At 41.6% G+C, this 140,652-nt stretch overlaps 13 protein-coding genes across 19 annotated transcripts in view; 5 read left to right on the top strand and 8 right to left on the bottom strand.

Moving 5' to 3' along the window:
• The window catches only part of LOC308334459 (tyrosine-protein phosphatase non-receptor type 14-like), a 51,541-nt gene extending 41,095 nt beyond the window's left edge, over positions 1 to 10,446 (bottom strand). The window contains exon 1 of the mRNA XM_080791219.1: positions 9,964 to 10,446. The gene's annotated coding sequence lies outside the window, so the exon portion shown is untranslated. The remainder of the gene's footprint in view (positions 1 to 9,963) is intronic.
• Positions 10,447 to 12,305: 1,859 nt separating this feature from the next.
• On the top strand, positions 12,306 to 13,334 carry LOC308334638 (outer mitochondrial transmembrane helix translocase-like; the record flags this gene model as incomplete). The annotated part of the gene is made up of 1 exon (XM_080791442.1): positions 12,306 to 13,334. One exon carries the CDS (start codon positions 12,306 to 12,308, stop codon positions 13,332 to 13,334), a length of 1,029 nt encoding a protein of 342 aa, XP_080647568.1.
• Positions 13,335 to 22,909: 9,575 nt separating this feature from the next.
• On the bottom strand, positions 22,910 to 28,634 carry eif2s1b (eukaryotic translation initiation factor 2, subunit 1 alpha b). Its single transcript, XM_080790379.1, has 8 exons — positions 28,483 to 28,634; positions 27,647 to 27,889; positions 25,930 to 26,009; positions 25,362 to 25,513; positions 24,634 to 24,740; positions 24,294 to 24,391; positions 24,060 to 24,203; positions 22,910 to 23,535 (listed from the first exon to the last, which is right to left on the bottom strand). The coding sequence occupies exons 2-8, from the start codon at positions 27,885 to 27,887 to the stop codon at positions 23,410 to 23,412; spliced, it is 948 nt and encodes a 315-aa protein (XP_080646505.1). The 5' UTR covers positions 27,888 to 27,889; positions 28,483 to 28,634; the 3' UTR covers positions 22,910 to 23,409.
• A 628-nt stretch (positions 28,635 to 29,262) lies between these two features.
• On the top strand, positions 29,263 to 32,889 carry atp6v1d (ATPase H+ transporting V1 subunit D). The gene is made up of 9 exons (XM_080791099.1): positions 29,263 to 29,484; positions 30,157 to 30,274; positions 30,371 to 30,450; positions 30,964 to 31,031; positions 31,122 to 31,166; positions 31,355 to 31,458; positions 31,681 to 31,747; positions 31,872 to 31,950; positions 32,271 to 32,889. The coding sequence occupies exons 1-9, from the start codon at positions 29,444 to 29,446 to the stop codon at positions 32,413 to 32,415; spliced, it is 747 nt and encodes a 248-aa protein (XP_080647225.1). The 5' UTR covers positions 29,263 to 29,443; the 3' UTR covers positions 32,416 to 32,889.
• A 1,130-nt stretch (positions 32,890 to 34,019) lies between these two features.
• On the bottom strand, positions 34,020 to 48,041 carry LOC308334488 (RNA-binding protein 25-like). 3 transcript variants are annotated; one of them, XM_080791279.1, is made up of 18 exons: positions 47,904 to 48,041; positions 47,269 to 47,369; positions 46,963 to 47,180; positions 46,136 to 46,193; positions 45,201 to 45,361; positions 44,444 to 44,620; positions 44,038 to 44,124; positions 41,090 to 41,364; positions 40,639 to 40,756; positions 39,550 to 39,639; positions 39,059 to 39,132; positions 38,406 to 38,556; positions 37,750 to 38,194; positions 37,011 to 37,309; positions 36,440 to 36,538; positions 36,294 to 36,341; positions 35,931 to 36,028; positions 34,020 to 34,286 (listed from the first exon to the last, which is right to left on the bottom strand). In XM_080791279.1, the coding sequence occupies exons 2-17, from the start codon at positions 47,345 to 47,347 to the stop codon at positions 35,936 to 35,938; spliced, it is 2,472 nt and encodes an 823-aa protein (XP_080647405.1). In that variant the 5' UTR covers positions 47,348 to 47,369; positions 47,904 to 48,041; the 3' UTR covers positions 34,020 to 34,286; positions 35,931 to 35,935. The 3 variants fall into 3 exon arrangements, with proteins under 3 accessions (XP_080647405.1, XP_080647404.1, XP_080647406.1); XM_080791278.1 differs by having other exon boundaries at positions 34,020 to 36,028; XM_080791280.1 differs by having other exon boundaries at positions 34,020 to 36,028; positions 44,444 to 44,617.
• A 1,894-nt stretch (positions 48,042 to 49,935) lies between these two features.
• On the top strand, positions 49,936 to 57,285 carry hsp90ab1 (heat shock protein 90, alpha (cytosolic), class B member 1). Its single transcript, XM_080791617.1, has 12 exons — positions 49,936 to 50,075; positions 51,366 to 51,509; positions 51,700 to 51,906; positions 52,073 to 52,232; positions 52,630 to 52,763; positions 52,872 to 53,177; positions 53,419 to 53,584; positions 54,014 to 54,204; positions 54,394 to 54,541; positions 54,681 to 54,949; positions 56,127 to 56,460; positions 56,694 to 57,285. Exons 2-12 carry the CDS (start codon positions 51,366 to 51,368, stop codon positions 56,807 to 56,809), a joined length of 2,175 nt encoding a protein of 724 aa, XP_080647743.1. The 5' UTR covers positions 49,936 to 50,075; the 3' UTR covers positions 56,810 to 57,285.
• A 4,242-nt stretch (positions 57,286 to 61,527) lies between these two features.
• Positions 61,528 to 68,604, bottom strand: slc35b2 (solute carrier family 35 member B2). The gene is made up of 4 exons (XM_080790811.1): positions 68,359 to 68,604; positions 65,376 to 65,563; positions 64,622 to 64,782; positions 61,528 to 64,348 (listed from the first exon to the last, which is right to left on the bottom strand). Exons 1-4 carry the CDS (start codon positions 68,376 to 68,378, stop codon positions 63,416 to 63,418), a joined length of 1,302 nt encoding a protein of 433 aa, XP_080646937.1. The 5' UTR covers positions 68,379 to 68,604; the 3' UTR covers positions 61,528 to 63,415.
• Positions 68,605 to 70,477: 1,873 nt separating this feature from the next.
• On the bottom strand, positions 70,478 to 83,067 carry nfkbie (nuclear factor of kappa light polypeptide gene enhancer in B-cells inhibitor, epsilon). Its single transcript, XM_080790617.1, has 6 exons — positions 82,314 to 83,067; positions 78,146 to 78,248; positions 77,010 to 77,220; positions 76,582 to 76,670; positions 72,929 to 73,177; positions 70,478 to 71,517 (listed from the first exon to the last, which is right to left on the bottom strand). Exons 1-6 carry the CDS (start codon positions 82,649 to 82,651, stop codon positions 71,440 to 71,442), a joined length of 1,068 nt encoding a protein of 355 aa, XP_080646743.1. The 5' UTR covers positions 82,652 to 83,067; the 3' UTR covers positions 70,478 to 71,439.
• Positions 83,068 to 85,199: 2,132 nt separating this feature from the next.
• Positions 85,200 to 91,474, top strand: tmem151ba (transmembrane protein 151Ba; the record flags this gene model as incomplete). The annotated part of the gene is made up of 2 exons (XM_080790805.1): positions 85,200 to 85,283; positions 90,029 to 91,474. The coding sequence occupies 2 exons, from the start codon at positions 85,200 to 85,202 to the stop codon at positions 91,472 to 91,474; spliced, it is 1,530 nt and encodes a 509-aa protein (XP_080646931.1).
• A 5,619-nt stretch (positions 91,475 to 97,093) lies between these two features.
• drc5 (dynein regulatory complex subunit 5) lies at positions 97,094 to 104,200 on the bottom strand. The gene is made up of 7 exons (XM_080790396.1): positions 104,176 to 104,200; positions 104,104 to 104,132; positions 101,217 to 101,335; positions 100,699 to 100,860; positions 100,038 to 100,606; positions 99,091 to 99,540; positions 97,094 to 97,867 (listed from the first exon to the last, which is right to left on the bottom strand). Exons 4-7 carry the CDS (start codon positions 100,838 to 100,840, stop codon positions 97,697 to 97,699), a joined length of 1,332 nt encoding a protein of 443 aa, XP_080646522.1. The 5' UTR covers positions 100,841 to 100,860; positions 101,217 to 101,335; positions 104,104 to 104,132; positions 104,176 to 104,200; the 3' UTR covers positions 97,094 to 97,696.
• A 360-nt stretch (positions 104,201 to 104,560) lies between these two features.
• On the bottom strand, positions 104,561 to 111,277 carry rnf8 (ring finger protein 8, E3 ubiquitin protein ligase). Of its 2 annotated transcripts, none has more exons than XM_080790636.1 (9): positions 110,705 to 111,277; positions 109,594 to 109,722; positions 109,065 to 109,501; positions 108,650 to 108,845; positions 108,050 to 108,112; positions 107,261 to 107,371; positions 106,798 to 106,896; positions 106,161 to 106,365; positions 104,561 to 105,360 (listed from the first exon to the last, which is right to left on the bottom strand). In XM_080790636.1, the coding sequence occupies exons 1-9, from the start codon at positions 110,831 to 110,833 to the stop codon at positions 105,158 to 105,160; spliced, it is 1,572 nt and encodes a 523-aa protein (XP_080646762.1). In that variant the 5' UTR covers positions 110,834 to 111,277; the 3' UTR covers positions 104,561 to 105,157. The 2 variants fall into 2 exon arrangements, with proteins under 2 accessions (XP_080646762.1, XP_080646763.1); XM_080790637.1 differs by having other exon boundaries at positions 105,225 to 105,360; positions 106,151 to 106,365.
• Positions 111,278 to 111,785: 508 nt separating this feature from the next.
• On the top strand, positions 111,786 to 117,751 carry aida (axin interactor, dorsalization associated). Its single transcript, XM_080790239.1, has 10 exons — positions 111,786 to 112,013; positions 112,913 to 112,979; positions 113,144 to 113,197; positions 113,371 to 113,425; positions 113,522 to 113,585; positions 114,234 to 114,337; positions 115,155 to 115,277; positions 115,524 to 115,646; positions 115,819 to 115,936; positions 116,039 to 117,751. Exons 1-10 carry the CDS (start codon positions 111,907 to 111,909, stop codon positions 116,136 to 116,138), a joined length of 915 nt encoding a protein of 304 aa, XP_080646365.1. The 5' UTR covers positions 111,786 to 111,906; the 3' UTR covers positions 116,139 to 117,751.
• A 592-nt stretch (positions 117,752 to 118,343) lies between these two features.
• On the bottom strand, positions 118,344 to 138,997 carry mia3 (MIA SH3 domain ER export factor 3). 4 transcript variants are annotated; one of them, XM_080790509.1, is made up of 28 exons: positions 138,566 to 138,996; positions 136,985 to 137,118; positions 136,808 to 136,894; positions 134,100 to 136,695; positions 133,253 to 133,570; positions 132,634 to 132,767; positions 128,846 to 128,977; positions 128,542 to 128,563; positions 128,339 to 128,427; positions 128,180 to 128,257; positions 127,951 to 128,061; positions 127,138 to 127,209; positions 126,935 to 127,039; positions 125,927 to 126,049; positions 125,730 to 125,814; positions 125,581 to 125,633; positions 125,389 to 125,479; positions 125,130 to 125,268; positions 124,497 to 124,659; positions 124,257 to 124,292; positions 124,104 to 124,171; positions 123,550 to 123,635; positions 122,297 to 122,410; positions 121,572 to 121,634; positions 121,430 to 121,476; positions 121,247 to 121,303; positions 120,010 to 120,391; positions 118,344 to 119,895 (listed from the first exon to the last, which is right to left on the bottom strand). In XM_080790509.1, the coding sequence occupies exons 1-28, from the start codon at positions 138,684 to 138,686 to the stop codon at positions 119,633 to 119,635; spliced, it is 5,769 nt and encodes a 1,922-aa protein (XP_080646635.1). In that variant the 5' UTR covers positions 138,687 to 138,996; the 3' UTR covers positions 118,344 to 119,632. The 4 variants fall into 4 exon arrangements, with proteins under 4 accessions (XP_080646635.1, XP_080646636.1, XP_080646637.1 ...); XM_080790510.1 differs by lacking the exon at positions 121,247 to 121,303; XM_080790511.1 differs by lacking the exons at positions 121,572 to 121,634; positions 122,297 to 122,410 and having other exon boundaries at positions 138,566 to 138,997.
• Positions 138,998 to 140,652: the final 1,655 nt, after the last annotated feature.

Raw genomic sequence — 140,652 nt, 5'->3', positions numbered from 1 at the left:
TGGGAAGGCATTTGTTTTTCATTTTCAATGCAGCAGGCTGGGCCTATACGTGAAACCATTCTCAGCCCCTCCAACCCTGGCCGTGGTCCAGTGGATGGTGGACAGCTGTGGGTGTCTCTCTGTGGCGACGTGCCAGCTAGGGTCTGAAGGAGAGAGAAAGACCTTTTTCTCCCCTCCCTCTCAAGCCTGTACGTTGTGTTGGCTTATCGAGTTCTCTCGTAGCGTTTGCAAGTCACCTCAGCTAGACAAAGGATGCTTCTGACATCCCATAATATGTGAACATACTCTACTCATCTTTTCCTTGTAATTTATAGCTGAATGCCAATTTTGGTGTCAAATTTGGTGCCAATCTTTTTTGTGTTGTTGTTGTTGCAGAGGCGGGGTTGTTTCAAACCCCAGTTAAGCCTAACGCTAACAAGTTAACAGTTGACAAAAGGATAAAGCTAGTAGAGTCCAGTGCAGCTCAACGTTCCCTTTCCCTGACACCCGTGATGTTTTCACCTTGCTGCCTCCTCTGGTGGGGATAATCAATACAGGGTCATCTCTATCATTGACATTTACAAACCAAAACATGCTGTGACAAACAGCACTACCAGCTAGTGTAACAGAACATACCCACTGACTGACAGAGCCCCACCAGAGACACAGTTAAATTAACACTGAGGACTTTGCTGTGCATCACCATACTCCATAGACGTGAAAACACAAGCAGTCCACAAAACGGCACCACAAGCCCAAGAGTTGCTGAATAGGTGGTGTGTGTGTGTGTGTGTGTGTGTGTGTGTGTGTGTATGCAACTATGCATGCCTGCGTGTGTGTGGGTGTGTGTTCTCCCCAAGCAGTCCTAGTGCTTCGCTCCATTCACAGCCACACAATAGCGGTAACAAAACAGCACTTTGTCACCTACTGTTAAAACCATTAGACGCAGGCCACCGAGAGCTGAGGACGCTGAGGACGCAAGTGTAGCGTGTGTAACTCAATCAATCTGATCTCTGTTGCTTGTCTTTCTCTCTCAACTCCCCCCCCCCCCCCCCAACACACACACACACACACACACACACACACACACACACACACACACCATCCTCTCCTGCCCCCTAGTCCCTCTCTCTCGTTACACATGAGCACTGTAGCAAAACAAACGGGTTAAGTGCTTTACAGCCCGTAGCTGTTCTTCCTCTAGTGTTCCTCTTTTTACCACATGGTCAACATTCCTCACTAGCCCTGGCTCATAAAATATTTGCAAATATTGCCCACAACATTTGGCTACGCCAAGCACCTACCAACAAACACCGGGAATTAGCAAATACTTTTTTCTTTTTTTAACACTTTGATACGCCAAAAATAGCAGATCTAACTAGCTCTCAAACAGGTTACGACGCGTTGTATTGCGTTGTGTGTTTGCACATCAGCTATTTTTGGAGAAGATATTTGTTGTGGAGGGGGGGGGGGGAGCATACCAAGCGCAGTTGCAACTCTTTTTACTAATATGTAAGACGTCAGAGGGTTAGTGGTTACTTTCTACAAGCTCCTCGTTTGTCTCACTGGTTTATCATGGAAGCAGACAGCTCAGCACTCAGCAGTAGTGAGACCGTTTGGGAGGAAATGAGGCCTTGATGTGACTCCAGAGAGCAGGCTATGAGGCCATACTGACACAGCCTGTCAAAGCAGCAGCACTGATTATGAGGTAAGATTTTAGTCCCCTTAAACACTTAAACCCCATATAATATATTTTGTTGGCCGGGGTCACGCCAGGGTCTACTCTATACATTATTTTTTCCACCTCTACCAAAATCCATTTGCCGAACATACAAGCGGTCTACAAGCTCACAACATTGCCTATTTTCACAGAATATTTGTGTATTTGTGACATGCCCAGAATAGACTCTCTCATATTCTGGGAGACACAGAATTAGTTGGACAATGGACATCACTGGCTAAACTGTGTTTAGTTTATCCTCAGTGTTCATTTGTAACACCAAGAGTTCCATTAGTACTCTCTCAGCGTTAAATGAACACTGATCATTTTACTGTGTTGTTTTCTTTTCAGGGGACTTGAAAATGGGACACTGCAAAGAATTTGTACTTGAGCAAAACAAAAACAGGCTTTGTTCTTATGTGGTGCTGGGTAGAGGAGACACTATACTAGTAGAGACGATAAGCTCACGCGTAGCTACGCTTGCCTTGTGTGCGCGACACGAAAGCATCCATGTAGCCTACACACAGGCACACGTGCACAAACAGCGCTCTGTCATGCTGCCTGTAGGGGTTGGTTGGCACTTTGGACAACACTCCATCAAGACCCCCTTTGTTACCCGACACTCTTCACATGTGCGTTATTGTCTCACTCAAAATACTATGTGTGAGTGTGTGTGTTCATAGACACATCCAGAGCATTACTGGTGTTGCATTCTTCAAAAAGAATAGACAGTCTACTTCAATTCAAAGCAAATTAAACAGCGCACACACACACACACGACTGTTAATAAGTATTCAATCAATCAATCAAACCAGTGTGCCTCTTACAAGCACGGTGACTTTGCATCACTCTTCATTCTCTCTCTCTCTCTCTGACACACATGCATTCCTCCTGTGGTCAGGGAGAGGACAGAGACACCCACGCGCGCGCACACACACACACACACACACACACACACACACACACACACACACACACACACACATGCACACATGCTCTGTGTGTGAGAGGGGAGGGGGTCCCAATAGCACTAGCTCTGTGTTCACAGTTCATTTAACTCTGAAAGTGAGCAAATGGAACACTTTACACACATTTTCAGGATTTTACAGTAATAGAATAAAATCCTCTTGGTACATTTATATAGTGCCTTTATCCACGGCACTTTACAGAGATTGTGCATTACATGCACAATCCGATGGCTGAGGAAACCATGCAAGGCACCAACAAGCACATCAGGAGCAGTGTCTTGCTCAAGGAGACTTCAACACTAACTCTGAGGGAGCCCGGGTTCGAACTGGCAGTCTTGAGCCAACACCTCCCCTTTTATGGTACTTATATGACTGTCTCGTCACTGAAGTACACACGTGAGTGCTGACTTTGTTTACAAACGATTCTTGGCACACACACACTCACCATGCTATACCTTTCAGTATGTGAGGAGCGACAAATTCCGTACAATGGTTAACCCATTTAGACCCGAGGTAGATTTTTTTTTTAATCTTTTAAATCCTAAAAGTTTTCAGAAAAATATCAGTGGTGCTCATTCTTTTTCATGTGAAGAACCCCCAGAATTATCTGTATATTTGGCCGCGAAATATGATGTTCCAGGGCCCCCACCAGAAGCAAAGATTTGAGTTAAAAACGTTTGCTCTGAAAGAATATATATTAAAAAAATAGCAGATCTACAAGCTTGTAGCACGGCCCTCTGTGCTATTTTTCAATAGCTAAAGTATAACATGATGCTGAAAACAACAAAACACCCGTCCAGAATGGGTTAACTTCATACAGTAAGTTACAGTACAGTACATGTGTGAAAGATGCCTGGCACAATATATAATCGTGCACGCTTGCAAAGAGAGGATCAACCCATGTGTTTTATTATGTGTAGAGCTTGTGCCGTATTGACGGTTTATGGGACACACGGATGCCAACATTCCAGCCTGGCTGGCATGGATATCCAAACACTGTCGCTTTAACGCAGAGAGAAGGAAGAGATCAAAGACGGGCACATCCAGTGACACAGGCCAGAGACCCATTTTCCAAACTGGAAAAGATGTGATTCTGTCGACTCATCCCGTCGCACAGGAAACAGAAGCTTGATGTCATGGAGAGAGAGTAGGACCAAACTACGAGCGCAGGGGGACATGTGTATGTTTGTGTGTGCAGTGGAGGACAAAGTGGGTCTACTCAACCACAGTTTTTATTTATTCCTTTTATATGTATATTTTTATCCCACGATTTTCATCACCCAGTGTACAATCGTCTAATCTAATGTAATCCTGAGCAACCGACCTCATGCTCCCTTCTATGCATGAGGAGTCCAAGCCGCTTCTTTTCACCTGACAGTGGAGCATCAAGGAACACGTTATTCCATTTCCAACCAATTCCTTTCAGGGCGTCCCGGCTAGCCAGGGGAGGCAGTATAGAGACCAGGATTACTGCATGTTTTCGTGAGGGGACCTACCCTAGGGCAGGTGTTCTAAACATGTGGGTCGCGGCCCCTCGGGGGGAGTCGCCAAGGTTATTTTTGCAGTCAGTTTGTATTGGTGGTGGGGAGGGGGGCGCGAGACATGGCCAAAGCACATGCAACATGCAAACTACACACAGAAAGGCCCTTTTGCCAACCCCACCTAGGAGAGAACACGACACCCAGCGGGGGAAAAACCCCAGCACATTCTAGCTGTGAGGTGACAGCGCTACTTAAAACCTCAACTCCAGGTCTTTAGTCAAAATGTCTACTGGTCAGAGAATTCCACACCCACAATGCAAATTAATTTGTGCCCATGGGGCGCATAACTTTGTGCGCCCTAGGTGACCAAGTGCCGTCCACACCTGTACTTTGTGGCCGTCTGTCTGTCTGTCTTTACCTCTGTGTTTACAACCCAGCTGGCCCCTTGGTGGCTCTCTCTCCCTGTACTTTCCCTACCTCTCTCTATCCTTGATCTAATTCACCTCTCTCTCTCTCTTTCTCTCTTATTCACAGAGAAAGAACAACAACAACACTGTCAGTGGCCAAAGACACACCGCTGTCTGCCGTCGTTCAAAATGTACGGTTTGATTTGTGTGTGTGTCTCACTCGGACACGGAGAAACAACAACAACACAACGGACGTGCAGGCATTAGACGTGAGCGTACGCGTGCAAACTTATACTGGTATTGGTGTGCTTTTAAGAAAAGAATACTTATATTTATATTTGCAGCAAGTACAGTACTCAATTGAATGTACTTCGTTAATGTCCAGTGTCCACCATTGTTTGTGTGTGTGCAGGATAAGTTCATGTGTATGAGACTATGCGTGAGGCAATACAGGGTGGTAAACTGCCACCTTCCCACAGTTAGTGGGCAACAGAATGGGAAAATAACTAGCAAGATAAGCGAAGATAGATAGAAGTCGAGAGACCTGCGGGAAAGAAGGGATGTTGACACCGCTGGTTCTCTCTCAGGCTCTTATCATGTTGGTACAGTTGGACAGGGGAAAGAGGGAGGGGGGGCAGGGGATGATGAGAACGAGGGGCGGATGGAGAGAATGGGTGAATAAACATGGGCGGCGGTGAGGTTGATAGTGGAGTCGCGCCACCTCAACAACAGCAGAACCCCTGGCCTGGGACAGGCAGCCCACGGCCACCAGCTCTGTTACAGCAAGAGAGAAAGAAAAAACAGTGTGCTGTGCTTCACATTTTCCATACCCCCGCCCCCCATCCCCCTCCCGGAACCACATCACACAAACGCACACACACACACATACACACACTCACGCAATGCACTGTAGTGACTGTACTACTTACCCTCGGCCACCAAAAGCCACCGACTCTGCTTTCTAATGCTGAACCCTCAGGCAGTAACACAGGGACTTCAATAAGCACTGGCTTTTATGGAACAGTCACAGGAGCAACGCATTTGGTTTGGCTGTCATTTAGGGCAGGCTAATCTCCCCAGATTGGTTTTTTTCTTCTGTGACGTGTACTAACTAGACATACTGTAAATTCACATATTTTCACCACCGCAGGGCTCTGAGGCGGCTCACTTGGCTGTTATCCATGTGATGTTCTTTCACAAACATTAAAACAATGTTACGGTGATGCATTCACCATAACCCTCTGAGATTGAAGGGAATATATTGCACTGCACACTATACCATTCCATCCATTTGCTTTGCTCAGTACTACTTGCTCAGTCCTACTTCAAAACAATGTTTTCAGCAAACATCAACCATTCACCTGTGTGTGTGTGTGTGTGTGTGTGTGTGTGTGTGTGTGGGGGGGGGGGGTAGCCACACGTGAGCATAGCAGCGTGCCTGTGTTGTTGGGTTGAGCAAATGGAGGGGGCTGACCTGTTGCGAGGGCGGGCTGAGGAGTGATTGACAGCTCACCTATAGCACCTGGTAGGAGCCTGGGGTAGAGTGTGGGAGAGCGGGGCAGGTTGGGACACGCTCACTCTCCTCTGTTGTTGTCTGCTAGACTGACAAAGAGCACTGCTCACAAAATGCAAAGATCTCAAAACAGCCATGATCTGCATTCTGCATACATTATTTTACAACAATACCACATGATTGCATTATTGCTTACAGGTAACATTACTAAGCTTCCAAATCACTCTCCGTTTGTGTTGGGGAAGTTGTGTGAAATGTCACAAGAGTCACACTTTGAAGGGGGTTATGAATGTCTCTGCCTTATTTTATACAATAAACAAACGTCTTCTTCCCTTGTCATATGGCAGGAGCAATTGCCCAAAATGACAGAAAGGTATGCCCTACTTTTCCTCTTAAAGTTGTAATCAAAAGTCAGAACATTATAATTAAGCAACAGCGGACTACAATAACATTTCCGCCTTGCCTCTCTTCTCACTTTACATGTTTCAATCTTTCACATTTTGCCTCAAGATATGCAGGCTTATGCAGCGGTCACACACAGTAAGCTGATATACAGTATACTGTAATATGCCACCATCAGACTACACCAAAGTAGCTGAGGCTATTGAAGCTATTCAAATAACGTTCATCCTACAAACAAATATTGTAATGTTAAACTAATCAGATTGAAGCTTACGTATGATTCATGATAACTAGTCTTTATGTATCGCCATGTTTTGTTCTTGCTTAATGTAAATGCCTAAATTGTAAATTGAAACAGCCTCCAGTCCTGCGGTGCAGCGGGACACTAAATGGTATAAAGCACCTTTATCCAAGGCGCTTTACTAATGCACATTCACCCATTCACACACCGATGGCAGCGGATACCATGCAAGGCACCAACCAGCACATCAGGAGCAATTTGGGGTTCAGAGTCTTGCTCAAGGACACTTCGACACTAACTCTGGGGGAGCCCGGGTTCGAACTGGCAACCTTGCAGTTACCATCCAGCCACTCTACCACTGAGTCACCGCCGCCCCTACTATCACACAACAAAGTATAACATACTTAAACCACATGACCGTCCATATACGGTAATGGTTCTCAAAGTGGGGTCCAGGGACCCATCTGGGTTCTTTGAGGGGGTTCTATCTAAATGGATGGGTCTGTAACCAAATGGTCCCTTGCAGGTCCATTTGTACACTCTCAAGAGTTATGGGGGTCCTTGGAATGGAACTGAGAACAACTGGGCTACAGTGATGGGGAGTAGACTACAGGCAAGTTGCTGGCTTTCTCATAGAGGCCTCCCCTCTTGGGGGGCACACTTTAGTCCGACATCACGTTAGTCCGACTACGTGGCCGGTTGAGACTCACCCGTGGCTTCCGCGTGCAGTTTGGGGATAGGGTTAGTATGGGGCTCTATGGTTAGGGTTTGGGGATAGGGTTAGTATGGAGCTCTATGGTTAGAGTTAGGGGATAGGGTTAGTATGGGGCTCTATGGTTAGGGTTTGGGGATAGGGTTAGTATGGAGCTCTATGGTTAGAGTTAGGGGATAGGGTTAGTATGGGGCTCTATGGTTAGGGTTTGGGGATAGGGTTAGTATGGGGCTCTATGGTTAGAGTTAGGGGATAGGGTTAGTATGGGCTCTATGGTTAGAGTTAGGGGATAGGGTTAGTATGGGCTCTATGGTTAGGGTATAGGGTTAGTATGGGGCTCTATGGTTAGGGTATAGGGTTAGTATGGGGCTCTATGGTTAGGGTATAGGGTTAGTATGGGGCTCTATGGTTAGGGTTAGTATGGGGCTCTATGGTTAGAGTTAGGGGATAGGGTTAGTATGGGGCTCTATGGTTAGGGTTAGGGGATAGGGTTAGTATGGGGCTCTATGGTTAGAGTTAGGGTATAGGGTTAGTATGGGCTCTATGGTTAGGGTATAGGGTTAGTATGGGGCTCTAGGGTTAGGGTTAGTATGGGGCTCTATGGTTAGAGTTAGGGGATAGGGTTAGTATGGGGCTCTATGGTTAGAGTTAGGGGATAGGGTTAGTATGGGCTCTATGGTCGGAATATTGGGTAGTCGGATTATTGGGACGTAAGACTAACACTGTTACGCTACGCACCCCACTCACTAATTTATGCTTTGTTGCCTGTTGCTCACTGAAACTCACTCATTTCCACGCCATTGTGTCGAAGCATAAATTAGGCTTTTACTTGTTGTCTCCTTCAACTTCTTTACAGTGTTTTAAAGCTGCTGTATGCTCCCCAGCCACTTGCTCTGGCACTATAATTTACACAGCATGCCTCTGAGCTTATAAAGACAGCCAGATGTTTGTGTGTGTGTGTGTGTGTGTGTGTGTGTGTGTACAAGGCGGCCTATGCGCCTCCTGCAGCAATGCTATATTTGCCTTTACGTATACTCTCCCCGTTTACAATGATGGTGTTAATCCTATAGGTGCATGTCCAAACATATATTTACACACTCACGCGCGCACAAACGCTGTCGCGCAGTGTGTGAGCAGACCAAACAGATCAGCAGCAATGTGCTAATGTCATCATTTAGGTGGCAGTGGCAGGCACAGCAGAGGTGAGTGGACAACTACTGTTAACTGTAGACCAGCAAAAACATCATCTAGCCTAAACCTGCTTACTGTAATGTGTAGCAGGCAGGCCTATCTAGATACCCAAGTCCTTGAGTTCAACGTGCACCACACTGCATTTCTAGCACATTTAACAAGTTAAATGAAACTTGTGTGTGTTCACTTAAAACGCGTATTCGTGTATTTTCAGCATAATTAAATCCATGTGCAACTCTACCTAGATTAGGAAATCCCTACACATAGGCCACCAAAACTGAACCAATAGTGATCGAGTGTTATCATTATAATATAAGACTAGTAAAAGAATGTTGCATATTAAAAGTAGGCCTACCTCAGTATTAATTTATCAGTATAGGCCTACAGAACAGATTTAACCAAATCGACAGCTGGGTAATATAGCTACATGTCTAAGCCTGCACTTTAAATATACATGTTCACAGTTAAAGCTGCAATCCGGAACTTATTTTAATGAATAATAAAAATGTAATTTTCATCATTCTGTAAGGACGAGCGGACATAGTGGAGAGTGGTGGAAATGTGGTCTCATATGCGGGAGACCCGGGTTAGAATCCCGCGTACAGTTATGGATTGATTTGACAATCTAGCAATTAGCTATAGGCCTACTACTAGTGGTTCTCAACATGTGGATCAGGACCCCCAGGATGGGATCCCACCCCACGTCATTTTTGGGGGTCCCCAGGTGAAGAACTTTTGAATAGGCTAGCTCAAAAAAGAAAGAAAAGACCATCAGGCCTACTGAATCAAAAGTGCAAACTACACTATAAACACATGTAGGCTACTTTAATACATGCCAAATAGTCAAATAACATACCGGTAAAAAGGGGCATACATTGTGAAAATGGTCGACCTAGCTCACAGTCACAAATAATCATCGCTTATCTGTGGAACCAAGTCAAACTAAATGTAATGCCTCAAAACCTACATTCCAAGTGCTTGTTAGGGTTTGTTTGGGGGTCCCCAGTTTAAGGGGGGGAGGGGGGGTCACGACCTAAGAAAGTTGAGAACCACTGGTCTAGCTATGATACAAGCGCAACCCCAGCCGCAGAGTCTAGACCCCCGTCACCCCTAATGTTGGCGTCTGCTTGGGCAGAAGGTGCCCTACTACGTGGACAAGCAGCGCATATGGCCTGCCTGCTGCTGCTCATTGAGACTCTATCGCTGCAGCGCAGCCACTCGACTACAAAGTTTTTTGGGGGATAGGCTGGAAACTATTTACACACAGCCAAATATATGCTAAAACAGAGCTCAAAACGCCATTGTTGTAGGTCGACTAGAACAAAAACAAAACAAAAAAGCACACCCACCCTTGATTCTGCGCTACATGACGATTTGTGGCGTTCACTTTTAAAATCCTTCGACGAAGAGTTCGACAGAGGTGAACTTCAAAAATCCTTTAAACGGCGATAATCCTCAAACTGTGTTTTACTTCGCGCTTCCATGCGTCAAAAAACGATCTTCAGTCATTCAGGCGAAAAATAGACAGAGACTTGTGTAAAAACTTAACGGCTCCAAAGAGAACTGCTTCTACACAGACAACCTAAACAGTCACCAAATATTCCGAACTTGAGTGAGTATTTTTTTTTAAACGACGTGTTGCTCATTCTTTGGGACCCTCGGTGTGTTGTTGCTGTGTGCCCCCCTGGTCGACCACTCTGGTACAACGTAGGTCCAGATGTCTGTGTCCCGTCCCTTCTCTCTCCTGACATCAGAATGGAGGAATGCTAGGAATGCAGGGCTAACGGGAGAAGTGGCGGCTCCTCGTTTAATGGTTTTAGACGGGAGAGAGAGGTGACTAAACGGCAAACAAAGAAGGAGGTCCCCTCAGATATTTATGTCCTTTTGGCCATGGATGAATTAGCTACAGGCTTGGTTTAGCCTCCCCGGGGGAGCCTCCCCCATATTGTGCCACGGCCACATTTACTAAATGCTTTAGGTGGACTTTTTGATCACTATGTGTAGGAGCAGGCCTACAATTATTGGGTTTAGGCTGTTCAGCCCTCAGCAATATTGCAAGTAATAAAGCAAAAGATAATGATAAATATAGGCTTATAATAAATAGTACCTACCTACTGGCAATTTTATTATATAATATCATAAAGTCATCACACTGGCTGAAAATAACCCTCATATCATATGTATTGTGTTAATTGTAGCAGGAGGTTAGTGTGTGAATAGCAGAATTAAGATTGTTGTATCAATTGAACCCTAAGGCAAACCCCAAGCCCAGCCAATGTCATATAGACCTCTTTACTCATGGTGGTCTCTGGGATGAGTAAATGTACAGGTATAAGAATAGGGCATACTGTGCAAGATAATTTGGATTTATGACGAAATTGCAACCTCTTGTGGTCATAGTTCAATTTACATGGTTCCTTCCTTTATGTAGACATAGCACTCTCTACTGTATATAGTAGTGTGTATATATATGTATATACAGCATGCATACACCGGTATGCATTGTTTCATTATATAGATATTCCACTGTTTACTGTAAATTGCTCAGGATTAAGAGCGCCTGCTAAATGCCAAATAAAATGTAAATTGTAAACTACTGACATTATCACATTGACAATATTATCACATCAAAAAGATGGTTCCATCCTGGAAGCAAATCTTTCGGTGATAAAATGGCCACCAACGTAATCAAAGAAGTCAACCAAAGAAGATTCCTTTACACTGTAAATTAATCTTCTTTGATTTACTTTTTTGATCCTGTAAAGTTTACAGGATCTCCTCACTGGTCAAAAAAAACACCTTGAAGACCCTAACAGGAGCCCTCGTACAAGGTTTCTTTGACTTATATGCATGTACCTCTTGGTACCACGTACAGCACCTCAAAGGCCCTTAAAACTAGGCTCCAGACTTCCCAAAACAAACTGGTCAGGCAGGCTACTACTTGGCCTCACTCCCCGAACCCACCTCACCCCTGCCCACTTCGACAGGCTGGGATGGCTTAGGGCCAATTCATACTCCTATTTTACCGCTGTTTCGGCACTGGAGTGACAAAATGATTTCGGCTCGTCAGACATTTTCAGTAGCACTGAATAGCCGATTTTAGGACGGTACCCGCCCCCCCGAACCTCAAATGACGTCACATTGTAGGCTCTACAGAGCCGAACCGACTTTTATTCGGCTCTAAAATAGGAGTATGAATCGGCCCTTACGGTTGACGACAGAGTACAGCATCTTGCAATGGGTCTGGTCAACAAGATTCGCTATACCACCAAGATACCCATGTACCTAGGTGTCTAAATACTTCCTCAATATCACACCCACAACACCACTAATTAATTTAGCTCCTATGCCTCCAAAATCCTAGTCTGTCTACTAATATGGTGTGGTAATCGACCAAGTCAAATGAGGTCAGTGAAAACCTCATAGTAATGACGTAAGCAGGTCAGCATAAAAGTAGACCCACACAGTGTGAAGGGCAGTTTGAGCCAAAAAACGTAGTATGCATACCTGAACCTTTGCCGCTGCTTTTTACAAGGGGAGCCCCTCAACTTTCACAAAGTGTAGTGGGCCAGTTCCCAGTTAATTTGTATTTTTCCGATTGTGTGTATTATTACTGACTTTACCACTAACGCAACACGAACGTGACAAGTCATTGTGTGATAGGAGAGGTGCGATTTTCTGCAGAGAAAACATGGCACATCTGGGACGCAATGAGGCCATTGTGGGCCATCTCTTCATGCTTACCATATATGGAGCCCTCACCTATCTCACCTTCAGATGGAGAGACACCATCGATCCCACCAGGAAGAAGAAAGTAGAAGCTCAGAAACAGGCAGAGAAGCTGATGTGTCAGATTGGGGTTGAGAAAGTTAAACTGTCAGACTATGAAATGATCATTGCAGCTCTTCTGGTGGACCCTCTCAGTATGCATACAACGTGGCATGACATTGCTGGTCTTGATGAGGTCATAACGGAGCTGAAAGGCACAGTCATCCTTCCTGTTCAGAAGAAACACCTGTTTGAAGGCTCCAAGTTGTTAAAACCACCTAAAGGTGTGTTGCTGTACGGCCCACCTGGCTGTGGTAAGACGCTCATCGCCAAGGCAACAGCCAAGGAGGCAGGGTTTCGCTTCATCAACCTGCAGCCATCTACGTTGACAGACAAGTGGTACGGTGAATCAGAGAAGCTGGCTACTGCTGTGTTCACATTGGCTTTTAAACTACAGCCCTCTATTATATTCATAGACGAGATAGATTCGTTTTTGAGGAATCGTTCCATTTCGGATCACGAGAGCACAGCCTTGATCAAAGCTCTGTTCATGAGTCTGTGGGATGGACTGGATACCGATGATGACCATCAAGTGATTATAATGGGAGCTACTAATCGTCCTCAAGATATAGACGCAGCCATCCTGAGGAGAATGCCCTCTAGGTTTCACATAAAACAGCCTAGTCTGAAGCAGAGAGAACAGATCCTGAAAGTGATCTTGAACAATGAAAGGGTGGATTTGTCTGTGGACCTCTGTGATGTTTCCAAGGAAACTGAGGGATTTTCAGGAAGTGACCTCAAAGAGATATGTCGCGAGGCCGCACTGCTGTGTCTCCAAGACTTTGTACAACCACTAAATGAAAATGGTTCAGAGGATTCTATCCGTCCCATCCAACAGTCAGACCTGCAGAAAGCCATCAGTAAGATGAGGGAAAATAAAACTTTTTATTAATTTATTGTATAATTAAAGTTAATTGTTTAGGACCATTAGGTTGTCCCGTTTCTTTCCAGTAACTCCAAAAAGGTGCTTGATCATTCTGTTACAATTTGATTAAATGATTAATGCTACAAAAATCTATAAAATCTATTGCACATGTCTAGCCATTTATTTTACATTATCTGTTTCTAGTTTTTCAGTTGTCTACATATTACATAATTTACATTTCATTGTAATGTTGCACTGTGACACAGCTCTGTTTACACATTTCTTTATTCTAGTGTTTCTTTATTTCTTAGTTTTGAATGTTTATTTACTATATACTGTATGGACATGTCTTGAGTTTTATTCTTCAGCCTACTAAGGAGTATGCCCTGCCAACACATTCTCACTCCCAAATAGTCAACAACAGCAGCTTCGTCACATCCCCGGGTGCCACTTTCCAATATCCCACTATATAGCGTCTCAATTTGGTCCCAGCAGTGTCGGCCACGGTAGTACACAAATGTAATATCTGTATTTGTTTTAATTTACTAGTTCACCTGCTGTAGGGTTAGGCATCGGAAAATCTGCTTAATTTATTTCTTCTTTTTACTGCAGTCAGACATAGCCACTGAGAGGTTTGTTCAGGGTTCAGTCTGCCAGTTCACGTCATTCCTGCCTGTGTCTTCGTTCAGCCGATAGGGCGAGAGCCCCTGCACCAGAGTTTAGTCCAATGAGTGAGGATATAATTTAATTAAAACTGTATAGCTATCTATGAGCTATACAATTTTGAGGGGGCTAGCCCCTCCTATATTCAGCTGTTAGTGAATTTAGGAAACTTCGTCCTACACAAACATTAAATTCCCATTGACAATGAATGGATAATTTTACTTCATAGTGTCTGAGCAAATCGGTTTAGTGTTTATTTTTGTCCTACATAGCAAATTAGCAATAGTGTCTATTTTATGTCATGATGATGTACGACGATAAGAGTGCCCCTCACTTCACACGGTGTGATTTCTATTACTAGAGTGGTGCCCGTTGTGCACTGACTGGCCTACTTGGAATGATGCAATTTGGAAATGCATGCCCCACCCAGTTATTATGTATGTGTCCCTATTATGCCCATATATGGAGTTCTTTGTAAGGCATGTATTTGTGATGTCAGAACAGGCCAGGGTGGTCCTGGACAACCGTGGGTCCGAACGGCTCGACACCGGGCACTGCACTCCCAGGAATGCCCAAATATGGAGTCTATGCAGATGGGACGAACCCAGTTCTACTTACAGGACACTCACCGGATACTCCACAAGCAGAATACATAAACATGTTAATTGTCCAGACTGTGAGTTATGGATACCCATCGTTCTCCAACTATCATAGTTAACCTTGTTTATCAGCTAACAAGATTAATTAAAATAGTTGGAGAACGATGTATGTGTGTCCATATTAATTATAATGTGTCCCTATTATGCCCATATATGGAGTTATTTGTCAGGCATGCTCAAATATGGAGTCTAGAAGTCTGTGGGACAAACCCATATATGGACTTATACTTACAAGAAACTCACCGGATACACCACAAACAGAATACATAAACATGTTAATTGTCCACGCGGTGAGTTATGGATACGTCGTTCTTCAACTATCATAATTAACCTTCAGCAGGTCACTGAAGGCCTCTCCAACAACACCCCCTGTGGTTAGAATATGCCCATGAAGAGACTCATCTGTGCTTACCAGAAGGCCTCAGTCTCAACACACCCCTTGTGGTTTGAAACTGCCCATGAAGAGACTCATCTGATTCTAGGCTGGGTTGATCACCATCCACACCACATATGCACTCTGCAGACACATCCAGGGTGTTGTGAAACACCTCCACTGGCCATCGGCTGTCTTTCACTTGAAGGAGTTTGTATGTACCAGTAAGCTGCACCAAAAGATAAAGTAGGCTGATTAAAATTGGAAACTCAAAATGCAATGTTATAAAAGGCAACGTACAAGGAAGTCAACTCCCAATTTGTTGCTGTTGTATCCATGATATGAGGCTATATTCTCCTTCCTCGGTGCTGACACAAAGAGGGCACACTGGGTGTGTGTGTGTGTGTGTGTGTGTGTGTGTGTGTGTGTGTGTGTGTGTGTGTGTGTGTGTGTGTGTGTGTGTGTGTGTGCGTGCGTGTGCGTGTACATGCATAGTGTGTTGATGTGTGCGTGCAAGACATTTACGTTCACACTTACAGCCCACCGATTAATGTCTAAATTCCAGGTTACAGTGCATCCGTTGAAGTAATCAGAATTATGAAAAACACAATATGAAGCAATCAGATTAAAAACACAATATATATGATTCCGGTTTAACACTGGAGGAAGGTTAGATAGATACTGTACCATTAATGATCCTGCAAGGAGAATTCAGGCACCAGAGACATCAGCACAGCAGTAAAATGTATACCTGTAGGTAGGTTACAGAAGAATAACATCACAATAAGACATATAATAAATGTATAGTGTATGTCTGTACTTTTATGTTGTGCAGAACAATACATTGTCAATAAATATTAAAGAGATATTTCACTTACAAAACAACCTTTGGTCATTTCATCATCTACTCAGGCTTATGTGAACACCCCAGACAGTTTTTACTGTGCTTGATTCATTATTTAGATATTTGATATTTGTTATCGTTTATTTTTAATGTTTTAGTCTCCTCTGGCCTCCTCCTGGAGGAGGATCTTAACCAAAAGAATTATTTAAAATAAATGAAAACAGTAAATGAAAACACTGCCCCCTCATGTATTAGAAGGACAATATCAGTCACCAGAAAAAGGTTGGGTGTATAGGAAGGGGGGCGGGGCAGCTAAAATGAATATCAAATATCTAATTACTGAATCAAGTAATTGAAAAACTGTTTGGGGCGTTCACAAACGTGTTCCAAAGATGCCTCTAGCCTATGGCAGGCCAGTCTGGTGCATCTCAGAAGCAGGACAGGTATAATGAGAGAAGGAGGCACTGGAGCAGCTCAGACAATTTAGGCCCTTACTCCTCATGTGAATCATTTTATTTGTTTAATTTCATTCCTGGCAAAAGATTATGGGGAACTCCACTGTCAACCTGATTAGAAAGGTTAAGAAAGCTGAAACAAGTACTTGCCAGACAGTGCCAGTGGCAGTGCAGCGGGTCGCAATTACCGTAGTTTTTCTCCAACTGACTTCAGTGCAATTAACCATAGTTTTTTCCAACTGACTTCAGTTCACTCGATATTCGACCAGAAGGGACACTAGTGCTGCCTCTCCAGCTGCAACGTCCCTGCAAAACATGGCTAAATAAGCAATTTAAACGCTCGCTTCAACCCGTAGGCTAACTTGGATTTTCTTGTCCGGGAATAAAGTAAAATTAGTTTAGCTCATTATCGGACCTTTCTTTTTGGATACGATGTGCAGAAAATGGTAAGAAATGTTCCTAGTTGAAATGCATGCGCCCACTAAGACGGTGAGACCTCGTCTCGGAGCTACAGAATGAGTGTAGGGACTGAGGGCCCATTTGGGGCTAGGACAGGTCTTGTTCAAGTCAAGTTCAAGTTCCACCTCAGTGCAAAAAAAAGGAAAAAAGAAAAACAATTTCAGCAGTGCACAGGATTCCATATGTAGTTTATCTACAGTATACTGTAGATTCCATTTAGTTTAGATTGGGTGCAGATCCCACTGGGGTTCATCATTGTATCAAAATTGGTGCAGATCCCACTGGGTTCATCACTGTATCAATATCGTCCTTGTTGTGGTCTGGTGTGGTGTGCTGTGGTGTGGCGTGCTGTGGTGTGGTGTGGTCTGGTGTGGCTGGCCCTTCTGGTGTGGCTGGCTCTGGCAGCCCGTGTTCGTGTATTCTCCTAAGATCATGAGCAGGAGACCGGGCCCTGTCCTGGTGGTGGTTGGATAGACGGGACTCATCAGAACGTCTTCTCTTGACATCTGGATGCCTCTCGTAATAAGATTGATGCCTCGTGTGGTTCCGGTCATTGCCATACTGATCATACGGCCTCTTTCGAGGGGAACTATTGTTGCAATAACTGCTTGAGATGTGGTAAGGGTATCCATGAGATTGAGGACTATCGTTGTGGTAACGGCTTGAGCTGCGGCGAGAGTATTCACGGGATGGAGGAGGACTATCGTGGCAACGCCTTGAGCTGTGCTGAGAGTATTGAGGACTATCGTTGTGGTAACGCCTTGAGCTGCACTGAGAGTATTTACGGGATCGAGGAGGACTGTTGTTACGGTAGTGGCTTGAGCTGCGGCGAGAATATGCACGGGATGGAGGAGGACTATGGTTGCGGTAATGGCTTGAGCTGCGGCGAGAGTATCCAGGGGATCGAGGAGGACTATTGTTGTGGTGGTAAGAGTCTCCATGGGAACGTCTGTCCCTGTAGGGATGATGACTATCTTGCCGTGTCTGGTTGCTGTTACTTCGGTAGTTGTGCTTGCTGTCCCTCTGCCAATCTCCCCCATCATCATTCCCAAATTGTCTCTCGTTGCTCTGGTTTCTGTGTTGACCATTGGGGTGAGCCATTGACCGGGAGGTCGACAGCTGTGTGCTGCCTGTGGAGTCGCGACTGGAACTAGAGGGTACTGGTCTGACAGGCCTTACCCTCCTAGGGCTCTTCTTTTCCCTCTCCTTCTTTTCCTTCTCTTCCACATGCTGTGGGCGCTTCTGGTGTGCCATCCTGTAAATCTTGTGAAGCTTCCTTGCATCAAACTCTGTAAACTTAGAGACAAAATTCCAGAGATTCCGCCGCCATGTTTTGACATGTTCTGGGTCATTGTAGGTTTTAAGACACTCTGTGATTTGGTCTCCTATCTTTAGCAGGCAGTTGCGCATGTGCTGGATCTGTCTCTGATCAGACAAGCCCTCAGCAGGCTTATCAAGCTGCTTGAGGGCCTTCCTTACAGGCCTCATGTAATCCTTACAACTGTTGAACGTCTCGTGGTCTAGTTCATCGTCTTCCTCTATGGGAACCACCTCAGAGCCAGCGGCGGTGATGCGTACCTTGCCTGGGGTCTTTTTCCCTTTTCCTCCTTTAGCCCCTTCTTTATTAGGCTTGGGGACTTTTTTCTCTTTGTTCTCCTTTTTAGGCGTTTTCTGTTTTTCACCGTTCTTCTTTCTATTCTCCTTTTTCTTCTGCATCATCCTGGTGGACGACTTGTCAATTTCGTCGTCTTTCACTTTGGCCACCTCAGAGGGGTTGTCTAACAGAAGAGGGGAAGATATGTGGTTCCCTTGCTTGTCATTGAGGAGAACCTTGATCTTTTTCACACTGGCCTCCTCCCCTTGTTTGGAGGATTGCTCCTTTTTCAGCAATTTGAGAAGGTAGTTTGCTCTGGCCTGTAGCTCCTTGCTCTGGGGTTTCTTACATGGGTCGTCAGGAAGAATCTTCTCAACCAGCTTAAAGTCAGGATCAGTCTTGATCAGATCCCAGTTACCATATCCATGCTTATAGATGGCAAGTAAGAGGTTAACATCATCCTGCCGGTTCCAGTCAGTGTCAAAGTGCACAATCTTGACCTGACATGTCAGCTGGAACTTGTTTCTCTTCACTCGTTTGGAGGGTACAGCCTTGTGTAGCGGTTCCAATTTCTCCTCATTCTGAATGATGGATTTTGCGTTGACATGCACTCCAGAGATCTTGATGTTGATACCTCTGCGTTTAGAATCTGTTGCTTCAGACGGGTTCTCTTTGAGGTGCTCTTCATGCACCTGGACTGCAGTCACACAGCGGGTGTGGATCAGCTCTCCCAGACTCTTGAGGTCTGCCATAGATTTGTCCACCAGCCCAGAGTCTCTAGCGATGGCCTCTAGCCTGTCAAGTGGAGATCCAAATTTCTTATAGGCCTTAATGAAGGGGCGGATCTCTGCATCGGTGAAGTCTAGCATGAAGATGTCCTCCATGTCCCTCTGCTCCTCCTCCTCCTCATCCTCCTCCTCATCTTCCTCTTCCTCCTCCTGGATGAAGACCTCATCAGACCAGTCTGGGGTGCTCTCCATTCTTGTGAAGTTGACCTCGAATTGAGAGGGAAACTTGTCTGTAGCACTCAAGCCCTGGTCACATTCTCTGTTTGTAACCAACATTGGGATCATTGTCAGTTCTGTTGAGAACAATCTGACTCCGACACTCTTGTCTTTGTCTCTTCTCTCTCTTGTGGTTTCTCTCAGTTCCCTTTGTCTTTATCTCTCACATGGACAGAATGTATGTTTCTCTCTGGCATTGGCTGAATGTCTCCTTCTCTGGCATGGTCCGTGTGTATCTCTGTCCTTATCTGTCCCTCGCTCTTTCAATATACAGCTCAGGTCTGATGTCACATACTGTAGCTTAAGTATGTGACACGCATGCTTACCGTTGCCAAGCATACATACCACCGATTTGTGCAGGTGCTTTTGCATGGCCATTAATATCCATTTCTAAATGCAAACGGCATGAAGTTAAAACTGTTAATGGTAATTGGTAATCCTTGCCAGCTGTTCTGTGCCATCCTTTGTGATTGCTTTGGCATTGTCCACTCCTTCCCATTAAAATAAAGGCATCATAAACTGGCTACAGTGGAATGATGAGTTTGTGCACCATGGAGCCCTCAATCAGCTCAGGTTTTCATTCTGGACTGTTACACTGAAACAGTGCAACTCCAACTGAGTGAAATATAATTTAGATGTCTATAGCTCTAAACTAAAGCATATGGAGCCACAAAACAAACCCCTGAAAAGAGATAGCAGGACAAATCCTGCCATCTACAGATGAATGTGCCATAACCAAAACAGTCCTGTAGATTCATGTTGATTCAGATTATCAGTGGCATGGCATGGAGAAGTTGTGGGGGGAGTTCCAAGGTACATATGTCATAGAGTACCTTGATATCACATAGAGTCTATGATATATTATATATCCTTAAATCTATGGATTTCAAACAGTGCATATATTACCGATGAGCCAAGGGAGTGTAGTGCCCGTTGTGAAGTTTGTTGGATCAGCAATTCTCCGCAAATATCTATGAATCAGCGAGGCAATGTGTGAGTACAGACTAGCCGACACCAACTCGGGACTCTTGAATCATTGTCTTGTTGAAGTGTACTATACTATAGACTAGAGCCTAGTAATGAACTTGTCTTGCAGTGCCTACAGCCCCAAACTGCTGCAGCGCTGTATCGGGGCTCGGAGGAGCCGAGTAACTAGAGACTTCTCCAGAGGAAGAAAAGAGAAATGCTGCATGCTACAGTATTCTGATAGGGAGCAGAATTTAAGCAGGTTGTGAGTTTTTATGTACACTTTCAGGAGGACACCATCATCATTCATTAGGATGATAAATCAGGCTTATATTCTGAGACTGAAATGAATCGTCATAGCCTACATCACATTCCATGTTCAGCCAATCAAATTATCACAAATGTCATTCCGGCACGGCGGCCAGTCACTTTTGCAGTCTTCACTTTTGAGGGGCACTAGCCCCTCCTATATCCAGCTTTTAGTGTATGTTCACAAACTTTGTCCTACACAAACATTCAATTCCCATTGACAATTTTACGTCAGTGTCTTGAGCAAATAGACAAATTTACATCATGATATACGAGCGCCCCTCACTTCACACGGGTGTGATTTTTATTGCATTATTTGCATCTGAACTTGTCATTAGCCTAACTGTAGGCCTAGAATGCGCAATTAATAGGATGGACGACAGTACTGTGGTAGTAAATCTCAGTTGAAGTTAGCCTATATACATTTGTGACCAGATTTGACTGAGGGACTGGCAGTTTTTCTTTTTATAATTTTTTCATGTCATGAAAGCAGGGAATCATAGCTTCAAATTGACATTGGTTGTAAGTTAAACTGATGTGTCGTTGATGTTACTGAAAAAGACCCAAAACTTAGGAAAGCATTGACTAGGTACAGACTCAGTGAACACAGCCTTGCAATAGAGAATGGCAGCTCCCAAGGGAAGACAGACTATGCACCCACTGCACACAAAATGTGGTGGAAACAGAGCTACACTTTCTAACCACCTACCTAGCACTATACGAGTAAGACGCGCCAACGCGGGAAGCGAACGCAGATCGTAAATTGCAATAACAATTAGAATAAATTACGAATTCTCCATATATGGGCACAAAAGGGGCCAAGTCCACAACAAACAAATCACTGGCCCCTTTTGTGCCCATATATGGAGCTGAGTGGACCTGGCCCCTTTTGTGCCCATATATGGAGCTGAGTGATTTGTTGATGCAACACACTCCATATTTGGACGTAGCTCCATATATGGGCACAAAGGGGGGACACACGCACGCACAGACATCTGCTAGGTCTCATAGTAAGTGCTCACTGCGTTCGCAACCAAGACATCAGAGACACATACTTCCCTCAGATTACACACACTTGAGTTTGAAACTATGACCAATGACAAAAAAAACATGCCTATTGGTAGAAATACTTCAAATACAACAATGTGCAAACACAGCAGCAAGATTTGTGAACTGTTGTGACAAAAGAAGGATAGCCAATGGAATACAACCACCTTCGCAGGACTACTATCTGTACCAAGTAGACCGCTGGACCTTGCACATGTAAACAGAGCTGCTACCTTTAAATCTGAATATTTCCTGTATACTATTTAAATTGTCCTGAGAAAAGAATGCTGCCATTTGTCCCATAGTGAGAATTGCCGTTTAAAAACAAACAAAAATAACATGTATATAACGATGCAATGTGACATAGCTGTTTACAAAATGTTTTACCCCTTCCAACTGTATATACTTAGCCCCATTTTTATTTATTTTATTGTATTGTATTTGTGACACTTGCTTTGGCAATGTAAACATTTGTTTTCTCATGCCAATAAAGCTAATTTGAATTGAGATAAATAAAAGCCCGGATTAATAATTGAGGATTTACGGTAGTAATTCTTGATTTTTGCCTTTTATTTTCAGTTGCAGATATCGTGATACATCATTGATGAAATCTCTTGCAATAAATATATCGAATATCGTGATATATTATCATTATCGAGGGCCTAATATCACCACATATATTGTATCATGAGGTACCATATCATCCCACCCCTAGTACCAAGAACATCCAGACCCCAGGAGAGCGCCCAGGGGGCCAGCCCGGTTCCGGTGTGCCGCCCCGCATCTGAAACAGTCGAGAAATGACAGAGTTACCGTGTGGGGGTCCCAAAATCACATAATGGCTGCAAAAAACTCAGCCTCCCATCATGCACCTGTGCACGGGGGTCGCCAAATTATTTTAGGGGTCCCCAAATGATTTACAAAAAGTATTTTTCAACTTCATTGCTGGAAATTTGAAATGAAGAGTTTACATAGTACATGCAAAACTTTCCTTAATGATTATATCTGGTTTCAGTACTTATTTATGAATTAGGTTATTGTAGCGGTTAAAGAACTATTGAGGTGAGACATTGCAGTATGGTTCTTCACCATACTGAATTATTGTATTGTATTGTTCTGAATCTCCAGTGAGTATACCCAGTCTGAATACACAGTCATTTAAGGTGTATCAGTGCTGAGGCAGCTAGTGAAATTCCACTGCCCTAACTCCAGAAACAGACAAAGACGCATTGAGATCAAAACTTCCAGATCTTTATTGATGTGAGGTTATTGAGAGCAAAATCCTGTCTGTAAAAACCTTTTAACTGGAAGCAGAACATAACAAAAAGTCACCCATGACCGGTGTTAACTTGACACCGACGAGAAACTACATTCCCCTGTTTGAACCACATCCCTGTGACAAGCCAGAGGTGATGCTGCATGGATACTGAAGACTGGGCTTTTTAGGAAGAAATTAGAGGCCACTGTTTGCGAATGGCTCTATTGTTTAATTGTATCATACGGTGTATTTTAAAAATAAAAGATAAATATGTAATATAAATTGAGAACTGTTTTTGTCTGTCTAGTGTCATCGACTCCTGTGACAAAACAGACTGGGTCGTTAGCCATTGAATAGTTGGGTTAACATTTTGCTAATGTGTAAAGTGAATATCTGGGTGACTGCGTAACCATGGTCTGTCCACCTTCCTCTCAATTTTCGGCATTCTTTCCACAACGGCCTGAGGATGGGCTAGTCCTCTGCTTTGGCTTCCATCTCCTCAGCGTCATCATCTCCGTCCACTTCAGCATTCTCTCTCTCTAGCCTCTCCAGCTGCCGGGCCAACTCTGTCTCATCTGTGTCGGTCACCACCTTGGGCTGATATGGTTTACAGAACATTTATTTGCATGATGCATACATAACAATGCATTTCCAGAAGGTACTTATGAACCTTCATTCAAAACATGATTTGGGTGGAATGGGGAAGGTATTTTCCTTTACAGTTAAAGGGTATGTTTGGTGATTTTAGAGCCAATATCTGGCTTACCAATAATATTCACAGTAGAAAAATACCTCCCGAATAAGCCAATTTGACGGCATTAAGGTGACCAATCAAACACCATCTTTAAATGAACAGCCCAGAAAGCAGCAGCAGGATTTTCACTCAGTGTATAGGCTAATGCAAATTACAATCGGACCGGTCAGAGCTACAGCATAGAATTCATCAAATGTGCGTTAAATTACAAGGTTTAATTGATGTACTCTGCAACTCCTTGACAAAATTGAGCTCACCAAATCTGACAGGTTTCTGGATTTAAAATACATTGTAGGTAAAAGTTTGTAAGTAGCAAATTATACGTATATAAAGACAAAAATTGTTTTCATTAAGTGCTGCTTCTCACCTCCATTTGGATGTTAAAGACCCCCCTCTTCTCCTCGATCTTCTCCTTGATAGCAGCCATGGCCTGGTTGAGGACAGACAGGCCCTCTGTGCGCTCCAGAGTGGTCGTAGTCATCACGTACCGTGGAGGAGCGATCAGGTTGATCTGCCAACCACAAGTCAACACTGGTTGAATACAGTGTCCATGTCATCTGTGGACTGATGGGTTAATGTTTCAGGTTTCAGCTAATCGCACCTTAATAGGCATGACCTCCGTTGAGCAGCCCAGTCCTGCCCGCAGGGCAGCTTTGACGGCATCGATCCCCTCATACCCGTAGCACGCCACTTCAATGTCTGTGAGATGGATAAACATCTTATAGTGAACACTGAACATAATCCATGAAGAAGAAAAAATGACAATTAAAAGAATCTCGGGTTTAGCTGTTGATCGGTAAAGTTGTGTAATGCTAATGAAATACCATTGTGGTTAGACATTGGGTACCTCCCATTATTATTATGTCCCACTTACAGTATGCACAATAATGCTAAAATGTATATTCGGGTGTCTTGGTGGTGACTATGGCAAGGTCACCCACCTGCTCTGATTTTGACAGCCTGTGGAGTGAGTCGCCTGTTGATGTTGTCAATCAACACAGCCCTCTCTTCCTCTGTCAGCTCCAGGCAATCGAGGATGGCGGGATCTCTGTAGAAGTCAAAAAGGAGAAGTCCAACGATTCTTTATTTTGCCGTTTTCTATGGAAACCCTTAGTGTAAAATGGGCCTCAGAATAGAACTGAATGGCAGTTTCATTAATATATATAAAATATAAATAAAACACCTGCAGTGTATTAAGAGTGAATCTCATAGTCAGTCAGGTAATAAAAAATAAAAAAACACACTTGCTCTCTTATCAAATTCCATGCTCAGCCAATCAAATCATCACATTCCGTGGTACACAGCACACACAAAGCTAGGCATAGACGCAGTCGCAGTCTTACAACATTGCTTCCATGCGGATCTCAGATGTCATATTGATTCTGTGTGTGATGTCATAGTTAATTCCAAATACAATGTTATTTTCCTCTCCGGTTTTAAATATTTACAAACATATTCAGGAATTTATGTCGCTCTTCTGTCCAGTGGTTCGCGACTCACGAGAGTAGCCGTAAAGTGCACAAACAGACAGACACAGACAAACCTCTTCTAGACAGCCCACCTCCTATTAGGTGCCATGTCATAAAGACATATACAGTATAGATAGAAAGTACAAAGAGCTAAATGGCAGGCATGTGAATATAATCAATAGTCTTAAGGAAGTACTTACGACACAGCCTGTTTGAAGACATCATATGCTCCATATCCTGGCCGCTTGTACTTCTCGTCAAAGACCCAGGCAGTGCGCTGAAACAAGCTTTCTAGCTGTTCGTCCTTGGTGTATTCCAGCACCTCTGCCACGTGTCGAAGAATGCTGTACACCTGCAATCGCGACAGCCCAGATGGTTGTCAGTGCAACCAACCATTTGTATTAATGGAAATCAATGGGGTTCTGTTAGGGCTGAGAGTCAGTCATACATAGATGACTGATGTCACAGCCACAGTCCGAGAACCACATGGGAGCCATCCTATTCCCATTTGGACCCTCTACATGATTATATTTTTTACGTTTCCATGTCAAGTATAATAAATCATGTGAGAGCTGACGGGATTGAAAGAGGTGAACTCCAATACCATAAGGTCTGCCTCATGGCTAACAGGATTTAGCCACTGTTCCACAAAAATGAGAACAGAGGCAAAACCAAATGATCAATGATTGACAATTATTATAGAATAAAACTTAAATGTGATCAGTGGGTTAGGGGATGAATAATAATGACGGTCATAATTTGACTTACGGTTTTGGATTTGGTGAATTTATCTTCACACTTAATGGCCTCCTCTGGAGAAACTCTTCTTTTTGACAAATCAATGTATCCTAGAGAGAGTTGAGAAGGGAAAACATTACTACAGGCTTTTTAACATGCTGCTGCTTGTTAGGCAGGTCGTTCTGAAGTAAAAACTTCAGAATGTTTACTGTAAAACCTATTTATTTAGCAAACACAATAATGTGGTAGATTTTTGATTAATTGAATACTTTATTAGTTAAAGATGTAAATAACACAGAAGTAAATTAACACATAAGGCCTATTCATAGTTGAGTTTTCGGTCCACCAGAACAGAGGTTTTTATGGCACTGCTCTTGGTCCATCACCATGCTCAAATCTCTATTATTTAATTCCTTTGTTCTCTCGTTCTCCCGCTGGCTGCTGCTCTGTTTCGGGAGTTCGTTTTTTACATTAGGAGCTCAGCTCGCCATGGAGCAAATAAAAGCAGTGCTGTCCTGTGTCCTGGCAGTGACAAGTGTGTGTGTGTGTGTGTGTGTGGGGGGGGGTGATAGTGGTGGTCACCTCATCACCGAAAACTGGACTATGAAAAGGCCTTTAGGCTAGGCAAAAAAAATAACAATAAAAGTCCTGGGGACTTGTTTCCATTGTGGTCCTAGGATATATATAAATACAAGGACACTCGCCCTAAAAACACGCTGGCCTGGGGAAAATCCAGTAAAGTAACCTGAGTAAACTATGCTTAAACCTAACCTTATTCCTAAACATAATCTCAGTAAAACTATGCCAAAACCTAACCTTATTAAACCTCAGTAAAACTATGTCTAACCAAGCGTGTTTTGCTGCGAGCGTTCCGGTTGCCCAGGGATGACATAGCTGGTGGGGGAATAGGCCAATGTATTTGAACTTTTACTGCCGAGATCGCCTTCTGGTCCAAACACCCTCTGCGCCGAGATCGCCTTTTTTAACCCATTCTAGGCGGGAACCCATATTTGGGTTCTGTACAGTATTCAAAAATGTAAACATTTTGGATTTAGAGGCGTTTTTAGAATCGGCCTCAGGCCTAAATGGGTTAATATAAATTGACTACGGTCCAAGAGGCCAACAGCAAGAGGTGCCATCTTTACTTTACTTCCCGTGTCTGCGTGAAGTGGGTGGACACATTTTTACGAGAGAGGAAGAATGTTGGACTCTACTCATTTCCAATGGGAGAATGAACGTGAACACAGCTTCTGAACGATTTAGCTCCATGGTCACTGAACTAAATACTGGATCCAATCACAAGGCACACAATATTTCCAAGATATTCATACTAAAATGGCTTTTTTTAGCGAGACAAATCAGGAGAAAATCTACTTTATTATCGACCATTTTCTTTCCCAGAAACAAACTCGGGATCTAGTAACAGTAACCATTGGACGTTTGCGGGATTTGCCGTCTGATGCCCACTTCGGAGACCATTTGTAGGATGTGTAGTCCATTGCGCCTCTAGTGACTCCAATGAAGATGATCGTATGTCTTCCTATATTAAAAAGATGTGTTACAGTTCACAACTGTGTTCTCTATGCGTTCATAACGCTCCGGTTTGGGTGCGATGAAAAAAAAGCACAGAAGTGAACATTTCTATGGGAACGCAGTTTTTAGACATAGAAACGTTAACGTAAGTTTACCAGAAAAACGTTAGGAAGATATATAGAAGATCTTTGCAGAATCGGTCCTCAGGTCTTACCCTTCTCTTTGTCTACTCTGATGACCACTACACACTCATTGCGACCTATGCGGATGAGCTTATTGATGGAGCGGATACGTCGACGTGACAGCTCACTGAGCAGGATCATGCCCTCAATGTTGTTGTACTCCAAAAGGCTGACATAGGCACCCATCTCCGCGATGGACCTCACGTTCACCATCACAACATCCTCCACCTCTGGGAACCGGTGCTGGTAAAATCGACAGCTGAGTCCAGGCATCTCTGTGAACAAAAAAAACGAATGAGAAAGGGATCAAATCAACAACAACAACAATGAAGTTATTAATCCATTATCAGAGTGTACATTTCATTTAATGGATAAGAACGAGAAGGGGTCAAATGGTTCATCCTTGAAAAAACAGTAACAAATGGATAAAACGGAATTTAAAATACAGACTGCACTGACATGGTATAGGAATGGACAATGTTTATTCACACGTCAATGTCACATATAATCATTATGACCGTTTTGAGATCCAAAGCTATGTCTGATGCAATGCAGCCCATAATCCAGCTGGACAAACAAATTCAGCCAATTTAAGATTAATGACATAAACTGGAGGAAGAAAATAAAGTTGGTAGTCGCATTATGATTGTATGATGAGCACTGTCAGTAGATAACACGGCCGAAGAACAAAAAAATAGATTATATATATATACTTTGGCTAGTCCGCTTGAGGGCTGCTCCTCAACTCACATGCGGCACATGCACCACTGTGCTAGTGATAGCAGCTAGCTAGCTATTAGCCTTAATCTACAGACACTCAGCCGGTAAACAGCTGGTTCATTCATTACAAGTTGACGAAGCGACTCACCTGTGTCATGTGGTTACAGAACGATACAGTGGAATGTTCTGTATTGGAAGTGTTTATAAATCCAATATTTGCTTTCTCTCTCTTGGATTTGGTAAAAAAAAAACTGTTGGCCCGCTAACTCTTCATCGGTGTGCTGTGCTATTTTTTCTGTCGACCCGGAAGAGATCGTTCTCCACTCCGACTCCATTTGACATGCCCATGGCAGTGTTGCCATATTTTGTCAGATAAATAAGCAACTATGAAAACAAGCCCTTTGTTTAGACCCAGGTCTGTTTACTTTAGACCTATCTTATCTGTTGCCTCTCGCAATTTTCAAATGCTATATCTTAAACTAGACTAGTATATACTCTAGAATAGATTCTATATAGCATTCGGAGATTGTGGAATAGTTGTCTGGCTACGTGAGACTAGACCTAACCTGATTCCGCCAGATGGGGGCGGTATTGATTCACAACAAATGTGATTGTGACGCAAACGTCTTTTCAGTCTACCTGCATAGGCTATTTGAAAATAGCAGCTCTAGTACAAGCTTCACAACGCCCGCAGACGGGTAATTGTAGACCTGCTATTTTCACAACTCTTGCAATGAAATGTTTTCATGAAAATTAATAAAGCGAACCTAAATAAACAAGTGCACTTTAGAAACAAGTGAAAAAACAACAACTAAACTGTACTGGAAAAAGAAACCCAAACTCGCTTACAATACGCCGAAATGGCAACGCTGGTCCACGCACACTCGACTGGCGTGACAGTCACATGACCAGCACACCAGCTGATTCACGACGAAGCTGCAGGACCCCAAGATCACGACTCATCAACAGCGCATCTTTATTATAATCCTACGTGTAGAATAGATTATTTACTGTTGTGTTATTTGCAGGGACACACTAGCTGGTCAAACATTTCCACCGTCCCACCATTTTGTTCGTAGAAACGGAGCTGCCATCGACCAAAGGACAAAATGTCAGGAAAAGACAGGATCGACGTATTCCCGTCCAGAATGTAAGCAGCTTGTGTTTTGCTAGCTCCCAAAAAGCCCGACCTCGTCGTACGATGGCGAGGACCGCTGTGAACTTGTAGATTGATTGCTCGACACCGTCGTGCGACGGAGCATAAACTCAAGTCATAATAACAGCTTGCTTAATAAATAATAGAGCAAGGTTATTTTCTGATGAATTGAAAGAGGACCTTTATGTAAACAAGCCTTTTTCTGGTTTTATCCTCTTAGCAGATGTTGTATTGACCTGTACTTTTATTTTATTTGATTGTACCCCATTCTACAAACTGTTAATACAATTTTCAACCAATCTATCACATAATTATCTCTCACTAGGCAAGCCGAAAGCAGATGATTACATTTTGACCCATTTTGTGGTTCAGAACGTGAGATATTTAGAGTATTGTTTTATTCTGCATATTGTACCAAGGAAAACGTAGGCTGCATTTGAGGAACTGTGTCATGTGAGGCCTTGTGTGTACACTGTACAGTACATGATCCAGCCGAGCTGCAGCTATAATTCCATTGACTGTTGACATGGATGTTTTAATTAAAACCCCAAACTGATCAGATTCCTGACCCTGATCGTTATAACTTGGTGTATTGAAAAGCATGATTATTTACTAAATAAACATTAATTAATCCAATCGTGATTGAATTGAACATTTTACTTGCAGGGTACAGACCATCATGAAAGCCAGACTGAAAGGGGCCCAGACTGGTCGTAACCTGCTCAAGAAGAAAGCTGATGCCCTCTCCATGCGCTTCCGCTTGATCCTACGCAAAATAATTGAAGTAGGTCAAAGCAACTGATTACCGGTATTCGTTCTGTTCTAGTTTTTCTGGTCCGGACAAAGGTGGAATTTACCGTCTTATACTTACCATCCCCAGACCAAGACCCTGATGGGAGAGGTGATGAGAGAGGCTGCCTTCTCTTTGGCCGAAGCCAAATTTGCTGCTGGGGATTTCAGGTAAAGGGTCATTAGGCAATGCCAGTGATTCTCAAACTGTGGATTGGGGCACGACTGATGAGGTTGATTTTTTTTTAATAATATATAAAAGAAAATGGCATGGTAGTTTTTCTTTACAATCTTGTGATATCGATAAACAGGAACTTACGTTAGTTCCATAGATCCAAGCCGGAACACAATCGATTGATTGATCATTATTAAATGCACGCAGCCCACCCATCTGACCAGAGGCCGTTCCAGGGAAGCCTTTGGTGACACAGTCCACCCCTGGAATGATGTGCCCAATAGACCATATCCACACCGATTACAACCACTGTTGTAAGACTGAACATACAGTCTTGGAATGTTTTGTCTGAAAATAGAAATTAGATCTCTATAAAATGTGGTTAAGTTAAAAAACAACAACGCTGAAGACACTTTGTTAGTTCAAGTAGATATAGGCCCTGATCCAGGCTGTCTGATCATGTTTGCTGCTGAAACATCTGTCACTCACATCCATCCTCATTTCTACAGCACTACTGTAATACAGAATGTGAATAAGGCCCAGGTGAAAGTCAGAGCCAAAAAGGACAATGTGGCAGGTTAGTATCAAAGCTATCGGTCATCTTCTCATTACTAGAATCCCTAATTGATGTGATCTGATTCCTTATGTGTCCTTTCTTCTCTTTTAGGTGTCACCTTGCCGGTGTTTGAGCACTACCAGGAAGGCGGGGACAGTAAGTAATTTCTCACCAGGCTATTTATTATTATTATTACACAGCTTTGTTGAATACTGTGTTCTGTGATTTCTGTATATGTTGCTTTGGAAGTAGAAGCTTGTAAGCTTGGTGATGATATGTTTGGAACAAAAACATTACTAGTTTGAAACTAATAAATGGCCTGCTATTTTCTCTGTACATGCAAGGTTATGAGCTAACCGGTCTGGCTAGAGGAGGAGAGCAGCTCTCTAGATTGAAAAGAAACTATGCCAAAGCTGTTGAGCTACTTGTGGAGTTGGCCTCCTTACAGGTAGGAGGTGCTATTGCAAACATGTAAAGATAATTTAATTGGTAACTTTGTTGATAAAAAAATTCTGAGGATGACATGAAAATCTAACACTTCCCTTTGCCCTATACAATAGAAAATGATATGATTCTAGTTTAACAGAAAAGTTGCCATTTTAAGCACCACCACTTATCAATTATAGCAAAAGGATTTGCTCATGACAGTAGGCTCATATTATGTCAACAGACTTCTTTTGTCACTCTGGATGAAGCCATAAAGATTACCAACCGCCGTGTCAATGCTATTGAGCATGGTAAGTTCATGCCGTGTTAAGTTTGCATCAAGTAGCACCAATTAAACAAATACAGTAAGCAGAACCCCAGCAGTGTGATAGTAGCTGATGGCATATTTACCCTTTCTTTCTACTTCCATAACAGTGATCATCCCTCGTATTGAGCGCACCCTCACCTACATCGTCACAGAACTGGATGAGAGAGAACGAGAAGAGTTCTACAGGTGATGTCAATTAACTGGTATCTTTCATCTAGAACTGAATCAGTTCTGTGCTGGTTATGCCTGCTACAGTAAAGCAGTTAAAAATTGACTCCCAACACCTAAGAGCTGCTCAGAATGTCCATATTACTGTTGGTCACTGGGGCAGCTGAACTGGTTATGTATGGAGTGTTTATTTCTGTAGCAATGGGTAGCATTTTCCCTTCACATGGACAGGCTGGTCCAGCCAGTGTGGGGATTCAACCTACCAAAAGCTCACAACACAACATACCCATGTTTATTGGGAACAAAAAAGATGAAACTTCTGATATTTCCATCTGCAGGCTGAAGAAGATCCAGGAGAAGAAAAAACAGCTGAGAGAGAGGACAGAGAAGGAGATCGCTGCTCGCCTGGCCAAACTGGGTCCCATCGCTGAGCCCTCTAACATGCTAACGGAAGAGATGGACGAGGACCTGCTCTTTGAGTGACACACTAGCTGCACCTCGTATGTGTCACAGACTCACCCCTCATCCTATTTATTTTGTGCCTCCCAGTCCATGTTTGTCTATTTGTGCAAATTAGTTATTTTTGTGTACACGTTGTGAACATGTCGTTTTCAGTATTGAAGATACTAGGTGACAAAACGTATTACTGTATTGAACCAAAATGCCCGAAACATCAACCAATGGCTGCTACTAGCGAGAGCATCTGTTCAGTACATAAACTAGGAAGTGAACTATTGGTGTGTGTGATTGAATGAAGGTTGTAAATACTTAATTCTCATCACATTGTTTGCAGTAAGTTTGTGCAGTCAATAACGTGGTTGTAGATAATTGTTTTCCCCTGAGTGTGCTTGTTGTATGCTGTGGAGGACCAAGACATGGACCAAGGATGTTCACAGAACCTGTATGTCATCAAAACAAGCCCACAATGCACAACACTTCATCCGAAATAAAGATGATCCGAGTATATAACCGGTGGCATCTGAATTTTCATTCTTACTTTTAAGATCTTAAGGGAGATTGTCAACCAGTCAGTTTGTTTTAATCAAGGTTTTAGTTCTGGTTATGTTTAACCAACTGAGCAAAGATGCTGTGATTGGATTCGTTATGTGCTGAAAGGCATTGTACTAAATATACATTTGAGTGGTGCAACCACTCCCTTACGGAGCTAGCTGTGTGGGTGGCTGGGTGCCTGCCTGGCTGGGTATGAGCATGAAAACAGCATGGTTGTTTCTCACCACCTGTGCACAACCTAACAAACACGCATGATTTCGGGTGTACAATACAGTAGAGGGACCAGCACACGGTAACTGTCATTTCTCTGCCGTTTCGGACACGGGGGGCAAGGAATGGAAACCATTTTAACACCAAACTGCTACATGTGGCACATTATTTTAGGGGTTGAACTAATTCATTAGGTTGTAATGAGTTAAGACCAAGACATTGTTTCTAATAACATCCTTGGTCACCAACCTGGCAAAGACTTGGTCTTGTCCGTGGCAAATTCTAGATGTTCTGATTTACACACCATTATGTTCTTATTTTGATCATAACACCCACTTTAATACTGAATGTTAAGTCTTCAGAATGAGTGACAATTATGGCACATTAGTACTAGTCTCAAATGTATTTTCAAAGAGCCCCTTAAAGCCAAACACACAGTCTGAAGCGGGTGCGCAGCGACGCAGCACATCATAGCCGCACAGCAACACCCACAGGACGCGGCGCGCTACCCAGCCATGACCACGGATTCCCGGATGGAGGCCGTGCAGCAACGCCTGGAAAATAGAACAGCGGCGTATCGGAGCGTCAGGCGAGGCGTGAAGGCGGTGTGGGATAGGATTCATTGAAAATAACGGAGGCGGCTGTTTTGACGCGCGACATTCAGACGGTGTGTTTTGGGCTTAACTCTGAGAGTGCGGGTCCATTTGAACACTCATTCAGGGTTATCTACGGTACTCATTTTGCATGTCTGACAAAAGTCCACCACAAGCCAACATGGCGATGACCCCTGCTTGCAGGTCTAAGTGGTTTTCATACTGAATTGCTTTGTATTAAATGTGAACAAATTAAGAGTTCATACATTATGTATAAAAATCAAGTTTATTCAAAACAAATGGCAATGATACAAAAACAAATGGAAGCATTTTTACAACTGCAAATCATTCCTAGCAGCTGTATTTTCCTATAGTGGTTTTGAGGTTGTAGCTACAGGTGTACAACCAGCCATTGTTATGCCAGTCATGTTCAGTAGATAAAGAATAATGCTCCCTTGGTTTATGGATGAGAACATGTTTACCATGAACATGACCAGAAAAAAAAAAAACTTCCTCAATAAAAGACATGGGTCCCCAAACCTGAAAAAGTAAAATGAAATACATAAGTACTGTGCATACTCAATTTGTATAGAACACTTCAGACATTTCTATTCAGGACAATCCATGGGACCTCAGTGACGCATGGTGGTAACTATGAAGATAAGTGGTCTCCAGGGCAATTCATTGGGAACCTCAGAAAAGTAGAGTGGCTGTGTAGCTATACTTTCCACTTATTGGCATGAAATCAAATGTGAGGAAGCTATGGGGAAATGGCTTAACAGTCTACAGTTTAATCTTGAATCCCATCTCAATATTAGAATATTACATGAGACCAAATTAAGCCAGAAATGTCAACCATCTGAATTGATGCAACACAGATGGCTGTGTTGACTCTGGACTTGATACAACACAGTGGACCAACACCAGCGGATGACAAGGGAGAACAAATCATCACAGACAGTGAAAACGTCACATTGGAGTCAACACAGCCATCTACCAGGAGATTTTAGAGCTTTGTTTTTCCATATGTTGACAAGCTTTATTATGGAGATGCTGATTTTCCTTTCCAGCTGGATTTGGCATCTGCCTACACTGCCCAAACTAATATTAATTGGTGTACTGGCCATGGTAATGGTATTACTGTGCTTAAGTGAACAGCAAACTGGCCTGACCTGAACCCCACAGAGAATGTGCAATAAATCGAAAATATATGATACCCGTTCTGAATATATGAACACCAAATTATGTACAGTGTGGGTAATGCAATGTATAGATCACATTACTGATTGGGAAAGAATTGTCCTGTCTCGCTATAGCGCCCGTAGGTTACACTATCACAAACATAGCGGATTTATCCCCAAAAAGCATGTTTTTGCAATAAACTAAGCTCTCCGTTGATTAAACCACCCGCGACATGTGAATGAAATTTGGGGTGGATTGGACATTCCGTTGGTCATATGTGTAATTATTTGTAAAACAGGCCCTTCTCACTAACTTCGATTACAGTCGAACGATACGGCCTCTGAAGATTCTGCCTGTGTTTTAATCAGAGAGATCATGTGTACCGTTTTGTGAGATTTGCACAAAAGCTGTAGGTGGAAGAGCAAAAAGTGTGTTTTGAAGAAAAGTCAAAATGGCAGAAAATCTATCCTTACAACCTATGGTTCAAGAGTTATAATGCGAAATATAAAGTGGGCTGTTATAGCGCCACCATGAGGCCGACTGATGTAATGATTTATTACATTAATTTGAATTATTATGAAACTCCCCTCCAAGTGTTGTAACTGTAGCTCCGACGGTTTCTGAGGGAAAAATACTTGTGGGTTTTCGCATTTGTGGATGGGTAATTTTAATGCACTAATAAATTAATTATTAATCACTAATTGAAAAGTGAAAAAAGGGCTTCGTTAAGACCTCTAATATTATGGTCAATGCCTGAGTGAAAGGTCGGAGCGATTGGTGCAGGCAGTGAGGAGCTACGACAGTGTTTCAGACATTCATTCATTCATTCAGACAGACATTGAGTGAATTATAGTATGATGATGATGTTACAGAAGAAAATGATCTGCATGTGTATAACACCAGACCTCAATGATTAGCGCACATCGTGGGAATCCTCAATTCTGGCCTGAATGATTTTGGAAAGGTAATATAAAAAATGGTTGATCTTCATTCAGTCCTTACTTTGCTTATTTAACCAGTCCAATCTTCTTCGCCTCGGTTTCGTAAATGAGCAGCCTCCACATCTTCACTATGAAGACTTCAGCTTCCTCGTCCAGAACCTGAGCAAGAACAAAGGGCAACTTTAATCCAATAGGCTTGAGAAAGGCAGAGGTTAGAAGCACCTCAAATGTAAACATCTTATCTCTCAATCTAATGGTACAACAACTGGAATGATGATGAATTATGGCAGTTAGTAATTTTGAGAACTTAATATCAACCCCCTTATTGTTGGACTCATCAATAGTCCCAACCAAGTACCTACTGTACAGTAGAATGGATATGCATGTGTGTGTTCTGTTGGCTATTTAAATGTGAGCCACTTACCATAGCAACATCATCTAGAATACGTTGTGGGGTACCATGAGCCATCACCTGGAGGTGGAAATTTCAAAGGTAATCAGTGGTATTCAATACTCATTTTACTTCCTAACTGCAATTCTCCAAAGGTCAACCTTTCTCCAAGGTATTACCTTGGAGCAGACAAAGTCCACTAATGTTGGCTCTTCCTCTCCAATATACTCAATGATCTTTTTATTGATCCAAGGACGGACTCGTCGCTCCATTAATATCTATGGGGAAAAAAATACAGTTTAGAAGGGTACCAAGCTACAACAGAGGCAGCCTGACGATTAGTGTAGATCAACATTTTCATGGGTCGCGAATGAATAAATTAAGGTTTGAAAAATGATGTGATTGAATCAAAAGTTTGGGAACCAAATGTGCAGATGGTTTGTTACTATAGGTAGCTGGACATAATCTCCAGGGCATTTGGGGGAATTTAGGCAGAATAAACGCACCCCTCCATTGACAATTACAAAGTTATTTTAAGAGGCCGCTTAATCCTTAAAACTATTCAAGTAGAACTGCTCACATTGGCCAACATTAAGTAAATTAAGTGAGTGGTGCAACAGCGTCCCATGTTGGTACCCTAAGCCTAAACATACATAGGGACAAAGCTGGGCATTGGAGTGGCTGCACCCTATGGTTGCGCCACTCTAAAAGCTGGTAGCACTGGGCAGTGTTTCAGCACCACTGTCTCACCGTGTCGACCATGGTCCAATCCAGTGGGTAGGAGAAAAGCTCAGGCTTGCCCGTGGGAATCTTCTCTATCAAGCTCTTGATGTGTTTGCGTTTCTCCTCAGTGTCGGCTCCCTTAACACTGGCCAGGGCTGCCGCATCCGCCTCCATGCTCTTCTCGTCGTCATAGTCCAAGGGGACCAGTTTCCGCTTGCGGGGCCGCTCGTCCGTCTCTTCATCATCAAACCTGTTGAAGACACTTTCTACCGTGGGCTTCTTCCGTTTGGTGGCATTGGGCTGGCTGGGGCTTGGTGCGGCGGCACCTAGACAATCACCAAAAATAATAACTTTAATGAATGATAAATTCAACAAAGAATTTCTGCTTGATCTACCTTTTTCTAGCAGTTGAAGGTAATAAGATCGATGTTGGAAAACAATTGACACTGCAATATGTTTTATTCATTGCTTGGCCAGACTAATACCACTGTGTAGATATTCGGTGGAATCTGTGTGAAACCTGCATTTCCCAAAAACAAATGCGTATTTGCATACTGGGCCACGATTGGTCCCCCTCTACTTTTGAGTGAGTGAAATCCAATCACAAATGAGCGGTGCCAGACCAAATCTGCAGAGGGCAGATTTGTCTTTTGCAATGACAGAAGAGTTTTAGCGCAACAGTACTGACCAATTTATCACATACTGCAATGTGTATGTTGAAGTGAATTCCCTTGCATAATAAGTCTCCAGGTGTCACTGGTCTTACCCATTTTGAGGCTCAGGCCAATCTTGGGTCTGTGTTCCTCCTGGGGCAGAGCCTCAGGTGGAGAATTCTCATGGGGGATGATGATGCCGCACGGCGAGTCGCCCCCGGGTGTGTTGGGGGATGCATTGCTGCTGACCGACGACACAGACGGGGCCGCTGTGATTGGCCGCAATGTGGGCTTCAGGCTGGGCTTAGAGTGGGGATTGTCTTCATCCTCATCATTCTCATAATCTTGTTCCTCACCCTCCTCTACCTCATCGTCCGATTGGGCGACTCGTGGGCGTCCTACTTCCCTTCTGTCTCTCTCTCTGTCTCTGTCCCCTCTGTCTCCTCTGCGGTCCCGGTGGTCTCGAGGGGCCTTGTGTTGCTTCCGTTGCTCCTCGGGCTCTGGCTCCGGCTCCGGGAGGGCAGGAGGCTGCCGCAGTCGCTCCTCCTCTTCCTCCATCTAGACCAATGATGATAGGCAGAAACACAGGGGTGTAACCAATCAGGAGATCACGTCACACAATTCAGAGGGTCTGCTAATGAGAGATTATTAATACAGTCAAGCAGGGGGATTCTGAGGATCAAGTGACCTTCACAAAGACAATAGTGCCATACTGGCATGCATGCACACACACACACACACACACACACACACACACACACACACACACCCTGCGTAGCTCTGCGTCAGGGTCTGGATGTCCCTCTGCCAGCAGCCTCTGTCTGATCTCCTGCAGCTCGTCCTGCTCCCTCTTCCTGTCACGCTCGTCCACCTCTACCTCCTTCTCTCTGTCTCTAAGACGCTTCTGCAGCGCACTGCCCCTAGGGGTCACAGCACAAATTACAACATTAAGGAACAAAGGATGACACTGCAACACTGCATGCAACTACTCAGAATCGGGCCTGAGTAAAATAGTATTTGTTTTTATCCTTTGGTGGGAGTTTTATTCATCTTGGCTGCCAGATGGGTGGGGTTTGCCCACCCATCAAGTGTGTCGGTTAGTCTACAGTAGACTGTCCAAGGAAAGTCAAATATAGTGGCCTTTCTGAGATTAATTTACACACCATCTGAATTGTCCACATTCAGAAACATGTAATCTATGATGAGCAGCAACAAGGTCTTGGTTTGCAAACTGAGTGCCTGACCAAACGCTTTAACTAGCTGTGGGGTCCTAGTTAAAAACCCATCTATCTGGTTCACCATGAAACAAAAACTAAAGGTTGTGAACCTATTTAAACATTACAGAACAGCTGCACATTGCACAACAAATTTCTGGTAAATCTATTGGCCCTCCCTGATACCATGTTCAGTCCTGAAGCTCACCTGTAATATTTGGGGTCATCCCTGTCATCATCGTAATCTTCAAGGAACTCCTTCAGTCGTTTGCCTTCTTTAACCTGTAGGAACATTTAGAATTAGAGCCCTAATTTATCATGGTATAATATTGACAAACAATACCACAAAATGTAATCCTCTGAGATGATTACATGAAGCTCATTATTCGTGTTCTGAAACATTTGTACCATGCCACACTGGACTGGAATTCAGATTATGAATCCCACCACAGCTCTAAGACAGACCGGTCGGATTGGCTCCCAGGCAGGGATAGTTTTACTGAGGTTAGGGTTCAGGTTAGGTTTAAGCATAGTTTTACTGAGGTTAGGGCTATGTTTTTTAGACAAAGTTGCAAAAACGAGAACTAGTGTCAATCACAGCAACTACTGGCCAAACACAGCAGGGTTTGCCTAGAGCTGCGGTGCAATCCATAATAAGTTACGCCTCTCTGACACAAGTGTGTCAACACTTCCTGTTACCATTTCTCTCCGGCGTTCATCTTCCCTCTCAGTTTCCTTGGCATGGTCTCGAGCCTTCTTCCTCTCCCTGAGCTCCCAGTTTTTGAGACGCTGCAGTCAAAACAGTGTCACATCAGCAACATATTTGTGTGTATCATTTGGGCCTGATGAGGCAGGGATTAAAGTTTTTTATTTATTTATATATAAACACTTAAGGTTGTTGTCAGGCCATGTTTGTATAATAGAAACTATTAGCACAAGCTTCCGAGCCGATGGACTCAAACGATCTCATACAGGTTTTTATACAGGCATATAAGCATGAGTCTGAAAGAGCAGTGTCTAGTGTATACAATGCTTTGGTTTCAGCCAGGACTAACTCCACAGAGTACATTAAAACTAATTGGGGAAAAGAGTTGGAAATCACCATCACTACAGAGGAATGGGTAAATATGTGCAAAACACAAATTACGTCTACCAACTCAAAAATGTGGAGAGAATTCTGTTGGAAGAACCTAAAATGAAGTCAAGACAATTGAAAATAGAACAGTCATGCTGGAGACAGTGTGGCCACAAGGAGGCGGGCCACGCTCATATATTCTGGACTTGTCCTAAAGTTTTAAGATACATCAGACTTTTTATTGCTGGGAAATATCCCTGAAGAGTTTCTTATACATGATAAATATTTAATCAAGATCCTCTTAGCAACAAGAAAGAAAGCAATCACACGACGCTGGTACCAACAGGACCCACCAACGAAAGAACATTGGATGGACATTACTGAGGAACTGTATGTTATGGAAAAACTAACATTCATACTTACTACAAGAGGATAAATTCTATAAAAAGTGGGATCTCTTTCAGCCTAGCGATAATGTATGAGGATTTCAATGAATGTATCTTGTAATAAGAATAATGCAGCCTTGTTTTTGAAAAACCTGTTTCTATGTCAGTGGTGCTCAACCTTTTTCATGTCAAGGACCCCCAGCATTATCTCTATTGGGCCACGGACCCCCTCTCAAAATATGTAGTTCCGGGAAACCCCCAGAAGCAAATATTTTACTTAAAAATGTTCCATGTTTTCTCTGACAATCAGGCCCACCCCCTCGTTACCTCCTGATAGGCTGATTCCTTTTCTCTCAGCTTCCGCTCCACTCTCCTGCGTTCATATACGTCCTCTTCATCCTCTTGGTCCCGCTTCTTGTCCTTGTCTCGGTCTCGACTCCTCTCCCTGCCAAACACAGAAAAAGATACTTTGTCATTAGAAAATGTTTTTCACTGAACATAACATTTGTAAAAAAATAAATAAGTACTTGCATATTTTTATTTAGGTCATTTCATTATGTTATCCAATAATATTGTTGTCCATTGTTGTTACTTTGAAATTGGATATTTTTTTGCAAGTCACTTTGTGATAACAGGAAGAATAAATCTTGAAACGGGCAGAAAATATGGGATATGGGATTTTTATTTCTTTTTTCCATATTGGCCCACCTTTACTACAAATCACAGTGATCCCTCAATTTGCCAAACCATACTAGGTTAATATCTATCATAGCGTTACCTGGATCGACTGCGTTCAATGCTCTTGTCCCTGTTGTCCCAGTCTCTCTCCCGCTCCCGCTCCTTTGTCCGGCGGTCCCGGTCCGCTCTCTCTCGGTCGCGACTTCTATTATCTCTGTCACGCTCCCTCTCCCTCTCTCTGTCGCGCTCCTTCTCTTTCTCCCTCTCATGGTCACGACGCTCTCGCTCCCGTTCTCGCTCTATGGCCCTGTCTTTCCTCTCGCGCTCAAACTCCGCCCGCTCTTTCTCCCTCTTGTCCTTCTCCTCCTCCAGTTTCTGTAGAGGAAAAGCAGAGAGGGGGGTTCAATGGAGACCCAAACAAGGCAGTAGGGCGTAAGCCATGTTGAGTACAGTTTCAGGAGCACAATCAATTTGTCTGACCTGACAAATTCTCTAAAGGGTGCAGTGGTTACCAGGCTCTGCAGAGAGGCCGAAGTTATTCTACTGTACGTGTCTTTATTCTATGAAACATGCGGTACTGGGGAAAAAAAAATAAACCGACCTTTCTTAGGTATTAAAACATATGTTGGACAAATGTTCCATTTGTACTATTTAAATGTTGAGTTAAAGCACAGCAGCTTCAGGAAACGGAAATACAGAAAAAAGGCGTCAGTCTTTTGTTAAACTAGTTGTTTGTGACTTACAGGTGTTGAACTAGGATTCAGCCCTTCGCTGCCCCTACAAGCCTTTTAAGTTAGGCCTGGGAGGAAAGCAGGTTACACGGTATACAAGGAAAAAAAGGTTATGGGGTTGTCTGTGCTCAAGCATCATCATCATCATCAAAACAACCTTCATTTAAAGATTACGATGGTTACAATGCCATTTGATACAGTGGCTAAAACAAGACAAATGTGACTTCATGAACATCAGTTACATTTCTGTAAAGATAAATGAAATTGTAGAAGCTGTCTTACCCATATAGTAGTCTTCGGTAGGTCCTTGTGACTCATTACTCAGACACACAGACACCACCTCTCCCTACTGTATATGAATACTATATACAAGGTTTTCCATGTCTATGGAAAGATTACAAACCAGGGTCCAAAGCTGACTGAACACTTTGTGGAGTGGTGCATACGTTTGTTGGCTAAAGCAGTGAGGTCTGCAATTGTATAACATTTTAGACATGTAGCACTCGTATCCAGAGTGACATCAATATTAGGTTTACTAGGTTAATATTAGTTTTAACTTCGTAAAACCAGGCATAGCATGCATCATAGCATGTAAACATTATGCTTGGGACTTGATCATTTCTAAACTTAATACAGTGTGAAACAGACCAGTGGAATTTAATGAATATGCTTTAAGAAGAAGGAAGCTCGTCATATCTCCATACCACTGGATGTCCATCCACATCAATTTGTGGGGTTGGTTCTCGTTTCTTTTTACTTACCTCAATGAAGATTCTACCACGGACTGGACAGTAAATGTCTTGATGTTCTTTTTGATCAAAACTGTTTTGTTTTTGTTGTCGTTTCTGTTCTTACATTCAGATTATTTAAGGCAGAAGGACCTAGACAAACTATTACTTTGTGTTATCGTTATCGATGTTTTGTTCACACTCAAAAAGCCAAACAACATAATAGTAGTTTAGGAGTCGACAAGAGTATAAATGGTTCAGCCTGTGGCTATCATCCATGTACTCATGATACTTTTGTTTAATCATTATAATTCAGTTAATTCATACTGGTAATGGCAATAGGCATTGTAGTGTTGAGTGGTATTAAATACGATCAGTAAAGTGAATCGCATTCTCAGTCTTAGTTCTGTAAAACTTATTTTTCCCTTCTTTTTTTCAGTTTCTGATCCACTTAATTGAAATAAATTAACTGATTAAAGCATGACTGTGCTAGGTTAGGTGACTGTTTCAAGCTATGGTATGTATTATTATCTAGTCTAGTTGATTGACATAAATAAAATAAAGCACGATTGATGTAAAATATGACTAAAGATTTAGAGATAGAGGAAAGGTGAGATAAGGATTTCAGAAACACACGACACACACACACACACACACACACACACACACATACAGAAAGTTCATACCTTGCCAGTCTTCAGATCATCATTGCTGCTGTGGAGAGGACGCCCCCCACCCACCCTGACAAAGCCAGAAATCACTGCAGTGGTTATTGATAATAGTCTACGTGCTATAGTATAAACAAATAAACACCATTAATACAGAACATCATTTTACAGAGGGCTTGCACAGGTTCACTGGGCTGTCCAGCTCACAGGGCAGCACTGACGCATGACTCCAAATGGAAATCAGTGTTCTGCCGAATACTCTGTCACTCATACATATCTGGCTGAACAGACAGAGTTCCAAAAGCACGTCAATCAAACACCAAAGTGCCCACGCAGTTGCCCCTGTACAAGTCCTCAAAAGGGGGGCGCCCAGTATATGTATCTAGTAAGTAAAAGCTGATACTTACATCCTATCCTCGCAACTTTTTCCAAAGCTCTGAGATTCATCTTGATTTTGTCACCATATGATCACTATCATAATGGTGGGGTTTAATGAATAGATTAGCTTTTAAGTAACTTTACATCGTCTCCATGCATTTTTTGTGTGCGTGATGAATGTCTAATGACTATTATGGTCACACCTAGGTGGGTTCACAAAAAATGTGGTTACACGTGTCAAATTAGGGCTGAGAATGATATCAGAAATACTAACAGTTGGGCAGTGTTAGAGCACATATGATGTAAATGTTTGAAAAATAATGTGCGACAAAATCAGATGTGTGGCAGCTCAACATTTTAAGGATCTCCAATTCATTGAAGGTGACCAATTTGTAGTGCAGTGTGCATCTTAGCACGATCAAGGAAAATCTTTGTAAATATGTAATCTTTGTAAATGTGTGAAATTAAGGGTGAGTGAACTATATGAGCAGCTGCTGTCCAAAACCTGTAATGTCAATATGGAGATCAAATGAGTTACTGTACCTTGTGGGTGTCACGGAATTTACTAATCTCTCTGGAAATTAGGTCCCTCTTGTCGTCCTCCAATCCGTCAATAGCGTTGATGTCCTCCTGCGGACAAAAGGGGGAAAGTGTAGATGCGCACAGATTACTAGCATTCTGCTATTTTTATTTGTGATCAATCAGAGCATAAATTGACACATAATCAAACTAAATTGCATGCAACTATTTCGTATACTTGCCATTTACAATATCACAAAAATATGACTGTTTTTTTGGTGCCATAGATTATAAAATTGGAAATTTTATTTTATGGTCCTTTGAATAAATAAATAAATCATACTTTATATTGATAGATAATTTTAATAATCGTAAATTGCAGCCATATTTGCATTACAAGAGCTACACAAATTGGGGAGTATTCCCATACCTCCTCTTTTTTCTCCTTCTTTCTCCTATTGCGGCGATGGGCGTCGTCATCCAGTGAGGGAGCATTGAGTTCGCTGGAATGCTCTCGTAAAAGCCCGTCGATAGCACCCTTGACAATTTGATCCTTTTTCTTTGTCTCTTCATCCAGCACCTCCTCCTCATCCAGCCCTCCATCCTTCTGCCACAGCCAGAAAACAACAATACTGTTATCAAATGTGCAAGTTGAATATATTCATGGTAGTTATTTCAAAGTCCCAACATGGAGCGAGAAAGAAAACATGAGCGAGAACAGAGTCAACACAACATGCCATAAGGTCACAGCGTTTTTGGTCACTGCACTAGGGACTTCCTACAGGTTTCTGTGTCAGTGGGGGGTTGAAATATGGGGGCCTTAACAATTTCACAGTACTAATTGTAGGGTTTGTTACTTTGTTTTGAAGATATTTTTTGTGGCTTTCACCTTCATTTTTATTTATTTTTGTAGAGGGATAGAATCACAGTAGGCTGACAGGAAATGGGGAGAGAGATGGGGGGGGTGACATGCAGTGAAGGCCGTCAGGATCGGGAGTCCAACCCGCGGCACACTGCCAGACTGGATTACCAGCCAAGGTGCCTGGACCGCTGAGCCACGGCCCAGGCCAGGATCAGTTATTTTATCCATTTAATTAAAACACACTTTTGGCAAATAGAAGTTGTGAGACAGGACTCCTCGATATACCAAAAAGGAAGCGAATCATTACATTAAATAAATACATTACCCCGTTGGTTGTCTTCTTCTTGGCCTTCCACTCATCCAGCTGGGCTTTGGTCTTGGCATCCACTTTCACAAGCAAACCCTTATCTCCGATCTGCATCTCATGAAGCAGCCGCAGGGCTCGCAGAGTGGAGTCAGGCTCTTTATACTCACAAAAGCCAAAGGCTGCCACACAAAACAGGATGGAAGAAGGTTAAATCACATCATATTTTGTGTGCAATTAGTTAAATGAGAACAGGTTCTCCGAGGAAACCATACAGGCACCAAGCTGCACATCAGGAGCAATTAGGGGTTCAGAGTATTGCTCAAGGTCACTTCAAACGTCAGTGGGGGATCCCGGGATCGAACTGGGTCTGGGAACCTTGCTGTTCCCCCCCGGACGCTCTACTGGCCATTCTACTCCCTATAGGAGTGGTAGAATTTGGTCTCCCTGCTCTTCTCTTGAGAAATGTACATCCTATGGTCTGGTTTGAACACTACTGGTTGACAGGTGGTACTGGTAAAAATTCTGCCCTGAATCAGCAGGCAGGCTCCATTAGTTCAATGGAAAACATTCCAGCACTTGCATGGAGGAACTTAATTCAAATCCAAGGCATGAAAGTTAGCTTTAACAACAAAAATAGCAGATCGTCTACAAGCTTGCAATTCATAGTTTATATTTTAATTATATATATATTTTCTAATAATTTCTGGATTATTCGATTCATCTAAAAAGGAATCAATAGAATAATCACTTATAGACAGTTGCAGCCCTAACTGCAAGTGTACAGTTGTACACATTTACAAAAACAATGTTCAAATTCCCATCCCTCTAGCAGAGCAGCCATCAACAGATATTTCATATGCCAAAATCATTTTGGCTGGTAAATGGTGAAAATAGCAGATGTGAAATTAAAACCGCTAGTTTCACAGAGTTGATCATTGTGCATTTTATGTTACCTTGAAGTTTGCCAGAGGCTCCTTGGACTCTCTTCCAGCTCAGTACGATACCACATTTCTAATGAAAATAATGACAAGGAAACAAGAGTTCATTAGCCATTACAGTACAGAATATTGTGTTGTTTTATGCTTTAGTTTTTATGTTAAATATTTGTTATGAATAGCTCTGGTATTTCTTTGGGTAACTACAACTATCACTTTGGAAATATGTAATGAGAAAGGTTTGCACATTAGCTAGATCTACGACTAGCCTGGAATTGTCTGGTTTGAATGGATCCTCTGGTCACCTGGCCGACCCGCGGTGCTCATCTTTCACAGAGCGTGATGGAACAGTATGGTACGTCAGGCTGACACATGTGGGAACATATTGACCATGAGGATGTGTGTGTGTGTGTGTGTGTGTGTGTGTGTGTGTGTGTGTGTGTGTGTGTGTGTGTGTGTGTTGTTAACTAGTCTCTCAGTTGTTGCTGTTGTAAGTATCCATGTAGCATCATTATTAATAATATGAATCTGATGGTTTACAGAAACCTTAGGTAAATGGGTTAAAAGGGAACTTTGCCGATATATAGTTTATTTTTGTGGATATTTGAAGATGAACACTTCCCGTTTGGTGCCAAAAGCTTTTCATCTCTGCGTTGGACAATTTCAGCACATTTCAATAAGTTATGTAGTCTGGTGGTGATGGTCTAACAGGAGCTCTCAGGACACAGAACTTGTTTGGAAGTGTCTCATCACATTCACATGTTCCACTCACAATACAATGATTCATATTAGCTTAGCTGATATTGAAAACCAGCTAAGTTCCTCTTAAACAAGCTGTCACTTACTGCCAGCAGTTGTCTGATGAGCACATCCGAGGCTTTCTCTGAAATGTTACCCACAAACACTGTGGTGGTGGGGCCACTGTTCTCGTCCTCTTTAGGACGTGCAAGAAGACCCTCCTTCCTGGGGATGGCAGGTTTGCTGATCACTGTCATGGGAGTCTGCAATAGGACAGCTGGTGTTGAACCCATGAGGCCCATATGCAATGGGATCATCGGGGCTCCTGTGACAGCCAATAAGACTCATGTTACCATTTGTTTTAACAGATGTCATTAGAAGTTAAGATGTTGATTACGCACTGTGTGCCTTACCTGTGGGGAACCCTGGATACTGAGGAGGCATCCCTGGCTGGGGTAGCAGCGGTCGGTTAAGATGAGGTGGGAAGGACATCCTTGTTGTGTTGGAGACCAACCTGATAAAAACAAAGAGAAGCAATGGTAGTCTTGAAGCAAACCCCACGTGTTTACCTCACATCTCATTACAGTGTTATTACACTCAGCAATAAAGTTGAAGAAATATGTATAAATTCAAATTGCTTGGTTACTTTTGTTCAGATGACACAAATAATGCATTAATGGCAGGTAATTCTGAAATCCATTCGCCAAGTTTGTTACGCAGTTGTAACTTCCTATTAATAACTTTATCCAGGTCTGCGAGGCAAAGGCCTACCGTTGAGGTTTGTTTTTTGTTGTTGCATTAAATGTGATAGGCCTATAGAGAGATAAACATTACACAAATTGATTAAAACTCATTATTAAAGTAACTAAAACCAGCCAGAAGCAAGCAACTCATGTCATGGCTAGCGAGGTCCACCCATAGAGCTATAAAGGAGTTCCACCCGGCACAGTTTAACGATAAGCTAAGCTAACGTTAACGTTGCGTTATACAAAGTAAAGACTCCCAAGTACCTTTCTAAAGGCCAGTTCAGGCGCAGAATTATACGTACCTTATGTATGTACCCAGAAATAAATGATTTTAAAAAAGGTCGTTATGAACGAGTTATCCTTAATGAAACGCTTAAATTGTGTTCAACGAGCTAGGCGCCTACTAACCGCAGGCCTCAAATCGTTGACGCAAACTCAGAACTCAGAACTGCGTCTACGAGTGATGACGACAGCAGTCAGTGGAGTGCGCTTGTTTTCCGTCTCTGATTTGCGCGATAGTCACTAACATAGATCTACTATGGTCACTAACACCAAGAAGCAGAGGATCAACCACTGTACACACACACACACACGCACGCACGCACGCACGCACGCAATAGTTGGACCTAGATAAACTCATTTTGCTTTAATTTGTGTTATACTACCTTTAGCCTAAATTGATTGATAGATAGATAGATAGATTGATTGATTGATTGATTGAATTTATTTATTTGACAGTATGCATAAGGTCAGGCTACATTTCAAACGAAACGCACAAGTCAATATAAAAACGTTTACAACACAGGATGCACCATTTTCAATTCATCAGAACATTTAGAGACCTACAAATATACACTTATATATAAATTAAAAAAAACAGGATATCATCATATAAAGAAAGTTAAAATGGGTTAAAACCTTAGGTTATATATATATATATATATATATATATATATATATATATATATATATATATATATATATATATATATATATATATGCTCTCAAAAAGCGCAATTCGAAACTGGCCCCTGTAAATGTAGTCTGAGCTCCCCCCACCCCTCCCCGTATACTGTACATGTTTTAAGTTTTAACCTAAGGTTTTAGCCCCTTTTAACTTTCTTTATATGATGATTTCCTGTTTTTTTTAATATAAGTGTATATTTGTACAAATTGTAGGTCTCTAAATGTTCTGATGAATTGAAAATGGTGGATCCTGTGTACAAAGTAACCGTTTTTGATTGACTTGTGCGTTTCGTTTGAAATGTAGCCTCCCCAATATGTATACTGTCAGTGTCAAATAAAGAAATTCAATCTATCTATCAATCAATTTAGGCTAAAAGGTAGTATAACGCAAAATAAATCAAACTGGGTTTATCTGTAGGTTTACCTAGAGGCTAGAACTATTTGTGTGATCTTTATGTATATTTACTTCGTGCATGGTGCAACTGCATCACTTTGTTGAATGAACTTGTCAGGCTACTAGTGTTCAGTCAGTGTTCAATGATTTTGTATTTCTTTATTAATATTATTTTTACATTACAATGTCATAATTTGCTTTTATTTCCCACAGGTTTGTTGTTTTCAGTTGCGGTTTGGTTGCTATAGTATTTTGTACAATGTATGACAGCTGCTGTGTTGTTGCCTGGCTCTGGAGCTGTTGCGAGGGGTTGGGCTGTAATTGACAAGTCAGTGACGTCACTTTTAGGCGGGTTTTTCATGGAAAGTGCTGGAAGGAACGCAGTACACCCGCTTGTCTGAACATATTATTCCGCCGGGTTAAAAACTAGCCCCACACCATCTACTAATTTTACCACAGATTAAACATTGTGGGCGCAATATCATTTGTAAGAATGTTATCTATTGCGAAACTCCATATTTATCCAACTTTATGTCAGTAATCCGGACTTTGAGGTTTGACCAAAATCCAAATATAAGAATGTAAGAATAGGTCATGTTCAAAACTGACCAAAAATCTCGACATAAACACAATACTCTATGCATAAACCACTTGTTACTTCCCCCACCAACATTTGGTCTTGTTATATTCATATTTCATACATTCTTTCAAGTTTCTTTCAGGTCTGGTTTTCATCAGACAGACTGACTACATACACTGGTTTCTGTTTATTCCTCAGTTTTCCGATCCGTTGTAGAGCCCTCCGCCTACTGTATTATGATCTGGTGGTCATTTAAATACACATGACAAGCATGCACCACGAGAGGTTTCCGTGTCCGCCCTAGAGCGGATGTGCAACCTGCAGAGTGAGTAGATCCCAGTCAGACTAGCTGCAGGTGGAATGGTACAGTGTGGAGATGCGCGCGGATGGATATGCACATTGAAAACGCACGGCATATAAAGATATCCGTCTTTTAAGAGGAAGTCCCTTTCAATTTCCCTGCGTCAGAGAGCAGAGGGGACTATCAAATTGGTGGCGTTTTATTCAAGAATAGTCAACGGAACGTTTTACAAGGTACGTGGACGATTGTGTGGCTTTGTAAGAGGACATTTTTGTATGTGTTCTGTTTGCGTGTGTGTTTTTATTGTTATAAATCAGGACAAGCCTCGAGGCAAGGAAATCTGTTTTGGGACCAAAGGCCAGTCACAATTATGACCGCATCGTGTTTAACGAGAGCATCAAAATAACACTTACATTTTCAATTTACATTAGTCTTCAAATGGTGACTGGCAACTATACCCATCCGAATCAAAGGAATTGGCATGATGCCGCAATGTGCATAGGCCAACACCAGTGTTGTCTTGCGGCAAGGCAGAGAGATGGGTGACACTGACGGCACCACAACCTCTCATTTAGCACTTCAAATGCACATTTGACCTCCATATATATCACATCACCGTTACAGACTTTTCAGGATGTGTTCTTAGAATGACCCGCGGAGGGAGGCTGCTTTATATAGCTCATTTCTCGTCCTACATGTGGCCTTGTCGTACCGTCAGAATCGCAGTTTTTGCTTAGAACGTGACACAAAAAAAATCCACCATGTTCTTAACCAGAACATTATGGTGCCGTGACTCGTGAATATTGAGACTTCCAACTACATTATGTTGTATAATAGTCACCGCACTAAAAACGTCATGTCTCGCATCGGTACAAAGTCGTTGTGAACGACTGTGCCTTCATACCCTGTCGCACGACGGTGTCGCTCGCTCGCCGAAGAGTGGCTGATCTGCAAGCTCACGACGTCGTGCAGTGCGCCCCGACGTGAGCATGTGATTAGTTATTTTCTGTTGGGCAGTTTTGAGAGCGAGTTAAATCCCACGTCTGCCTCTCCGGAGGACGCCTGTGGTATGCACTGCTTCAGTCGACGAACCCGCACCAAAACCACTTCTCAGAAGTGACTTCGTTTGTGTATTGTTCACCCGACCCTGACCCAACACGTGCTTTCGGCATCCATTGTCTGTATCATCGTCTGTGTAGACGACGCCATGTTGGTTAGTATATTACTTCCGCTGATAGTGGATGCTTATGGGAGTGCAGCGCAGCCAAGGTTGCGTAATGGGGCGTGGATAAGAGTGAATGATTTAGTTCATCCCGCACACAATGTTGCTCTAGTAGTTACTAGTCAGATTAAACTATTCTTATACAACATTTTCTAAAATGGAATTCACTCAACCGACTGAAGTAGTATTTCCCATCAATCCTATCGCCATGTAATGTATTAATAATTAACAGACTATATATTGGTGGCTCAGATCAGATAACTACCATCTTTTTAACTAAATCATTGTCTTCTGAATTTAGATGCCTGAAGAAATGCGCCAAGAGGAGGAGGCTGAGACCTTTGCCTTCCAGGCAGAGATCGCTCAGCTGATGTCCCTGATTATTAACACCTTCTATTCCAACAAGGAGATCTTCCTTAGGGAGTTGATTTCCAATGCCTCTGATGTAAGTATTGCACGAGTATTTGTAACGCCTGCGTATTTTAGCCAATGTAGGGACTGGCAAGGTTATCTGTTAATTCTGTATTTACTACTGTGATTTGTAATACACATATCGATATCATTCACTGGAAAACAAAACGGCAACATGTTTACAAATATTAATATTTTTCTCTATTTGGATTTTGTCTTTTTAGGCTTTGGACAAAATCCGCTATGAAAGTCTTACAGACCCCACCAAAATGGACACTGGCAAGGACCTAAAGATTGATGTAATCCCCAACACAGTCGAGCGTACGCTGACCCTCACCGACACCGGTATTGGTATGACCAAAGCTGACCTGATCAACAACCTGGGTACCATCGCAAAATCTGGCACCAAGGCCTTCATGGAGGCCCTACAGGTACATCAGAGTAGCAAACGAGACATAATCCCAGAAGGCGATTGATTTGCAGTTACTAAAAAGCTAGTGTAGAATATGCATTGCAGTTCAATTTAAAGATTATGCATCATCCTAGTCTGCAATAAAGTGTTATTCACTGGGGTACAATGATATTTTTGTCTCTTAGGCTGGAGCTGACATCTCCATGATTGGTCAGTTTGGTGTTGGTTTCTACTCTGCTTACCTGGTAGCCGAGAAGGTGACCGTCATCACTAAGCACAATGATGACGAACAGTATATCTGGGAATCCTCTGCTGGGGGCTCATTTACAGTCAAGGTTGACACTGGTATGTATCTTGTATATGTTTGGTTTCTACTACTCTGGACTGACCGGTGCCAAGTTTCTAGTGCATTCTGCCAGTAGGCCAAGGAAGTGAATTATATTAATTCATTTTAAGAAACTAGTGCAGTACCCGTTATCAGTACTTTACAACAATTGTGAGGTCTGGCAGTTGGCAAGATTAGCTCTGATTTGCCTCCTACAGAGCCATGCTGTAACATGAGTAATAATTTCCGTTTATAATTTATTTCATATCTGGAAGGGCTACTGCAAATCTGCAAGGCATCAGACAGTTTACTGATGTAAATATCCTCTAGGTCTAGGGGGTGTGGGTAGAGCTTATCCATTGGTGGGTAGCATTGAATGCACGTGTGCTCACAAATGGTTTTCAACTCTGTTCTCAGGTGAGCCCATTGGCCGTGGAACAAGAGTTATCCTGCACCTGAAGGATGACCAGACAGAGTACGTAGAGGAGAAGAAGATCAAGGAGGTTGTCAAGAAGCACTCTCAGTTCATTGGTTACCCCATCACCTTGTTTGTGAGTATCTGACTAAATGGCACGGCCAACGTTTGTCAGCAACAGAACACTTACCAAATGAAATGCAATACAGAGAAGTTTAATGTCTCCTCACTTCTCGCCGTGCAGGTGGAGAAGGAGCGCGACAAGGAGATCAGCGACGACGAGGCTGAGGAGGAGAAGGCTGAGAAAGAAGAGAAGGAAGATGGCGAAGACAAGCCCAAAATCGAGGACGTAGGCTCAGACGATGAGGAAGACTCGAAGGACAAGGACAAGAAGAAGAAAAAGAAGATCAAGGAGAAGTACATCGACCAGGAGGAGCTGAACAAGACCAAGCCCATCTGGACCAGGAACCCTGATGACATCACCAACGAGGAATATGGAGAGTTCTACAAGAGTCTGACCAATGACTGGGAGGACCACCTGGCTGTCAAGGTAATTTCTTGGTGTGTGTGTGTGTGTGAGAGACGATGACCTGATGAAGATCAAATAGATCGAAACGTTGTCAGTATTTCAATAAAGAACGTCTTTCTTATACCTGTGGTGTGCGGGCTCCATCCAATACCTACTGAAGTTTATTTAGTCCAGCACCCAGCCTGTCGATGTGCGTATTCTACGTCTGCTCTGTGTGTGTGAGACACACATTTAAGCTTTCGTCTTCCCCATCCCCTTATAGCACTTCTCTGTGGAGGGCCAGCTGGAGTTCCGAGCCCTGTTGTTCATTCCCCGCCGTGCACCATTTGACCTCTTCGAGAACAAGAAGAAGAAGAACAACATCAAGCTGTACGTCAGGAGGGTCTTCATCATGGACAGCTGTGAAGAGCTCATTCCCGAGTACCTGAGTAAGTGAATCTTTTGTGCTTTAAACAAACCAATGTCCATAGACTAGACTTTGTTGCCTCTGTTTGTGCTCTAAACAAAGGGTCCAGCTACCATCAAAACAAGGGTGACGTAGAAAGAAAAGTGTTTATATTTGTTTGTATTCTGTTATTTATGAAGAGCGGACTTCCGCACACCCGGTTCTTATTTAGAGCAGGTGCGTTGGTGACAAGGCAGTAAACATGGGAAGAGGGAGGGAGACCCCTGCACACTGCCACTTGCTGGTTCAGAACCAGCAAGTGGCAGTGTGTGGGTCTCCCTCCTATAATTCTGTTTTTGAAACTGAGCAAAACAATTGGTGGTTCCTCTGTCACATTTGGGCACAGAAGTGCAGCATTGTTCAGATGTCTTTATTTGGTGTATAATGAGCCTGGTGGTATTCTCCACTCCAGACTTTGTACGTGGTGTGGTGGATTCTGAAGACCTGCCCCTCAACATCTCCAGAGAGATGCTACAACAGAGCAAGATCCTCAAGGTGATCCGCAAGAACATCGTCAAGAAATGCCTGGAGCTCTTTGCTGAACTGGCTGAGGACAAGGAGAACTACAAGAAGTTCTACGATGGCTTCTCCAAAAATCTGAAGGTAAAATTATTTTAAAATGTATCTGCAATCGATGTCTTCCCATCTCACCCCTGGCTTTTGTTTCCAACTGGAGCAAATTATGTGATCTATTGGGGGCACCTACATCTTTTTAATGGCTAATTCAGCTAAAGGAGCATGGTGAATAATTATTGGCCTAAAGTTCCTGTGTACTCATCATTTTCTTCTTAGCTGGGCATCCATGAGGACTCTCAAAACCGTAAGAAGCTGTCTGAGCTACTACGCTACCATACCTCCCAGTCTGGTGATGAGATGTCGTCCCTCTCAGAGTACCTCAGTCGCATGAAGGAAAACCAGAAGTCTATCTATTACATCACTGGTTAGTCTTTGCCTTTTGTTCAGCTTTGATATAGTTTTTCAGCTGTACTTTCCTGAACTTAAGGGGGAAAATAATATGCATATATACTGTCTCACACATGTTTTTGCAAACGTGCTTACTTTTCCCCCCCCCCATCAAGGTGAGAGCAAGGACCAGGTGGCCAACTCTGCCTTTGTAGAGCGTGTGCGCAAACGCGGCTTCGAGGTGTTGTACATGACGGAACCCATCGACGAGTACTGTGTCCAGCAGCTCAAGGAGTTTGACGGCAAGACCCTGGTCTCTGTTACCAAGGAGGGGTTGGAGCTCCCTGAGGACGAGGAGGAGAAGAAGAAAATGGATGAGGACAAGACCAAGTTTGAGAACCTCTGCAAACTCATGAAGGAGATCCTTGACAAGAAAGTGGAGAAGGTTGGTGATTTTATGAGAAGCCATTCAATTTAGATCCGAGTCAAAATTAGTATTTTGATCGATGCTTTGAAAAAGGGCAAGATTTTCTAACTACTTTAAAAAAAATTAAATGTCCAAGCCTTAATAGCCAATCTACAAGCTTACAACGTGATGTGTTGGTAAGCCTGTAGATCGTCTATTTTTGAAAACTGACATGCCCAAATTATATAAAATGGAAACGTTGAAAGATCGGTATATAGAGTCGGGCTCTAATTAATTTGATATATTACTTGTTACTTTTATCCTTTGGGTCTGGTCCTCAACGTCTAAGAATTCAGTACTGCAGTTTAAAGGTTTTCCCCCCCCCCCCCTTTTAATTGTTGCTAACAGGTGCCATAATTCAGCCTAAAATAAAATCTGGTGAGTTGTTGGTGTAGCTTTGAGCATCCCCTATATAGACTCAAATGAATGGTGTGTGTGTGTGCGCGCGCACCCTGGCTATACCTTAGGTTTGTGAGAAGCAATCCTGCTGTGACTAGTGTGTTCCCAGGACCGTGTGTGTGAGATACATGTAGCAAACTGGTAGAAGACAAGAAATTGTGGAATTAAAATTGTATGGTTTGTCATGACATTCTAACAAAATGTGTGGGGTGTTTTTGTTTAAACTTGCATCTGGTGAGTCGATTGTGCAAAACTAATGAGTGAAATTTTTTGCGGAAATGTAGGAGTGAAAGTTAAACGAACTAACATTTACAGATTCAGTTTAAAAAACTAGTGAACAAGGCCAATCTCTAAACGATGCATTGAACTTGTCTATATGCTGTTTTCATTACTTTTGCATGTGTAAAGAATGGAAGGGGAAAACCTGCTCTTCTCGATAATTAATTGAATAATCTCAAAGAGAATCCATTTTTGCAGCTCTACAGAATTCTTTGTCATAGAACCATATTAGATGCCTTAAACTTAGTTGAGTGCTGAATTTGCAAATTCAAACCATTTGCCAGCCAAGTACAGTATATAAGCATGTAGCTTTTTGTTAATTTAATACATGGTATTTCAGGTTTGAGATCTAACGTAGCCAACCAGCATGATTAAGTTGCCCGTATCTGCTTAATTTACAAACACTTTGGTCTGTACAAAAGACAATCTGGCGCACAAGTTTATTCCCTCTTGTAAACGTCTCACCTTGTTCTCCCAGGTGACTGTGTCCAACAGACTGGTCTCGTCCCCTTGCTGCATTGTGACCAGCACCTACGGCTGGACAGCAAACATGGAGAGGATCATGAAGGCCCAGGCACTCAGAGACAACTCCACCATGGGCTACATGATGGCCAAGAAGCACTTGGAGATCAACCCAGACCACCCCATCGTGGAGACCCTCAGGCAGAAGGCTGATGTCGACAAGAATGACAAGGCTGTGAAAGACCTGGTCATTCTGCTGTTTGAGACCGCCCTGCTGTCATCAGGCTTCTCCCTGGACGACCCTCAGACACACTCCAACCGCATCTACAGGATGATCAAGCTTGGCCTGGGTAAGCACTGATTGACTGGGAGAAAAACATGCATGAAGTCTGTCAGTATTTGGACATATTGAGACTGACCCACAGATATTCAGATTCCTGGAATTTAGACATGTATGTATACAATGAAGATGTGTGTTTAACGTACCATAGTGTATTCCACGCCACTAGATTGTGGTGTTGAATGCAGATTTGAGTTTGGTTGCCGTTCCTAATCAATTTCTTCCATGCTTATTGACCTGTAGGCATCGACGATGATGATGTGCCTGTGGAGGAGGCCAGTTCTGCAGCTGCGCCAGATGTGATCCCACCGCTAGAGGGTGACGATGATGATGCATCTCGTATGGAAGAAGTGGATTAAGCACCACCTCAGCTCTTAGCCTAACCTTTTTTCCAATTGAATTGTACCGGTTAAATTTTCCCTGTTAAAAACCCAGGGAGAAACTATGTTATTGGTTATAAAAAAAAAAAGACAAATATTGTACAACATGTCGTCCAGTGGACCAGTGTATGCTCTCTTGTCTAGAGCTTTACTCTGCAAGATTTAGAAAAGGTTTCAATTTTTGCTGTATATTACTTAAAAAAACAAGTTCATGGTGACCAACGCATTTCCTAAAGTACCCTGTTGCACAATGTAAAATGTTGGGACTGGTAGATGTGAACATGGGGAATGGAACATTCCATTATCAAACTGTCCTGAGGGTTCTGCTGGGTTCTGCTCATGTGCCACATTGCACGCTGCATGGAGTGGACTGCAAGGTTCTGTTGCCTGAGTTCAGGCTTGTCTGTAAGATTTTTTTTTTGTTCTGCGAAAGAATTAAAGATGTAATACCCTAACCTCATGTTGTACTTGGCTACTTGTGAGTTTTGACTGCATAAACCTTGAACATGAGGGAAATGAACATGGTTTTAACAGCAGTGTTCTGAGCACATTTTTGGTGGCCGTATAAGAACTGAAACGAAAGGTTTTACTTGAGCTCTTGAGACTAGACTCATCTTTTCTAGTAGTATATTACACAACTACCTAGTTTTGAGAAAAATATCCTGCACTCTTAACCACTAGGAGGCCTCATTGCACCAACAGTACTAGAAAGCCAGTAGTTGACTGAACAACTACAGCTGTCAATGAATTCGAATATTTTGTAAAAGTTCATTTTCTTCTGTACTTTCATATTTTCTCAATTGTGCGTGAATTATTTAAAACCTTGATTATGGACCACTCATGAAAATCCTATTGCTGAATTATAATAATTAATAATTAATTATTAATAAATCTGAATGAAGTTATCTTTAATTACATTATTATAAGTAATACTATTAGAGTTGTACTATTACTCGAACGAAAATAAAAGCTTGGGGGGGGGGGGAGATGCAACGCAAATGAAAGACATATACTGTGTATCCCTATTCCCTGACATAATTTTATAGCTAAACGGACAGAATTCTATTTTATTTGAATGATTGAAACCCAGCTGCCATTAATAGTTGGAAATGGAAATTGCGGAAATTGTAATGGTGGAAATGGAAATTGCGGAAATTGCGGACACCTTGATTATATATTATATAATATTATATAGATTGTTTTATTTTACTCAGTCAGCCATATCACTACTTTTCATGAAAAAGGTCATAGCTGGGTAATCTATTTTCAGGCAAATTGTGTTTATTCTATTTTATTTTACTCAGCCATAACAATTTATTTTCTGTTAACCAACTTGCTGGCTGGCAGGCAGGCAGACAGCTACTCATAGACAGGCAGACAGACAGACAGCTACTCATGGAGAATTGGACAGGCAGGCAGTCAGACAGCTACTCATAGACAGGCAGACAGACAGCTACTCATGGAGAATTGGACAGGCAGGCAGACAGCTACTCATGGACAATTGGACAGGCAGGAAGGCAGACAGCTACTCATAGACAGACAGACAGCTACTCATGGACAATTGGACAGGCAGGAAGGCAGACAGCTACTCATAGACAGACAGACAGCTACTCATAGACAATTGGGCAGGCAGGCAGACAGCTACTCATAGACAGACAGACAGCTACTCATGGACAATTGGACAGACAGGCAGGAAGGCAGACAGCAGGGGCGGCGGTGGCTCAGGGGTAGAGTGCCTGGATGGGAACCGCAAGGTTGCCAGTTCGAACCCGGGCTCCCCCAGAGTTACTGTCGAAGTGTCCTTGAGCAAGACACTGAACCCCTAATTGCTCCCGATGTGCTAGTTGGTGCCTTGCATGGTTTCCGCTGCCATCGGTGTATGAATGGGTGAATGTAATGCACAATCTATGTAAAGCGCCTTGGATAAAGGCGCTATATAAATGCACCATTTCACCATTTACAGCTACTCATAGACAGGCAGACAGACAGCTACTCATGGACAATTAGGCAGGCAGACAGCTACTCATAGACAGGCAGACAGACAGCTACTCATGGACAATTAGGCAGGCAGGCAGACAGCTACTCAGACAGGCAGACAGACAGCTACTCATGGACAATTGGACAGGCAGGCAGGCAGACAGACAGCTACTCATAGACAGGCAGGCAGACAGCTACTCATAGACAGGCAGACAGTAAGACAGCTACTCATTGACAGACAGACAAATAACTACTCATGGACAGACAGACAGGCAGGCAGGCAGGCAGGCAAAGAGCTACTCATGTTATGTTATTATGTTATTATAACAGCTACTCATGTTATGTGCAATAATTTGTGCAGTTATGGAAACAGCTCTTTGTGTTTATGCAAGAAAATGTAACACATTTATTTATTTACATATTGTGTGCATGCACATTGTACTTTGATACATTTTGCGAAAATAAAGCAATTGAAAGAGAGAAGTTATCAAGTATCATTAATGTCGTAATTTTATCTACTGGCCCCTGGCCCCTTGCCATTTTTGTAATGTGGCCCACAGGTAAATCTATTTGAGTATCCCTGGCCTAAATCATCACTGTGTAGTTTTCGCTCTGTGGGCAGGTGCCAAGTGCTGCTGGAAAAGAAAAATCTGCATCAACATAAAGCTTATTAATTGTCGGAGGCACACAGTGCTGTAAAAAAAATATCATAATAGACAGTTGTGTTGAGCCTCTGGACATGACAAAACAGTGATGATTTAGGCGTTCTAATCAATCTAAATTAGAATTGTCCAAATCAGTTGCAATGTGTATTATGAATATGTAAGCAGATACATTTACGCATGCACATCCTCAACAGAAAAGTCTAGGCAATTTTTTTTGTCCATGAGATCTGTGTAAATTTTAGGGGTTGCAGGGTTGGCAAAGCATTTCTGTTCTCATAAGAGTTTAACACGTGTGGGAGTCTCCCTCCTGCCTACACGATTACACACTGACACACTGTGTAGTCAAACTGATAGTTAGAGACTTCAGACGTGTCAGACTGACCTCTGCCACAGAGGAACTACAATTAATGACTGTACAAATGTTTCACCTGGTTTTGCAGTCAACACGGCTTAAAGATGCCATTCCCACACTATCGTACATGGTTTGAACATGTGAAATAAAAGAATCTCTCACCTGGATTAACATGGTCAGCCTTTTAACAGCTGTAACAGTCTGTAGTACCTGTAACCCGACTCCGTCAGGTGGAAGAGACGCTTAATTGCTTCATAATCAATACCACCCCATCTGGCAGTCAGGTTAGGTCTGTATTGTTGCACTCTGTTAGGTGAGATACAGGTACATATGAGATACCGGGTAAGTCAGTTAAACATGTTTTGTTTGTTCACATGATCAAATTGTAGGGCAGAACTATTCACTATTGTGTAATTTTCTGATGAGCTTGTTTTCTACCCAGGACTGTGTGTCTAAAGGTTTTTGCTTGCAGGCTTCATGGTGGAGGTGTATGTCATGTACTCCCAACAATGCACCACATGCATGGCAGCAAAGGTCTTAGATCAAATGTTAATCCATTATTTAGACCTGAGTACTGTGTCACCTCATAGTTTTAACCACTTTAACCATTAGTTTAAACTTTAGCTGTTGAAAAATAGCAGATCTACGAGCTCATAGCGCGGCATAGCCGTGCTACGAGCTTGTAGATCTGCTATTTTAGAAAAATTATTGCAAATCTTTGAATATATTCGTTCACAGCAAACATTTTTTACTCTTATATTTGCTTCTGGGAGGTCCCTGAAACAACATATTTTGAGATGGGGGGTCCTCGGCCAAATACATATTCTGGGGCTCCTTGACATGAAAATGTTTGAGAACCACTGCTATACAACAGCATACCACCCACAGTATATGGAGAGGAAACTAGATCTACAGATAAGAGACACAGAATACTACAAGAACGAAGGTGCACAACCCACTGAAATAATCTTTATGATTAACATATGCGATTGTGAAACACTGTAGATTATTTTTCTGTTCCACATGCATAGTAAAATAAAATAGAAAGGAAAATAATTGCACCAGTGACCTCAAGCTTGGAAGAGCAGGCTTGTATGCAGAAAGCTGATGGTTTGAACAAATGTAAAAAGTGTATGAGTGAACAAATCTGCAGTCACTACAAAACCAATGTGCCCTTGAGCAAGATGCCACGGACAACCACCCATGCTTTGTGTGTGTGTGTGGGGGGGGGTTATGTGGTTATAACTTAGGTTAGGTAGTCTTGTCGGAGCCTAGGTCTGGGGTGGTCATCCTGGCTGGGCTTCCATCTTTTCCAGGATGGCAATCTAGTGGCAACCAGCTCACAGTAGTGAGTGTAGTATTGTTAATTATAACCTGGGAAAAATAAAGCAAAGAAACAAACAGGGGCTCAGCTGGTAACAGTAACACCGGACATCCTCAGTCAGACTGAGAACACAGAGTGACTAGTGTTCTCGGGCAGAAAGCAGAGGGTTGCCTCTGCAGCCTCCTTTAACCCCCCAAATCTCTCCATTATTGAAGAGGACGAAGGAACTCTTGCGTCATGACAAATTACAAATTAGAGGTATGGGGAAGTTCCCTGCTGAAAACCGGGTTAAAGAAAACGCACACACAAAAAATAAATCCTCAGTTTGATGAACAAAAACAGAATACAAAAGTAAATGAATAAAATCAAACCACTTGAGTTAATTTAAGTTAATTTAATGTATGTCATTAATAAGTGTTTACTAGAGGAAATACTACAATGATAAAAAAAAAGTACCAGAAACATTTCATTTCCCTATATGCATTCTGTTAACCCCTCTCACGCAATGCTATATAACATTCTTAAGATACCACTAAGGCATCAACAATTAAACATCACCCATTCAGTCCTCCTACAAACATTCACATCAAAGAGCAAAAGTAGACAGGATAGCAGTCTTTTTCAAAGCACTTAATGGACATGAAAATTAGAAGAAATGTCTTTATGGTATACACTATACAGTATATTGACAGATTTCTTTTTTTGTACGAGGTTTAAATGAAAACATGGATCTGTTTTGAAGACTGACTGGAACAAAGCTCATTTGCAATTTTGCATGCCACTGAGGGCAATTATATAATCAAGGTGTCTAATGAAATTTCTGAATTTCATTTAGCCGATGACAAGGCTGGTAATGCCACATTCATTTAGTTGCTGCATTTGGTTCCGTCAGTGCAAAAACACCCTTTCAAATGTCCTGACAGACGGCAAGTAATTTATAAGACATTATAGTCATCGTATACAGTACTGTATATGTATTGCAAACAAAAGGCATTATAATGATGTAAATGTACGTTTTTAGTTGTAATGATGATCAAAAGGTTAGCTTGCTATTTGATGTGGCTGAAATCAGGAGATTAGTCTCCCAGACAACCTGATGAATTGTGACATAAACACCAAGATATCGGGTTATTTGCTTTTCCACCGGAGTACTGTGGAAATCTGCAGGAACTGCAGTCTTTGTTTAATGTGTACAGAGGGAGGGGACATCTGTTTAAATACTGAAGATGACTGAGGCCATTTAATGTAATCAAACAAATGTTAATGCACGGAAAGAAATATACACATTCATTCATGTGACATCTCTGTGTGAAATATCTGTTTTGAAGCTGAATTGTGCTCAAGACGACATGACGTGTGGCTGTGAATGTAACTAAATATTGACACGAGTTATTCGTGATAACTGTGTTTAGTGTCGTTAGTCATTAATTGGGAACGAGAGGACCCCCTTGAAAAGGAGTTGCTGCAACTCAAGGGATTATCCTCCCCTTAATTTCAAAATAAAACAATAGCACAATAGCATTTATTAAACTATATAGATGTTTTAAGACCTGCAGAAAATAATTCATATTAGTGGTGGGGCACAAGAGTTGTTGAAACGATTTGATAATGAGGTGTAACAAAATGTTACAGAACATTGTATTGGGTTTGCTTGTTAATTCTTTGCAATGAAGGGAAATTCCCATACCCAGGCAGCATCAACTTGCTCCCAGTAACCTGCTTCAGTTGATGAGGGAGTAGCAACTAAAGGATTCAGAAAAACACTTTGTTAGTCAGCAAAATCCGATGGCTGACTCATGTGTCACTTTACACTATCATGACATGCATTGTTGAAAGTTTGAAAAGTTAATTTTTGCATTTTTGTTCAACAAGGCTGTATATATATATATACATACACACATTGACAAAAACAGAGCAGAACACTGCTCATGGAATTCTGGCTCCATCAATATCCCTTAAAATGCAGACATCTTGTCACAGTAGGTTTTAAGTGGCTTCAAAAGCCAAGTATGTTGGTAAATTAAAAATAATTTACAGGCCGTAAGGGGAATTGTTGATTAGAAAAATCCCATGTTACCTGGAGGGTGTCTTGGTGTGAAACCAAAATTCAGAATCCCTTTCTGCATCTTTTTGATAAAGAAAATAGAAACCCATGGCAAAACAAAACCGTACCACAAACACAAAAGGTAGACAAGAAGAAAAGCACCACAGAAAACGTGGGCATCAGTTCCCAATTGTATTCCAGTCTCTTATCAGTTAGTTCCCCGCTACACTTTCTGCACCGGCGGCTGTGCCAACCTCCGGCCTGTCTTCATGCGGCTGCGTGCGTACACCCGCAGGAAGAGCGACAGGAACACCACGCCTATGCCCAGGCCACCCACCCACGTGACAGCGTGCCCATAGAGGAAGCACGACAGCAGGATGGCAATGGCTTGCCTCAGTGTCATGATGATGGTGAAGACGGCGGCGCCAAACTGGTTGATGGTGTAGAAGATGAAGAGCTGGCCACATGCCGAGCACACCGACAGCAGGACGGCGTGAAAGGCAAACTCAGAGTGGCGTGACATAAAACCCAGAGCGTCGAAGAGGCCGCCTGTCTCCAGCAGCGAGCCCACAGTGAACAGGCAAGAGAACAGGTTAACGCCAAACATCATCTGCACTGCAGACATCTTGTACTTGAAAAGGTTGTCCTGCCAGTTGGATGTGAAGCTGTCGAAGACGATGTAGCCAACGAGGATGACGACACCACTCAAGGTGGTAACGTTGGCCGGGTGGCTGTTGGCTGTGCTGGTCAACAGGAACATGCTAACGCCCACAGAGATCAGTGCGGCTGTTAAGTACTCCCAGTATTCGTAGCTCTTGCGGTTGACGACCTTTCCCATCAGCATGACGGGGATGACCTTGGAGGCCTTGGCGAGGACCTGGGTGGGGAAGCTGATGTACTTGAGGGCCTCATACTGGCACCAGCTGCTCAGTATGTTGGAGAGCGAGGCAAATGAGTACTTGTACATAGGCGCTCCATGCCGTGGCTGCTTGAACAGAACGCACCACAGCCCCGACACAGTCAGGGCAAGGATGCGGTTCATGAACACCAAGAACTGGGAGTCCTTGAACTGCTCACCCTCGCCTTCAACCGCGTTTTCTCCGTATGACCGCGTCATAACCCTCTCCTGGAGGACCCCCCATGTTAGGTACGATATCTAGAAAGAGATGAGAGTTGTAGAGCGGAGTTGTAAGGGCTTTCATGGTAGTCCATGAATGGTACTATATCCTGATCAATAAAAGTGGGTGGGTTAATGCTGAGATAAACAAAGATATGCAACAGAGGCAAAAGAAGAAACTCAAAGGACCACAATGGTAATAAGCTCTCAAGCTTTTTTGTTTTATCCTTTACAATAATAATTATAGATAATGTACCGGTATATGGCTGCATTTCTGTCAATATCTCAATCTCAATTAATCAACCAACCAACCTGAAGACCTGCAGCACAGACTATTAACTTTATGGCCTGTCTAGCTGGTGATCCAGAGTCGGCCTCGAGCCTCGGTGCTATCGACACATCATCCAACAGACCAGTCTTTGTTTCTGCGCCAAACACACAAGCTTTTATGAGAGGGTAGCAAACACCTCTGCCTGCAAGGAGTAGAAAAATAAAAAGACAAATTAACTTTGAATTGGCACTTTCAGAAACTTCAGTTAGGCAGTAAATCCATGAAAAATACATGGTGGTAACAGATGGTATTCCAAATAAGGAAAACATTTTTGAAAAGCTTTAATGTGTGTGCCATCAATAGCCTTTTAACTAGGCAAGTTCTCTTGTCATGTTACCCTGATGTCTCAACTCATGGGCACATACTGCAGTAACAAGTACATTTTGGAATGTCAAGGGCACAACTCCAATCCTCACTGGGAGTGTTTCTGAAGCGGCCGTGTGCACACGCTTTAAATGCTTGTGGTGGAATCACAAGCACATAGTGGATACAGAACAGAATCGGCTACCGTATTGCTTACTTTCTGCAATGCTTCCAATCCACGCCCAGCGGAATTGGGGCATTATCCTATTTGCAGAATGTGCTGCCATTTTGACTGTTACAACTAACTAGTTCTGGTGAGGTCTAATGTGCACAGTCTGCACACCACCTTTCCTTTAGTATCAAGTAACAAAAGAAAGAAAGAAAAGGCTTGCATTATTAAAGTAACTATATTTATTTTTAGTTGTTACACACCTGTTTCTACATAATTGATGCGCTTGAAGTAGCTAATGAGTAGAAAGCCGGGGATGATGATGGTGGAGTATCCTAGAATATTGAGTAAGAAACGGAAGATCCAGACATCGTGCCAACCGTCCAGCAGCGATAGCTGCTCAGAGGCCACAGCAGAAGGAAGGAAGAGCTGCAACAGCCCAGGCCAAACCCTGCAAAACAACACAAATTAGAGCCCAACCAATATGGTTTTTTTAGATAATCGATTAGTTTAACCTCTACTATTGGCGTGATATAGTGATTTTCTTTAGCTGGAATGAATATAACTTTTCTGTGTGGTCTATTGTGCACCGATATGACTAAAGAAGGCAGCCTTCCGAGTACCGGTTTGTATAAACAAATAGCTTTTATTAAACAATATTTAATATTACTACATTATTATGTTAGCCTTTCATTTGAATGATGTCAACCAGAAATTTACACTGTGCAATGTGAACAAATAAGGAATAAATAAACTCAAATAATTGCTAAATAACCATCAATAATAGGGCTGGTGTGAAACAAGACCAAATATCACAGCATTTTTACTTAATACCTCGTTATTAATAAAGGGCTTAAGTGACCAGGAAAAGACAACACTTATGCCATGCATGGCATATCACAATATATCCTAAATATAATTAAACCAGAGGTGGGCAACTTTCATGATAATCATGGAGAGGACCACTCCTTGGGGCCACATTGTGTATCTGCAATCTCTCCAGTGGAAAACTGTAAACCCACTCAAATTATTCAGTGTATTCAAAATCACTCAAATTATTCAGTGTAACATTTATTATTATTATTTAAAGTGCATTTAGTAATACTTCTCTACCAACTTTATGGGACCTTTATGAGACAAATACACTACATTTAAAAAATGCTATAATCTAATATAATGTAGTCATTTAAATGGGTCACGCAAACTTTTATGTTCTGTGGTAAGGAATGAAACACTACACTGGCGGGTAGTGTTTCCCAACCCAAAGGGAGTCGTGAAAGGTATAGTACTTAACTTACAAGTCGGATCACAGACATACGTTTTAACCACAAGACCGTCTATACTTAGTAAAAAGGAGTTGTCATAGCTTTCACTCTACACCAAATCTTCCCCGAAAATAGCAGAACTTCAACGTAACAACGTGTTGTGCTATACAGTTCAAGTGGTTAAGCAGTTGAGAACCACATCCCGGCCAGACTACTTTACAAAGTTTTACGACTAGTTAACAAAGTTTTTGTAAATGATGATGGTGGGCCTGGGCCATGGGTAGCGGTCTAGCAGAGGGACAAAACGTAATCTTAAATTGACTGTAATAAACAGACAAGAAGTCTGTCTGTCTGTCTATCTATCTATCTATCTATCTATCTATCTATCTATCAATAGATTAGTCACTCTAATCTTAATAGATGAAAATGGGAAAACGTCAAGCACACTCGAGCAAGGCAATAAGGTATGTGATGACAGGGCAGGGCTACTTACATATTAAGGACAACAAAAATGCCACTAGACACAGACTGGTTTTGTCAAACAATGTTTTCCTCTGGGCGTGGATACCCACACCTGAGGAAGACATTGTTTGTCGAAACCGGTTGGTTGTCAGTATAACCTGTCTGTCATCATATTAAAGGCTTTTGAACCACGTCCCGTTTTGACTTTGTGAGCACCTCATCACCACCTGGAGTACTTTAACAAGCACTTTGTTCTTGGAGTCACTCTACACCTAGCCTCGATACCCAGGCGTTCATTTCGTCTGCGCGATAAATGCTCTACACCAAATTCTTCCCCAAAGAATTGCAGAACTTCAAGCTCACGACACGGTGTGATATATCTACTATTTTGGTGAACATTGCCCCAGAGTAGGGATGCTCTTGTTAAGCAGTAGTGAAGCACAGCCCAGACTAGTTAACAAAGTTACTATGATAATAATGATGGTAGGCCAGGCAGTGGAGGGACTAAACTTGTGCTTGTATGCTACATTGACTGTAATAAACTGACGGGAATCATAAAGTCACCTGGAAACAATAGATTACTATTAGTCTAATAATCTGCTTCCCCCCCCAACCAACATTTGTAGTTGTGAGCCCCGCATCTTCAGCCTCCATGAGATCTCCCGGGAGCAACAGTCTGGAAATCTCATGAGTCCAGTCCAGAGACTCCAGACCCGGGTATATATGGTTCCGAACGTCCTAACCTACCTGAGTCTAAAGTTAAACTTAGAAACTAAGCTTCTTTGCTGCCGTGGCACAGTGTAAGGACCACATTCACAGGGAGGGCCTCCTCTCAGGAGGCCTGCTCAAATGATTCACACAGAGCCTCTTTTGTGTGGGAACTCAGATCCAGAGTTCCAGACTGGGCAGCGAAGCCACAGCAGAGACTGGCATGATGACCTGGGCTTTGAACAAGTAGCTTATTACATTTAAGAAACGCACCACACTGCATACAAGCCTTCACACTGTCTACTGCTGTACCAACACATGAGGTGCAAAAAAATGCAAAGATAATAATAATTATCTCCACATAAATAGACTGCAGAATTCGTTTAGTGTGGACTATGGACCATGAACACTGAAATAAATCCAGAACTTCAACTCAGCAACAGAAATGGAAAGGGTGAAACATCCCTTTTTGCCGTTTGACAACGTCCCATACACTGCAAGCGAATCTGCCTAATAAGTAGACGGCTAAAACTTTCACTCAACGTAATAAACAAGATGTTGACAAATAACCGCTAATAAGACTTTTTGTGTACCGTGGATGCAAACTGAGCACATTTTAGACAGTACAGTTTGTTCTTAATATACATATATGCACATACTCTGACTGGCTGACAACTCGGAAGCAAGGAAGTGCTGGTTAAAAGTCAGCCCAGGTCCCAGACGGACAACATTCGAGTGGTTAATATGCGCGCTATGAATCATTTAAATTAACATCAACAGTACGTTGTTAGCTTCCTACTACTGTACCTACCTCCATGAAAAAGATGGCATTTTTCCCCCTCACTCCGTGGCCCGTCACCTGGCGTAACACGCCGAACGACTCAAGCGACCTCGCCGGAACAGGGCATGAAGCCTCGCAAAGCTCCGGGACTTTTGAAGGGAATGCTTTAATAATTGGTATGTCTTATTGCTGGCGAGTCGTCGCGTCTCTTTCCTTTCTGTCTCCTCAACTTTATCCTCCTCCTCCTGTAGCTGTGTGTGACTGTGTGTGTGTGTGTGTGTGTGTGACTGTGTGTTCACTTGAGAGAAGCAGGAAGCTTCCCCTTCCTTCCTCAAAGCCAAAAAGGATGCCAGGGCCGGAGAGCAAACGTCCGCGCAACACCACGCCCCCTATCGGCGTGGAAGAGTACAATTAATTATGCTGATGCAGATTGCAGACGTGTCAGATTTTACCCCCTTTTTTTATTAGCTCAAGGTCAGTGATCAAATTCAGATAATTCAATCCAATGCTGAAAGAGCAAGCCAGTGGCTCTGGATCAGGAGGAGAGACAACAGCTGGGCACCAAAATGACGCCTAGGTCATTCAGAGGGGTTGAAGGGGATAGGGGCGGAGGCGGGCACACCTGGGACGCCAGGAGTTGCTGTTGAACCCTCTTCAGGTGTCGTGGGCAGTGGCGTCAACTCCGTGGGTGCTCAGGAGCAGAAGCACCCACTGGCAAAATAATAAGCCAATAATAATAAGTTGCGGGGCGGGTGGGCACCTTAAAATATATAGGCTACTCTAAGGTGGGCACCCACTGTACCTTCCGCCACTGGTCGTGGGCCTAGTCAATGAAACACCGAAGATGGAGGGCTGACGACCCCAGTGAAACCCTTAGCCCCTTCCACCCACCACCAGGCCTGGCTCAGGGAGGAGGATTTTTGTGTCTCTGAATGTCTTGATGAATTGAGGGCGTTGGGCCCTATTGTAAACAAGTGTAATGGTTTTATAGTGTTGTCAACTCACAGTTAACAGTTTTTATATTGAGTTGTGCTTGAAATGTACTGTAATTCTGCAAACTGGTAATCAATCAATGCCCCTGCGCCCCTGAAACCTGTGAATCACCTGCCCAATGGTGGACACCAGAGATGTCATGGAGTCTTGGATGAACTTTGTTCATTGTCACGCTAATGACAGGCTCTGGTGCCACACCAATTCGCTGCACAGCCTGCACTTATACAATTGCCTCACCCAAGTCTTTTGTTTAAACGGACTGTAACACCCAGTCCCATTCAGGTTTAGCCTGACACTAATAATTAATTAATTATTCCAGAACATATTTTCTTAATGGGCGTGGCTAGTGATTCAGGGCTGGAGCCAGGCTAATAGAGGGTATGCGTGTGACATCGTCATACCTGGAAGTTATGCGGGAACGCCCACTGAGTTGCAAAAAACTTTCTTTCTGGCCTTGACAGCCCATTTATCCAAACAGAAAAGTCCTGTCTGATTGCATTAAACAATGTTAAACTATTAAAAAAATGTGACAATAAAGATGATTCTGGTTCTTGAAATACAGTGTATTCCTGTACCAATGCTTTGTTGAAGAAATGCATCACTTGACAACTGAAAAGCCTCATTATTATTCAGTTAATCTTGCCTTGGGCTTGTGCATAGGTAGGACTTAGAGAGAGAGAGCAAGAGAACCAGCTGTGTGGAATTTCCAGACCTTTCACCCTTATTGTATTAAAGGTGCTATAAGGAAGAAGTCATGAACAGGAAAACATGAGAAACACCTTGCAGAGGCAGCCAAAACTATAGACTCTTCTTGGGGTTAGGAATGCACTGAACTCATAATAACCTAAATGTAATCATTGAAAATAAAATGTGGATTCCCCTTGATTGACCTTGCGTCTTGGTCTCAAATAAAAACAATTTATACAATATATAAATGTATATACTTGTTTCTCCTGTGCCAATGTTAAATGGTGTTGGTGTACTGCTGAATTTCTATCTTCCCAAAGGGCTAGTCGTATGTTGGAACATGTATGTGTTATGCAATGTTTACCGTCTATATTGTACATATCGTAGAATGGTCTGGCTATAAATGGTAAGCCATGAACACAAACTAAAACTCTTCATGAAAAAAAAAGACAATGCACTTATATAATTTACACAATTTATTACAAAATTAAGGATGAGCTTTGAATTGCTTACAATAACTAGACAAGCCAGCGTAATTACACGAAACACCAAGAACTCAATGTATCTGCAATGGTGTATAAGAGGGGTAAATGCAATGTCATTCGAATAAAGCAAGACATTTTACCGCTAACTAAGCACTAAGCAGGAAAGTCAATGCTTTCAGCTATTTCAGCATGAAAGAGTAAAACTCACAATCTAAGATTAGCTAAGTCACACAACATTGCATTATACATTAGATTTCTATTTGGGTAATTAATTTCCTTAACAAGAAGCAGGGAAGACATTGTAAAGTTTAAAAAAATAAATAAATAATTGCGTGGCTATTCTTGTGGATACTTCCGCCTACTCATTTTCCTGCCTTTGGTATTGATAGTGATAACATCCCATAGAATTAGAAAGCCTGTCTTTGGAACGAGAGACAGAAGGTAAATTTGTTACTTCATTACAACAAATCACAGCTCTAACAAGGTCCGAAGAACAAAGCATGTGAGCTTGAGTCTGTCATTTAGATGTGATAAAAGAGGTAGATTTCCAGAATTTTGTTTCTTTGTGGACATTACAAAATTATAAATAGTTTTGGCACTCTTAGTGAGCTGGTTCCATCTGCTTAACACAACCCTCCTAGACAAAAACAAAACAAAAAAACTTGAACAAATAAGTTAGAAATATTGATTATTAACACCGTCCAGATAAGAGTCAATTATGCCTTTGTACCTCTTTGTTAGAATGACAAACAATTTGTAAAGAGTGAACATATTTGCCTGGAAAATATAAATAACCAAAGAGATTAAAACATTCTACAAACGGAGAAACTAGCCTATATGTAATAAAAACCTCAATTGAAATGAAGATTTTCATTCAAGGTTCCAGCCCCGGGATAGGGCCCCAGACTATATCCGAGTTCAAAGTTCAGCCTTTCATTCAGCAGCCTTACTCAACAAAAAACTTCATTCCAACCACCGACCTCCCGGAGATTTGGATGTCATCAAATGGAAACAGAGCCAGAATCTACAAGACAAGGATAGGATATAGTACAAAGTCACTGTTGACATATTATTAGAATTTCCACATCAAATAATAGTGAAACAATAAGCGTCAGTTGCACAGATTGCATTTTTGAGGCACACTGTGACTTAAAAACACTTAAAGGACCACTTCACCACTTTTCAACCCATCTTCACAATGATGATTTCTACTCAGTCTGTGTCTCATAGGAGGGCTGTGGGCAGTTCAGAAATACGCCCACCAATGACATCATCGATGGGGAATCCAAGCTAATAGAAACTGTAGTCTTTCTAGTCTTGAAAAGTTGCAATGCGAAAATGGAAGCGATCGTTCTCACGATAATAAAAATCGAAACATTTTTGTAAAAAAATCTTGTTTAAGAACATCTGCCTAACAATGATGTCACTGTAGTTTCTATTAACTTGGAATTCCAACCTGAAGATGTCATATGTTTTTGAACTGTTCATAGTAGCCCACCTGTGAGAGATGCCTTCTAATAATGACAATTATTGATCAGTCACCAATTATATGAAGATAAGGTTTATCAGTCACCAATTATATGATGATAAGGTTGATAATGTGTTTAAAGGGTCTTGCAAACGTGACAACACAGGTCTCCTCCAGGTCTGTTGAAGAGGGGCGCAAAAACGCAAAAAAATAAGCTAAACAGAATCCAGGTCTGGTGAGTCGCGAGCACGCGTGCAACAAATTCACGGGACCGCGCTCACGTAAATACGCTTGTATGCGTTGTCGCACCGCGACTTCTCCGAGAAAAAACGCAGGTCTCATTGAAAATGAACTATAGGCGCGTTTTATCACTCCCCGTTCGCAAGGCCCTTAATGCTCAAACACAGTTCTGCTGACTCACATCATCATGGCTCAAGGATACAAATCAGTTTGAAACATAGTCTAAAGTCTAAAGTAAAAGGACTATCACATGCAGTGTGGTGTAGTGTATAGTGCAGAGGTGCCCACACTTTTTATACTTGAGAGCTACTTTCAAAATGACCAGCTCAACCAGATTTACCCACCAAAAATATATGTTATCACATTGCTGAAAGTATTTACATGTGCACAAATGCACTTTCTTTCCTTTTTTGTACTACTGATGTTTGTGCAAAACATTATTGCAACTATTGCATTGTGGGTTTGAGCTGTCCTTTTTTATGTCAATCCAATGAAGTCAGCTGGATTCAAGTGACAGATGCCAAATATTGTTTATTTATTTAATTTAAATTGTATATTTTAGGGGCATCATGTCATGTGGTCTACCTGCACAGCCTGTGTGATCTACTGGTAGATCACAATCTACCTTTTGGGCACCCCTGGTATAGTGTATCAAGTATATTCTACTGACCGACCAGCAAATCAAAATTAAATTGCATGCAACCATCAGTTTGGGTTTTTAACTCACATCGTCGTTGCCATCAGCAAGGTCCAGTGCAGTTTCATCCTCCATGTTTCGCAACAGCTTGTCTGCACCGGACTGGCAGAGAAGGTTAGCGATGGTGGCATCCTGTCTTCCCACTGCAAGGTGCAGCGGCGTACAGCCGTTGAACATGACAGCATCCACGTTAGCACCCTTGTTCAACAGCAGAGTCACTGAGGAGACGTCGTGGAGCTCTACAGCTAGATGGAGAGCAGTCTTCCCACTTGTTCCTTCCTGAAAGGAGACAGATGGCCAACAGGCTGTGTGAAGGTGTGAAAAGAGATCATGCTTCACCCTTTTACCTGTCTGCTGTCTGTGTTTGACTGTCCACAGCTGATCTTGCATACAATTGACAATTTAGGCATTTAGCAGAAGCACTTAATCCAGAGCGATAACATAATGCAAGGTAGATCAATGTCACATTTCTTGTGCCAAGGACCTATATTCTCCAATCAAATCCCCAATCAAAACTACCGGTATATCAATTTTTAGGGGTACTAGGTCCTATGCCCAGCTTTGTGTGTACACCATAGCAATGATTTGATTGGCTGAGCACTGAACAGCGTTGATTTGATTGGCTGAACAAGGTATGTATTAATGTTAGGACAGAAAATTGAGAACGTCACAAGTGATTAGCCGGATTGAACTTGATAAAAAAGTGAGGACGTCAATTTTGATTGGCTGCTGAGAAGTGAGGACGCCAATTGTGATTGGCCGGAATGAGATGACGACTTTTATGATGATGTATACTGATACATCACACGGGTTTGATTTTTGATGGGTGCGAGGCCCTCCTATATACAGCTTTTGTCCCCGTCGTCTCAATATTTGCCATTGACAATGAAAGGAGGAGAATTAGGTCAAATGTCCGCAAAATACGACTCAAATTTGTACGATGACAAGAGCGCCCCTCACTTAACACGGGTCTGATTATATACAGCTTTTGTCCCCAGAAAATCTGCAACACAAACATTAAATGCCATCGATAATGAAGGGAAAATGTACATCATCTTGTCCCCACATGTAAAATTGGCATTCTGATTGGCCAATATGAGATGATCCATGATGATGTACGATGATAAGACCGCCCCTCACTTCACACGGGTGTGATTCTTTTAAATGTATAATCACAGAGCACCACCAACCCCACCAAATTATAGGATTAACATCCCACCAGGCTTGTCCCTCCTATCCGGCTTATGGGGATGTACCAGAACTAGACAATCGCAGACAAGCAATTTTGCCGGCACATGCCAACGTTGGATTAACAGAAAAAAACATTTCATTTATAAATGTGACAGCATACCCCAAATACCCCGAACTGTGAGTCTTAATAAAGCCAATTAGGGGTTCAGTGTCTTGCTCAAGGACAATTCGACACCAACACTGGGGGAGCCCGGGTTCGAACTGGCAACCTTGAGCCACCGCCGCCCCAGTTGCACAACAACTAATATCGATTAGCCTGATACAGGCGCTTATTGAAATAAAAAACATGTAGAGTTGCCTAACGAACATGCTGTATCTGAAAATAACATGTTTTGCATAATTTAATCGCTACATCACTACTGAATATGAGGTTAAATTATGTCATGTGACATCACACAGCCACACATAGGTCTGAGATCTCTTTCCCAAGGCTATGCCGGCATGGTCTATCACCTTTCAGAAAAAGCTGTGACTCTACAGCTCATTCTACATGCCATTAATTTAGTTTTTTTCTTACATTTGAGTGTCAACTCTCAAAGTGAAAGTCAACCTCTTTTTGATTGACTGGTGAATGGTGATACATAATTGACACAAATAATTAAGTGGACTGCATTTATACATATAAATATATTTATATTAAAGGTCAGACTTTGCGGATTAAAGATAGGTTTTAAAGACAGAAACCTGATAAAAAGATGGACAGGTAGACAATAATCTGCATGAGAGAGAGAGGAAAACATGATAGACACCATTTATTTTCATTGCTCTAGACATAAATGTCGCTGCATGCTGTATCATCACATCACTCTTATTATTAGGGTATACCTCCTGGCAGAGATTTACCCTCTACTGAGCGTACCTTATTAGTTTGTTATTAGTTAGTGGTTTAATTTTTTTTAAATTACTATAAAGTGTAACTGATAATATTATTAATAAATAAGTTGTGTCTGTAAAGCTAGGCAGTGTTATGTTCAGCAAGTGATATAAACTCAGAGGAATGTCTAGGGTACATTACAGTAAGCCTGGTGTGTTCCCTTCCCTTCTGTTGCAGTCTATATTCTAATTTAGACTGTCTGGACCTTCCCCCATTACACTGGGCAGCTTGGCTCTGAGCAGTCCTAGAAAAAGCTGTGGCATATCAGGGCCTAATCATATCTTAAATCTAATTACATCTTCACGAATCCTGCATAAACTACTGAGTCAGTCCATATCACTATCAGAATTGCACAGGTGCAGCAAATTTATAGACAGGAAAAAAACACAAGGGCACAAGCTGTAATCATCTGTGAAAACCTTGTGTCCCCAAAACTAATACCTTTCAGGAAATGGAAAAAGGAACCTTCCAATTGATCTAATGTAGTTATTTAGTCACAAGCTCTTGATAAACTTTGCATTGGTTCAATATTTACTTTCACTTAAAAAATTACAAAGATAGCCATGGCGACAAGTTGTGAATCACATTTTTTTGCCACTTTTGTGTGACACTTTAGTGTACACTGACTGTAGTACTATGACTAAGTACTAAGTAGGGAATTCATAAAAAAATAAGTTTATATATGGAGATACAACTTTTCCACCCGACATGCAAAATGAACAGCAATCAAAGTCAGCATCATGTTCTAATGCTTTTGCTTGTTATACTACACTCACTATTATGAGGAAATAGTTTCCCCTGTGCATTTCCCCACGAGAGGCATTAGTGTAGCTGAAATTAAATTCAAGGGCCTTTCAAATGGGAAGCGATTTAACGCGCCTATAGTTCATTTTCAATGAGACCTGCATTTTCTTTCTGTACACGCGTCGAAAATATTTGTCAGAAAATGGCTAAAAATGACGATAACTGTGGGGGGAGGGATGGGGTGAGGGAGAAAAAATATATATGGTATGTTCAAACTGTACTACACTGTTGAAAACTACTACCAATAAACATATATTAAAAATAAAAATAAAGGCTAAAAATGCATTTTCAGCCTATTCGGTTTCGTAGTGTATGCAATTAATGCATTCAAAAGAGCTGAATAAATGTTTTATGGACCGATAATAGTGATTATTATTTAAGTTAAGTTTTGCCATAACCATTTCTTTGCCATGTAGCTTTAAGGTACGGTCATGACAGCAATGGAAAATATATACAATATGAATCATATTCGGATATTCGGTTTTCGGCCAACTGTTTCCTATATTCGGTTTCAGCCAAGAATTTCTCTTTCGGTGCACCGTTTGCAGTGATTCTGTCTTGAGCAAGCACAATTGAGGTTTCATTAAAAAAGAGCCTGAACTGGCTGATGCAAGGACACGTGTGACCTCACCCATGATGTGATGACATTAACACTCTCTAATAGAGTTTCCATTTCACCCATTATAATTCAAACTATGCAGCACGGATTATTTTCATGGGATCATAATACAAAATCAGGATGCACAAGACTAACCTGGATATTCAGGTCTGCCCCCTTTTTCATCAGGAGCTTCAAAAGTTGGTGTTGCCCGTTCTGTGTAGCCAGGTGAAGACAAGTAAGCCCTGAAAGTACACCATTTACTTACATGAAGGAAAACTTACTGAGCAGTTGTTCCCAATTTGTGTCATTTAAAAAGTGTATAGTAGTGGTAATAGCTAATTGTTTACTTCACACAATGCGAATATTTCGTTTTACAGGTTAGTTTCTCGCATCTAGCTACGTTCTTCATCGACGCATGATCAGAGTTTTGCTGGCACTTCAAATCCCTGACCCTCAAAAAAAAAGTATAATCATGACACACAAATTGACCATTTTCAAGAAAGTAAAGTAATCTGATTTCAACTCCAGTACCCCCCCCCCCCCCAAACACACACACACAGAACAGTTAATCCTGCGTTCACCTCTCCAGTTCTGGGTCTCTAGGACCGGCGCCAGCTTGCTGGACGACACCTCTCTGGTCATCTCAGTAGCACAGTCAATCCGACCCAGCTGGCAGGCCACGTGCAAAGGGGTGTTCCCATCCTGGTCCTGCAGCTCCAGACTGGCTGCCTTCTCAACTAGACCCTGCGCCACACTGGGTAGGCTCAGGTAGGTGGCCAGGTGCAATGCTGTCTACAGCCAGGAAGATGGTGTAATAATAATGGGTTAAATGCAATCAAAGTAAGATGAAACATGTTTTGGTTATTTCTATTACTTTTTACAACTGTTCTGTACAGTAAAGGTCCCTGCACACTGGACGCGTTTTCGGATTTTTAGCTGCGTTTTTCCGTCGGTTTTCCGAAAAACACGCCTTTACTGTGTGCCCACTGACAGCATAATATGCATAAGCTTTTGTTCCTAAACCTTTCCTAGACCTACAGGGACCAACAAGCTTTTTTTTAAGAACGTCTGAATTAAGCAATCAAAAGCCCCCCAGCTATTGTGTGGCTTTTGGTGAACAAGATTCACTGAGTCACTGCATGAAGTGCTGACTCTCAATTTTGACTCTTCAGATGTTTTTCTTTGAAACAAACAGCCGTATCAGCTTGCCGTCTTCAACTCTGGCTAGAGCCTTGTCTGTCATCTTAAAAGATTTGAATGGTTCTTCCGCCTACGCTCACAAGGATACACTCCACTGTTGTCCCGATGGTTTTGTTTCTACAGGCAGGAAGAGGGGAGTTTCCATTCAAAGTCCCTCATGAGCTAACAAAGGAACCACCCACATTGATGAGGGGTCTGTACTGCAGAGAAAGAGGAACAGTAGTTCCCTTGGATTCCAGGTCATAAATAAAACTATACTTGTCACTGTCAACACGCTGATTAAGAGGAAGTAATCCAGTGCCAAAAAGTTCCAGACCATCGTGGCCTGACTTTAGATAGTGTTGCATTGCACAATTTCACACAGGGCTGGACTGGGTAAAGATTCGGCTCTGACATTTGGCCCAGACCGGCCCACCACAACCCGGCAAGCAGATACATAATACCACCACTTTTATACTGGAAAACATCCCTCCATGTGTAAAAATATATTGGCCAGTACAGGCCTAATTTCACATACCTGGTACAAGTTGTTTTGGATGTCCAGAACATCTTTTGGGAATAGCTGTATCAACTGGTGAGCAAAGTATTCATCTTCATGAATGATTGCTAAATGCAGGATTCTATAGGGGTGACAAACAAACAAGTTTCACATTACATGCTTGCGAAAACCAGTAGGCCTCATGTCACATAATTCAGCAACAAAGGCAAAAATAGAGTGATGGGAGGATATATTTCTATTGCTATATATTGATATATCCCTTAAAATTCATTGCCGCATCCCGAAAAATGCAATTCTTGGTGGGCTGAATAACAGGTTTAAGTGGAAATATCAGGCAATAGTAGGCAAAGTATTGGGCATGTTTAATTTGCGTGAGTGTTGGGTATTAATTTATTAAGAAAAGAGAAGGGAACCCACACACTCATATGCTCCAAAAGATACATTTATTGACGGCGTTTCAAGCCAAGGCTCTTCATCTGGTCAAACTGAGTTTTAGAGCCTTGGCTCGAAATGTCGTCAATAAATGTATCTTTTGGAGCATATGAGTGTGCGGGTTCCCTTCTCTTTTCCTATGTCACTTTTTTGAACCCAGCACCTCCACTAAGTGATGTGCGTATTTTACTATAGTTTCTGTATTAATTTATTAAACCTCTGTGTTCTGGTGTTAAAATGCCTAAACACAAAGCAAGTACAACAATTCACTAACCTCAATACCTGAGTGGGAAGTTGTGTGCAAAAACCAGGAAATGGAACTGAGCGTTAAATTTAGACCAACCAGCAGCAGCACACAAGGCCTTAATGAAACTTTTAATAGACTACCTTTGCTTTCAAGTTTCAACCAATTCCAAGTTGAGTGATTTCATGAAATACATTTAAAAAAAATAAGTGGGTTGCATTTCTTTACTGTGCGATTGTTGTTGAAAATAGAAACCAATTTCTCTACATTTCTTTATTGACATAACTTTCTCCTTGTCAACAGAATAATGTCACTGTATTTGTTTTTGAATCACATTCTTAGTAATTAGTAACACACAATCTATAACCGATTCAGAAATAAGCAAGGCCAAACGTGTTTACATGACATACATACAGTAGAGACCGTGTTAATTTCATTGCTCTGTGCTTTCAGTGATGGACACTTCAGAGTTGCAACACTTCCTATGACCATAAAGTCTTGAACATCATGAACCATCCAGACCTCTCGGGTCATCAGGGACAGGACTGCTTTCTGTCCCTAGGATCAGAACTAAACATGGAGAAGCAGCATGCCATATTTATGCACCAGTAGTAACACATATTTGGAACTAACTCCATAAAAACTGCAGGTCTGCTGCAACTCTTTGAAATCACAGCTAAAAATGCTTCTGTCCGCCACTGCGTTTTATAGACATTTTTAAATTATTCTTCTGCACTGTAATTTTACTGTTATTTGTCTGCATATTTTGTTTTTACTTACTACATTTATCCTGAATAGGTTCCTATTCTTTTTTACTGACTTCAAATGTATAGTTGTAACTTTGCTTTGCTTAATGTTTTATGTAAAGCACATTGAATTGCCTTGTTGTTGAAATGTGCTTTACAAATGAACCTGACTTGCCTAGAGCGTCGCAGTCATGATGACTTGCGGCCCGGAAGAAAATTTCCCATACATTTTTCCCATAGACGTTTGGTTTCAGAAAGTATTTATTTAAAAAGAACAAAAAAAAGGTGTGTACCCTGCCCTTTTTTCCCCTTCTAATTATTTGTTCGGCCCAAAACAATGTGTTTATTGTCATGAGAGTTGTCACCATACGAGTTGGCTTTGTCTGAGGCTTACAGGTCTTTAAATAAATACTTTTGGAAACATCTATGGGAAAAAATTATTATAAATTCTCTTCCGGGCCGCTCGTCGGGGGCTGGACTGCAACGCTCTATAAAGTCTGCAGAGAAACATGAAGGCATCATGACCCTACAGACCCACAAGACAGTGACGCTTCATCAGGCCATACTTGACTTGGCCATGACTTAAAACCTGATTTATACTTTGTTGTACAGTGGCATCGCACTGTTCGCACACTAAATAACCAGCCTACAAGCTCACAATGTTCTGAGCTTGCAGATATGCTATATTTAATTACATTTTTATCTTCCATAAAATGAAAATCTCTCCAATATGTACTGTATTTTGAATATAACTTAAATATTTATTACATTTAAATATAACTTGTAAACAGTTGTAGACTACTGAAATATTTCAGCAGTCGATTTTATAGACTATTTCTTTATAGACTATTGAGCAGCTCAACGGTGATGGAAGACAGGTTGATTGCTCTTTGAGATTTAGATATCTTTATGTATAGGCTATATTAGAATTTCAACAACAAAAAGCAGGTATCATGTGTTAACCCAGATTCAAATGAGTACAAAACGAATGACGATCTGGCTTGCCAGCAAGGCCCTTACAATTCATTCATGTTAGAGGAACTTCCTGATTTGAGTAAGAACTAAGAATTGAATGAAAAAGATCTAACAATCCCACAGGGGAAACTCAATGTTTGCATGATTCTTTCTCAGTCGAATGGAATTGATGTGGTGTATATTTCAGGTATTTTCTGACATGTAACTTACTACACTAAAAGATGACGGACTGAAACCATGAGGCCCAAACAAGGAGAGAGCGGAACTCAAACAAGGTCAAATGATTAGTTACATCAATCCTTACAACTACAACGTCAAACCATTGATGATGGCCTTCAATGGATAACTGGGACTCAGTAGGCTAGATGGCTATTTTACTCTTCTCTGAGGGAACATGTCAAGCCAGTGCTGACGTTTCATTCTTACACCATCCACCAGTCACATGCTGTGTGTGCATGGATGGATAGATTTTACTACACAGCAAAATAATCATTTTGGCATCATTCCCTTCCGCTTTATGCATCTAAAATCTGGATTCCGCAAGCCACTGTGCCTGTTGGGAAAAATATATACATTTCCTACATCAGTGGTTCTCAAAGTGGGTTTCAGGCAGGGACCCTCAGGGTTCCTTGATGGGGGTCCAAATGGACACTTACTGTAACTCTGTATAAATGGAACCAAATGGATCCTTATGGGTCCATATTTTCACTCCATGTTATGAGGGTTCTTGAAATGAAAAGGTTTTAGAACCCCTGCCCTACATTGATTTGAATGTTCTTGGAGACAGACATGGCGGTCTGAAGGCTAGCTAACAGAAGGCCTACTATATGTGCACTGTCTGTCTTGTATGGGGAAGTCCAGAGCACCCAACATGACACTTCTGCTTTCCGAGGCGCCCCAGTGGCGTGCAGATACTGTAGATCAATGACAGTGGGTCAGGACCCATTTTTGGGTCACTGACAGGCCCATTTTTATGGTTTGTGAAACAACAACATCCCTTTATTTTTTGTTTCCTATACATTTATTTATTTATTTATTATTTCAAAAGATTAGACTTAATTAAACTTAATTGTGAATAAATAAGCTTAGTGTAAATAGCTACATTTTGTGTCAAATTCATGTGGGTCTCCATAGGCTCCAGCTAAAACGTTTGGGAACAACAGAGCTAGACCCATGAGAAAAACAGAAGAATTGCATTTTAAGCCCCCTCCCTCAGAAAACAAATAACATGGAAAACTATGGGTAAATCGGAAATCCAGTCCCATTCATAGAACTTTTGTGGCCTAGGCCATTTTAAATCGTCATTCATCATAATACACTGCAGTCATCTATATTTGAATGTGCATACAGTCCATTTAGAAAGCTAATGAATAGGCCTAATTATTTCAGTTCTACTGATGGCTGGTGGGTGTTGTTTTTTTTATTATTAAAAGGATAACATTGTAAAAGAAATTCAATTAAATTCACAATAAACAATTTTGTCTGGAACATTGAACTTTGCTTCTTTCTCTCGAGTAGGAAGTTTGATCATGCTGCCTGGAATTATGTGACAGTGACACTGGCTGACTGGAAAGCACTCCACAAAGGCTTCTAAAGAATGTTCAGATGACTTGGGGGAAAGGAACGCATAACCTATAAAAGACAACTTAAGGTCACTCACTAGTCACTCGTCACTGTTTATCTAGTTGCACATTGCAACATCTTCTAGTAATGCACTGGTTATACAGATTGAGATGATGAGATCCACATTTAAATAGCATAGAGAAAATACAACGAATGAAAAACATACGTGTCCCCATCTTCAGTAATAGTGGTGAGCAGGTTCTCCTCCTGTTGTTCGCACTGTTCTGTGCCTTCTGTGCTCTGTGCCGTTTCGTCGTCGGGGCTCGAGATGCGGTACTGCTCTACTATCTCCGACAGGCTCTCCACAGTCAGGGACGAGGAGCCATACGCAGAATCCAGACGCTCGTCTGCGGTGGAAAACTTATCCCTCGGTTCACTGTATTCGGGAGACTGGTACCGTGACGATGTGGGCTCGTCTTTCGATATGGATCTATACGAGTCAATGCCAGAGTCCGCACGGTTCTCTTCCAACAAATGATCTTTGTTATAGTCGCCGCTTGCCATGGTGCTGGTGGTGCCCCCCCCCCGGTACCCGGCTCCCCTCGGTGTTTTAAGGCTCCTTGCTGCTACCTGTTGCTGTTGTTGATCGCTGAGGTGATTCGTCCTCCAGGGAAAGGTTGATCACACCTGAGAATATTAGCGCTCCTTTGTGAAACCAAAGGAATGTACTGTTTCGTGTCATGCCACCGCACGCCTTCGATCCTTCCCGTTCCCGAACGATACTGTATCTGAATAAATCGACCGGTTAATATCAAGTTTGAGAGAATCCTTTAAATGGGTTGTACAGTACCGAGATTCATAACGGCATTCTTCTAACAACAACAACAACAACAATAAGTAAGACAAAAATAACTCCAAACGTCTAAATGTGTGGTAACATCATAGGTCAAATGCAGAGTTCGCCGCCCTGCATAGTCCGGGGCATGTGAGCAATGAAATGCGATAGGGGAAGAGCTGACATGTGAAAAAGCTGTTTTTGTCGTGGGTGGGGAATCCCCAAAAGGCGTGGCCCTGCGCGCGCGTGCGAGACAACGCGTGTGTGTGTGTGTGTGTGTGTGGGGGGGGGGGGTGCGTGTGCGTGCGTGTGTGTGTGTGTGTGTGTGTGTGTGTGTGTGTGTGTGTGTGTGTGTGTGTGTGTGTGTGTGTGTGTGTGTGCGTGCGTGCGTGTGTGTGTGTTTTCGTTCATCTGATTGTCGGAGGGGCCGTGACTCCGGACCGTGAGTGACCCCCACTATTGTTGGAAGGAGACTTAAAAATGCACTTTGATATATTATTTAATATGTTTAACAGTGACATATAACTCCGTCTCTTAGTGTGCGTTTGGGAACTCTTTGCAGTGGGAAGCTGGGATCAGTGGCCCGAAGGGATCATAGTCGTTATATAGGAATGGGCTAGTGGAATAGTGATAGAGATAGATAGACTAAATACAAAATGCCTGGCGTCCATGTAAAAAGCAGGACATTATTGTTGCCGGTCAAAGAGGCTCAACCAATGTGTAGTGTACCATTATTTTTTTTATTAATATGGCCTTTAGGGGGCAGTAGAATATCATCTTACTTTTCTAGAGAGATTCCTCTAATAATAAAGAAAACTGGCCAGTGTGGGCACACAGCCTGGGAAGTTTTATGAACTGGGCCATAAGGAACTGGGTGTCTGGGTTACGGGTAGACCTACTTTATTAACGTTGGTCCTGTGAAAATCTGTAGTAGTCTACTTTAAAGTATTAGGCATTACATTCGATATACCTATGTTAACATCTCTTATAGGTTCAGAACCGTTCAGTCGAGTATCAAAAACGTTTGGGTTTGACACTGAATAATGCCAATTAAGGCAGGCAGTATAGACTGAGCTCACATAAAAAGAAACATACGTTTTATCAAAAGAAAGACAAATTTGACTGGTCTCAGTGGTCTGTCGCCCCAAAAAGTAGCTGTGGCTATATTTTTGGGGACAAATTACAGTAATCAGTAAATGTCACTGCATTGTCACATTACTGAAGAATGGCTTGCACTGCCTTGCAATCTCAAAATAGGCTTAAAATAATTTACCAGTATTATATATATAAAAAATACTGGCCAATTCCAGTGACTGCAATATACCGGTACACAACAAAAAAACAACTTCTAGACTGAAAATATAATAATATATGTAGGCCTATATATAGTAGGCTACATATTTTGTATTTGTCTCAGAATAATCCAGGCACTAAAACAAAAATGCGGACTACAGTAGACCATATCACATTTAGTTTATGTTTTAAACCCAGTGAGCTTCTTCCATGTGACGACAAGGTCAAAATGAGTGGTTTTCTTACTGCGCATTGCCTCTGGGATTATTTCAAAGGCGTGTGTGTGTGTGTGTGTGTGTGTGTGTGTGTGTGTGTGTGTGTGTGTGTGCGTGCGTGTGTGTGTGTGTGTGTGTGTGTGTGTGTGTGTGTGTGTTTGTGCGTGTGTGTGTGTGTGTGTGTGTGTGGGGGGGGGGGGGTGTTTATTTACATTTGTGTGTCTGGGTAGGCTACGCACTACGCACGTCGCACGTGTTATTGCTTCTAGTTCTTTGTGCTGTGCACACGCGCCCCCCCCCCCTCCCACACACACACACACACACACACACACTTCAGTGCGGTAGCAAATGTGTATGATTGCATGCACCTTCCACTTCCAGGCTGCCACTTCGTCCAGGGAAAGCTGACGCGTTTCCCATTTTTCCTATTTCCCTTATCCTTCGTGTTCCCACTTCCCAGGACAGGAGTAGCCTTATTTCATGTGTTTTCCGAGGCACACACATGACTCCAACGCATCACCTCCACATTTTCGTAACCACGCAACGGCTGCTCATGCGAAAGATGAGGGGATGCATCTCAGATATTTTCTTTTGAACGCTACCATTTCGGGTTACCCAACCCATGCATGATGCTGCTGCATGCATTCATTGCACACACCTGGTTTATTTTGGATGATGTGTGGGGGCTTGCTGCAGTTTGTGTTTCACCGTGATTTGAAACTCGATATTCCCAAAAGATCAATGCTCCATCATTTGCACCATTGTCAACATGTCCCGTGCATCGGAGGCAACGGCTACTGAAAGCAGCACCACTACCGTACCAGAGGGGGACTCGGAGAGTCCCCGTGAAGAGGTATGGACCATTTTTCAATTTCCATTTAGGCTAATTTCTAAGAATGCAGGGTTTTTAGCTTGGTGTAAAAAACACATAGGCCTATAATTAAGGTTGGAAAACGCACATTGCGCTGCTTGCGAGGTGCAATTATGCCTTTGGGATTTCCTATACAATAACTGTCTGGCCAGATAATCATATCCTACTCATAATAATGCAATGTAGGCTAGCCTACTGGGCGCGCACGCGAGGTGACCGTGCGTGAGTATTTTTGTTTTCCCTCATAGGCCACATCTGGTGAAGGAGGTGTAGGCTGCTCATGTTTGGTTCAATCCTGCAACACTCTTCATTTTGTTGAGCAGTGAAAGGCACTGCTTAATAAATCATTGAAAAAATACTGGATAGGTTAGCTATTCTACTTTTGAATTTAATTCCTCACAGGCTAAAGTTAATTGACTGTTTGAACAAAGGAATTTGTTGACATTTCTTCAGCCTCCCCTACTGCCTGCAAGAATATAAAAGTAGAAGTTACATCCATTACACAAGAGTTTTATTTATTAACCTACCGATAGTCTTATTACAGGCCTATAGCTTATCAATGAAAGTGTAAGAGACTCAGCTATAATGACACCATTGTCTACTCTAGAATCAAAATTATGTTGTTTTAGATAATGAAATGTTAGTTGTTTTGAAACATTAGTCGTTTAAAAAATATATATTTCATCGACCCTCAAAAATATACCACATCCTCTCTGCAAATGTAGTAGTCTACTTTTGTCTAAAGCAACAAAGAAAATACTTTTCTTAAAGGTGTCTAGAGATGACTTTGACTTTGTTTAACCTGATTGTTTTATATTGTGTCACTGTTCAGCACTTTGTTTCGAAAGGTGCTTTATAAATAAAATGTACTTACTTACCTACTGTAAATCATACAAGACAACAATTTACACCAAACAATAATATATCATATAAAGTATTTAGCACTTAATGTGATTAACACTACTTTTATGAGTTGTTTATGCTATTCCATTATAATAAGTTTGACAAATCAACCTTTCCATTCCCAAAGTTTTTTTTTATCATAGACTATACTAGGCTATATATTCAGTTTGATTTTAGTGTAACTAGTAATACACACCTTCATATTGTACATCCCCAATATACCTTCTCTGACACCTTCTATTTGCGGTCACCGGTAATCAACATTCTTTCCCCTATGAAACACATTTTCACTACTCCAACAGAAAACCATTAGCAGGGTCAGAGACTGGGACATTGCAGACTTGTCTCCAGCTGCTTTTGTCTGGCACCATTACAATGAATGCATTTTAAAAATGCATTGGTCCAAGTTTGGATCAAGCCAGCCTTCAGCAAGCTTCATTATATGCACCAAGACAGCAGTGAAATTGCGAGCAGTGTGAAAAAAACCCAGTTTCTTGTTGTTGCTAGAATTAGCACACTTTCCATAGCCAATTAATTCACTCGCTTGTCCACCCTCCTGCTTTATTATATGCTCACAACATTTTTTATATGGCATTAAAGCTATGCTATTTAATTCAAACAGCTCAAGACCAAAGGCCCATCTGTCATCATTCACAATACAAAAAATTGCACCAACAGCAATGATACTTTAAAATGTGACTGTGCCTTAATTTCCATAAGATCTCCAAACCGAAAACATGCATTTGAAGATTTGAATATCTTCCTAAACATAGATAGGAGTTTGATTTTATTTTTAAACTAAAAGGTAGTTACAGTACGTTACGTGTACATGTACATGAGCTCACGCTCATGTACATGTAACGCTCCAAATGGGTAAGCATTTCCAAAAACTTACATTTGTAGAGCCCCCTAATGTTTTGTGCACATCACATCATTATTTGTTCCTCAAACAGAGGCCAACATGTGCTATGTGATCCAGAAAGTGTGTCATGATGTATTGATTATAGTAGTAGAGAGTATACTAACAGTGAATAAACATTTAGCCCAGTGGGGAATTCCAATGTTGATCTTCTCTACCCTGTGGGAGGTTGGCTTGGTGAGGGGCTTGGGGACTGTGCGACAAAGGGGGTGGAAGATAATTATGGAGAAAGAACATCTATCATTTACACATACTTTCTTTACTCAAAGAACATGTTGGCTTCAATGCATCAATGCAATTGTAAAATCCTCAATGTAACAAGTGCACCAAATGCACCTGTACATTTGGTTATATGAAAAGTGCTCCTCGGAGCACATGAGGTCTCAAACAGCCCATATATATATATGCGCCTCCTGGTGGCGCTATAATATGTTAATATACAATATGAAAAGAGTGGCATTAATTGTTCCTCAACATAGTGGAAATGTTTTACAGCAATTGGACACTGCTTTAATTTTGTTCAAAACGGGCCAGACCTAGATCAATCTCACCGGAAGTTCCAGACCCACAGGAACATGCCCAGGGGGCTGGCCCGGTTCCGGTGAGCCCCAAATGGTTGAGAAATGACAGTTAGCGCATGGGGGTCCCTCTACTGTACTGTACTGTCACTGTACTGTACTGTCACAGATCCGTGTTGATCACTAACTATAGAGATAGTGTGTATTGATTTGCGTGATGTATGGATAAAATCTGTAGCTGTAAATTATAAAAAATAAATCAAAAACGTGTTGTCTCTCCTGCCCTGTGCCTTTACATGATAGTCCCTGGGCTGTTTGTTGCCTGAGATACAGGCTGTCATGCGGTAGCCTGTACAAAACTGCTACTTTTCAGGAAATGGAAAAAAATAACCTGTGTTTCAATGCAGTTATTATTCAGTCAAAAGCTCTTGTTGATCTTCCTCTGTATTTATTAAAAAAAACAAAACACACACTTTCAACTAGTTGTCCCTATTCAGGGCATTTTCACAATGTTTACCGTAATTATTTTTCTGCCATTTACGAAAATATTCAGACGCCCTAGGCTAGGGTACGGCAGGTGCCAACTACATACATGTTCGTACCCCCCGTATCTACTTCATATGGCGACCGTCAATTTACCTTTTTTAGCATTGCTCCGGTTGCTATGCAACGCCTCCGTACCCACCAGCTATGGGATTTCTACATCCAGGCTCCATTTATCTCCATTTAAAGGAGGATATTCAAAGCCCTGTTACTCTAAAGATTTGAGCGCTGTCCATGGTGAGCCGTCACACATCCGATTTCATTTGTGACTTTGTCTCGCATCGCTCCGGACATGTAACAGTTTCTGACGAGAGGTAAGGGTATGCGCTAATGCTAACGATCACTGCTCAACAACAGCCCCCACCTCCCTAATAAAATAAGGAGGTAAACCTTACTCGAATTCAAATTTAGTATTACTAATATATTATGCATGTACAATTATACATACAAATGTACGCACAACTGTCTGTAAAAGTGTTTCTGGTTGGTGGTATATATTTAGAATTTCTTCTATTTTAAGTTTCTTCAAAGCATTCTCTTGCGCCTTGAAGTTGATCATAGGAGGCACTGAGAGGGAGCCGGTGAGTCTTTTGATCATAACACGCAAAGACCATGATAAATGAGCTTACAGCTCATGCATAAACTATGTAAAAGCACTTAGAACAGTGAATATGTCCCTAAATATTTAATGTGCTACAAGGAATAGAGGCTTTTTGCTTAATCTTAAGATATATCCAATATATATTTATGTCACCAGTTATTCCATGTTATAATTCTAACGTTTGCAGCCGTTCGTTTATTTTATTGAAGTGTCTGATACTTCAAGTACACATAGGCTACAAGACACTACTAAGCTATTTATAGTATGGTACAGCAAAGTTCTTCCATTAAACAGTACTCATTAAAGTGCATATAAATGATCAAAACTGTACCAACACAGCCAGCCATATCAGCTCATACAAATACACCTAATCTACATGATCATAATTAGACAGACTTAAGCATTCAAACATAAACTCCTGTCTCACTTTCCATGCTTTACCTAATAATACCCTATGTTTGTTCATGTAAAAGCTTTCTCTCTTAACAGTCATTCTGCCATGTCTTCCTCCCGTAACCAAAATAACACTGGATTCTGACTTTTCAATAAAAGAGTAAACATGGGGGTGCCCATGCAGCCAGTAGTAGTGCACAGATCATATCATGCTCCTTATAAGCCTAAAGCCCAAATCACACCAGTTGCAACTCCTTGCAACTAGTTGCAATTCCTCGCTACAAAACAGTTTTAATGTCAACCACACCAATGCAACTCTTTGCATAATGGTTCCAAGTATAATTTAGTTGCATGTTGCAAGGACTTGTATGGTGAATCATTGGTGATTTGGTGTGGTTTGGGCTTAAGGACCCAGGCTCGAATCTGACTCCCATGTCATGTTTCTCCTCTCTCTCTGCTCTTGGTGTCCTGTCTCTACACCGACACTGAAAGCTAAAGCATAACATGTAAAAATAAGTCATTCATTCATTCATAAATAAATAAATACATAAATAATAGCATTAAACCTACCCACCTCAATTGCCAATGGGAGAATGATTCATTCACATGACAATAGTGCATTGTTCAGTAAGTGCCTTCAGGTTATCGATTAAGCTAAAAGCTTTTGATGAGTACTCTTTTGAAAGGTTACAGTGTCAATTATTGCTGCCAATAAACCTATACATTTAATTTTGAAGATACATATTTGAGTAGTTAAGATTAGTTCAAATGAACTAACTGAGTATTTTACTGTGTGTGTGTGTGTGTGTGTGTGTGTGTGTGTGTGTTTCCTCTATGCTCTCGTGTGCAGCTGCAGCCAGTGAAACAGTCCCTACGTAAGTCTCTATGCAGGGAAATCCACTGGAAGTGCCTGCTGCTCTCCCTGCTGATGTACGGCTGTGTCGGGGCCATGGTCTGGTGCCAGGTGACCACGGTCACGCGCCTTTCCTTCGACAGCGCCTACAAGGGAAAGTCTATGATGTACCACGACAGTCCCTGCTCCAACGGCTACATCTACATTCCTTTGGCCTTCCTGGTCATGCTCTATGTGGTCTACTTGGTTGAGTGCTGGCACTGCCACAGCAGGAACGAGCTGCAGCACAAAGTGGACGTGGAGAGCGTGACTGAGCGCATCCATCGCATGCAAGAGGCCACACCCTGCATCTGGTGGAAGGCCATCAGCTACCACTATGTCAGGAGGACACGGCAGGTGACGCGCTATCGCAACGGAGATGCCTACACCACCACACAGGTTTACCACGAGCGTGTCAACACACACGTGGCCGAGGCGGAGTTCGACTATGGGAACTGCGGAGTTAAAGACATCTCGAAGCGTCTGCTGGGCCTGGACGGCTTCCCGGTCACCAGGATGAGGTTCACCAAATGCTTTAGCTTCGCCAACGTGGAGTCTGAGAACTCGTACCTGACGCAGCGGGCTAGGTTCTTCACAGAGAACGAGGGCCTGGACGACTACATGGAGGCCCGTGAGGGAATGCACCTGAAGAATGTAGACTTCAAGGAGTACATGATTGCCTTCTCTGACCCCAATAACCTCCCCTGGTACGTGACCAAGTCCGTGTTCTGGGCAGTGGCCACTTTCACCCTCTCTTGGCCTCTGCGGGTGCTGACAGAGTACCGTACCGCTTGCATACACTACCATGTGGAGAAGCTGTTCGGCTTCGACTACGTCCCCACAACCCCATCTGAGGAGCGGCCATACTGCCGCCGCAGTATCCCACGAGTCAACACTATCGACAGCACAGAGCTGGAGTGGCACATCCGCTCCAACCAGCAGCTGGTGCCCAGCTACTCTGAGGCAGTTCTCATGGACCTTACCCAGATCTCAGGGAGCTGCAATAGCTACTCTGCGTGCGGTGGCTACGGCAGCTACAGGCAGAACTGTGAACGCTGCCACCGCACCATCAGCAGCTCCTCCATCTTTTCCCGTAGCGCCCTTAGTATTTGCAACGCAGGCAGCCCACGAATCCCCTTCAGTTCGAGTCGCTTCTCCCTGAGCCGCCTGTATGGCTCCAGGCGTAGCTGCCTTTGGAGGAGCAGTGGGAGCCTGAACGAACAATCGCGCCCCACCGAGAGCACTCGCTGCCTTTCAGGCCAGCAGGCTAGCGAGGAAAGCCCTCCAGCTTACCAGGACGCACTCTGCTTCCCTGTGCTCATTGTGCATCGCAATGAAGGCTGCCTCAACCATGACCATCGCTCTCTGCACAGGAACGGCTCCTGTGCGGAGACCTCGCTATGACCCACAGCTTCTACTGCTGACTATGTCAGTAATATGAAAAGGAATATAATAAACCCTCTTCCCTGAAGAGGTTTACTGGTTGAGAACCTTTTTCTTTTCACCAGGGGCAGGCTAGGATGAGCCTTTTCCTGTCGTTTCACTATTGAGGTGGCTCAGTGACCCATGAAGAAATTATTTCCTCCACCTTTTCACAAGAAGTCGCTCACAAAGGTATGAATAGTCGACAATGGAAGAATAGTACTTTCAAAAAGCCAGGGGCAATTGACACAATGCTCTTATGAGTGAGGTTTGAAACAGTCTCCAACTTTGAAGGACCATGTGGCTCTCTACTTAACCGATTGGAGAAATTACAGTTCTGACTTCACACCAGTTTAATTAGGTAATTACAGTATCATGTTACTGTCCTGCAATATCTACCAATAGAGGACATATACGGAATACAAAGGGGACAAACATCCCACCGTGAAATCGTGAATGCCATAACTGTATCTGCTTGTTATAGAACTTAGTCAAGGGCCTCAGTAGGAGCAACTGCTTTTCATATTTGACCAAACTATATCATTATATTCAGTAAAACTCCTCGCAAAGATATGACCAACAATTCTCTGCACAGCATTGTAATTACAACCTCAAATAAGGGTTGACTCATGAAATATGGTGAAGTAATTGATTCACATGCTACATATTTACAGACAGCGGGATATCTACAGTGTCACAAAACCTGTACACAAGGAAAAACACATTAATATGCCTAGACCTTTACTGTAATAAAATAGAACATTTTACTTTATTTGCATATTGAAGATTTCGATGCTAAAGGAACTTAATTTGCTCCTTTAAAGACTGAATGTGCTCGGAGAAATCCACTAAAGAAATTATATGAGGAAATCAGTTGTTGCATTACTATAACGTTCAAAATCACCTGGTAATCAGATGCTTTCAATGACACTATCCTCCCTGGCTCTCTAAATATAGTAACATGATGGTCACTGAATAATTTATTGCAGGAGGCCTAAAGGACACGAGAACATCAAACAAATCCATGAGACACATCTTTTCAGATTACTGTCACAATTCTTCTTTTGTTATCTTTATAAACTGTAACTTCTGTACTGTCGATATTGGAACAATTATTAAAACAAACTCACTCTAATAATAATATTAATAATAGAACAATGTCAACACAGCTGATTTAAAGGCAATATCTTTACTTAAGTCTACCTCTTTATTTAAGTGCCTAATAACCCAACCTCTTACCTAAACTAGTTTTTCTTACAGTACATGCCCTGCAGTGTCATGTCAACAGCCATTCAAACATAGAAATTAGACAACAGCTCTAGAAGTACATTGGCCTCTAGTCTAGGGTCAATACACATAATGGTCTAGAATGATGGTAGCAGACAATATAGGGTGATGAGCCTGACAGTGATGAAAAATGTTAATAGGAATGTAGCAATACATAGACCTTGACAATTGTAAAGGTGGTTGCACACTGGGTGTGTTTTTCAGAACCGACGGAAAAACGCAGCTAAAAATCCGAAAACGTGTCCAGTGCGCAGGGACCTTTAATCTGTGTTTTCCTCCTTACTGCTCTCATACAGTCAGCCATGTGGCTGCCACAGCTTCTGCCGCTGATGCATATCACACAGCCAGCCGGAGACACCAAGCCATCAAACAGACTCCAAATAGGCAGAGGCCTGCACTCAGCCACTGATCATGTCACATCCGATGATTACATCAGGATGTTTCTAAACAGCTAAAAATAAACATCATGTCATGGGATGACATACGTTGAACCTTGTCCTTCCAGTCACAGACCTTGTCGTTGTCATTCCAGTCACAGTTTTGTTTTAAAGCCGCAATCCGGGAATAATTTTAACATGACATGAGTATGTTAATGCAATATAATGTAACTAGCACACTGTACCACCTCCATTACAGCCACATAGTGGTCCACATAGTGCAGGTTGGAGGTGGTTGTAATGGAGGTCCTGCTACTTCTCCGTTGAGAGACTTCGACTTTGGTGTGAGTTTGGACACCTACTACAGTAGCTGACAAATGACAATGTCAATAAAGTTATTTAAAGTAGACCATACACCAAATTGTTCACTAGACACACTGTTGCAATTACCTCTCTCCGTTGGGAGAGACATAAAACATACAGACAGAGTTTGAAGTTGAATGGGCTTAGTTGAGGGGCGTGTCTGATCAATTTAATATCAAATATCAATATATTGAATCAAGCTATTTAAAAACTACACACAGAAGCATGAGTAGATGTTGAAATGATTTGAAGTGAATACGCATTTAACCTTCTACAGATCAGCATATGTTAACCACTGCGCCAACACAAACATCAGTAAAATTAAGAGTAAGATTTCTGTTCTGAAACGTTCTGAATTATTCCCTGATATGAATCTTAAATGTGTCAACTACATCCATGATAAAATGATGCATGGATATATGGATGATTGAATAACACGGAGCCTCCTCACATCACCTTCTGTTCCACCCAGAGCAAAGTGTTTCTAAGCTCAGTCATCTTGATTGCGGTCAGATCAGATTAATACTGGTCTTACCAAATTGCAAGCTTGTAACCAATTTGGTTGTACTCATTACATTCCATGTGTGGGGTATTGTATAGAGATGGTGAATCTCTTGAGAGCAATAACAGAAGAACATGCTGAACATTTTGATAAATGTGACATCAAACCTCAAACTTAATCCAACAAAACCAAAAACTGACAAGACAGTCTATATCGGTCTCTGTCTGTCTGTTTCCACAGCTCACAGCACATCTATGCAAATCCCATAACAACTCAGGATAGCAGTCAGCGCTAGGCTTGTCACTATGTTCTGCTTTATATCATTCCTACCTTCACCATTCCAACAACTCCTCCCGCCTATTCTAGAGTAAATGTTTAGGAGACAAAGATGCACACATTCTCTATAGAAAAGGTTATTGAGAACACAAACAGTATACTAATTAGTTAATTAGCTAAAGTGAATGTTTGTGATCATGGCATAAATTAAGTAAAACTCACAATAACACTGTTGGTGATGTTATAGATATTATACGGATGGTTAGCACTTAGCAGATTAAAGGTTCTGAGACAAATGGAAGATGGGTTTGACAGAACGTCCTCAAATCCTCTCCAGTCTCGACTTTAGAGATAAAGAACAAAGGTATTTTCTTTACAGTGTTCTTTGAGTGATTGCGGTCTAAAAGAGGTGACGCACCAGGCAACTTTTTCTTTCTCGCAATTCATATCAGCAATTTTCACAAGCAACAAGAAACCAAACGAGATTGTTGGCTAAAATCTGTTTAAATACTTCCTGGCAACATGAAACTCGAGTGTAATCAATCCACCGATGCTAAAGGCCAACATTAAACAAAACGCAGTCTATGTATTGCTACCTCAGCTATTAAAAGGAGGTATTGAATGAACATGTATTTTTGGCAAGGTAATTGTTAAACACTATTATCCTCACATCTTCATTAATTATCAACCACTACGTACTGTTCAGAGAGCAAAAGTCTGTTTTCTTAAAGACTCTCGATTACAAGGCTTCAGATGCGCAATTGGGGGGGAAAGAGCTATTGTTTACCAGTGCAATGTCTACCAAACAACTGCGGCAACAAGAACAAAAACTGGGATATTCCATATAGTAATGACTGTAAAATTCACAACACACTCTTTTTCCTCCATAGATGACTGTTAAGGTGCCATGCCATTAGTCCAATGGCCCATTAAGTATCATTGGTCCATATATTGGCACATTATAATTATGCCTAACTCTATTCGTATCCCAAACCTTAGACTAACCTAAAAAAAAATCAGAAAATTGGGACTTCAGAATAATGGGCCGCCGGACCAATGGGCAGCCCCCACATCAAGTTTGTCATGCAGAGATCATCAAATCCTTCGTATGTACAAAGTAGACTAGGTTGTAACATACAGTACTTTCACTCCAGAATGCTTTGAGGCTAATTTATATTGTATAAAATTATTTTATGAAATTAGAAGATGAGGTGTGAGGTTACAATTACTGTAAATGTGTGCTTAGTTCATCAATGAATATAAAATGTGCCGACACTAACTCTTTGGATTTCAATATCTGAAATGGTTGATTTGTTATGTAGCTAATGGTGTAATGGTAAGAACAATACTGTACCTTGCAAGAAAAGTAAATTTCATTACAGCCAATAGCATCTTTGTGCTGTGCACTGCTTTACATTTACCGTGTTGAACATTTTTTGGGTTGTGTAGCCACTATAGTGGCTTTTTCATTCCCCTTTTTTTGTAAACTTTTTTTGTATCCTGTGAATTTCAGTACCTACAAACACCTTTTTCTACAGAATTTGTCACCATAACATCGCGTAGGATTTGCTCAATTTTGGATAGAGTGAAAGATATTTTTTATGACATGCAACTTGAAGTACAGCAGAGTATATATACAAGAAGCCTTTCCCTCTGATCGCAAAGTAATTATAGCCTCTTGGGATTTGGTCAATTCAGCCGTCAGCGCTGCAATTTAATTATAAAAGGTTTTATTTGCAATAACTATGTAACTCTAATATAATCACATACAGAAAGTCATGCAGCATATTTCTGTGAGGCACAGCTGGTAATCAATATTCTGTCACAATACTCTGTCAGTGGTTCCCAAACTTTTTCATGCCAATGACCCCCAAATTGACATTTATTAGACACCCATTTGAAAAATATATGACAGGGGCCACCCATTAGAAAATAATTGTATGGCTCTAGCAGTGATTCTCAAACATTTAAATTTCAAGGACCCCCAGTTTGACATGCATTAGTCTACGGACCCCTATTTAATGGCATTCTTTTTTTCATCTCTGAGACCCTAATTTATATTGTAAAGTCTATGTTAATTTAACTCTGAGAGTGTACATTTGGTTCCATTTGTATCACTCTCAGAGTTACAGACCTATAAGGGTCCACTTTGTTCCAAGCTATAATTTAGTTGGGGACCCCCTGGAACTCCCTCAAGGACCCCTGGTACTCCACTTTGGGAGCCACTGCTCTATGTGCTTCAAACTAAATCAGTCCATAAAACTAGGCTATAGAACATTTCTGTAATTATACAGACAAAAAAACAACTATTGTTATTGCTATTCTTGCAAAACAATATCTACAGTCAGGAAATACATGTAAATAAACAAAAAAAAATTCTTGCTGACTAGGAACCGTTTGAAACTATTAATAGATATTAAGTAATATTTCTTATTTATACCGACACTACCACAATGTTGCCTTGATTTGTGTATTGTAAGTTGAAAAAAGGTTCAATAAACTCAAACTGTGAAATCAGTCATAAACTGTCATGACAATTGCTACCAGATGCAATTAATTGCATCTATATACATACATAATTAAAACATGTTGGAATGTACATAATATTTAGTTTGATAGATCTCTTTCATGTCAAACACCCACACATTAATATATATTTGGCCACGGACCCCCATCTGAAAAGATTTTGTGCCAGGGACCCCCATACAAAAATTGTGTTAAAAATATTTCGAAAATATATATTTTTTTCCTTCGGTTAAACTGATTAACTGATGCTAAACCAATTTCCCTCTGGAACCTCCTCAAGGACCCCTGGGGGTCCCCAGACCCCACTTTGAGAACCACTGTGATAAAATATAATTAATGTGTTCTCTATTTTCATAGTGTAGGCCTATAACAAAGCCTTCTATTAGACTAGAGAGTTGCATCAATGAGTGACAAACGCTCATAGACTCCAGTGCATTCCGTAAACATTCCATAAAGCTTTGAAGTCTATGTAGAAGACTCGCCCGATGAAGAGAACGGAGGTGACGCAACTCTTTGATAGAAGGCTCTGGTGTAATACCAATGGCCCGGGGCTTGTTTGTGATTTGGGTTTACATTTCCAAATTATCCATCCATGTTCTTAGTGATTTGGGTAAGTTCATATCCATCCATGTTCAGGCCAATGTATGGTTTCACTGCACATTTTAGTGCTAAACTCACTTTCCTTCATATGCTTTTATTGTAATAGCACCATGAACTTATGAATTTATTATAACAAATTGGGTTCATTATTATTATAGTTTTAGAGTTCATATGTTTTTTATACAGCAAATCGACAGAGAACAGTGACGAATAATATAGGTGCAAAGACGGGTCTTGTATTGCATACGATGTTCATTAGTTTGATTAGTCTATCTACTTGGTGTGGCCAGCCTGTACTCGTCTCATGCGCACTCTATCCTGGTTGTTACGAACCACCTGGCGGATGCTGTGTTCACTTTCCTGACATACCTCTGTGAGACGGATGTCACATTCTATGATGCTGGTGTTGTGAGATATGCCTTCTTCAAGAGCTTTACCTCCATCCTACACAGAGAGAGAGAGAGAGAGAGAGAGAGAGACTGAGTTTTTTGGAGATGACTCATGTTCACATTTGATGCGTGAAAGACGGTGCCAAAGGTGTTTCGGGGTCTTGATACCCAACCATCCACAACAATGTACTACTACTATAACCTATGTACCGTCCACTTTCCCGTCTGTGGACAGTGTTTTACTGAAGTGAGACACACATTTCTATTGCAGTGAAGAGTACACCAAGGTCGAGGATATTGATGCCACTGCATGTGGCGTTTCTGCAACGTGGGTGATTTCCGATCCTCTGCAGTGACCATCTACTCACTCACAGTCCCTGTGTACAACTTGTACAATCTTGATGAGCAGTGATCGTGAGATGGGGGGGGGACATACATATTTGTCTCCCGTGGGAAAACAAAACACCTACTCAAATTTCCATTACTGCATGTTTTCTATGAATGAATAATTGAGAAATCCTTGTGCTTCTGAGCATCTTTGCTCACTTCGCTGTACTATACATGCTCTCTTTTTATGGGCTGCACTAGGTGTGTTAAGGCCTTAATACTACTAGTTTCAGGTGATAAGATGACCACCAAAAACTACAACATTACATCACGCCGCAGTGATAAGCGAGCACACACACACACACACACACACACACGAACGCACACACGCAAGCGAGGAAAAGCTGGAAATGTCATGACAGAGGCTCTCTCCTGAGTGTGTGTAGTGGTGGCTGAATTTATCCTGTGTGCAGATCGATAGACAGTCACACCCTGCACAGTCTTAGTTTAACTCAGGCCAGGTGATACTGCTTAAATCAGCCACCACTATCTGTATCTGTACAATAGTAAGCGTATAGGGGTAGCTCTAGTCTAGTATCATCATTAGTGTAACAAAATATCCTGAAATGTGTTTTTTAATAGTAATTTGAGAGAGATTAATCGAGACCCATGGTGCTGTGTTTCAAATCTAGTTGCAATGGAACCTCTAAACATAATGATAAACTGGGAAGAAGTTACACTTAGTGGGAGAGGGAGTTGAAGCTGAGATTTGAATGATATTGTAGTGGAACATGTATGGGCAAATTCAGCAACATTTCACATTAAGCTGCTTTTCATGTTTCGTGTTCATGTTATTATTATAGTTACTGTACACGATAATTCTGAAGAATAACCAAGAATAGCCATATTTCCCTTTCCACAGTTTGGAGACCAGAAATTGCGTGAACTTACAATGCCCAGTCTGTTGCAGGAGAGGTCTATACTCTTGAGACTGTTGTTCTGAAACAGGACTTGGGAGAAGACAGAGGCGGTGGCCTCCGTCATCTCGTTGCCTCTCAGATGCAAGTGGAGCAGAGTGCTGTTCTTCAGTAGGGCCTGGCCGATAGCCTGGCCCCCCTCATCTCCCAAACGATTCAGGCACAGGTTGAGGGAGTGCAGGGTACAGTTCTTGGACAGGGTGTAGCTGATAGCTTGGGCTCCAGGGCTCCCGATGTTGTTGTTACACATATTCAGCGTCTCCAGTTGACTTCTGTTTAGTAGCTTTCCGATGGCTCTGGCTCCCTTGTCCCCTATCAGGTTGTGGGAGAAGTCGAGCTCAATCAGGGAGGGGTGATCCAGGAGGTAGTTCACCAGCAGTCTGCATTGTTTATCCCCCACCTTGCTTTGGTGGAGTCTCAGAACCTATGGGAATAGTATCATATTTATGCTTTGTACCAGATAGCGATTAGCTAAATATCGTACAGTACAAAGCATCTATTTGAATTAAATGCAAAGTTTATCTCTTTGGGTTTAACACATACCGGTATGTATATACAGTATATATTTAAATATGACCACTAACAAAGACTGCACTATATGCAAAGAAATCTTTTGAAGGAGGCAGTTTGTCTATACAAGGTGGTAGTGCTTCTGGTGCCACAATATAATTCCATGATAATTGTAAATTGTGCCTACATTAATACATACATTTATAAAACTACTGTTTATAAAACACACACACACACACACACACACACACACACACACACACACACACACACACACACACACACACACACACACACACACACACACACACACACACACACACACACACACACACACACACACACACACACACACACACACACACACACACACACACACACACACACACACACACACACACACACACACACCTTCAAAGTCTTACAGGACTTCAGGGCCTTGGCCAGAGACTCGCAATCTTGCATGGTGATCTCAAACATATTCCACTCAAAGTTCATGCCGCAGTTTTTGACCTTGTACACCAAATGCAGTTCCTCCAGGTTGGTCAGCTTGTCCAGCAAGATGCCAAAGTCAAAGTGGTCGACAGATGGCCCATCTGAGCCACCGTCACTTGCAGAGTCTGAGACCTCCTCTTCTTCTGTCTTCTGGGGCTCTTTAATAGGTGGAAGCAGCTGCGAAATGTCCAGCCTCTTTACATAGTTCATACAAAGCGGGACCATGTCCAGAACCGTCTTTGGGTCTGTCACGCCTGGGATAAAGAGCTCAACAATCTTCTCTAGGTGCCTCTCAAAGAACATTTGTTTCCAGCTGTGGCCATATCGAGAGATATCGCACACATCCCAGCGCTCCTTGCAGCATCGCTGCCAATAGCCTTCATCACTTATGAGGTTGGCTGTCACATTCAGGGGCAGAACAGGAGACAATTTCTCCAGCACATAGTCTTTATGGCCAGGCAGAAGTTCTTCAACTATGGGCTTTTCTGTAATAACAGTATGCATGAAAGCCAATTACATCGTATATTGTAACATAATTGGTGGGTGTGTAATGATGCTAATGAAATTAAAAGCATACCTTCAAAATTTCTCACAATTTGTTGCAGGCAGAGATTTGATAAAAGAGGCACTACAACGAGGGACCACTGTGGATCTTCAGCAATGATCCTCCTCATCCTCCTGTGGAGATTGAGGTCTGCCAGAGAAGGAGACTTCGACATTGTTCAGTTCATGGATTCTTCTGAGGACTTAATTTCCCGTCATGAAATACATTTTTGAATGGCATATTAAATTAACTTGAGTATGTTTTAATATAACATTTACATGCTTTCTTCTGGTGCTATGTGTGTTTGCCTTCTGAAAACTTACAGTACGAGTAAAATACATTTAACATTCAACATTTAGGGCATGCAACAGCCCTGGGTGTTACAGACAGACACCCACGTTAACGTGCTTAGCCAAAATGTTCAATGCATCCCTACATAATAAACAAACAAAAAAACAAATGCAACAATTTACATGAAGTGAACTATCATCTCTAGTCCTTTTACACGAAAGCAATGTCATTGTAAACTGTCGAAGAGTGCCGTGCTTTACCTTCAGGGATCTGCTTTGTGCTCGTAACTGTAGGCCTACGAGTCCATCTCCTTGGCAACAGACAGACCACAACGTTTCAGTGGCAGGCAGTCATGCATGTAGTCCAACCCCCTCAACACCTAGCAGAACATGATTACATTAAAGTACTGTACATTTGCACTTGCAGCCAACATTTTTATATTTGTCGAGGTAAGCAATGCTGTACCCAGAGTATATTTCTGCCTAAAATATCAATTGGTGAGCATATTCATCTATTTCACACTGAGATGTTTTCATATGTCTGATAATTATTTGCAATTGTTGTGTTGAATATAATTTGAGACTATATATTAAGGCATGACACTTGACCGTGGCTGTGTCCTCAACTGACAACCACTATTTCATGCCATTACATTTATTGTGAGTTGGGTATGGTGCAGTGTGGTCATGCTTGATCATGCTGTGAAGAACATTTGCAGTCAAAAAGCTGACAGATGGGCCCAGGCCCACTGGTTAACATTTTCTTGGAAACCGTCCATCTGAAAGAATAAGAAATCACTCCATGCAAGGCTACAGCCAAGGTTGTATAGGCCTATTCATTGCAAGAATATGCAAACATAGAATCTGCAAATGAAATAAGTTGACATTCAAAATAGCAAATATCAATAAAGAATCATAGCCTATCAATTGCTTTATTACACACCTTAGTTTCTACTCTAGTCAAGAAAGGAAGCTACAGCACGACAACTATTGTTTTATATGGATGTGTTGTGTGTGTTATAGGCCGGTGTTTGGGTGGGTGATATTTTTGGCAACCCTGATCAATGTGATCCTGCAGTTGGTATTGCAGGTACTCTATCTATGCGTCACTGCTTGTTTCCGCCAACACTATAGTTCATGCATACAGTTGAGTAGGTGACCTGTCAGCTTGGCCAGTCACGCTACACTGACCCTTAACAGGAGCATTTGAAAAGAGTTGCATCTCTCACTTGGAAGGATAATGCGTTAATCTGAAAAGATAGGAATTACCAGTTCTTCTGTTCTGGCTCTGAAGTGGTGACGCAAGGCAGTAATACGTTTGGGTTTGTACTGGATCGTTAATTAATTATGTAACAAACCGTGCAGCACTTCAAATGAACTCAGCTGGACATGTCTAGTCGCATGATAGTGTATGTATTATAAGAACAAGAAACGGTGGAAAGTAAGTTGTAACTAAGTAGTACATTATACTCAAGAGCTGTACTTTTGAGGTACTTTTACTTGAGTATTTCCATTTTTCAATACTTTAAACTTCGAATCCAACTACATCTCAGGAGCATTTGTACTACTCCACTACAATTGACAGCTTTAGTTACTTGTTTCTTTATAATTCGATTTTTACATAACATACCACCAACCCTAACCAAAACCAACCATTAATCATTTAAGAACTGTATACCTTGGCTATTTGAAAATAGGAGGCTCTGTCTGTAGGCCGGATACAGTCCATCATCATCATACTCATGTAACCCAGCCTGATAGACCAGCAGTTTCAAACAATTTAATGTAAAGGTCAAGGACCCCTCATTGATATGTATATGGTCGTGAATGCCCATCTTAATACATGTTGTGCCAGGGGCCTCCAAAAAATGTGTTGTTAAAGATTTCCAAGTTTTCAAAAATAGACGATATGCAAGCTCAGAACGCATCGCAGAGCGACATGTTGTGAGCTTGTAGATCAGCTATTTTTGAACAGCTTAAGAATAAAATAGGATTTTGATGCCATGTTAACTAGTTTTGCTGGGGACAAGCCGGAACCCCCTCAAGGACTTCTGGGGGTCCCCGGACCCCACTTTGAGAACCACTGTGACAGACAAGAGACAAACGCATCATTTGCACTCCAACTTTTAAGGACTGATAACATCAGCCACCCAGAGCACAGGCATCAAGCTCACTCTGCCTCCCTGCACTGTGCCTTGCATTCTGCTCTATACTCGAGCCTACATCTTGGGGATGTAATGTAGCCTGATAGATCCTGTCTGTTCATTTGCTGAACGACAAACAGCTCTTTATAGCCGCAGTTGAATAATAGCCATTACTCTGAAGATAATTGGGTTTGAATACCACTGCAAAATCTAGAACCAATACAATGCTTCATTTACATAAAAAACTGTAAAAATAAAAATAAATAACCAGAAGGCACGTGACAGATAATTCAGAGCTGCAAAAATGCAATGACACCAAATTACCAGAACTGCTGATTGCAGTTCATTCCGACTGCAAACGTCTCTCTCCATTTATGCCATACAGCACAGCGGGATATTGGCTCATATATCTCACAAAGCGCTCGGCTGTTTCATACCGATAAGAGATTTGGTATTGGGAAATTGAATACATGCCACACTGATTTATGACAAGAGTTAATATCCTCAGAAGCTTGGAAAGAGGCCATGCAGAACAATGTACAGGGAGATCAAGTGCCAACGGAGAGCAACCATCTGTCTGTTATGAATGCCTGCATTACCTTTTGCCTCATGGTTTGGAAAGGTGCTATCACTGTTGCATTAGTTGCTAGGCAACGTCACTGACCATATGAAATTACCAAAGGATAGACGGATAGTAACTGATGAGTTCCATTCTAAGATGTCAACTGTGAGAGACAAGTGACACGACACCTACTCCAGTAAAGAGATTGCTTGCATTGAGTGTAGCTGTTGACACTTGTGACTTTTACCCACAAAACAGCTAAATGTTGCGATTGTGAGCTTGGTTTTCGGACAACTGACCATAAAAGCCTTGGACAAGTCGAGCACGATGTGGCTAAACAGAACAAGTACTACCTACAGTATACCCACACAATTCTCAAATGTTTACCATATTAAAATCAAAACCCAACAAAAATAACACCCATGAAAAAAGGAGCAATTACCTCATGTCCTTTTGTTTGATTGGCGCCATCTTGTGTTTGGATTATTATAGTACAATCTTGAAATCCAGAAACATTATGGTACATTCCTGTAAAGACATTGTGGTTAATTTCCAGTCACAGAGGCTCAAATCATGAACACCTGGTGGAAACCTGTGCTCTGAGGAGCACATTTTTCTAGTTTATGGTTTCACTTTAAAAAAAATAAAAGCATCATATATTTCATGTTTCAACATGATTCTAGTCTTTTTTTCCACATAAAAAGAAATAGGCAATTTGTTTGTTACAAATTATAGTTATGATTTGGGTTAGGTAAATGTGTATAGGTGATCAACTTTAAAATGTTACCAATTCTCTGATGCATGACAAACTATTGCTTACTATGACTCATCAATCCAGACTCGGAACAAAAACGTACATGCAATGGAAAGGACTGACCTCAGAAATTGACAGACTAGACTTTATTGTTTTTACTTAGTTGAATGTGAACTAGTCTCGTGTAGCCAGAAAACCCACAATCTCCAAATGCTATACTGTATAGTCTTAAATAGAGGGTACAAGCATGCATAAAGTAAATGGCACGAGTGGCAAAGTCAATTTAATGTCTTTTAAAGTAATTTAATGCAATCAAATGTCTGTTTGGATGTATGGGTTGTCAAGGCCAGAAAGTAGCGGATATGATGATGTCACGCGCATACCCTCTATTACACACCACAAACACAGAGAAAGTAAGCAGTCATCTGCTCGTCATTTTCGTTACTTTATTTCTTTTTCAGCTAAGCAGCAACTTACGACATATGCTTTGATTAGATTTATATTAGGACAAACGAGGGCTCTGATGTTTGTGCTGCATTTGCATTTGAAAATTGTGGGAGGCAACAGTCTGGCTCGCGAGACTAAACTTGAACAAGACAGGCAAATGACTGTTACAAAAATAAAAATAAAGAAAACCAAATACTTTCAATAATGGACACAATAATTTGGCCATTGAACCTCTACAAAGAGACTTCCAGACAGTCCAGTCATTGAGAGCCATCACAAGGGTGACAAAAGGGGGCTAATCTTCAATGACATCATCTTCGTCAGTATAACTACTACTACTACTGAACAGGTCTGGATGGAATCTTCGGCTTTCAGAGTTCACAGAGATGACAGAGTTGCTGCTACTGTCCAAAGACAAGACACTATCGTCATCACTGTCGTTCAGACTGCTGATGCTGTGGGTACTGTCCTCATCAGGGATCACCAACGGTTCAGCGGCTGGCAAACACACAAAAGAAGAAAGTTTATTGTATTACATAACCCATTTTAACGTGAGATCAGATTCAAAAAATGTCTTCTACGTCCTGACAGTTTTCTGAAAAAGCTATGTTTCTATGTCAGTCGTTCTTCGATTTAAAAAAAATAGCAGGCCTACAAGCTTGTAGATCTGCTATTTTTTCATAGCTAAAGCATAACATGATGACAACACCAAAAGGGGTTCCCGCCCAAAATGGGATAAATATAACATCCTGTGGCCCAAGTCACCATCATTTCCTCTCAGGTATGAAGTGAAAAGTCCCTCACATGAATAAAAAAGTTATAACAATTGGGGTCTAATAACAGCATGGCTTCATGTGGATCTTAGGTCTTGCCAAGGCACGCTGGGCAAGACCTACGCTGTAGAGTGCATTGCTGGAATTTTGCGGAAGTAGCAGGTATATTGGCAGAAGTAACACTCAAGGAAATTACGTTGACACGTTACAAATCCGTTTACAATCGGTGCAGTTTTATGTCGATCGGGCCAGGAGATCAGCTGTCCACAGACCGATAGAACAGATATGGACAGACGAAGGAGAGTCTCGGCCACGATTTTGGCCTGGCGAGACAACAAGAATTTCACTTCCTGCATGGCTGCGACCTGCTGTATTGTATGACAATGATATAGTGTATGACAGTGACAATAAAACACACATTTTACTTTATCCACACACATAGGCCTCAAATCAAAAAGCCTTTTACTCCAACCACGTTGACAGTAGAATACAAATGAATCTAAAGTTTGACGCACCTCCTCTTACCTTTCCTCTCTGCGACCAAGGCATGACGCCTCTCTTTCATTTCAGGGCTGAGGTTTTCCACCATGCGTTCGATGCAGTTGTCCAGCGCCAGGCAGCGGGTCTGAGACTGGATTTCTCGTCGGCAGATGGGGCACTCATTTTTCTTCTTACGCCACTCCCCAATGCAGCGCATGCAGAAGCTATGAGCGCAGTTCAGATTGACAGCCTATAAGATAGGGAAGTCCAAACACAGCATTGTCAGTACAAAGGAGGTGTTTGTGTTAACAGTCTTCACTCTTCTGAGTAAATTTAAAAGGAAAAGACAGATTCTGTAAATTTAGAAGGAAAAGACAGATTCTGTAGGAGCATAATTAATTCATAATTAAGCTCTTGAGCATTTTGAGCGTTTTTTACTAATCTTTCAAGACCCACAGAATATGTTGTTCTATAACGATGTAAACAACAAATATCATTTCACCAAAAACTGTCTGGGAACAATCCAGAGATTTATTTTTGTTTTTATAAATCGTATAACATAGAACATTAGATCACTGTGTAATCTTTATGGGAATGTGCTACAATGTGTGAATATGCTGTGATGGAACAATCTGTGTGAAACTGCAAAAAGTAAAGAAACAAAAACAAAAGACTGTTTTACCTCTATGAAGAGCTCTGAGCAAATGATACATTGAAGTTCATTCTCCAGGACTTCCGTCACTTGGGTAACTACTTCGTCTTTCTGAGCTTGTGCTCTCTCCTGTGGGAAAGGATACAATTTAATGTTCATTAAAGGTCTGAGGAGTCAAAACGTGGTTTGTCAGACTGCTGCTGCAGCGGCAAATATTTATTCTGCGGGTGTGGTCGGTTTCTTAAAGAAGAACTTTCAGACTAGAAGGCTTTCTTACCTTTATTTGTAGTTGTTACGTCCCCACCAAAGGTCCAGGTGTTATTTTGTGCAAAAACTCATTATTGGCCATTTCCCCTACCATAAGCCCTCAATCAGAACGCTTAGCTTGGCACTTCACTTCTATAATATTTTAAAAAGATAATATAGGCCGCTGAGGTTAAACTACAAAATTGGCAGAACAAAAACAAAATATATATAGACTACAGAAGCATACCTTTGTCATTTGTAGCTCTTTGTCTTTGGCCAGAAGGTCATTGTCTTTGGCCAGCAGAATCTTCTGAAAGTCTTGTCGAGAGAAGGTCAACTCCTCCATCACTTTCTTTTGCTATCGGCATTGAAAAAGGATAGAAAAGATTTCAAATACGATCTATGGAATTACACACATTATGTACAGTACATAGATTCTACATAAAGGGCACATCTATACAACATTTGGTACATTACAAACTATTGGGTGAAGATTGCATTTACAATAAAACATTTTTTTGTAAACCATCCAAAGCAATATTTTATTTTAGCTGTACAAATCCAATTCCATGACCATTAATCAATTAATATTTCACCAAATAGTCTGCAGTGACGTCACTTTTATGTATGCATGCGTGAACTGTATGTATGTCACTCTGTCCTCAATAACACCACCACCACCGGAAATATCATATATTAGATCACTAACTCAATATCTGAAAACATTGCAATTGTCACAGAAAACAATGTGAATTATTGATTAGCCAAAAAATAACTTGTTCAATAATTACTGTATCAATACGAGACCAATACATTTGAAATCTTGTCTCAAGGACACTGAGGACAAGGTCATTTGACTCCCGATGGCCTTTACTGCATGTCATACCCCCCCATCTCTCTCCCCATGTCCTGTCAGCCTACTGTCTGTCCCTCCATAAAAAAATTAAAATAAGGCGAAAGCCACAAAAATAAAAAATAAAAAATAAAATAAGATGAAAATCACTACAGCACAACATGTATGCAATTTTCTGTTTACCTCCTGCAAGGCATCTTCTAGCTGTTTTTTCAAAACATCCTCTTCCTGTTGTGATTTCTCTGCCTTTGAACAAAAACACAGCTTAAGTAAATGTAATGTCTACTACTGGTGGATATAAAACATGATGCCATGCCACACTAATACGGGTTCAAATTGTTTCATTTGTAAAATGAAATACTATGTATGCATTGTTTTCTTATGTTTGAGGAAAAACTGAAATCCACAAGGATCCATATGAATAAATAACAACCATTAAGACATCCAGACTAATAACTTGACTGTTCCCCCATTACATGTGGATGACAGTTCTCAAAGTTGTCAAAATTGTTCCGATTCAAATCAGGCTCACAGACTATAAGAGGGCAAAGCATGTACGCAGAATATGAAATTGATCACAAACCGGCATGTATTGTTTGACATGTTTAGGATAATTTAAATTCAAAATCCCTTTTGGATGATGATGGATCAAAAGGCAAATTGTCCACATAATTACAGATTAAATTCCCTTAATAAAAAATACCTAAATAAATTACCACTAAACACCACAAAAGAAAGGACAGTACTACTGGGTCAAAACGTAATGTGTAAAAAATGTCTCACTGTAGTCTCACTGAAGGACTTCTCCAACTTCTCCATCCTGCGCATCTTGGTCGTGAGCGTCTGTAGATGTTTCTGCAGCACAGTGAACTGCTCCCCTCTGACTGGGTCAGCTTGCTGTGGCTCGCCCTTCAGTGATGCTACCTGCTTCTGGGTGTCATCGACCTGCTCCCGCAGCATCAGGATGTTCTGGCTGAACCTACAGTCAGACATTATGGAGATCCAAAGGTCGAGAAACAGTCTAATGATCACAGTAGGAGTTCCACTAACACGCCTACTATACATAATATTAAGGTGTGTGATGGATGTCAATTGGCACAACATATGAAGAAATGAATAAAAAGGGTAAACAAAATGTATTTGTGAGATATTTTGCAAGCTTGGCACCGCCTTTCAGCAGTTAGAATGAATTATATACCTCTGTAAACTGTCCAAATCATTGCTGGTGCCTTCTGAGCGTACATCTATTCCGTGGACATGTTTGCTTGAGGAAGAGACCTCCGATTGTTTTGTTCTGGCCCTCGCTTGGTCTTCTACTACTGGGCAAGACTGGTCAGGTGTATTGTCTGCTATAGAGCGTCTATAACGCTTGGGCTTAGATGAGGTGGAAGGCTCAGTTTCTTCAAGAATGTTATTGGATTTTCTCTTAGTCTTCTTGAGTATGGAGGGTGCATTCTCACCAGATACCTTTGCAAGGTATGGCGTAATGTCTTTCTTTGGGAGACAACTAAGAATGTACTCATAGTCAATGGTGCCATTTATCGGAACACCAAGTTGAAGTGAGTCCCCAATCTGTAGGCGATGTGGTTTCTCAGCAGGTACGCGCTTTCCATTCACCCAAACACCGTTGAGACTCTGGGGAAAGTAAGCAACATTTAGATTACATTCACTTGATAGGGTCTGATATTAAGGTAAGCAAACACTAAATGAGAATGAGATACAGATACCTTCTGGTCAGTCACTGTCCATTGCCCATTTTCCCTCTGTTTGAAAGTGCAGTGTAGTCTGGAGATCATCAGGGGGTTGATTGGAGATAAAAGTTGGTAGGTGACATTCAGACCACGTCCAACAGTTATCTGTCCCATAATAAAAAAACAAATTAATAAAAATGGTGACACATAACCACTGTACCTCAAATGCTGTGGCTAGCCCCATTTGGGACCCTCGGTTACCTTTTCTGAATTTTGGACGGAGGTAGCCTAGGGTCCCTCGTAGCTTATTCCACTCTCCATAGGACGCACTCTCTGTTCACGGAGACCTGCGCCGTTGCTTGAGTGTTGGTGAGATGTTTCAAAGATGCATAACACAGCTATAGGAGACAACGGAGCGTCTGCTAAATGCCTAAATTGTAAATGGTATGAATCTTTGAAACATCTCACCAACACTCAAGCGACAGCGCAGATCTCCGTGAACAGAGAGTGGTATCTGCATCGTATGGAGAGTGGAATAAGCTACGAGGGACCCTAGGCTACCGCCGTCCAAAATTCAGAAAAGGTAACCGAGGGTTCCGAAAGGGGCTAATGGTGTGGCCAGCTTGTAGATCTGCTATTTTTTGCAGAATGTTAAGCCTAGATAACCGGGACAGAGGACAAATATATCATATCATAATTTTTTAATTACACTGAAAATTGGAATTGTATTCTTAACCTATTATGACATGCTATTGCTAGGGTTCACGTTGTAAACTTCTTAGTTTGACTTATTACGTAATTTATCATAGAATCCAGATATATTAGTAGGCCTACAGAAGGGAGGGAATTTCCTCTCCTTGTTAGTTATGGATAGATTGCTAAACCAAGTTGAAAGAGTCAGTTGCCCTCTACTACAGACTCAGAGCTGAGGTAAAGAAATTATGTGGCTGGATAGGATAAAGTTATAACTAAAAAACATAGCATGGATGCACCCCTGTAAATACTTGATGAATTGAATACACACAATGGAAACAAGCCACCAGGGATTCAATCAATATGGGTAAACTAGAATAACAAGTAAACTCTAAACAATAACTTTTTACTATAGTAATATAAACGTTTAGTTTAACGAAAGCAAGCTGTATACCTCTGTGCTGTCGACCAAGAAAATCCACTCTGAATTTCTTCCGACTCGTTTCAGACACACTTCACGTTCACAGTTCTCATCGTCTTCTCCCGCTGAAGAATTAGACGCCACAAGTTCCACAACGTCCATTTTACCTCATTCTATTACTAACTATAATAGAGGTGATTTGTCGTTGAAAAGTATGTTCAGCTAATTAATTACTGCTAGCGCTAACAGTTCCACGGTCAGCTAAAGTTGTGATGATCCGCTCTGTGTTATGTTTGGTAGAACGACGGCCATGTTAGTTATGCCGTTTTTCTCGCGAGAATGCTGTGACTGCTCTGGTTGAGTTGAGGAGAAGAGGCGCTAAAACTAAAAGTATGGTTCTTTACAAATGGAGAATGATTCCGGGAAACTTGATCATACTTAACATAATATTTCAATATTTTTTACATTGTCATTGATATATGCAGATATAGCTGTTTTTTTCTTTTATCTTTTTGGGGAAAGAAATGTCCGTGTCCCGTCCATTCGGACGACGCCTAGATGGAAAACGTTCGCAACCCGTAGGTAGGCGGGACTTTCTTTATTTAGCCGGATGATGCGACACTCGGGTGAGCAAGCGCGAAGGCAGAATATAAATTGACGATATGCACACGACTGCCATCTTGCCAGCAAGGTGCTAACTTCCCATAGACAGCCCATTCATCCAAAAAGAAAAGTCATTATTGTATTAAATAACGTCAAACTCACCAACATTGCAGCAGCTGTACAAAAAGCTTGAATTATCGTCTTACTATCTGCAAAGTGTTTGTGTCATAAACACACACCGTAGACATGTTATAAACTACTTCCTGTCAATAAATTCCTTGTAGATTATTATGATCCAAGTGTCAGAGTTTGGAAGCACTCGTTATCAGTAAAGCAACCTCCTGCTGCCTCCTGCATTATGTGCAAATTCAAAATTTGCGTGGTACGCATGGGCCACGCAAACAGTTGGACGAATGGGCTGTCTATGGAAAGATGGCGGCCGTGTGCATATCGTCAATAAAAAGGCTTGGTCGGGGGGTGATCACATCATCACATCACATCCACCGGTTTATCAGACAGCAGCTACCCGAGTACAGACGATGCAGCAGCGGCTGTAGAACCAGAGATCCACCGGCGATGCTTACCTGAGAGAGAGAGAGAGCGCAGCCTGTTGCTGTCACCGCCCTGTGAAAATGTCCGATGTCAACAAGACCATCCAGAAATGGCATGCGAGTTTTAGAAAAGGCACTGACTTTGACTCCTGGGGACAGTTAGTGGAGGCTATAGATGAGTACCAAATGTAAGTTGCAATCAACATGTGTATCATAATAACACTCCCTGCAACTGGTATAGAAGGCACGATGCTTCTGTTTATCTATGGATACTGGAAATGACCAGTAGTAGGACACAGATAATGCATGATTATTTTCACCAAGTTGGCTTTGTTCTAGTCAGTTAAATATATGAACCTAACCCATCATGGTTTATGTGGCAGCAGGGATGATACCCATATAGCTCTCTGGTCCACGACTCCACGTCCATAGCAATCCGTAGCGTTGGGACCAACTACGGTATGCATGTAATACTTCATTCACAGACGTGTACGTCCAACAGAGTTCCTAATGGACAGGACAACACGGACTGTTTAGGAAAGGAAAGGTACTATGTTTACCCAGGGTAACTGTACTAAGCTCAAGAACTGGAAAAGACGTGTCTGTCTAGTCTTCCTCTATAGTGCCGCCAGGACCCAGGCGTCATGCAGTACACGAATAGGCCACATTTTATCATTATTTGAGAAATGGTAATGGTATAACCTCGCGTCCGGGAGAAATAGCGACTTTAGCGAGCCACACCCTCTCATTGTTATGGGTGGGGTTTACATCTCTAGTGAAGACTGAAGAATGTCTTGCAGACTTGCACTGCAGTCAGATAAAGTAGTAACAATGTCAATACTGCATACACAACCAAGCAGTTGAAGTAGTGATCAAGTGGCAAGTTTGGCAACTAGTAAATTACACAAGTGACAAATTACATTTCTACCAGCCGTATTTTGAGCCCGGTGCCTGCCTACTGCCTTCTCACTGTGAACAGGAGGGGGCGCCAAAGAACATGGTCACCCACGTCAGATTCCCAATGATTTCCAAAAATAAGACCTGCATGTATATTCTAACCATTTACCTTTAACACTGCTTCACCTAGACTAGCACGACATCTACAGAAAGAGGTCCAGTCAACAAACTCATGTGACTTCACTGAGGATCAAAAGGTACCTTAGGACATATGTTATTAAAAACAGAACATAGGTGTGTGTGTGTGTGTGTGTGTGTGTGTGTGTGTGTGTGTGTGTGTGTGTGTGTGTGTGTGTGTGTGTGTGTGAGTGAGAGATATCATTATCAATATTCTAAGCACTGGTTTATTTGCCTCTTTTAGAAAACATTAGGGAAGTTTGCAACATGCTTGGAGATGAGAAGTGCAAGTTTGCAGGTTTGTATGTCCCAGTATTCCCTTTAAAGCCAACCAGCTGGTTGCAGTATAGTCAAAATTAGATCTGCATAAAGTAAACAGAGAAAATAGAGATCATAAGCTGTTGTTTTGGTGACTTTGATTACATTGAACATGCAGCTAAGAACATCTTATGTAATTTGTCTCATTCATAGTGCACACAGTCAAATGGGGAGTTCAAGCTAGAAGACCTGAAGAAACTGGAACCCAGTAAGACTCTCAGTATGCTGTTAATACCTCCATCACCATTGTGCTTTATATGTCCATCCATTTTATTTGCTAAGGGTTGTCTCCTTTTGCCAATAGTTATTCAAAATATACAGACCTACAACAAAGACTTTCCTTTTGATGTCCAACCAGTGCCATTGAGGTAAAGGGCCACTCAAACCATTGCCATTATACTGTAGCTGACTGCATAATTGTCTCCACCAGGCCGAAGGTATGGGGAGAGAGTATGTTTTGCACTCCATCTCTGGCACCATTAACCCGGCCATGCCAAATTTTGCACACACACTCCCTGGATGTCAATGATGAACCTATAGCGCCACCAGGAGGCTGACTTTTGAAAAACATTTCTTTTTATATTACTCCTCCAGATTCTGTCCAAAAATCCTGCAAATCGTTACACACTAACTCTATAGTCATGTGTTCAAGATCTGTCCGATATTTCATATTCCATCCTAATTGGCTAACATTGGCTTTCAAAGATTGCAGGAAAGATTTTTTGAAACAAAAATCCTCAAATCATGAACGCAGCGTGCAATCTACATGAAATCTTTCACATTTTTGGAACAAAATGCCTCAAATCATTCAATTGCCATCAATGGTGTAAGAACAAATGGCACTCTTTTCACATTGGCCTATTATAGCGCCAGCAGGAGGCCGCAACCTGCCCTGGCCTGGTGGAGACCTGTGCCCAGAGGGGCACTTTTTCTATTTGTCTGTTGTCAAAGAGTACAAAGCTACCACGTTTAGGTGTGACATCATGAGAATAAAGCCTGTCATCCCCTTTTGTCAGGAAAATCCTTGCTCCAGGGGAGGAGGAGAACCTTGAGCTAGAAGAGGAGGAGGATGCCACAGGAGGAGCAGGGTCACCAGAAGCGTTCCCCTCCAGAGTGCCGGGTACTGCGCTGCATTTCTGCCCAACACAGACCACCAGATGGCTCTTTTCCACTACAAAGAACTGAGCAAACCGTGCCGTGAAACATAGTTCACAGGTTCTGGGTTTGTTTCCGTATGCTATACAGCTCTGTTTCAGATGAGGTTCTCAGAAGCTGATCAGGAGGTGCTATTAACCCTGAGAAAATAGTTATAAAATAGAGAAAATAGTAGATCTGATATTTTCTTATGACCTACCTCCCCATTCAGGGGTGGTTCTTGTTATAATAGAAACATAAATAATAAACAAAGAACCATCACAGAATTTCACAGGTTCTCAAAAGAGCCAACAGAGAACCCACATTTCTTTGGAGGGCTGTTTGTGTTTGATTGTTGTGTCCTTTGTTCTCTTTGTCGGTGTCGTGCATGGCTTCATCGCTTACCTTCGCCTGCTTCATTTACAGCTCTGCAAGGTATGGCTTTTCACTGAGCAACGTCTATCATTAGTCTGCCGTTGCATGATATGATTTGGGTTTTGATTGTACCTTTAGAATCAGAATCACAATAGAAATATACAATATGAACTCTGGCTTGCAGAACAGACAAAAGTATCAATTAAAAAATACCATTCTCTGGTAAGAATTATATAACCAGCTCAGTAAAAAATATAAATGTTTATAGCCGTTACGAATATCACATTTTAAGTGTCTGGCAGTGGCATTTGTCAATAATCCATATAACTGTAATTTACAATGTCTAAAGAGTGTTCTGCTATGCACACATTAGGTTGTCATGCCACAAAGGATGTTTGTGGGTTTTATCTTTAATCTGTCCTCCACAGGTACATTGTTGCCTCGACTACCTTCAGAGCCTGGGATGGGACTACTCACAATAAAGATCGACAAAATTGGGTTGAAGGATGCTGGGCAATGCATCGATCCTTACATAACCATTAGTGTGAAAGGTACTGTTTTCACTCTCTTTGCACATATACAGTGTGTAATGGTTAGGTTAATTAATGTGTTATGTACTTCTGGTGAATGTTCCCCCAGAATAGTGGGGTGCTAGGGTTCAAGTGGTTAAGATCCCTCCCTCTGGAATCTACCTTACAGGATTAAATCGTGACAGAATCGTCTCTCCACTAATTAAAACATGTTTCAGTGTTGTTGCTCTTAAATAAAGTGTTTTTGTCCATTATCTGTCCCCTCAGACTTGAATGGTGTAGATGTGAACCCAGTGCAGGAGACTCCTGTGGCCAGCAGAAAGGAAGACAACTACATTCACTTCAGCATGGATGTGGAGATCCAAAGACATGTGGAGAGACTACCTAAAGGTACTTTGTAACATTTATCATAATATTTATACAAAGACTCTTACCAGAGAAATGTATGTGCCAACATTACAAAGGACATAATTCAAGAGACTTTTTATAACTCTGTAATGTAATGTAATGTTAAAAGTTCAGCAGTACAAAAATGTATTCATTCAATAAAATCAACTTCCAGGGGCAGCTATCTTCTTTGAATTCAAGCACTACAAACCCAAGAAGAGGTTTACCAGCACAAAATGTTTTGCCTTCATGGAATTGGATGAGATCAAACCTGGTCCCATTGTAATCGAGCTGTAAGTCAGTCTTTAAAATACATCTCAGTTTGACTATTTCATTGGGTTCCGTTGTGCAATTGCAATCGTGAAACCTTGTGAATTTATATTCTTGAACACCAGGTACAAGAAGCCCACAGACTTCAAGAGGAAGAAACTGCAGCTGTTGACCAAGAAACCACTTTTTCTCCATCTTCACCAAACTTTGCACAAGGACTGCTAAAGAGTCACATTGATGAAGCAGGTCATGGCCATTAAAGCACATCCTTCAATAGCTGTAACTGTTGCCCGCTTTATCATCCAGAAAAGTCATGAATTCCACCTTGACTCAGTTTGCAATAGTAAGACAAGGCAGTTGTCTCCATTTCCAATAATTAAGAGGATTTTAGCCCATCATCAGGGCACACACATTTCTTTTGCAATTGGGTAGGCCATTTTGTTGAAGTACAACATAATGGTGCTGTTGCAGAAAATTGATTTTTTTTTTTTTTACATGAAGTTTTATATTGGTATTCATGAAATATGATTAAACTAGCAAACCACTTGATCTCGTCTTCCTTACCGTAAAGTAACGATCAAAGTGTTTAAGTTACTGCAGGTGTATAATTTCAGCCGAGTCTGGGTTATAGAATCTACCGTTAAGACTTGGCAAAGAACCTTGAACTGGGGTCAATGGTTCAAATACCCATTACTCATTGAATAACTGACTCTTAAACCCCAGTTGATTGAGTGGGGCTGTTAAGTCACTAAAAACATCTGGGTTTTCGAGGCTACTCTACTAGCTAACTCCCAGGCGTGGATGTACATATGGGATACAAAGTTGGGCTGAGAGAAAGCATGCATGCTCAGCCAAGTAGTTCCCGCCTTAAAGGCTTAGTAAAGGGAAGTCATTTATAAATACGTTTTCACTCCATCAGGCCCCATTTCTTAGACCCAATATCTAATCTCAGGTCCAAGAGACCCAATGACGTGCTGTAGTCGCAGCATTGGATTTAGCAACAGGGTTTGTAAGTGTATGTGGTATCATACTGTTCGTGCTCCAATTTCCGCTGTTTTCCGCAATTTTCCGCAACACTCAGCGCCCTGACATGATCAAATGTTTCTACATACGGGTGGGCATGCTTTTTCATGTACCGGTATATGAAAGATTCAGGTTCAAATAGTTTGTAGTTAATATTGGTTTGTTTCAGCAAATATATGATATTTATGATAGGAACGATGATTAATCAGTATTGAGTTTGGTATGAAAGTGTGGGTACTAACATGTACGGTATGCAACATTGCGGTCAGCACACTCTAGTTACTTGTATTCTATTATGCAGTGTGAGCATTTGGTTACTAATCAAAATGACCTGATTGCTACAGAGATGTCTATCTCCTGCCATGAATTGGCATTTCAAACTTAATTTCTGTCAAAATAAGGCATTTTGGAACAGCATCTTCACAGCAGCTCAATGGTTATGTGGTATAGCATGTTGAGAATTTGCAGTCAAACACAACCAGAGGTGTATTAATGGAATGAATGTCTCTGAGAAATGTGATCTTTTGTTTTGAAATGTGATGTCATCCTGTTATAAGGCCTTTTTTTAAATTGAGGTTGCATTTTAAACATGTTTGTCATACCCTGCAGATTTCTTTATTTCCTTAACTTCTCTGCATTGTAATATTTGATTTGTTTTTTTATATTTTATTTTTCTAATGTTAGGATATCCAAGAGTAAATTAATTCTGGAGAAACACTAATCGATTGCTATAACTGTATGTAATGTTTGCGTGTGGCAGGATATGGACTGGGCATTGGATATGGGAACAGCATTTTGATTTGTCATATTGAGGTAAAAAAATAACAGGTATCAGATATTTACACTGCTTTCATTTCTAATAAATGACAAATAGTTGCTGACATGGCTCATCACTCGATCTATTCTATATAGACCCATTCTGATACAATAGCCAGTTCAGATTCATTTTGGCATGTTTCGAATACTTTTTGTAACAATGACATCTCAGGAAATACTGGGTTGCACTCTGTACTGCAAGATGGGACAAGACGACAGCAACTCAACCCAGGACTTTTATGCATCTTATTCAAGGATTTGGAGCATCACTGTACTGTAATATCAGGTCCCTTAAATAAGTCGGTTACTCAATAGTCAAACGTAAGTCAGATTTATACTTAGTTGCGTAGTACTGACAATAGCCAATCTACAAGCTTGTTTACTTGCCCGACACTGCACGCATTAAAGTATATCAAGCCTTTTAGGAATCCTAGGCATCAGAATATTCAAGCACGATGATGACCCTTTTAAAGATGGCTAACCTCCTGCAGAGCCACGTCATAATTTCATATAAGAATAAGTGAATATTTACATTGACAGACTGTAACCTCAAACTATGCAAGTTTATCCGGAAGCAATGGCCAACACCAATAGCTTTTGCAATCTTTATTAATAAAATTTCTAAGAACATAGTAAAATAAGTTATACATCTGGCCATCAAATTACACATTTCCTTTACCGTTCATTCTAAAGCAACAGCTTTGGGAGAAAGGTGATGGTATTCCTGAAATGATAGAACTTCCTCCATTTTAAAATAATTTCCACAGGAAATGACATTTAAAAAAAATCCCCCCCCCCAACAAGTCAATGCTATTTGTCAAAACTTAAACTTAAAGGGTAAGACCAATTGGTAGAGGTTTGGGTTGTAGATTACCGTTTAATTTCCTGCTGGTTTTGCCATTTTTATTAGGAATAAAACCCGGACTGGATCCGTATCGAGATCTTAAATAGTAAAATTGACAGGAAGTTAACATTTTTATAAAAAAAACAGTACGAGGTTTGGTGAGGCTCTATATTGTCTGAATCAACTTTGTGTTAGTTTACGTACTAGAGTGACTTCAGAGGCGGAAAGTTCTTATAACGGCAGGGGGTTCAAGCAGCCACGCCCCCCCCCCCCAGCGGTGGAAAAAAAACGAGTTTTGTACTCATTTGTACTCTCTACCTGGCAGCAAAACAAAAGCCACCTTATTAGCATTTGAATGCGGCATGGGCGGCGGCCCAACACCTATCTTGTAACCCCTCGTAAAGGTATGTGACTACGTGCATGACAACATGACCACTGGGGAGGGGAAATTTCAGTGGACAGTCAGTGGGTGCATAATTTACTGCAGTTCAGTACAGGGTTCAGTCGCGCCTTTGCCAAAATGCCAGGGGGTTCAATCGCGCCTCTGAACCCACGGAGTTTCCGCCACTGAGTGACTTTGAGAGCTGTTTCAGCTTACAATGTAAGTCAATGAGGAGCATATTTTGAATTATCAATTTCTAATCACGGGAGCAATTTTTTTCTTGTCCACATTTGGAGTTACATCACGGCAAGGTAACTACACAACCCAAACCTCTACCAAAGTGGTCTTGCACTTTAAAATAATTGAAAATACTCAGGCATACAATAGAAATGTTATTGCACAATAAGCTGTGTCACAAAGTGACAATCCTTACTACTCTTCAAGTTATCAATTTAGGACACAGTTGATTTTCTGAAGCTTTAATGGAAGTGTATATTTATGATAATGAAGAGTATGTTTTCATAAACCTTTATTGGACAGTTCTTCCTTAGTTGAAATATGAAGAAAGAAAGAAAAAAAAGATGAGTTGTTAATTGCGGCGAGTTTTGGTCAGGGTTTGCTCCAAGTTCTCAGCCATGGTTTTAGGTATTGTTTTTAAGGCTCTGCCATGGCTGACCTGTCTGAGTCCTGAGGGGTTGCATTGGCCTTCATGGCCAAGTCCTGCCCCTGTCTAATGACAGTATGGTGCCCAAGGGCATTCTGGTGTCCCTCAGGAGGACCCTGAGCGAAAGAGTCACTGTGATGGACTGACATACCTCCTGGCGGGAGGTGTGCAGGCGGGTATCCGTGGTCACGTGGTCCTGGGAAGCGCATGTCAGGAGGAAAGTGTGGACGTGGTACCATTGGGCCTCGGACACCTGGACAGAATGGTTAAATGATGAGCTGTTAACATAAGGTCAAATGTGGAGGGAAAATCTACACAGCTCATCACCACAATGAGAAAAAAAGTGCGGTTTAACCAGTTCACATACCGGGTGGTGGGAGCATCGGGGGAAAATGATGAGGCAGAGGTGGACGGAAGTGTGGAGGTGGTGGACCTCGAGGGTCAGGGCCAAGTCTGGGTCGAAATGCGTGCCCGTTGGATGGCATGGATCCAGGCGGTGGCATAGGCATGCCTGGGTGTCCGTTGGCAGGTAGTGGAGGCCCGTGAGGAGGGATGTGGTGCCCAGGCCCAGCACCAGGGTGGTAGTGGGGACCGAGGGGTCGTACAGATCTGTGGGGCCCAGGAGGTGGGAAACGACCATGGGGTCCAGGAGGCAGCAGAGGGTCATGGGGTCCAAGGGCTACTGGAGGGCCATGGGGTCCAGATGCAGGTGAGTCCCGGATTGGAGAGGCTATGAAGGATCCAGGGCCCTGAGCAACAGAGAAGGAGACATAGGTAACAGTCAGGGAGAGCAACAGCTCATATGCTGTTAGTTTCTAGTGAAATTTAATTTAATTTAATATTCCTCTTTGAGCAACTTCAGATGCATTAAGCCAAGTACTGATCAAAGAAAAACATGTATTTTACACCCAGCCAAGTAGTGATCAAAGAAGAACATGTATTTTACGCCCAAACCAAACGTACAGCTAGCCAAAAACCAATCACGTGACCATTAACCAAACACTGTGATGTTATAGACCAGAAAACAAGACAATTTTCACAAATGCTACACAGATGTTACAATTTCAAATTTCAAAGAGGTGAGTATTTTCAAAGAGGTGAGTATTTCCATCCACAAGTGATGCTGGAGTCAGCACTTCATTCAGTGCTGTGAGAGCAGGTCAAAACTGCACAACACGTAGGGCTGGGCAACTAACTGGAAATATATTGAAACAGAAATGTAGAATGAATTTACAATGAATCGCCCCGAAAAAGAAAAATAATCTACCGTAATAGATATTTTATAATGGATTAATCACTTCACAGTGTTACTCCCTTACCCATGACAAAGAGCGTAACAGTATTATACTTGTGAAATGGTGCCATACTAGCGAAAATAGCAGAGCCTGTAGATCTGCAATTTGCACTTTAAATAAATGTATTGTTAATTTATCATAACGGAGGCAAAAGATTGAAATAATCATGATAGATTTGAAGTTATCGCCCAGCCCTAACATCAGTAAAGCAAACGTCATGGTCCACTCCCAAAGTCTGCATGCAGCTTTAGGGAAGAAGACCTCACACCTAAACCTGGTACCATAACCCTCTGGCCACTCTATACTCACTGGCTCTGGAATCTCAGTGTAGGCCTCAGCCTGTGTGTCTGAATCTATCGGTGGAGTCTGAGCAAGGACACACACATGGATCATGAAGACAAGGAACATGAAGACAGAAGTTCTAGGCCTACACGTGGAACGAGAGAGGCTATGGGTTTTTAAGCATTTGAGAGTCCGATTAACAAGACTTACAGAGGTGTCCATGTTGGCAGGCGAAGAGGTACGTGGGGCCATCATGTCTAGAAAAGAATAAAACAGCATACAGTTAAGATCTGGTGAGAAAAGAAAAGCTTCCAAACCATGGATGGATGGATGGACAAACAGACAGACATACCAATCCCAGAGGTGAGTTTGTTGTCAAAGTAACGACCGTGAGGATCTGATGGAGGTCGTGGACCTACAGGGGCAGCGGAAGATGAAAAAAGTGCAGAACATCTCCAGATCTTATTTTCTGCATACATCAAAATTCAGTGGTATAGAGCATTGGAAATATGATGATTGCTCCTGGGTTTCAGAACTATAATTAATAATGGAAAAGCATCAAGGTCCAGAACAAAGACAGCAAACGTTTCCTTAGAAGGAAAATTTTAATTATGCTTATTTTCTTCATCGGATCTATTTACATAATTCACTGGCCAGTTCCTATGACGCCGTTTTGATGATAACAAACACATCAACAACGCAAAACAAAAGAACAGACAGGGAAAGCAATGTGAAGAAAGCAGGTTAGTTCCATTCCATGGGGAGAACAATCAAAAGAGAAACCGTCTTAAAGCAACAGGTGAACCAGTCTGGTGTTCCAACAAAGAGAAACAAAGACTCAGGATCAGGATTTTACTGAAGAGGGAGAAACCAATAGCAGCAGGAAATGCAGAACTGAGGAAGGAGAATCAGGATGAGGGAAAGAAAGCATTGGGAAGAAAATCAAGGCTGTGAAAGAAGCTAAAAGAGGTCACATGCAAGAGGAGCCAGATGTTGGGTTGGGCGGTAGAAGGTTGAAGAAAGGTTGTGAAATGGCTCCGCAAAATCAGCGGAGTAAAGTTGTCCATCTGGACTCACCATACGGATCAATCTTCCTCCCTACAGGAGCAGAAGGGGGACGCCGTGGTCCTTCCATCATTGGAGGGGGGGATGGGGCACCCCCGCTCACAGGCGAGGGCCCATACGAATCACCTGTTTTGATCAAACCAGCCATTTTATCAAGAAACAGCTGGCAAATTAGCAGCATAGACTTAAAGAGAAACTTAACACTCCTAACACTTATTTATAGTTAGTAAATGTATAGGGTCACTTCATTAATGCTGGAAATTGACTTTGATCCCAATCTGGTGTTCACTGCAAAAGTAGTCTCACGTTGCCAGACTGTTGCCTCTCACAATTTCCAAATGCTTCTGTCATACAGTCTGGAGCAACGGAAGCTCTACCATGAGTAAAATATAAAGCGGAAGTGGAGCCTCCTCCCCACATCCGTTTCATCTTTACAGTCGCGCAAATTTATCCTAATATTAATAAAGATCATCTAAGCATATATAGCTTGTTGCTTAGCAGAAAATGAAATAAATAAATAAAATGTAAAAATGTAAAGATATTTTACACAATTTCGGTGTAGTTCCACTCTATATAGCATTCGGGGATTATGGAATAGCTGTCTGGCTACGCGAGACTACTGCAAAGGCAACACTGCCCTCTATGGGTTACAGTACAATCCAACATCATTCGGTGCCAGGCAGACACTGACAGACCAGCTGGGTGGAGATTTCTCTCGATTTCTAATTAATTCCTGCCTGGCGACAAAGGTTCTGAATCACTAGACTTCTCAATCAAAATCAATTAAACCATAGGTCATGGCGGAGGAAAAATCAAACAGCTAAACAGAGGTAGATGTTTTGCCATTGTACAGACTTGTACACTTAATTACTGCAACCAGTTTGCTGTTCTCCACCGTTTCAAGTGACTGGGTATCAAGTGCACCCGATATGAGTGGAGGAAAAGCTTTCCTTTCTACTTTGGCACACAGAAATAGAAAGAGAACATTTTATTAATGTGTAGAATCGCATTTGACATGGAAGTAAGCAGACTAAGCACAAGATCAAATCATGTACTATGGATGCATTTTGATGCCAGTGTGCCAGTTGTATTGTATCTAAATCAAACTAAATGGTATCTAAACACCATGGTTGTGTATGGCCAGGTGTTGTTGAGTAGACCACAGTGCGATCCATAGCTAAATGCTCTAGTAGTCTGTCTATAGGATGGGTAGCTGTCCCGGTGTCCCCACAGAATATCATGTCAAATGTGGAGACTGATGTTACCTTGACGGGGACCTGTGTTCTGTCCAGAGTTGGGCCGGAATAGAGGAGCACGGCGCTCATTCAGCTGGGAGCTGAGCTGTGTCAATCTGTACAGGAAACGTACATATAATATAACCCATGTTATTATTAAAAACCCACCAGTAGCTGTAGAAAATCATTGCTTTCGGGTGGAAACCTTTTATGTCCAAAACGGTTCTATTATAGAGGGCATGCGCATGCATAAAGTCAATGGCAAATCGAGTGGCAAAGTGAGTTTAACGTTGTTTAACAATACAATCAGATAGGCAGGCTGTCAAGGCCAGAAAGTAGTTTTTGCCACTCAGTAGGCGTTCCTGCATAACTTCAAGGTATGATGATGTCATGCGCATACCCTCCATTATTCGTGTAAAAACAATGAAAGTGAACATAGCCGATCTACAAGTATGATGAAGTACGGCATTAACTTACGAAAAATACATAAAAAGTTGAAATATAGAATAGATAGCTATATAATATGTATTAATATGGCCGAAACACCATTATGTTCCTTCACTACAGGCACCTTGTGCACTCACTTTTCACGCAGCTTGGATGTTTCAAGCTTCTCCTGATTCAGAGCTCGCTCTGCGTTCCGCGCATTCACCTGGAAGAGACAGATCATTTATATAGGAATCGTTGTGTATTACTGAAAAATAAGTGTAATACTTGCACAACATTATAAAACATACCCAATTTGAATGAGTTTTGTTTTCCTGCTCTTTTATCTGAAAAATGGGGAACAAATATATGAACAGTCAGAATATGAAGCGTAATGTATGTTTATATATGACAAAAAGGATGCATTTGTGACTGAAGTTTCAAATACACCATTTTATTAAGTATAATTTACTGTGTAAATGAGCCTTAACAGCATTAATTAAACAACTTTGACCCTTTCAAAAATAATTCTAGACTCTGAATGCTCTGACCTGCTCCTTATACACCCCCTCCGTTTTCTTCATCTGCTCCTCCATTTCGTTGATGCGTTGTCTTAAGACTCTGACCTGCTCCTCAGCTTCCACAGCCTTACCGCCAACCTCAGACAGCATCGACTCCTTGCTACGACGGTCCAACTCCTCTTTGGTCAGTCTCCTATGAGGCCAAACATTTTAACAAATTTACCGCCGAGATTGCCTTTCGACGCCTCCTGGTCCAAATACCCTCCGTGTCGAGATCGCCTTTTTTAATATAAATTGATTACGGTTCACAACAGTGTTCTCTACTCGCTCGTAAAAACGAGCGCTCGTTATAAAAAAAGTTCAATTCCAAAAAAGACACAATAAAATTGTTAATCGCTAATATTTGTTCGAGAACCAAATGTCAGGGGCATGAATAAGACAAACAAAAAGTCCATAGACTTGGCCTGATGACATGATGTCTGAAAGCCAGATGTTTGAGGGGCATGACAATTGCACTGTAATTGAGGATTATTCTTCAGAGCAACAATACCACAATGTGTGGGAATTGGGAAAGGACATCCACTTTACAACGACATGCAGGGAGTGTTTGCATTTTGTGCATCTTTGATTTGGGACTTTTGGGGACATTTTCAAGCCACTTACTGCTGCAAGGCATTCTCCTTCTGTTGGTACATCTCAGTCATGATTTCATTCTTCTGCTGGAGGATTTTGTATTGGTTTTCAATGTGGCTCTTATCACCCTTGAGGGCTCCGATGGAATGCTCTAGCTCCTGGTGTTGTTCTATATAACAAAATACAATTGTGTAAAGAGAGGCTTCTTAAGAAACAGGAACGGTTTTGGATCTAAAAAGAACAATAATTTTGGTGCTCATTTTCACGAGCACCAATGTGATCAACATACCTTCCATTGTCTTTCTAGCCTTTTCCTCATTTAGGAGCTTGGTCATGAATCTGTCTCGCTCCTCTTCTACCACTGTTAGAGTGGTCTGGATCTGGGAAGAAACCAGTAGTTAGTGAATCAACTCAAGGACTAAGATTAACACTGTATTTTCACATACATAGAGGAGCTTTATAAATTTAAATTGCAACTCACTCGAGACACATCCATCATCTGTTTAATCCTGTTCTTTATGGAAGTCTTCTTGTCTGTAAAATAACAGTCATAGTCAATTTAATAATTGTTCATCTACTCTGCCGTTTCCTGTGAATTTCCTTGGCTTTTACACATAGGCTGGAACTTACCAATGGCTACTTCACCATTGGGTAAAACTTTGTCACTTTTTTGCAAATCACAGGCATCCAAGTCAGCCAACAGATCAGACAGCACCTGCAATGGAACAAGTGAGAAATGCTGACATGAAGCAACCCTTACATACAAAAATCTATGTTTTTTTGGCAAGCCAGTTACTGTCAATTAAAAACAGAAAAACACTTCTTACCTCCACATTGTGATCTTTAAGAACCACAGAGTCCTCCAGTTCTTTCTGAGACTTCTGGTAAACCTTGATCTGCTCACTCATCTCCTTGTGCTTATCCTCCCATCCTTTAATAGTAACCTTGAGCTGTAAGAGTCAGTGAAATCAGGAGGTGCTTTAAGGCAGGGGTTCTAAAATCCTTTCGCTTCAGTACCCCTTCCCCTGATTTCTGAATCCAGTACCCCCTTTACTCGCATACTTTACTCGCTTAACATCTTTGCTTAGGAAACTGCAAGAATAAACCATAGCAAGCATAAAGATGTTATGAATTAATGATAAAGAACCTTTTTAAGAATATACATTTACAAATACTGTAAGAAATGAAGTGCACCAGTTGCAAATAATTAGTTCCCCCTGAGCAGTGTAATTTCCAAATGTCCAGTATTATGTCACAAAAATACTTATTGCTTCCTAGTTTCTATTTAAGATGAGAAGTTGTGAAGTTTGTGTTTTTTTACATGATCAGCAGGTTCACACAAATTTGATCTGTTTTATAATTAAACTTAACAGACTAAATGTTTCCATTTTCCACTTCTTGCACACCCCCATTTTGAATCTTACAATTACTCTTGTAGAGGTACAATAATTATGTTGAATTAAATCCATCCGTTAGAGAATAACTCTTAACTTTCAGTAGATAGAATAGAACATTTTACTGGCAACAAATTAAAAGCACAGTATCGCCAATTAAAAGCGACAAAATGGATTAATAAAACAAGCCGCAGCTTGTTTCCATTGTGGTCCATAGACACTGTACCTCTGATTTCAGCTACTACTAACAATTGCAATCAAAGTCAATTGTCTACAGAAAAGCTGCCCTTTGGACTGTAGTTTGAACCGTAAAGGTGTTTGGTTAAAATCCATAAAGCTGTTTATCAAATCATACTTCCTGTAAAACCCACATTAGACTGCTGTCAAGAAGTGGACCGTAGCAACAAAAGGGCCAAACAATAGTGTGTCTGTCTGTCTTACCGTTTTGTTCTGTTCTTTTAGTGCAGTGTGATCCCGCTCAAGGCATTTGTGCTGAACGGTCCGGGCTTCTTCGCGAATTTTGGCCTCGTCCAGAAGAATAGTGATCTATGGGATAAAGGAATCATTGAGATACTGAAAAAATACAAACGCAACAGGAGTGTATTGAGAATTTATACACATTGCGTAAGCCACGTAACATGTACCTTAGCGAGTGCTTCCTGAGTCTTCTTCCTACTGAGCTGCACCTTTCCATTTGACTTCTCCAATTTTTCAATCTGAAATCATTCAGCAAACATCATGAGGCTAAGAGGACAAAGATATTACACACACACACACACACACACACACACACACACACACACACACACACACACACACACACACACACACACACACACACACACACACACACACACACACACACACACACACACACACACACACACACACACACACACACACACACACACACACACACACACACACACACACACACACACACACACACACACACACACACACACACACACACACACACACACACACACACACACACACACACACACACACACACACGTACTAATAGCCATAATACACCAAAGGGCAAACTGGTTGTTGGCTAGATCGCCAGGCATAACTTAAGTTGAACAGTGAACAATGAGTGGCCATTTCCGATTGAGGAGGGCTAATTTATAGAAATGTAACACCAATAATTAATGAATTGGCCAGCCAACTAGTGCTGCACGATTCTTCACAAAATGAGATTGCATAGGTGTCTGAATTTTTTTTAGATTAAATAATTGTACAACACTAGCAATAACCATGATAAAAGACTCTTGTGTCTTAGTGTTGAATTATCAAATGTCTATTACTATAGTGTTAGTCCTATTTTGAGCTCACCCATTCACCTATAGAGAACAAACAAATGCATCTACTTTGTATTTTTGGTGGTGGCCGCCCCATTTGTTTATATCTGCAACACATCATAGAGGGCCATGGAAGTAATTCAAACTCACTCGGCTCTCATTTTTCAGAGAATTTGCCCTCTCTTCTTCAAGAAGCCTTGCATATTTGTTCCTTTCTCCAGCGATCTGATCATTTCGTGTTCTGGCCTGCAGAACCATGTCCTGTAAAGATAAGTGTGAAGATAATGAAAGGCTTTTTTTTTTTTACTGCTACCAGAAATCAAGGGTGCACAATTAACACAAAACAAAAATAGATCCATGTATATTCCTCTGTGCTCACCTCCAGCTCTTGGTTCCTTTGCATGGCACTGCAGCTTGTTACCTCCGACATCTTTTGCTTTTCTTTCAGTTCTTCAGTCTGAGAAAGGTAAAACTATTACATGTATTGCTGGACATAACTAATGCATAGATGGTAGACTTATCTTAATGTGTAACCTACATGCTTCTGGAGGTCTGAAATCTTTGAGATGGCATCATCCTTTTCTTTTTTGAGGGTCTTCATTCGGTCATTGAGACCATTTTCATCCACTTATAAAATATCAAACACAGCCAACAATTAGTTTGAATTTCTACAGTTATTAGTGCATAGAAATAGCTTTTTTCACATACGTAATGACTAAAAGGAAGAGAGTGAAAACTTACCAAGATATTCACGCTTCTTCACCTAAAGAGGACACAGATTAATCACTGATAATCAAACTGGTTTAATTTATCAACATGATTTAAAAATTGATTGATGTTTCAACCAGCCACAGCAGATCAGTCACAATAGGAAAATACAGCTAGTTGGATTTCCTGTGTTAGCCTTGGCATATTTTACAGACTGTTGTGTGCAATATAGTTTCAGATGAAGAATGCTATACCATTTGGTTCTGTTAATAATTAAATTAATAAATAAATTAACAGTTTTTACAATAGTGTTAGATCATGATAAAATTATGCTTACAGCCAACACTGTCTTCCAGAAGAAAAGCATGACACTGAACACTCCAACCAATGCTGTGATGACGACTGCTTGCCATGGGCATCCATACAAGCTTTCCCCTGGCTTCCATTCTTCTGGTAGACGCGAAATCACCTGAGGACACACGCAAACGTTACGTTATTGTGTGATGTGAATTACAGAATTACAAAAACAAACATTTTAAAATGGAAAAACACAATCAGTTTTATAGACAAGTATGTTTGCACAAAGTTGTCTCATGACGTCATGAGTTTTGGTGAATTACTCTGAAAAAATTGTATCGACTAAAGTACATTTACAATTACTAAAGGACACTGATCACCACAAATACATTTTTGAACAAAGAAAGCTTGGCGTTAAATATTAAAATTGTTGAGTGCTTATTAGTACACTCAAATATAAGACTTAAGATTATTGGGATGTATCTTGTTTCACATTGGTCCTTCCATCACAATAAAACATCTGTCTTTGGGGATCAAGAATTTTGATTCCTGTGATACTTCCATACTTCGGAGTCTTCTTTGGTATTACAAGCAGTAAGGCTTTGCTTTCAACGTAATCAGCTACATTTAACTAGTGTAAAAATAGGTCTAGACCCCAAAACATGTACGTTTACAGGCTGGATGGACTGTTCTGGATTTGTGGTCTTGTGACCTTTACCTTTGCAATACACTGGTTAATACTATCTGCAACCATGATGGGCAACACAGTACTGCAACCAATCTGTAGTAGTGTACTCTATCATAGGGATGTGACAGTTAATCAAACATATCTATTAACAAAAAACAGCAGCCTCCCAGGGCGAGTTTAAATTTGCTCCCCTCATGTGGAGATTTTACCACCCCTGAGTTGACACCAACAAGGGATCAGCGATTGGGCTTGTTAGACTCAAGGGTGCTGTGAATTTCAGTGGATATGATATGGTGCATCCCATAATTTGTTCTGGCGACAACTTGACAAGTAACATTGACGACAACAACAGTGAAGTTGGCTTCAACTGTGTACCAGTGTTCATGCAAAATAATATATGTATTATGTCTATATTGTATGTAAATGTTTGCCATAGCATTACTGCTAAACAAAATTGTCCCTTGGGGTCAAATACAATGCAGACTTCAACCTAGCTCTGATCCATAGCTTTAATGCAACGCATCAGAGCTATGGATCAGAGCTAACTTCAACCTAAACCTAAAAAGGCTGGTGAATGAAACTCACATCAACACAGCTTCCTCCATTATGCTAATGAGGAGGCCAGATTAGCTTAGCAACTCAACTGCTCAGGCTGTCAAGAGTAGAGAAACAAACTCATGTTCTACTTACATATTGCATCTCCTTTAGAAAAAACATGTAAAGCTGATCAGAGTCCACCATAGGCCGAGGGAATATATCGCTGTCCATGACAGCTTGTAGCACATAAAATAAACAAGAATGGACCTAGCGATGCTAGTTTGACAGATGGCTTGCTAACGCTTTAACTATAGCGAGTCTTAACGTTATCCAGAAAGATGTCCAACAAAATAGAACATGTCCAACCCCGTCAAGGAGAGGGAAATAATAATAAATAAAAAGACGATAGACTGCGAACGATTAAGCAATCATTACTTAAGGTTGTGTGCCGGCTAACTTAAGTCAACCCCGTTCACGATCAACAATAGAGTTTGAGTACAGCTTTGACCGGCTTTTGTTACCATTAGCAAGTAAAGCTTCAGTGCGTTTGTAAACAATACGCAGCAGGTTAAACCAACGACGTTAGTTGTGAATATACGAGTTATTTCCCTGGCTCAGGCCCATCTAGCAGAGAAGACAGCTCAACGCTACCGTTAGTCCATGGGTGAACTGAACTTCAGTCTACATTCTACAACACCGCACGGTAGAAACACGTCAACAGAACATGCATATGGTAGTTTTGTGCCTCAACATTGTGCAAGCAGGCCTACTACTTCCTCCCATAAAGCTGTCATAATCCGAGGTTTTAACTTAATTCGTATAGTTGAACAGTCAAAATACACCAACCAGGGGACACTCTGATGTGTACATTTAAGTTGGACTTTATAAACGTTCACATGCCAATGTGCCTTGTTACATGTGATTAGGACTTACAAGTACCATATGCAGAAAGGAGTATCTCTATAGAGTATCAGGTGCATGCAAGATAAATAGGATCAGAAAGGATTCCAAACATTCATTTGCAAAGACCTGGGTATCTCAAGAATGAATGTTACCCTGGTAGTTGATTTCTTTCTTCCCCCCCCCCCCCCATAATGATGATGAAGTATATAGCTCAACAATGCATGTACAGGATGGATTAGCCCCTCTCGGTACCCTCCGTAAAGTTTTCTGAAATTTGGATGTCAGTTTACGTAGGGTCCCTAATGCATTTATTCCACGCGCTATGGTAGACAGATGTACATACCCTCCGGCCTCCGTTTCTTTTGAAACATCTCACCACCACCAAAAGGCCGCAGCACGGCCTGCACGGAGGTACTATGTACATCTGTCTACCATAGCACGTGGAATAAATGCATAGGGACCCTATGTAATGTGACATCCAAATATTCAGAAAATGGCCACAAAAACACAATGTTAGTCTGAATATTGTAAAGATGAACAAATAATAATAGCCCAATAAATAAATAAATTGTAGGATATGATTGACTGATGATGTAAATAGCCTGCATCCTGCATCCTTAGGGTCGATTCATACTCCTATTTTAGAGCCGAATAAAAGTCGGTTCGGTGCTGTAGAGCCTACAATCAAGTATGAATCGGCCCATAGGGCAATTTTCAGTAGCACCGAAGAGTCGACTTTAGGACGGTACCCACCCCCCCGAACCTCAAATGACGTCACATTGTAGGCTCTACAGCGCCGAACCGACTTTTCTTCTGCTCTAAAATAGGAGTATGGCCCTTAGACTCACTAAATTGAGAAAGGACGCAATCATGTCACACCCCCGGGGGTCCTGGGATGCAATACTGTACTCAGTACTGTACTCTAACGTCGTTGAAGTAGGAGGACTCATAAAATGTCCCTGTGACCCATCAAAAAGACCACCCCTGGGACCCGGGACCCATTACATTGAAAACCTATTTATATCACTGATTGTGTAACTATTTATTGAAATATCCTCAGGGACATAAGAAGAAGAAAGAAAGGTTCCAACTCTAAAGTCAATCATAGGAATTATAGTTTAAGCAGCCTCTACTAAATTGATTGTCAGTTTGGATAGAGGCTGCCTGACTAACATTGTGTTTTTATGGCCATTCTGTACATGCATTGTTGAGCTATATACTTGTACGTCTAGGTCATTATGCAAAAAAACTAAAAACTAAATCAACTACCAGGGTAACATACACAACTTTATCTACTCCATGTCAGCCAATGTCACACAAGAAACATCTACAGAAACCGACCAGTCCTTTCCACCCCTAAATTTGTCAATGCACTAATTTCATCCTGCCTGGACTACTGTAACGCCCTCTATTCAACACTTGGCAAAGGATCCATACACTGCCTGCAGTTGGTACAGAACGTGTCTGCCAGACTCATTACTGGGACTAGGAGATCTGTACCACACAACAATAAAGGTGCAGCAATCTAGAAAAGCAGTTCTAGATTGCAGGGTGAAAAACATAAAGGCTACTGGCATTTTCCATTCTGACATTTAGATGCACTGCATTTTAAGCACATCTCTTAACGTGCACAAAACAGGCACCCAAAAGGACTAAGGTTACATGTACATGACTATTAATAGCATGATCTTATAACTTACCAGAATGACCCACTCTCCAATTTTTGTCTTGACGAAATCAAGGACACAGCCTGCATATAAAAATCCTTTTGACATAAACCCCAATTCCTCTTCCTCGTAAAAGTCAGGAACAGGTTCGATTGAGTCCCCAGATCCTGAAGGTAGAAAACAACACATATTACACCATATATAGTTAGAAGCAATATCAGCCATTTCCCACATATTTTTAATTGAAACAATTTGATAAATACAAAAGAAACAAGACAGGCTGAACTGATTTATAAACGTTTTGTTAAATTATGACAATACGGAATTAATAAAGGAAACAAAAACAAAGTAGCTAAAATGGCCAACCTACATCCTCATAACGTGTCATGAGATGTTGTGAGCTTGTAGATCTGCAACTTTTTTATATATTATTTATTATAATAATAATATTTAGTCAAGTGGTTAACTATCTGTGGATTTTATAATAATAAATATCAAACTAATGCCAAGTATTAACAATAACTTGTGACCAAATAACACAGGAACACAGGTTTCCCCATTTCCTGAAAAGTAATCGTTTTGGACATACAAGGTTTGTATGTCCTGACAGTGACTATAACGGCGATATTTTACAAAGCTCTAAACTGCCAACCTGAGGATGAGTGTTCCATCTCAACGCCGATGCCCATGTCAAATGGCTTTTCCAGGATTGTTTGTGGAACCTTCTGCATTTCTTCTGCTGGATCGAAACTCGGCTGATTGTCTTTGTTTTTATTAAAGTGACCTCCATCTTCCTTTACAATATCCGCCCCCCTGTGTACTTTGGCCGTCTCATCTTTCTCTGGCAGCCTTTCCTCAACCTCTGGTGCCATGAGGCTGTCATCCCCCTTGGACACTGTGTGGTTGTTATCATGCATTTCTTTTGTATGGGAGAGCGTCTCACTTTCCTCTATAATTGGTAGGCGTTTATCTGTTGAAAAACACACAATTAAAAAGTTAGAGGGACATGACTTTGAGTGAATTTTTATATTTTCTGTGCACGCACAACAATCCATTCTCAGCAAATTGTCCTGTTTGTGGTCCTGATTACATATGTTGCTTACATGTAAACACTTCAAATCAATCCAGCAGTAGAAGGGTGTAGCTTTCTTGCAAGACTGCCTTGTCTGAGTTACCTGTGACTTTTAAAACAGTCAGCCATTGAAATGTGAGACTACACTAAGATTTAAAATACCATCATAGCATTTGATGACCCACATATAATTCAGAAAACAGACGGCAACACTGACATGGACATGACCTGTCCTACACCTTGCTAAAGTGTACACATGGACTATGTTACAGTATGTAGAATATGTACAGTATTGCTGCTATAGTGTGCAATGTGTAATGCACATTGTAGTGATTGTAGTTTCTAGCCATTTCTGCTTTATCCATATCATATATTGTTGCTTATCTTTATGTTTTGAGTTCATATTAATAAATTCAATTCAAACTACCTTGATCGAGATGTGATGCTGTGTCTGTTGCCAGCAGTGTACTGTCACTAGCCACTGAATATTTCTGTCGTAGGCTGAATGCAAGCTCCTGGAAATCATCCAGTATTTGAGATTCCTCATCAAACAAGCTTGTGTCTTTCTGCTGCGAGTCATCACTTTTCAAGTCCCGGCCGTCCAGCATCTTTTCAATCTCATCCAGGATCGGGTTCTCAGAGGCTTCCGATATGGCCTCAAGTGCCTTTTCAATGTCGTCCAAGGTGCCTGTATGTGACCGACGGGTGGCCTGGAGTTCCAAGTCCAAGTCAGAGAACATAGCCTCCACCCTGAAGAGGTTCTTGAGACCCAATATGCTGTGGAAGCTCTCCATATACTGCTCACTGAAATGGTTTCGTAGCAGAGTCAGTCTCAGAACATCATCGCTGTGTTCTGGCTCTGAGGTAGGCTGCACAGGCAGGCTTGATTCAAGGAGGGGTTCAGCATCTTCTGCCTGTGATGGGTGTGACCGTGTGGAGGAAATTGCATTTTCATCTTCAAGGAGTTCTTCCTTCTGACTCTCCTTATCCACCTCAATCTCCTCAGTAGGAAAGCCTGCTTCCTCTGTTAATTCTGGGTGAATGTGCCCATGCTTATTCTTTTCTAAATCTATTGCTTTATGTTCTTGATATTGGTCAGATTGATCCTCCTCTTTGTGATCAACTTCTGTCTCCTTTGTTTCCTCCTCTGCAACTACAATGTCTTCTTCTGTGTCGTCCTCAGCAACTACAATCTCTTCTTCTGTGCCCTCCTCTGCAACTACGTCTTCTGTGTCCTCCTCTGCAACTACGTCTTCTGTGTCCTCCTCTGCAACTACGTCTTCTGTGTCCTCCTCTGCAACTACGTCTTCTGTGTCCTCCTCTGCAACTACAATGTCTTCTGTGTCCTTCTCTGCAACTACAATGTCTTCTGTGTCCTCCTCTGCAACTACAATGTCTTCTGTGTCTTCCTCTGAATCTACAAAGCCTTCTTCTGAGTTCTCGTCTTCTAAATCAGTGCCGAGATCCTCAAGGTGATGCTTAGAAGTGTTATCCTGTATATCTACATCAGCTTTAATCTCTTGCATCTCAATCTCCACTTCTGCCTCCCCTTCCTCCTCCTCCTTAGTGGTCTCAATTTGTGATATGTGAGGCTTGGGTTTGTCTAAGTCGTGTCCTGTTGACAAAGGTTTCTCTGCTGTAGTGCTCTCTTCTATGTTTTTGTGGGAGGCCTGCTGCTCATCAGTGGGAAGCGCAGTTTCATCTGGTTCATTTTCATGCTCTGCAACCTCTTCCTCCTCTACAAAGTCTTCATCCTCCTCAAACAATTGCTCTGAATCATTGTTGGTTTCTATCTCCATAGTGTTTGCAAGATTGGAGATGACGAGATCTTCAGACTCTTTCAGTGGTTCTGCTGACAGCAGTTCGATCTCATCTACCTTTGCCTTTTCAGTGTTAGGAGGGGGTTTGGGGGCATTTTCTTCCTCGTCTTCATCCTCCTCCTCATCTTCCTCTGAACTTGAAATGTCTGCTGTCGTTTCTCCACCAGTGACAAGTGCAAAAACCTTATCCCCTAGTGATGTCCACAAGTTCTTCTCTGAAGTCTCATGATCATGATCATCATGATGATGTACCGTTGTTGGACTGTCCTCCTTTGCTGGATGTTCTGATTCAGGAGCATCTGCTGCCAGTAATGGAATTCCCTTCTCGGTATCACTGGAGTCTTCATGATAATCTGCCAATTCTTCACTCTCTTCCTCTACATATGGTGTGACCTTCCAAGTGTCTTCATCGTCAGTTGTGACAGCATCAAATGTTGTTCCAAGTGTAGTTTTTAACTGAGGGATGGGTTTCCCTTCAGAAACGGGGACAGGTCTTTTTTCTAATGCAATAGTATCATCTCCGGGCAAAGACTTGAGCTCAGGGTTTGTTGACTCATCTTTGGCTTCCTTTTCCTCTAAATCATCATTTTTCAAAACATCATCTTCTGTGGTAGAAAGAGAGACAGATACAAGTTTTGAATCAAGATCATTTCCATTATAATTTGCTGTGACCTTCCAAGTGTCTTCATCATCAGTTGTTACAGCGTCAAAGGTTGATCCAAGAGTAGTTTCTAACTGAGGGATAGGTTTCCCGTCAGAAACGGGGACAGGTCTTTTTTCTAATGCAGTAGTATGATCTCCGGGCAAAGACTTGAGCTCAGGGTTCGTTGACTCATCTTTGGCTTCTTTTTCCTCTAAATCATAATTTTCCAAAACATCATCTTCTGTGGTAGCCTGCTCTTGGTCTATGTCCACCTCCACCTTGGGTGATTCCGTCATTATTTCTTGCTTAGGCACATAACCTGGAATTACATCACGATCCTGAGCATCATCGTTATTGTCATCCAGGTTTTCAGTACCCTTTACTTCTCCAGATAGCTCTTTTTCTTCTTCTGTAACCAGTGATGTTTTTCTTTGATCAGATGTGCCATTATTTAAATTAATATCCCCCATCGGCAATGGCATAGAGGTCCCCAGCAATGAATCAATATCATAGTTGTCAAACCGATCAAATCCTGTGTCAAAACAGACAAAATCTGTTTCCTGTAAAAAGAATAAGTATATTGAATTTTTTTTGCAACAAAACATAAGAAAACAAAACACAGCTTGATGAATTTAAGGACTACATAATGATACAATTCATGTATTCTCATACCTCAGCTGGGGACTCCAATTCTTTTTCAGTATATATATGATTTACTGCAAGAAAGTCCTTGGGAAAATAGCCAAAGTGACTACCAACCTATTGACAGAAGGAGACAGCACATTATAAGCATGTAGTTATAGTATACTGCAGCTGATGAAGTTCAAATATTAACCATAGTCAACTTACACTCCCCGCCCACATGTCGGTCCTTCTACCTGATAGTTTGTAGTATACATAGATCGTTTCTGATTTCTTGAAGGACAGAAACCGACAGTCTGGGCCTGAGAAATCACTCACAGCTTTCCCTCTACATAAGAGCACTGTGAATACAAAATATACACTAAATTGTAAGAATACATGGGAAAGAGCACACAGCACAAACCAATTAAATTGTAAACTCGTCCCTGTCCTAAATGTTAGGCATTGTTGTCCATCTCTACAGCATCAGTACCAAAAAATATATTATGAAGGTTGATATGGCCCTTTCTCCCTGCAGCTACAAAATAATCTCCTTTCAGGAAGGTATGGGGTTAAAAAAAGAAAGAAAAGAAAAAAAGAACATTGTGTGGATAGAAAAACCTGTCACAACTGGTAGGGTTATCTGTTGGCACACTATCTAGATTTAGAAAGATTGGGTTCAAATGCAAATTTATTCTAGTAACTTTTAAATATTTGCATCTGCCTGATAACTGTACCGTTATGTCTTTTGACAGAAATCTAATCTAGTATTAAACTTAGATTAATAAAAAGCGAATATGCAAAACTAAGGCCACCAATGGGTCTAACTCTAAGGCAATGGGTCTGGTCCACAAGATACACTACACCACCAAGATACCCATGTACCTGTCTGTCAAGTCCACACCCACAACACCAGAGGGAGTTCAACAAACCATGTGCAACCCAGATTCGGCACAAACAAGGGACTAAATTAATTTCGCTCCTATGCCACCAAAATGTGGAACCCTCAACCTCCCCCCTCACAGCATACGTTTTTTTGTCCACCCTTTTTAACTCCTCTATGATGATTTCTTGTTTTTGGCTATATAGAAGTGTACTCTCTTAATGTTTTGATGATCAATTGAAAATGGTGGGCCCTATATTGTAAACAAGCTTTATGGTGTCGTCCACTCACAGTTAACAGTTTTTGTATTGAGTTGTACTTGAAATGTACTGTAATTCTGCAAACTGTTAATAAATCAATCACTCAAAAACCAGGCATGGACCTTGGGGACGACTAGCCCCATCAGTGACCTCTACCTCCCCCATCCGATGGGGGTCAGCCTCAATAGGGAACGACGGACCCATGGATTCATGCTTTCTGTAGAAAAGTCTACAGTATAAAAAGCTATTTACAAAAATCTAACCCAGCAAACTGCAGCTGATCCAATTTGAAATATTCAAATAGCCTATAACGACACGAAAATGCAGCTACACACTGTAAACTTAGTAATGTTGTACTGACTCATTGTTTTTGCAGTCAAGAGGGCAGGGTTTGTTGTGAATTTCTCCAAACCGGCCCCCGGTAACTAAATTAGCTGCTAAGGTGGCTAACGCTATCTAGATAGCGTTAGGTATTTCCAGGACATGACATAATATATACACAACAGCGCAACAACCATGCGAGGTTATGCACTTTAGTTTACAAACATCGATTGTCAACAGGTCAAAGATAAGGCAGTTTACAGCTTACTACAGTCCAATCTCTCGTCACACACAGCCAGAGCAGCACCACTGAATGATGATGAGACGCCAATAAAACATACTTACTACTACACTCCTCATCGGCACATCTTTTAAATTCAGAGAACCTTCTCTCCAATGCTTCAGCTGAAATAAGACTAAACAGTATTAATATTAAGCCTTTTGGACAAAAGACATTTGCTGCCATGCTGGCAGTTTTGTTGCCTGGGTAGGTTCTGCTGCTTGAGCATGAGTACTGAGTAGCACTAGAGATGAAGCCGACACGTCAGCACAGTAGATCCGGGGCCGGGAGGGTGTCCTTTTTTCCCTTTTTTTTACTAGGTTCTGGTTTGACTGAGGATGTAAACAATATCAAGCAAAACTTAGATACATACGACCGAGGCAATATGTGAGATGATAATGTTATAGTTATTGCTTTTATCTATCCATGTAGCAGACTCTGTTCAGGACGTGAAGTTAAGTTGGGCACTATATGGTCTAACACACGGTAGGAAGTCCGGTATTCTAACAAAGTGCATATGGTGGCCTGCGCGTAGCAGTCGGACGACATAAGGCAACACCATCGGAAGCATTGAATGAACGCCCTCGAAGGGGAGCTGGGCTGTGTTATTTTGTTTTGCTTATTGCATTGCATTGTACCCAAAAAATATGGTGTAATAGCCTACTATACATACACTACTGTGTTTAGAGGCTATTAATTAGCCTTAGATCTAGCCCAATTAATGAGTCAAGAACCAGGGGCCAGGGCTACCTTAGATCAAGACTATCATAGATGTTGTAGCCTACTTTATCGAGAACATAATCGAATGAATGCCCTCGCTTTGAATAATATGTTTCATAAACTTTGTCTAGAGACTACACTATCAATGTGTTATTATTCAGTCGTTGTGTACAAACATTGCACACTTAATTGACTTTGTTTTCTTACCCCACAGATATGGGATATGTTTCACATTCTGCGATTTTTGGAAAACAGGCCAGGGTACCACTTTACTTCTATTTTGTTAAGGCCTATCTGTTTCTTAATACAAATTAAGAAACTGCCTCCACCTAATGGACAGCCAACGCCACAGCAGCAAGGCTGTCCACTTTAGTTTGAACACCAGGCATTATTCAAAGGTCTCCTCTCTGACAGTCTCTGTAACTTGCAGTCTCCATCAGTCGTGACTCGTGGTGGTCATCTCTCTCTCTCTCTCTCTCTCTCTCTCTGTGTGTGTGTGTGTGTGTGTGTGTGTGTGTGTGTGTGTGTGCGTGCATGCGTCAGTGTGTGTAATCTGTAGTGATAGTACCGGACGGAAGACTCCAAAGGGCTCATGGCTGTGTTTCTCCATCCTACTGTGAGGGTAAAAATCTCCACCTGACATTCTTCAGTCCCCCGATCACATTGTCTACCTTCATTGATGGACCAAGAGGTGCTGTGATTTTGACTTCTGCAATGGCAACATTTTTGTCCTGAATGCGGAGGTGAAGGTCCAGAGGCAGACTGACTCTAGCATATCTCACCTGAGTAATTTACCTCTGATGCTTTTGCTCTGTAGTATTATAATTATAGCTTAATAGTTCACAGGCATGTATGACTTTTATTGGACCAGAGCAGTCACATTGAGACAGTGTTAATTAATTTTGTTGACTTCAAGGTCAAGGTAAACTTTATTGTCCACGAGGGAAATTTGTCTTGGGCTTTCACCCCTGCTGCAGCCACACATAAAACATCAGTGACAAACAAAAATACATAACAGAGACACAACATTACACAAGTGTACACTGTACACAGTGTGGTTAATCTAACATTTCACAGTAAGTCACTACTGTTTCATAGCCTCGTTCAACATTTTCGTTGATGCTGGTACAAACAACTTTTTAAACTTGATGTACTTCCACTTTGGTTCTTTGTACCTTCTCCCAGAGGGCAGAAGTACAAACTCTCCATTTAAAACATGCGTCTTTTAGCCTGTGAAGCCTGCTCATAAATAGAAATATGATTTCCCCTGCAGTCTGCACCAATCTGAACAATTTGGACCTCAGTTGCACTGAGAGATTACAGAACCAAACTGTGATGCCAAATCTGACCAGGCTTTCCAAGACTGCTCGATAGAACACTAACATGCATTTTTGGTCAACACCATGAACCTTGAGACGGCGGAGGAAGTGCA

The sequence above is a fragment of the Protomyctophum bolini genome (assembly GCF_963924005.1).
Source record: "Protomyctophum bolini genome assembly, chromosome: 19".
NCBI lineage: Eukaryota > Metazoa > Chordata > Actinopteri > Myctophiformes > Myctophidae > Protomyctophum > Protomyctophum bolini.
The sequence above is the reverse complement of the archived record's forward strand: the minus strand, read 5'-3'. Positions and strand labels throughout refer to the sequence as shown.

What these genes read in the sequence shown, in the direction of transcription:
- eif2s1b (XM_080790379.1), bottom strand. Translation starts at nt 27,887, where the DNA reads ATGCCTGGACTCAGCTGTCGATTTTACCAGCACCGGTTCCCAGAGGTG. An exon ending in GTCTTCAAACAGGCTGTGTC is followed by an intron (nt 24,741 to 25,361) that starts GTAAGTACTTCC and finishes TGACTTCTACAG; the next exon opens with AGATCCCGCCATCCTCGATT. An exon ending in GGCTGTCAAAATCAGAGCAG is followed by an intron (nt 24,392 to 24,633) that starts GTGGGTGACCTT and finishes TCCATCTCACAG; the next exon opens with ACATTGAAGTGGCGTGCTAC.
- atp6v1d (XM_080791099.1), top strand. Translation starts at nt 29,444, where the DNA reads ATGTCAGGAAAAGACAGGATCGACGTATTCCCGTCCAGAAT. An exon ending in TTTGCTGCTGGGGATTTCAG is followed by an intron (nt 30,451 to 30,963) that starts GTAAAGGGTCAT and finishes TCATTTCTACAG; the next exon opens with CACTACTGTAATACAGAATG. An exon ending in CTACCAGGAAGGCGGGGACA is followed by an intron (nt 31,167 to 31,354) that starts GTAAGTAATTTC and finishes TGTACATGCAAG; the next exon opens with GTTATGAGCTAACCGGTCTG.
- LOC308334488 (XM_080791278.1), bottom strand. Translation starts at nt 47,347, where the DNA reads ATGTCCTTCCCACCTCATCTTAACCGACCGCTGCTACCCCAGCCAGGG. An exon ending in GTATCCAGGGTTCCCCACAG is followed by an intron (nt 47,181 to 47,268) that starts GTAAGGCACACA and finishes TGGCTGTCACAG; the next exon opens with GAGCCCCGATGATCCCATTG. An exon ending in TCATCAGACAACTGCTGGCA is followed by an intron (nt 46,194 to 46,962) that starts GTAAGTGACAGC and finishes TATTTTCATTAG; the next exon opens with AAATGTGGTATCGTACTGAG.
- hsp90ab1 (XM_080791617.1), top strand. Translation starts at nt 51,366, where the DNA reads ATGCCTGAAGAAATGCGCCAAGAGGAGGAGGCTGAGACCTTTGCCTTC. An exon ending in GTCTATCTATTACATCACTG is followed by an intron (nt 54,542 to 54,680) that starts GTTAGTCTTTGC and finishes CCCCCCATCAAG; the next exon opens with GTGAGAGCAAGGACCAGGTG. An exon ending in GATGATCAAGCTTGGCCTGG is followed by an intron (nt 56,461 to 56,693) that starts GTAAGCACTGAT and finishes ATTGACCTGTAG; the next exon opens with GCATCGACGATGATGATGTG.
- slc35b2 (XM_080790811.1), bottom strand. Translation starts at nt 68,378, where the DNA reads ATGCCATCTTTTTCATGGAG. An exon ending in ATGCCATCTTTTTCATGGAG is followed by an intron (nt 65,564 to 68,358) that starts GTAGGTACAGTA and finishes GTTGTTTTGCAG; the next exon opens with GGTTTGGCCTGGGCTGTTGC. An exon ending in TCTGTGCTGCAGGTCTTCAG is followed by an intron (nt 64,349 to 64,621) that starts GTTGGTTGGTTG and finishes ATCTCTTTCTAG; the next exon opens with ATATCGTACCTAACATGGGG.
- nfkbie (XM_080790617.1), bottom strand. Translation starts at nt 82,651, where the DNA reads ATGGCAAGCGGCGACTATAACAAAGATCATTTGTTGGAAGAGAACCGT. An exon ending in AGAGACCCAGAACTGGAGAG is followed by an intron (nt 76,671 to 77,009) that starts GTGAACGCAGGA and finishes GTGTACTTTCAG; the next exon opens with GGCTTACTTGTCTTCACCTG. An exon ending in GGGCAGACCTGAATATCCAG is followed by an intron (nt 73,178 to 76,581) that starts GTTAGTCTTGTG and finishes GTCTCCTTTCAG; the next exon opens with GAAGGAACAAGTGGGAAGAC.
- drc5 (XM_080790396.1), bottom strand. Translation starts at nt 100,840, where the DNA reads ATGTCGAAGTCTCCTTCTCTGGCAGACCTCAATCTCCACAGGAGGATG. An exon ending in AATTGTGAGAAATTTTGAAG is followed by an intron (nt 100,607 to 100,698) that starts GTATGCTTTTAA and finishes CTGTTATTACAG; the next exon opens with AAAAGCCCATAGTTGAAGAA. An exon ending in CCTGCAACAGACTGGGCATT is followed by an intron (nt 97,868 to 99,090) that starts GTAAGTTCACGC and finishes CTCTCTGTGTAG; the next exon opens with GATGGAGGTAAAGCTCTTGA.
- rnf8 (XM_080790636.1), bottom strand. Translation starts at nt 110,833, where the DNA reads ATGGACGTTGTGGAACTTGTGGCGTCTAATTCTTCAGCGGGAGAAGAC. An exon ending in AGTCCTTCAGTGAGACTACA is followed by an intron (nt 108,113 to 108,649) that starts GTGAGACATTTT and finishes TTTTGTTCAAAG; the next exon opens with GCAGAGAAATCACAACAGGA. An exon ending in CTTGGTCGCAGAGAGGAAAG is followed by an intron (nt 105,361 to 106,160) that starts GTAAGAGGAGGT and finishes TGTGTTTGCCAG; the next exon opens with CCGCTGAACCGTTGGTGATC.
- aida (XM_080790239.1), top strand. Translation starts at nt 111,907, where the DNA reads ATGTCCGATGTCAACAAGACCATCCAGAAATGGCATGCGAGTTTTAGA. An exon ending in TGAGAAGTGCAAGTTTGCAG is followed by an intron (nt 113,198 to 113,370) that starts GTTTGTATGTCC and finishes TCTCATTCATAG; the next exon opens with TGCACACAGTCAAATGGGGA. An exon ending in GTCCAACCAGTGCCATTGAG is followed by an intron (nt 113,586 to 114,233) that starts GTAAAGGGCCAC and finishes CCCTTTTGTCAG; the next exon opens with GAAAATCCTTGCTCCAGGGG.
- mia3 (XM_080790509.1), bottom strand. Translation starts at nt 138,686, where the DNA reads ATGGCAGCAAATGTCTTTTGTCCAAAAGGCTTAATATTAATACTGTTT. An exon ending in TCTGGAAGACAGTGTTGGCT is followed by an intron (nt 128,564 to 128,845) that starts GTAAGCATAATT and finishes TGTCCTCTTTAG; the next exon opens with GTGAAGAAGCGTGAATATCT. An exon ending in ACAAAACTCATTCAAATTGG is followed by an intron (nt 124,172 to 124,256) that starts GTATGTTTTATA and finishes TGTCTCTTCCAG; the next exon opens with GTGAATGCGCGGAACGCAGA.